This window comes from Salmo salar, chromosome 14, assembly GCF_965601325.2.
Source record: "Salmo salar chromosome 14, fSalSal1, whole genome shotgun sequence".
NCBI classification, from domain to species: Eukaryota; Metazoa; Chordata; class Actinopteri; order Salmoniformes; family Salmonidae; genus Salmo; species Salmo salar.
The window spans coordinates 4,129,198-4,273,376 of record NC_138304.1 but is presented as its reverse complement, the minus strand read 5'-3'; the positions used below and the strand labels follow the sequence as shown (position 1 = coordinate 4,273,376).

The window sequence follows — 144,179 nt, the reverse complement described above, 5'->3', positions numbered from 1 at the left end:
TGTGAAATGACACTAATTACTTATTCGAAATTCGTAACAGGCACACGAAAAAGTATTACACAATTTCATTCACAACGCATTTCATGTGTATTACACAATTTCATTTCTTTATAACCCATTCGTGTACATTACCCAAATTCCAATTTGTTGTGGCTAACGTTAGGACTGTGAATAATAAATGTGTGATAATTGCAATAAAGAAATCACTCAAGTAGTTTTATTGGAAGATATGAACATTTTGGATATGAGTTGGAACCTATTTTGGCGTTTAATAGAAATGGCTCTTTAAAACGTAGGAACAGAAGCCATCGCCCTTTGGAAAGAGTGAATACATTCTTAATTGCCTTGAACTTACAAACAAATTCAAACCACAATGTATGGCATTGATAGGGGAGCTCACACAGCAAATAGAACTGAAAAAGAACAAGGATCATGTGGCCTGGCTGGTTTGGCTGTAATGCTGCAGCCTCTGGCACACATCTGCAGTATTGGCATAGTTTCAAATCCGGCCTAATGCCTTTTGACACAACCTCTATCTTTCCTACTGCCATACTCTCTCACTATCTGAACATAAAAATGGCATCCATGAGTTCATCTGACTCTGGGGAAGTAGATAAAGGGCTTCATTGCAAAAATCGCCAAGTGTCCCTTTAAGCCTTTAATGCTTAACATTAACCGCTTTCCCAACAGCGTGTATAAAAAAAAGAACTGTTGAATCATTAAGCAGTTGAGTAGGGCTCTTAGTGGAAAAGTCCAGTAGCTCCTCCACCGTAACAGGGTTGCATGGCAAGGAGATAATAACAAATAAATAACCAAACAGAATGTCCAGACAAACAAGCTTTTATCCATCATGAATCCATCTTACAACTCCCACATGATCTCACATAGTGAGTTTATCTCTCTATAGAAAAAGTAAGAAGGGCAGTTGATAGATAAAACTAGGTATAACCTAGAAACCAATTCGACCATTCACAAGTACTTTAATCACACCTCATATCTGCTCAGAACGATGAACGATAAAAGCAGTTGGCAAAAAAGGCAAGGTTAAAATGCATCAGGCTTTTCTTTGTTCAGTAGCTCTCACCGCATATAGGAGACAGCTTGTCACTGCACATAAATGAAACACGGTAAGTTTGAGGTACTTTTATGCTGTTTTTAATTGACCAGCTAGACTGTCTGGAACACCGACCCAACAGGAGCCATTAGCGTCAGGAAGCCATTTTCTATTTCTCTTGATGATTTTGATATATTGCGTATGTATTTTTATGCTCAAAACCTTGACATTTTTTTCAAATGGGATATTACACTAAAAAAGCTTACTGAGTGACTACCCACTGGTTGAATCAAGATTGCTTCCACGTAATTTCATTGAAATTACATTGAACCAACATGGAATAGACGTTGAATTGAAGTCTGTGCCCAGCACAGACCTCAGCATTCTGTACTAAAGACAACGGACTGCAGAACTGTATTTTCATACAAGAAGCAAAGCTAATATCATGAATCAAAAAAGCTGCACCACTGATCGCAAAAACCTTTAAAAAAATGTGTGAACCAAAAACATGCAAAGAGGTGAAAAGGAAACAAAAGTAGTACGTGTTATGAATTATGAAGTGATGGAACACAACCATGGCCTGTATTCAGGCGCACATATTGACTCAAGCAGGAGGACGGTAGAGGTAAGATGTTTCAGAGCCATACAGAATGTTACCAGCAATCAGGCAGGAAATTGGGCCTTTTTTCATTGCATACCAAATGGAAGAGAATGCGAAACAGGGAGGGACTACCTGAAATGGTCAAATAAGAAACACATTTTTGTTTTACATTGCAAAAAGTTTTCTATGTTTTCTGTTGCCTGCCCTAATGAACACAACCCAGATTGTTTTTCTCAAGCTCATGTAACAGTATAGCTTCCGTCCCTCTCCTCGCCCCAACCTGGGCTCAAATCAGGGACCCTCGGCGCACATCAACAACTGACACCCCACGAAACATCGTTACTCATCGCGCCACAAAAGCCACGGCCCTTGCAGCGCAAGGGGAAACACTACTTAACCTGTTAGGGCTAGGGGGCAGTATTGACACGGCCGGATAAAAAACGTACCCGATTTAATCTGGTTACTACTCCTGCCCAGTAACTAGAATATGCATATAATTATTGGCTTTGGATAGAAAACACCCTAAAGTTTCTAAAACTGTTTGAATGGTGTCTGTGAGTATAACAGAACTCATATGGCAGGCAAAAACCTGAGAAGATTCCAAACAGGAAGCGCCCTCTCTGACAAGTTGTTGTTCATCTTGGCTCTTTTTATTGAAGACTGAGGATCTTTGCCGTAACGTGACATTTCCTACGGCTCCCATAGGCTCTCAGAACCCGGGAAAAAGCTGAACGATATCGAGGCAGCCTCTGGCTGAAACACATTATCGCGTTTGGATAGTGGCTGGTCAGAGTACTCTGAGACTCACGCTCGTGCACGAGGGCACGAGATGTATTTATTTTCTCTCTCTTTGTACGTATACAGGCTTTCCCGGTCGGAATAGTATTGCTTTTTTACGAGAAAAATGGCATAAAAATTTATTTTAACCTCTCTGGGCTAGGCGGGACGAATTCGTAACAGCCAGTTGAAGCCTGTGGCGCGATTTTCAAAACCTTAAAAATCTTTTACTTCAATTTCTCAAACATATGACTATTTTACAGCTATTTAAAGACAAGACTCTCATTAATCTAACCACACTGTCCGATTTCAAAAAGGCTTTACAACGAAAGCAAAACATTAGATTATGTCAGCAGAGTACCAAGCCAGAAATAATCAGACACCCATTTTTCAAGCTAGCATATAATGTCACAAAAACCCAGAAGGCAGCTAAATGCAGCACTAACCTTTGATGATCTTCATCAGATGACAACCCTAGGACATTATGTTATACAATACATGCATGTTTTGTTCAATCAAGTTCATAGTTATATCAAAAACCAGCTTTTTACATTAGCATGTGACGTTCAGAACTAGCATACCCGGGGGAATTCGCTAACATTTTACTAAATTACTCACGATAAACGTTCACAAAAAACATAACAATTATATTAAGAATTATTGATACAGACCTCCTCTATGCACTCGATATGTCCGATTTTAAAATAGCTTTTTGGTGAAAGCACATTTTGCAATATTCTAAGTACATAGCCCAGGCATCACGGGCTAGCTATTTAGACACCCGGCAAGTTTAGCACTCACCAATATCAGATTTACTATTATAAAAGTTTGATTACTTTTTGTTGTCTTCGTCAGAATGCACTCCCAGGACTGCTACTTCAATAACAAATGTTGGTTTGGTCCAAAATAATCCATCGTTATATCCGAATAGCGGCGTTTTGTTCGTGCGTCCCAGACACTATCTGAAATGGTAAATCAGGGTCGCGCGCATGGCGCAATTCGTGACAAAAAAATCTAAATATTCCATTACCGTACTTCGAAGCATGTCAACTGCTGTTTAAAATCCATTTTTATGCCATTTTTCTCGTAAAAAAGCGATAATATTCCGACCGGGAATCTCCTTTTAGCTAAACAGAGGAAAGTAAACAAAGCTTTCGGTCGACGCGGGCACGAGCCTGAGTCTCACAGTACTGTAACCAGCCACTACCCAAACGCGCTACTTTTTTTCAGCCAGAGCCTGCAAAGCCACGATTCAGCTTTTTACCGCCTTCTGAGACCCTATGGCAGCCGTAGGAAGTGTCACAGGACAGCTAAGATCCTCACTCTTCAATAAACAGAGACAAGAAGAACGACACCTTGTCAGACAGGCCACTTCCTGCCTGAAACCTTGTCAGGTTTTTGCCTGCCAAATGAGTTCTGTTATACTCACAGACACCATTCAAACAGTTTTAGAAACTTTACGGTGTTTTCTATCCATATGTAATAAGTATATGCATATTCTAGTTACTGGGTAGGAGTGGTAACCAGATTAAATCGGGTACGTTTTTTATCCGGCGGTGTAAATACTGCCCCCTAGCCCTAACAGGTTAAACAGCGGTTGACATGCTTCGAAGTACGGTAATGGAATTTTTTTGTCACGAAATGCGCCATGCTCGCCACCCTTATTTACCCTTTCGGATAGTGTCTTGAACGCACGAACAAAACGCCGCTGTTTGGATATAACAATGGATTATTTGGGACCAAACCAACATTTGTTATTGAAGTAGCAGTCCTGGGAGTGCATTCTGACGAAGAACACCAAAGGTAATCAAACTTTTCTAATAGTAAATCTGACTTTGGTGAGTGCTAAACTTGCTGGGTGTCTAAATAGCTAGCCCTGTGATGCCGGGCTATCTACTGAGAATATTGCTAAATGTGCTTTCACCGAAAAGCTATTTTAAAATCGGACATATCGAGTGCATAGAGGAGTTCTGTATCTATAATTCTTAAAATAATTGTTATGTTTTTTGTGAACGTTTATCGTGAGTAATTTAGTAAATTCACCAGCAGTGTTCGGTGGGAATGCTAGTCACATGCTAGTCACATGCTAATGTAAAAAGCTGATTTTTGATATAAATATGAACTTGATTGAACAAAACATGCATGTATTGTATAACATAATGTCCTTGGGTTGTCATCTGATGAAGATCATCAAAGGTTTGTCCTGCATTTAGCTGTGGTTTGGGTTTATGTGACATTATATGCTAGCTTGAAAAATGGGTGTCTGATTATTTCTGGCTGGGTACTCTGCTGACATAATCTAATGTTTTGCTTTCATTGTAAAGCCTTTTTGAAATCGGACAGTGTGGTTAGATTAACGAGAGTCTTGTCTTTAAAATGGTGTAAAATAGTCATATGTTTGAAAAATTGTTTTTGCATTTTTTAGGTATTTGAATAACGCGCCACGGGATTACACTGGCTGTTGAGTAGGTAGCCCATAGAGGTTAAGGTCGCAGAGCGAGTGACGTCACCGATTGAAACGCTATTAGTGCGCACCACCGCTAACTAACTAGCCATTTCACATCGGTTACACTCATCCATTCGCACTGAATAGTGTGGGTAAAAGTGGTTTATATTCCACACTAATTTACACCTTTACATGGTAAGCAGAAACACACTGTGGCTCAGTGAGTATATCCTTACAGTTAGCAGCGAGGTGAAGACATGCCCCGTCTAGATGCTATAGAGATCTACATACTGAGCTGTATCGTCATGTTTGAAGCAGGGATTAACCTAGAAAATTGAAAAGTCAAATGACTTTGAGGAATTTTGTGGACACTGACCTTTGTATTTGGGATGTTTGGGGGCCGTCTCCAAAAGGGAGCAGATTTTGGCCAAAAGTGTATCAAGCCATTGGGTATGTAAACAGTCAGTTCAATCAGTTCGTAGGAGATGCAGGATTGGATCATGTTTAATTTGTCACCGTCACAGTTGCTCTGTGACCTTACTCTGTCAGTTCAGGGCGAAGAAACCTCTTCGAGATACATTGCAGACTGTTCTGGCTTCGATCCAAAATATCTGCCTCCTTGAGTAGGTGTTATTTCAAGAGTGGTGTGAAAAAGTGTTAAATGATACAGCAGCCATTTTTCAGGAGAAACTTGACTGACTGGCTGGCTCACAGATTTTTCCTTATTTAATTTGGTAGGGTTACAAGGACTAAAATGAAAGGCGAAATACGATACAACCCTCCTAAAAGTGTGCTAAGACAAGACCCTTGTTTTTGTTTCAGGTATTACAAATAGTCAAAGGCCAACTTCATGAAACTTGTATTCACTTTTAGACATGTCACAGAAACTGAGGTTCCTATGTATGGGTTATGAATGTTTTATGAAGTCCTTAAGTAGGCACCCTTCAAGTAAAGTTTTGAATGTCAGGACTTCTAAATCAAATGTTTTTTGTCACATGCTTCATAAACAACAGGTGTAAACTAACAGTGAAATGCTTACTTACGGGCCCTTCCCAACAATGCAGAGAGAAAAATATAAACATTTTAGAAAATAATAACACAAGGAATAAATACACAATATATACAGTTGAAGTCGGTAGTTTACATACACTTAGGTTGGAGTCATTAAAACTCATTTTTCAACCACTCCACAAATTTCTTGTTAACAAACTATTGTTTTGGTAAGTCGGTAAGGACATCTACTTTGTGCAAGACACAAGTAATTTTCCGAACAATTTTTATAGACAGATTATTTCACTTATAATTCACTGTATCACAATTCCAGTGGGTCAGAAGTTTACATACACTAAGTTGACTGTGCCTTTAAACAGCTTGGAAAATTCCAGAAAATGATGTCATGGCTTTAGAAGCTTCTGATAGGCTAATTGACATAATCTGAGTCAATTGGAGGTGTACCTGTGGATGTATTTCAAGGCCTACCTTCAAACTCCATGCCTCTTTGCTTGACATCATGGGAAAATCTAAAGAAATCAGCCAAGACCTCAGAAAAACAATTGTAGACCTCCACAAGTCTGGTTCATCCTTGGGAGCAATTTCCAAACGCCTGAAGGTACCACGTTCATCTGTACAAACAATGGTACGCAAGTATAAACACCATGGGACCACACAGCCATCATACCGCTCAGGAAGGAGACGCGTTGTCTCCTAGAGATGAACGTACTTTGGTGCAAAAACTGCGAATCAATCCCATAACAACAGCAAAGGATCTTGTGAAGATGCTGGAGGAAACAGGTACAAAAGTATATATATCCACAGTAAAACAAGTCCTATATCAACATAACCTGAAAGGCCGCTCAGCAAGGAAGAAGCCACTGCTCCAAAACCGCCATAAAAAAAGCCAGACTACGGTTTTCAACTGCACATGGGGACAAAGATTGTACTTTTTGAAGAAATGTCCTCTGGTCTGATGAAACAAAAATAGAATTGTTTGGCCATAATGGCCATCGTTACATTTGGAGGAAAAAGGGGGAGGCTTGCAAGCCGAAGAACACCATCCCAACCATGAAGCACGGGGGTGGCAGCATCATGTTGTGGGGGTGCCTTGCTGCAGGAGGGACTGGTGCACTTCACAAAATAGATGGCATGATGAGGAAGCAAAATTATGTGGATATATTGAAGCAACATCTCAAGACATCAGTCAGGAAGTTAAAGCTTGGTCGCAAATGGGTCTTCCAAATGGACAATGACCCCAAGCAAACTTAAAAGTTGTGGCAAAATGGCTTAAGGACAACAAAGTCAAGGTATTGGAGTGGCCATCACAAAGCCCTGACCTCAATCCTATAGAACATTTTTGGGCAGAACTCAAAAAGCGTGTTACAGCAAGGAGGCCTACAAACCTGACTCAGTTACACCAGCTCTGTTAGGAGGAATGGGCCAAAATTCACCCAATTTATTCTGTGAAGCTTGTGGAAGGCTACCCGAAATGTTTGACCCAAATTAAACAATTTAAAGGCAATGCTACCAAATACTAATTGAGTGTATGTAAACTTCTGACCCACTGCGAATGTGATGAAATAAATCAAAGCTGAAATAAATCATTCTCTCTATTATTATTCTGACATTTCATATTCTTAATATAACGTGGTGATCCTAACTGTCCTAAGACAGGGAATTTTTACTAGGGTTAAATGTCAGGAATTGCTAAAAACTGTTTAAATGCATTTGGCTAAGGTGTATGTAAACTTCCGACTTCAACTGTACATGCTCCAACAAATCTCGTGTCCTGACTTTCAAAACTGTACTTGAAGGGTGCCTACTTCATAACACATTAATAACCCATACATACCACACTCATTAGCAGTTTCATACATGCTTATGTCGACTTGTGCCAACAACCACCAAGTTGATATTTTTGTTATGTTTTGTCATTGTTGCCTTGCAGTTGTTGCTTATGAATGCTGGTATGTATGGTTTATAACTGTGTTATGAATTACATAAGTAGGTACGCGTCAAGTTAAGTGTTCCCAAATATTCACTTTTATGGCTTTTAGTCTTGTGTCCAGTTTATTAACTTGTAATTAATCTCAACAATTGTCCACATAATGAAGCTTCAGACTAAGCAAATGTTCAGTAAGAACAGGAATACACGGTAACAGCATTGGGTAGAAGACAAAGAAGGCAGCTGAGCACAAAATTATAAATCTGCAAGATCTTTAAATTCCATCTAGCCGTTTCACAGGTGTCATGTTTCAACCCTTGAAGAAGACGGAAGAAAGAGAGAAAGAAACTTCAACATCTAACACAGCACTGCTGCTTTGAATTCATCATGAGAGCGTTTCAGTATAATGTAGGTATATAGACTGTGTATGTTGTGGTAACACTATTAACATCATGATTAGGCTATTATATTTTATGCCCTTAATGAGAAATGCAGACAGTTGCGGGCTATGGGAGTAGCCTGCAAAGCAGAGATATTCTAGAATGATTTCATGAGGTTGTATTCACAGAGTTTCAACATATTTTGCTCATGAAACAGTTAGTTCACAGTGTCCTCAATAAGTTGTGACATCTAGTGACTGGTGCATTGAAAGAGTATATCCGGTGTTTGAGAATTTTTTTAAATGATCACTGATGATCGTTTTATCAGCAACTGTACAAGAAGTACCCTCACAAAATAGTTATACTAATACAATTATATGAATAAAACCCTCTTTAGTGAAGTGAGTTGACACTGTCTTAAATCTCTTATGGGTTTCAAATGTTCTCTTCTATGAGACATAATGTATCTATCAAACAATGCTTCCATGATTCAAATGGCCATTGGCCATGTCAGCACTCAGTCCCACAGACATGCCACAAGTGTAGAATAAAGTTGTCCCTGAGTGCTGGCCTGGATTTAGTTTCACTTTCTAACAGTTTTCATTCTTCAATTTAAGATTTGCATTGGGGAAATAAGCTTAGTTGACCCGGAGCTGATAAATTCTACCAGTAATATGCTAGTGTTATTAGTGACACATCAAGTAGCCTTGGACCTGATACAATGCATTCAAAAAGTATACACCCCTTACTTTTTCCCCATGTTTTGTTTTGTTACAGCCTGAATTTAAAATGGATTAATGTGTATGTGTCACTGGCCTACACATACTACCCCATAATGTCAAAGTGAAATAGTTTTTTTGACATTTTTACACATTTATTAAAAATGTCAAGTTTAAATGTCTTTAGTCAAGAAGTATTCAACCCCTTTGTTATGGCAAGCCTAAATAAGTTCAGGAGTAAAAATATGCTTAACAAGTCACATAATATGTTGGATGGACTCTGTGTGCAATAATAGTGTTTAAGAGTTTTGAATGACTACCTCATTGCTGTACCCCACACATACAATTATCTGTAAGGTCCCTCAGTCAAGCAGAAAATTTCAAACACAAAGAAGAAGAAAAAAAGCAGATATTGAATATCCCTTTGAGCATGGTGAAGATATTAAATACACTTTGGATGGCATGTCAATACACCCAGTCACTACAGAGATACAGGCGTCCTTTCTAACTCAGTTGCCAGAGAGGAAGGAAACTGCTCAGGGATTACACCATGAGGCCAATGATGACTTTAAAACAGTTACAGAGTTTAATGGCTGTGATAGGAGAAAACTGAGGATGGATCAAACTTGTAGTTATTACTCCATAATACTAACCTAGTTGACAGAGTGAAAAAAAGGAAGTCTGTACAGAATAAAGTATTCCAAAACATGCATCCTATTTGCAACAAGGCACTAAAGTAATGCTGCAAAAAATGTGGTAAAGCAATAAACCTTTTGCCCTGAATATAAAGTGCTGTTTGGGGAAAATCCAATAGAACACATTACTGAGTACCACTCTCCATATTTTCAAGCATAGTGGTGGCTGTATCACTGGGGAGTTTTTCAGGATAAAAAACAAACAGAATGGAGCTAAGCACAAGCAAAATCCTAGAAGAAACCCTGGTTCAGTCTGCTTTCCACCAGACACTGGGAGATGACCTTTCAGCAGGACAATGAGCTAAAACACAAGGCCAAGGTTTCTTAGCAAGAACACACTGAATGTTCCTGGGTGGTCGATTTCCAGTTTTGACTTACATCTGCTTGGAAATCTATGGAAACACTTGAAAATGGCTGTCTTGCAATGATCAACCACCAATTTGACAGAGCTTGAAGAATTATTTTAAGAATAATGGGCAAATATTGTACAATGCAGGTGTGCAAAGCTATTAGAGACGTACCCAGAAAGACTCACAGCTGTAATCGCTGCCAAAGGTGATTCTAACATGTATTGACTCAGCAGTGTGAATACTTATGCAAATGCAATATTTCTGTATTTCATTTTCAATACATTTGCTAACATTTCTAAAAACATGTTTCACTTTGTCATTATGGGGTATTGTGTGTAATCCATTTTAATCAATTTTGAATTCAGGCTGTAACACAACAAAATGTGGAATAAATCAAGGGGTAGGAATATTTTCTGAAGGCACTGTAGGTGGAAAGTGAAGTCTGCCCAAGCTATCTTGAAACAAGTCTGCCCACAACACAGCAGTTCAAATAAACACAAGCCCATTCAACTGACAGTGCTGATAGACATTGAACCGTCTGACTCTGCTGTGTCAAGACCGACTGGCCACTGGATAAGGTTGTAGGCTACTAAAAATGGGCCAAGGGAGTCTACAGGAAAACCTACTTGTGAATGTTATCTTATCAATCTATAGAAACTTACAATAAAATGGCCAGTGGTGAGTGCCGTCTATCACCACTAAATGAATGAGCACTCAACCTTGAAGCCAGTCAGTGTATTGACTATTGAATATCATGACCGAAAAGGATATATCTATATGTATCTACCTGAAATAAGCTAATCTACATTCTCTGCACAACCTTTACTGGTTGGACGCGAGTTTGTTTCCTTGTCAAATGCCCTTTTCCTTAAAGACTGGGGGCTTTGTTTCAGGCAGAGATTAACTGAGAGATATAAAGGCAGGCAGGCCGATATTTGAGACTACTCTGTGTGAGCCTGCCTGCTTCTGGCAATGAGAAATATTCACTGTTTTTCAGAATTTCTAGATCCTTGGCGATCGTCCTGTTGTCATGCAACAAGGATATCAACTAACTGTTGCTTCTACTTGTTTGCCTACTTTGGTTGGTTATGGTAATGACCATGCCTTTTCTACCTAATATTCAGCCACACCCACGCCAATAAACAAACACATCATACGTAATGATAGATAGATAGGTGAAGTCAACTTTCCCAACTGTCAGTGGTGGTGCAATAACCGCTTGGGGCAAAGTAATATTCAGGTGTGACTCAAACATCAACACTTTTTCAGGTGGAGCTTATACCTGCATCATCAAAAGGGAGTGGTGTTCTTTTCATCATACAGGTTTCACAAATCAACTGTCATTGTGGACCCCAGGAAGAGTAGATGATGCATTTGCAGCGGCTAATGGGGATCCGAATAAATACCAAAATTGTATGTACACTGTGGTTTCGACACAGTATTTCCCTGACTCACACAGCAAATTGGCCAGTGTTACCTAATGTTGATTTTTCAATGTACCCTTCCCCATTTTTTTGTGTTGATTCAGGTAAAATGATTAACTCTTAAAGTGTTAAATTAACACTCATTAGTCAAAAAGAACATCAGTTTTTCTGTTAATAACCAGTGTTAAACCAAAACCACACCATCATTATCATATTTCCCAGCATGTTCTATTGCAGGATGTTCTTTAGAATTGTTTGTTTCAATATCTATGTTTTTGCATGTACATTGATTGATTAATTAATCATATGCTACTCAAATATAAATAACATACATTTTTCTAAGCTAATCCAATCTGTTGCTTGGAAATGTTTTTTGCAGGTTAGATAGTTTAGGTAGTCTCATATCTTATCCTTTTCAACCTGGCAGTCATTCTAAATGTAGGCTGCGGGTGAATAAAAATGTTGGATATCCCCACTCTGGCTGGATTCCAATAGGAATTACACATTACTTTGCAAGCCATCATAATGTGACTTGCAGCCCTGAAAACCATGCGTTTCAGGCCACTGTATTTGGGTGAAACTAGGCCCTCAAAATAATGCCTCATCAAATACTTAATTTAACTTAATTTTAATTATAACATATTCACTTAGGATCTCACTTGTTGAAGGCCACCAGACTGAACATGGATGCAGGTTGTCATCAAGTATCTCTCTGAACTTTGCTCCATTCACCTTCCCTCAATCCTGACGAGTCTCCCAGTCCCTGCCGCTGAAAAACATCCCCACAGCATGATGCTGCCACCACCATGCTTCATCGTAGGGATGGTGCCATGTTTCCTCCAGAACGTGATGCTTGGCATTCAGGCCAAAGAGTTTGATCTTGGTTTCATCAGACCAGAGAATCTTGTTTCTCATGGTCTGAGAGTCTTCAGGTGCCTTTTGGCAAACTCATAGCAGGCTGTCATGTGCCTTTTACTGAGGAGTGGCTTCCGTCTGGCAACTCTACCATAAAGGCCTGATTGGTGGAGTGCTGCAGAGATGGTTGTTCTTCTGGAAGGTTCTCCCATCTCCACTGAGGAACTCTGGAGCTTTGTCAGAGTGACCATCGGAGTCTTGGTCACCTCCCTGATCAAGGCCCTTCTCCTCCAATTGCTCAGTTTGGCTGGGCGGCAAGCTCTAGGAAGTCTTGGTGGTTCCAAACTTCTTCCATTCAATAATGATGGAGGCCACTGTGTTCTTGAGAACCTTCAATGCTGCCGAATTTTTTTGGTACCCTTTCCCAGATCTGTGCCTTGACAGAATTCTGTCTCAGAGCTGTGACTCCAATGAAGTTGTAGAAACATCTCAAGGATGATCAATGGAAACAGGATGCACCTGAGCTCAATTTCGAGTCTCATAGCAAAGGGTCTGAATACTTACGTAAATAAGGTATCTGTTTTTTGTTTTTAATACATTTGCAAACATTTCTAAAAACCTGTTTTTGCTTTGTCATTATGGGGTATTGTGTGTAGATTGCTGAGGAAATAGTTTTATTGAATACGTTTCAGAATAAGGCTGTAACGTAACAAAATGTGGAAAAAGTCAAGGGGTCTGAATAATTTACAAAGGCACTGTATTATCATTCACAATGGATGTTAAAAACACAAACATTTTTACTTACTATGTGAGGTGAAGAAAAAATAACTGAGAAGGACAATCAGAAATCAGACATCCCCAAATGGGTACTTTCCTACATTTGCTCGCAGCAGGCTAGTTAGCCTACTTCTATGTGTGCTCAGTTGCGCATGCTCCGTCAACATTAAGAGAACAGAGAAACCAGACACATGCTGATTGCGCACAAACAAAACGCAATGAACAAATTGAGAAAACTTGTAAATGGTATGAAATAAATCAAAACTTGCTTTTCATAAGTGTAGCAGGTTGTGAACTCTCCAAATAACGTTTCCACATCGAGAAAGTGAATGGTAAATTGCAACACACTCCTCCCCTTCTTCTTGTCTCAACATTTCAAATGATACTCAAGACACACTGTTTTTTTTCACACACATATTTTAGATGCATTGCTAATCATCTCAATAATCAGCTAGGCCTATTGCCACACGCATTGTGTAGACACTGGACCAGTGTTGAATTGAACACCATCAGTGTTGATTTAATACTGGATAATTTTGTATGCAGGTTAACCTTACAAGCATTTTGTGTTTTATCCCATTTTTTATCCCATTTAATATCTCAGGTTTTTATGAAGAGGATAAATATAAAGCATTTAGCTAATAGCAAATATTGAAAGGTTTAAAGCATTATCAGTTCTTTAACGAACATTATTAAACTGTAATAACAAACCTTTACAGTAGTAGGCATAGTAATGAGGATCATAGTGTTTGAGTTTTCTATAGGCTATAAATATGCATGCCTATTGTCAAATCAACAAGTGTCAATTGTTGGCTAATTACAGTTTCCCTTTACTCAAGTGGTGTAGGTTGAATCCATATTCTATTGCTTCTATTATTAGCTTTCGCAGGATGTCTTCTCGGAGGAAACGTGAAAAAACGAAGGTACGGAAATGCCAGAGTTCTACTTGGAAAAGGTCCAAACCCTGTTTTATCCAGAAGCATTTGACACACAGCCTAAATCTATGAGCTAGCGTTACGACTTACTGTCTGATGAACTCTCTCACATTATTGCATTATAAGGAACGATGTTACAGAAATAAAAAAAATTGCAATTCATTCGTATTCCTTAGAGGGCATAAGTACAAGTATGTTTCCTATAGGTTACATGGCATCAACTTTCAACCCCCCCAAAAATAACTAAAGTTGTTTCCCATCATTTTCTTGAAATATAATTCTTACTACAGACTTGTTATAACCAACTTGTAACTCAATGATGCGTTTTTATTACAAAAAAGTTTTAATAGCCAACTTACCTCGGTGAAAAAATTATCCATCGTCCTTAAATTAATCCACAAGGATCTCTGTATGCTAATCGCGCAGGCAAAACATGTGTTTTGATGTACAGGGCAAAGGCATCTTTAGTCCATGATCAGAAATACATCTCTTCCAATAGTTCTCGGCACAGGGAAAAAGGGAATCAATTCTTCTGCAACTTCTGCCTTTGTTTCATAGATTACATTTCCAGCAAAATCAGCATTTGTTATTTAAAATAACATAAAAATCAGTCTTCCGATATTGGAGAAAAACGGGACTTGATGCGCGATAAAACTTAGTATGGAGGGAGATCAAATGCTGTGCACCTGGACACTTTGTCTGCCGGACATTCACATTGGTAAATAGTCCAACTCGCTTAAGTAAAGTATTTGTGGCGACTGGCGAGCCAAGTTTGGAGTGACTCCATCCGTAGATACTGTAGCTCCACCCAGCACTGGTTTGAATGGTAAAGTAAATCTCACCCCAGGATTGCCTCTCTTACCCCGCCTGCCGTCCAAAGTAGCCTAAAGTTTGAAACCTGACTGCGGACTGCCGCTGCGGAGATTTTCAAATAGTGTGAAATAAAACAGTGTGAAAAAGTAACAGTCTATGTCAATTGAGTTTTTCTATATAAGTAAGCAATAGGCATATGAACATGGATTCCATCGCGTGTAATCAAATAATGGACTGTGCAGGTCACAATTATCTTATGAAACTGAAACTGACATATAGGCCTATCCCACTGGGCACCAGGGGCGAAAATCTGATATCAACTTTGGAGGGGACAATTACATGAAATTTTCTCAAGAGCAATTCCTGAGGGGGACACCAAAAGTAGTGCTATAACACATAGCCTACATTGTAATATGGTAAATGTATATTGAGGAACCAAAGAAATAAGGTGTTTGCCGTACTCCTAACTACCGGTACCCAAAACTACACAACTAATCACAACAGCAATACCATTGCCTTTAACAAATCTTAGTTCAGTCACCAGTTTAAGTTGAGAGTGGGGGTATCCATGGCATTTTCCAATTATGTTCCTATTTTACAAGTCCAAAAAATTGAGAACCTTTCATAATGTTGCCAAACAAAGACTCAACAAACTTACCTGAGACTCCCTGTCTCTGCCAGTCTGTCCCTGCATATCTGTCCCCAACTCTGCTGTCTGTGTGCCTGCTCTGCCTAATGACATCATTGTGAAACATTTCCATTAGAATTTCATTTCTTTCTTATGAACATTTTATCAACTAGTCTTTGAGATATTAGGCTACTAGGGTTCTTACTATGCGTTTTGGTGTATTGAAAAATACTCTGATGTCCGTCTTTTATTTTTCTGCCATTTTTCTACCTGGCTGGCTGGCTGGCTACACACACAGTGTGTAGGTTATTTACAGTAGGAGATGGGCTTCTATCATCTTCAATCATTCTATTTGGGCTTCGATCTAAAAGGTAGCTAGCAAATGTGAAACGGATTAAAATTACAAGAGCTGACAGCTGTATGAGTTCACCATTTACACAACATATGCTGCAACCTTTTGTAATTTTAATAGTTTGTTTCATATTGGCTGGCTTCCAACAATAGCTGAATTTGCAAAGCTAGCGAGCACCAATTCAGTTTCAGTGGTGTTTGCTATAATCTTTGCTACCCGGGTTAAATAAAGGTGAAATAAAATAAATAAATAAAAGTTCACTTGCGACAATTTAGCTTTTGCAACGAGACCATTAAATATATTTAAGACAATGGTAGAAGAGAGTGTAGTTCTGTTCAGTTTGGATTTCAGTTTATCGCTAACCTTATCACAGGGACTTTGAAGCACTAACTTGCATCATCTGCATGCTGATTCCATATTTGACGATGGCACATAAATGGAATAGGTACTAGCTAGCTTAATAGTTCATATTTGCGCGCTACCTCTGCATATTCAGCCAGTGTGCGATTGACTGGATTAACCTGTTGGGGATAGGGGGCAGTATTGACACGGCTGGATAAAAAACGTACCCGATTTAATCTGGTTACTACTCCTGCCCAGTAACTAGAATATGCATATACTTTTTGGCTTTGGATAGAAAACACCCTAAAGTTTCTAAAACCGTTTGAATGGTGTCTGTGAGTATAACAGAACTCCTATGGCAGGCCAAAACCTGAGAAGATTTCAAGCAGGAAGTGGCCTGTCTGAGAAGTAGTGTTTCATCTTGGCTCTTTTTATTGAAGACTCAGGATCTGTGCAATAACGTGACACTTCCTACGTCTTCCATAGGGTCTCAGAGCCCGGGAAAACGTTGAACGATATCGAGGCAGGCTCTGGCTGAAACACTTTATCGCTTTTGGCAAGTGGCCACTCAGAGTACTATGGGCTTAGGCGCGTGCCCGCTTCGACCGAATACTTTGTTTTCCTTTGTCTGTTTATCTAAACGCAGATTCCCGGTCGGAATATTATCGCTTTTTTATGAGAAAAATTGCATAAAAATTGATTTTAAACAGCGGTTGACATGCTTCGAAGTACGGTAATGGAATATTTAGAATTCTTTTGTCACGAATTGCGCCATGCTCGTAACCCTGATTTAGCCTTTAGGATAGTGTCTAGAACGCACGAACAAAACGCCGCTGTTTGGATATAACGATGGATTATTTTGGACCAAACCAACATTTGTTATTGAAGTAGAAGTCCTGGGAGTGCATTCTGACGAAGACAACAAAGGTAAGAACATCTTTCTTATAGTAAATCTGACTTTGATGAGTGCTAAACCTGCTGGGTGTCTAAATAGCTAGCCCTGTGATGCCGGGCTATCTACTGAGAATATTGCAAAATGTGCTTTCACCGAAAAGCTATTTTAAAATCGGACATATCGAGTGCATAGAGGAGTTCTGTATCTATAATTCTTAAAATAATTGCTATGCTTTTTGTGAACGTTTATCGTGAGTAATTTAGTAAATTCACCGGCAGTGTTCGGTGGGAATGCTAGTCACATGCTAGTCACATGCTAATGTAAAAAGCTGGTTTTTGATATAAATATGAACTTGATTGAACAAAACATGCATGTATTGTATAACATAATGTCCTAGGGTTGTCATCTGATGAAGATCATCAAAGGTTAGTGTTACATTTAGCGGTGGTTTGGGTTTATGTGACATTATATGCTAGCTTGAAAAATGGGTGTCTGATTATTTCTGTCTGGGTACTCTGCTGACGTAATCTAATGTTTTGCTTTCGTTGTAAAGCCTTTTTGAAATCGGACAGTGTGGTTAGATTAACGAGAGTCTTATCTTTAAAATGGTGTAAAATAGTCATATTTTTGAAAAAATGAAGTAATAGCATATCTAAGGATTTGAATAACGCGCCACAGGATTCAACTGGCTTTTGAGTAGGTGGGACGCAAGCGTCCCACCTAGCCCATAGAGGTTAACCTCACGTCAGTTACGTGCATTGTGTGCCTTTCAGACAGTAGATACGACCTCTCTGTTACCTAGCAAGCTAAGGAACTGGCAGTGGATCAAACCATTGTGAAGCAAAGGGTGGGGGGGGTTGCAATCTTTTGAAACTTAAAAACGCGCTATTAAGTATCTATAATCAGCACAATTGCTTTCATTGCGTATTATTAATATTATTTAAATTACATAGTTATGTTTCAGTGATATATTGGGGGGGACAAATCATATTTTTCCCAGGATGGGAGGGTCGTGTCCCCCCCGTCCCCCCCGGGATTTCCGCCCCTGCTGGGCACACACTGTAGAGTGACCATTGTTTCCACGTCTTTTCAATTACATTATGTTGAATCAACATGGAATAGACATTGAATTGAAGTCTGTGCCCAGTAAGACGTTGCAATATGGTGTAATTGCAGACCAAAATTTGGGGCGTTTCTTGATGTGGGCTTTCCTTGATATTAATTATTTATTTATTTTATTTCACCTTCATTTTTACCAGGTAGGCTCGTTGAGAACAAGTTCTCATTTGCAACTGCGACCTGGCCAAGCTAAAGCATAGCAATTCGACACATACAACAACACAGAAACTGAAACACATACAACAACAACACGCAAATGAGGTAAGTTAAGGCAATAAATAGGCCATGGTGGTGCTTAAAGCTAGTGAGGGAGATAAGTGTTTCCAGTTTCAGAGATTTTTGTAGTTCGTTCCAGTCATTGGCAGCAGAGAACTGGAAGGAAAGGAGGCCAAAGGACGAATAGGCTTTGGGGGTGACCAGTGAGATATACCTGCTGGAGCGCGTGCTACGAGTGGGTGCTGCTATGGTGACCAGTGAGCTGAGATAAGGCGGGGCTTTACCTAGCAGAGACTTGTAGATAACCTGTCGCCAGTGGTTTTGGCGACAGGTATGAAGCGAGGGCCAACCACCGAGAGCGTACAGGTCGCAATGGTGGGTAGTGTATGGGGCTTTGGTGACAAAACGGATGGCACTGTGATAGACTGCATCCAGTTTGTTGAGTAGAGTGTTGGAGGATATTTTATAGATGACATCACCGAAGTCGAGGATCGGTATGATGGTCAGTTTTACGAGGGTATGTTTGGCAGCATGAGTGAAGGATGCTTTGTTGCGATATAGGAAGCCGATTCTAGATTTAATTTTGGATTGGAGATGCTTAATGTGAGTCTGGAAGGAGAGTTTACAGTCTAACCAGACACCTAGGTATTTGTAGTTGTCCACGTATTCTAAGTCAGAGCCGTCCAGAGTAGTGATGCTGGACGGGCGAGCAGGTGCGGGCAGTGATCGATTGAATAGCATGCATTTAGTTTTACTTGCATTTAAGAGCAGTTGGAGGCCACGGAAGGAGAGTTGTATGGCATTGAAGCTCGTCTGGAGGTTAGTAAACACAGTGTCCAAAGAGGGGCCAGAAGTATACAGAATGGTGTCGTCTGCGTAGAGGTGGATCAGAGAATCACCAGCAGCAAGAGCAACTTCATTGATGTATACAGAGAAGAGAGTCGGCCCGAGGATTGAACCCTGTGGCAAACCCATAGAGACTGCCAGAGGTCCGGACAACAGGCCCTCCGATTTGACACACTGAACTCTATCAGAGAAGTAGTTGGTAAACCAGGCGAGGCAATCATTTGAGAAACCAAGGCTGTCGAGTCTGCCAATAAGAATGTGGTGATTGACAGAGTCGAAAGCCTTGGCCAGGTCAATGAATACGGCTGCACAGTAATGTCTCTTATCGATGGCGGTTATGATGTCATTTAGGACCTTGAGCGTGGCTGAGGTGCACCGATGACCAGCTCTGAAACCAGATTGCATAGCGGAGAAGGTACGGTGGGATTCGAAATGGTCGGTAATCTGTTTGTTAACTTGGCTTTCGAAGACCTTAGAAAGACAGGGTAGGATAGATATAGGTCTGTAGCAGTTTGGGTCTAGAGTGTCACCCCCTTTGAAGAGGGGGATGACCGCGACAGCTTTCCAATCTTGGGAATCTCAGACAATATGAAAGAGAGGTTGAACAGGCTAGTAATAGGGGTTGCAACAATTTCGGCAGATAATTTTAGAAAGAGAGGGTCCAGATTGTCTAGCCCGGCTGATTTGTATGGGTCCAGATTTTGCAGCTCTTTCAGAACATCAGCTATCTGGATTTGGGTGAAGGAGAAATGGTATCAGGAAACGCCCATTGATGCCTGCCGTTGGACAGTCCATTAATATCTGCCAATGATGAGTTCCTGCACTATCCCACTCAGTTTATATCAAGGAACCATTTCCGGATTTCAGATGTCAAAAAAGCACGTTTTAAAGGAATGCTTTAGATATGATTAGAATTGCATTTCTTCTGGCAAAGTGAGAGGGTAATAACTCTGGTGCCGTTCAGCTATCCTCAGCCAGAAACCTCACAATCTTAACCCGGTCAAATTAGGTTTCTATGCAAACCTTAAACACTGTAGAAGTCAACCAAACATGTTTCATCATTCTACATTACATTTTGTCTACAGATCATGTCAATTAGCCCATGAAGATCAGCCATCATTACGCACCAATGATACGAGCAGCGTTCACTTGATTGACAGCGTCTTGGTCCAATGACCACCTATCGTTTTGAAACATAGCTAGGTAGATAGCCAATGAGCTGGGATTTCCAGATATACAGTACCAGTCAATAGTTTGGACACGCCTCATGCTAAGGTTTTTGTTATTTTTACTATTTTATACATTGTAAAATAATAGTGAAGACTTTAAAACTATGAAATAACACATCTGGAATCATGTAGTAACCAACCACTGTCAAAATATATTTATTATTCAAGATTCTTCAAACTAGCCACCCTTTACCTTGATGACAGCTTTGCACAATGTTGGCATTCTCTCAACCAGCTTCATGAGGTAGTCACCTGGAATGCGTTTCAATTAACAGGTGTGCCTTGTTAAAAGTTAATTTCTGGAATGTCTTTCCTTCTTAATGTGTTTGAGCCAATCAGTTGTGTAGTGACAAGGTAAGTGTCACGTCCTGACCATAGTAAGATGTTATTTTCTATGGTAGAGTACGTCAGGGCGTGACAGGGGGTGTTTTTCTATGTTTTGTGTTTCTATGTTCATGTTCTAGTTTTGTATTTCTATGTGGGTTTTGTTTGGGATGATCTCCAATTAGAGGCAGCTGGTCCTCATTGTCTCTAATTGGAGATCATACTTAAGTAGGGTTTTTTTCCCACCTGGGTTTGTGGGAGATTGTTTTTGAGTAGTGTATGTTTCACCTCTGCGTCACGGTTTGTTGTTTTTGTTACTCAGTTTATTTATATGTATTTGCATAGTTTCACAGTGTAAATAAAATGTGGAACGACACACACGCTGCACTTTGGTCCGCTCCTCCTTCCAACAACCGTGACAGTAAGGGTGGTATACAGATGATAGCTCTATTGGGTAAAAGACCAAGTCCATATTATTTCAAGAACAGCTCAAATAATTTAAGAGAAATGACAGTCCATCATTACTTTAAGACATGAAGGTCAGTCAATTCGGAAGTGCAGTCGCAACAACCAAGCGCTATGATGAAACTGGCTCTCATTAAGACCGCCACAGGAAAGGAAGACCCAGAGTTATCTCTGCTGCAGAGGATATGTTCATTAGAGTTAACTGCACCTCAGATTGCTGCCCAAATAAATGCTTCACGGAGTTCAAGTAACAGACACATCCCAACATCAACTGTTCAGAGGAGACTGCGTGAAGCAGGCCTTCATGTTCAAATTGATGCAAAGAAACCATTACTAAAGGACACCAATATGAAAAAGAGACTTGCTTGGGCCAAGAAACACGAGCAATGGACATTCAACCGGTGGAAATCCGTTTTTTGGTCTGATGAGTCCAAATTTGAGATTTTTGGTTCCAACTGCCATGTCTTTGTGAGACGCAGAGTAGGTGAACAGATGATCTCTGCATGTGTGGTTTTCACCGTTAAGCACTGAGGAGGGGGTGTGATGGTGTGAGAGTGCTTTGCTGGTGACACTGTCTGTGATTTATATAGAATTCAAGGCACACTTAACCAGCATGGCTACGACAGAATTCTGCAGCGACACGCCATCCCATCTGGTTTGCGTTAAGTGGGACTATCATTTGTTTTTCAACAGGACAATGACCCAGCACACCTCCAGGCTGTGTAAGGGCTATTTGACCAAGAAGGAGAGAGAGTGATGACCTGCATCAGATGACCTGGCCTACACAATCATCCGACCTCAACCCAATTGAGATGGTTTGGGATGAGTTGGACCGCAACGTGAAGGAAAAGTAGCCAACAAGTGCTCAGCATATGTGGGAACTCCTTCAAGACTGTTGGAAAAGCATTCCTCATGAAGCTGGTTGAGAGAATGCCAAGAGTGTGCAAAGCTGTCATCAAGGCAAAGGGTGGCTTCTTTGAAGAATCTAAAATATACAATATATTTTTATTTGTTTAACTCTTGTTTTGGTTACTACATGATTCTGTATGTGTTATTTCATAGTGTTGATGTCTTCACTATTATTCTACAATGTAGAAAACAGTAAAATAAAGTAGCTGTGTACAAACTTTTGACTGGTACTGTATCTGGTTTACGATTTAGAAATGAAAGCACTTTATGTATCTAGTTTGCCTGACAATTCAATCTGAATTCTTCCGCTGCTCTATGTTAGTTACATACTTCAGTCTGAGACTGACATAATTGAAGTAGTTTGTGGTGATGTACAAAAGCTATCAGCGATTGGATCATTTCTAACCAATCAGAGAATCAAAGGTAATGACCAATTTTCAAAACCCTGCTTTACACACGTGTGTTCTGGCTTTGGCTCAACCCATTGGTTTCTTGGACCAATCAGAGTGGTTAGAATGTGTTTGCGTTCTGGGTACTCAGATTCAGACTCATTGCAGAGAAGAAACTAAAGTCTGTGGGTGTGGTGTAGCGTTTGGCTGGAGCAAGGAGTTTGGGTAGCCAGGAAAGTCTCTAGTCCCCCCATTTGAAGGTTTCAAAAGGTTGTTGTGTTTACAACAAAAGGTTGTTGTAGTTTACTATTGTTCGATTATGCAATAGCCTATCATCTATAAATATATACAGGAAACAAACATATAAATGCAACATGTAAAGTATTGGTCTCATGTTTTATGAGCTGAAATAAAAGATCCCAGAAATGTTCCATATGCACAAAAAGCTTATTTCTCTCACATTTTGTGCACAAAATTTGTTTACATCCCTGTTAGTGAGCGTTTCTCCTTTGCCAAGATAATCCATCCACCTGACAGGAGTGGCATATCAATAACTGATTAAACAGCATGACCATTACACAGGTGCACCTTGTGCTGGGAATAATAAATGTCAACTTTAAAATGTGCAGTTTTGACACACAACACAATGCCAAAGATGTCTTAAGTTTTGAGGGAGTGTGTAATTGATATGCTGACTGAAAGAATGTTCACCAGAGCTGTTGCCAGTGAATTGAATGCTAATTTCTCTAACATAGCCACCTCCAGCGTCGTTTTAGAGAATTTGGCAGTACATCCTACCGGCCTCACAACCGCAGGTCCAGGTTGAGAGCCCGACTGTTTTCCATTCTGAGTATTGACAACACAGACAGTCTTTTCTGAGACATTGTGCATTATATGTCCATTGTGCTGTTTACAATTTTAAATGAGTCTTGAATTATGCATGCCAAGCACCAGAGATAAGGGACCGTTGATATTGCAACCACAACTCAAATGCTGGTTTACCAGTATGATCAAAATTGTGAACTGCTTTCTTTTGTTTGTGCCGTAAAGAACTGTTGCCCGCTAAAGATGATAATCTGTTTGCATCTACCAATTTATTGGCTGTCCAGTTTCCAGATGACCTGTCCCAGAACTTCCTCTACAGTTCATCTCTTTCCGTAATGTGGTGAGGTTGCCAAATAAGGAGAATGCGAGAGGCTCAATTAAAGATGTTGCATAACTGCTGTATTTGCACCACTCCCTTCTGCCCAGTTTCCCTGATGTTGCTACGACAATCAAGCTGTTTTTAACCTTCCCTGTAACTGTCACTTCTGCGGAGAAATCGTTTTCTACACTAAAACTCATAAAGAACTACCTAAGGAGCATTAGGTTTTTGGTCTGCTATGTTTTGAACATCTGAGTAAGCCCCACTTATTGTACTGGCCCCATAGCCTGGCCATGGCATTTGCTTACTGATATCCCCTTGCATTCAATCAGTTAAATTATTTATTTTTCAAGGCCTGAGGCACTTTGATCAGTCACAATCTTGAATCCCAAGAAACAAATACTTAGCTTCCGAGTACATATGGAAATTAAAAAGGTTTTTGAATGACTTTTTTTGAGGGTTACTGTCAAAATGATTTATTAACAACAAAAAAATAGACATTGATGAAAGTCGCATTGGCCCCCAGAGCTCATGCCCCCTCCCCCTTATCCTATGAACGACTACATTCACTTTTAATTTTGTGATGTGAAAATAAAGATTCTTTACATATAAGATATTCCAAATGTTGCTCTGTATATCTGTTTGGACTTGGCTTCAAGGGGAATCATGTTACAGCAGGGCTCTCCAACCCTGTTCCTGCAGAGCTACCGTCCTGTACATTTTCACGCCAACTTTAATCTAGCCCACATGGTAATTAGCTGGTTGATAAGCTGAATCAGGTTAGTTACAACTGGTGTTCGAGCGAAAACCTACAGGACGCTAGCTCTCCAGGGACAGGGTTGGAGAGCCATGTGTTACAGACTACAGTTAACAATAGACAATTTCACTTGGTTTCATGGCTTGGTATGAATCGCCATCTATTGGCCAATCAGAATACTAACAATGAAATGCATCGAATACATTTCTTGTTCATAGTGCATGGCATATGCAAATTAGTGTAAATTATTGGTCTATCAATTTGATGTATTTATTTTTCATAAAATAACAGTTTTTATTCTCTTTCAAAACGGTGATACAAATACAACACTTAAACACGTTGAATATACATTCTTTAGTCAGAATCAGAATCCCCTTTATTCAGCAAGTACATTTACATATAGCCGGAATTTGACTTGGTAAAATGGTGCAGAGAGCAATAGACAAAATATAAAGACAGAATAAAGACAGGAATTTACACATTGTCTACATACAGTATATACACATAGGTACAGAAAAGATAGAACAATTACACATCATAGGAGACTATCGGCAAATTTACAGTGGAGGATATACAATTTACATTGGAAATGTATCTACTGTATATCAATAGTTAAGATTGAAAATATCAATATGCAGAGTGTTTGAACAAAAAATAATTATGGGTAGCAGTTTATTTTAAGGTGCACAAGTATACAGTGCCTTCAGAAAGTATTCACACACCTTGATTTTTTTCACATTGTTGCGTTACAGCCTGAATTGAAAACGGATTAAATTGAGATTTTGTGTCACTGGCCTACACACAATGGGGAATAAAAAGAAACGGAATAGAACTAAGAACAGGCAAAATCCTAGAGGACAACCTCATTCAGTTTGCTTTTCAACAGACACTGGGAGAGAAATTCACCTTTCATCAGGACAATAACCCAAAAGAAAAGGCCAAATATACACTGGAGTTGCTTAACAAGACAACATTGAATGTTCCTGAGTGGCCTAGTTACTGTTTTGACTTAAATCGGCTTGAAAATCTATGACAACAATGACAGAGCTTGAATAATTTAACAATTATGAGCAAATATTGTACAATCCAGGTGTGCAAAGCCCTTAGAGACTTACCCAGAAAGACTCGGTGATTCTAACATGCATTGACTCAGGGGTGTGAATACTTCTGTAAATTAGATATTTCTGTATTTCATTCTCAATAAATTTGCAAACACTTCTAAAAACATGTTTTCACTTTGTCATTATGGCACATTGTCTGTAGATGGGTAAAAAAAAAATGTAATCCATCTTGAATTCAGATTGTAACACAACAAGATGCGGAATAATTTATGGGGTATGAATACTTTCTGAAGGCACTGTAGCTAACAAGGTCTTTAGTATGTCCTATTAGCCATATATTAGGCCTGAATTAAGGTGTCGATGAGGTGTCGATTATTCGCACACCCTGTACAAACACATATAAAACATAAAAATCTACAAAAGCAAACTTTCCCTCACTGAAACTCAGGCAAATAAATAGAACGTAAAAAAATGTAGCATCATTGTCCAAATACATACGGAGAGCACTGTATACATGCACCAAGTCCTAATACATTGTGATCATTCTAATTTAAAGATATACTTTGGAAGTTTAGTATCTCATGAAACTACACAAATCCTGTGTTTCAGACAAACATTATATGCTTTTGCTCACGAGTGTGGGGAGATGTGCTTCTTTTCTTCCAAAGTGGTCATTTCTGGGAAAAATGTCTACAAGTAAGAATAAGGTTATTTAGTGTAGGGAACACATCGGTACTATGCTTTTCTTAGTTCTACATTGAGACAGCATACTAAGAGTCTGTTTCTTGTGTAACTTGCTCTATATTAAATACTATATAAAAATGATATATTTACAGACCACCCAATGCCCCAGTAGACTCCATAAACAATATTATCGCCACTGTTAATTCAATACATCGGTCAAATGAATGAATTATTTTAGGTGACTTTGATAAGAATTGGCTAGATAAATCCTCTGCTAAGGATAGAAAAACTATTGAAAATATATGTATTTTACTCAATTAATTAAAGAACCAATGATAGTCATACCACAAACTCATAATGGGACTTTGCTGGATTGGCTCTTGGTGACACGTCCTGAGAGGATTAGAAATCCAGGTGTTCTTCCAGACGGTTTCAATGATCTGGTGTGTTTGGAAAATTAAGATACCTAAAGCACCACCCAAATTGATTAAAATACATGGGATTACTTTCCCACTGAATTCACAAAGGTATGTGATAAACATGGACCTTGGAGAACAGTGAAAGTGTAGGGCTGTCACCTTCCCTGGGTTAGCTCTGAATTAATACATCTGTTCAGAGAAAGGGATAAAAACTGGGCTAAGTACCGTAGAACCAAAGATCCAACTGATTGGGAGTCCTATAGAAAATTAAGAAACTCCAGTAAAACTAAAAGTAGAAATGCAAAAGCCTCCTAATGGATAGTCTTAAAAATCATTTAAAAAATCCACAGCACTTCTGGAAATACACAAATTACCTTTTAAATAGGTCAAATAATCAACCTATTAATAAAATAATCCTAAATGACCATGTCATTCAAGAGCCAGTAGATATAGATTATGATTTTAACCAGAATTTCTTATCTATTAGCTCATGTGTTACCTCAAATAATAATTTCAAGTACAATTCCATTAGTAGCTAGGTTTCCGTCCAATTCGCTACAGATTTTCATTTGAATATATTAAAAAATATGCATGAAGAAAATATGCGCCTTTTCTCACAAGTGGTGTTTCCACCAAACAAACTTTTTTCAGATAAAAATGTGTGATTGATGACATAGTGCACACAAATGTTCATGTGCTGAATAAAATTCAAAAGTTCAATGTATTTTCATGGCATTTTCAACTATACCGATAGTTTTGTCACAAAAACTGTTGCGTTAAATAGCAAATGTGCCTACTCGGGTCTTGGCACATGCGCTCTAGCCAACAGCTTGCAGATACCGTGCGGATAGGCTAGTTTACATGATGAGATGATTATGGATAAGAGAGAGATTATTTTTATTTGTTAAACAGCTGTCAGTCAAGCGTCGATCATCATTTCACCAGAATCAGACCCTCGATATTTATTGGAAAGGAGCATCAAGATCACAGTGCACTTTCACCACCCTGTAAAGTTCATTATAAATTACTTCATCTGTAGCCTAATAAAACTGCATGGTTTCCCAAGTCATAGTGGGAGGACCACACATCATATCATCGTGTGACTCCAAGTTTACTTCGATATGATGGTTATTATATATATTTCCACCGCCATTTCTCACATAATTAATTTTACTTGCACAAACAAATCCCACCTTGTCTTGCAATTTTTGTTTTCTCGACCGACACATTTTCTGTTTCCATCAGGCCATGACATTTTTATATGTACTTTACTCACCTAAAAAGGTTGATGTAAACCTGGTTAGAGCTAGGTATACATGGAACCAGGATACCGACACCCCAAATCAGACATTTAAAGCTGCAATATGTAGGTTTTTGGGCAACCCGAACAAATTCACATAGAAATCATTTTCTACACTCTCGATGCTTGTTTTGTCACATGAACTGAAATTAGGCCAACTATTAGAATTTTGGTGATTTCTGCATAGTGCATCTTTAACTTTAAAAAGTTCAAACCAACTGATATACTGCCTATCCTCAATGATATAAATACTGTTACTGTCACGACTTCTACCGAAGTCGGTTCCTCTCCTTGTTCGGGCGGCGCTTGGCGGTCGACGTCGCTAGTCTTCTAGCCATCACCGATCCACTTTTCATTTTCCATTGGTTTTGTCTGTGTTTCCCACACACCTGGTTTTCATTTCCCAATTACTGGTCATGTATTTAACCCTATGTTTCCCCCATGTCTTTGTGTATGTATGTTTATTGTTAGGGTTGGTACATTTCCGGCTGGTTTGTTCCGGGTGCTGTGTTCACCAGTGTTGGATGGCAACCATTATTGTTCGCACATTGGTTTTGTTACTTCGTGCTATTTTCTCTAGTAAAGTGCGTTGTTCACTCATCTCTGCTCTCCTGCGCCTGCCTTCATGCACCAGCTACACCCACTGCCTGACAGAAACACACACCAGTCGTCATGGAGTCAGCAGGAGCAGATACCCCTGTTATTGGGTTCGAGGAGCGCGTCCAGGAGCAAGCGGCGATGCTCCATCATCTCGGCACCACCATGGATCGCGTCCTACAGACTATGGATCGCTGGGAGAGAAAGGGAGGTCCTCCAGCGCCTCCGCCAGCGCAACCAAGGTCTCCACTACTCGCCCCTCTTTCACCCGGTCCCAGTGGGATTCGTCTGGCCCTCCCTAGGGAATATGATGGGACGGCTGCACAATGTCAGGGTTTCCTCTTACAACTGGAGCTCTACCTAGCAACCGTCCACCCGGCACCTTCGGACTGAGAGAGGGAGAGCCCTCTCAGGGAAAGCCCTGGAGTGGGCCAACGGCGTGTGGGGAGAAAGAGATGCGGCGCTGGACCACTTTGAAGACTTCACCCGCCGCTTCCAGGCAGTCTTCCACCACCCGCCCGAGGGTAGAGCGGTGGGTAAATGTCTCATACATCTGAGGCAGGGGATGAGGAGCGCCCAGGATTCGCTCTGGACTTCCGGACCCTGGCCGCTGACGTGGGATATAACGACAGATCGACCACTATCGTTGCAGTTTGCGTGAGGACATCCACCGAGAGTTGGCCTGCAGGGACACCACCCTCACTTTTGATCAGCTGGTGGACCTGTCCATTCGGTTGGATAACCTGCTGGCTACCCGCGGACGTCCAGATCGAGGTCTGTTGGTTCCATCCCCCAGCACCACCGCTCCGACGCCCATGGAGCTGGTAGGTGCTACGCTTAGGGAGACCGGAGGAGGTTCCGTTTCATGCACCGTCTGTGGCCGCAGAGGGCACACTGCCGGTCGGTGCTGGGGAGGTTCCTCTAGGAGTCGAGGCAGCAGGCAGGGCGCTCTCGCGTCACCCTATGTGAGTCTGCACCATGCTCACCCAGAGCTCTCTGTTGCCCACATGTTTTTGAACGTTACTTTTCCTGAGTTTTCCCCGCATTCCCAGCATAAGGCGCTCATCGATTCTGGCGCAGCTGGGATTTTCATTGACAGATCATTTTCCCATAGATTAGGGATCCCCATTGTTCCAGTGGATATGCCCTTCCCAGTTCACGCCCTAGACAGTCGACCATTAGGGTCCGGGTTGATTAGGGAGGTCACCGGGGCCCCTGGGCATGGTGACGCAGGAGGGTTATAAGGAGAGAATTAGTCTCTTCCTTATTGATTCTCCTGCGTTTCCCGTGGTGCTAGGCCTACCCTGGTTAGTCTGTCATGATCTCACTGTTTCATGGCAATGGAGGGCTCTCACGGGGTAGTCACTAGAGTGCTCGCGGTGGTGTTTAGGGATTTCCGTTGGTGCTACTACGGTGGAAAGTCCAGACCAGGTCTCCACCGTGCGCATTCCCCGTGAATATGCCAATTTGGCTCTCGCCTTCTGTAAGAAGAAGGGGACTCAATTACCACCCCATCGACAGGGGGATGGTGCGATAAATCTCATGGTAGACGCTGCACTTCCCAGGAGTCACATGTATCCCCTGTTACAAGCGAAGACGGCGGCTATGGAGACATATGTCTCCGAATCCCTGCGTCAGGGGTACATTCGGTCTTCCACTTCACCCGCCTCCTCGAGTTTCTTTTTTGTGAAGAAGAAGGAGGGAGGTCTGCGACCGTGTATTGACTATTGAGGTCTAAATCAAATCATGGTGAGGTACAGTTACCCGCTACCTCCATCGCCACGGCGATTGAGTCAATGCACAGGGCAAGCTTCTTCATGAAACTAGATCTCAGGAGCGAGTACAACTTGGTGCGTATCCGGGAGGGAGATGAGTGGAAGACGGCCTTCAGTACCACCTCAGGGCATTATGAGTACATCGTCATGCCGTACGGGTTAATGAATGCTCCATCAGTTTTCCAAGCCTTTGTAGACAAGATTTTCAGGGACCTGCACGGGCAGGGTGTAGTGGTGTATATTGATGACATTCTGATATACTCCGCTACATGCGCCGAGCATGTGTCCCTGGTGCGCAGGGTGCTTGGGCGATTGTTGGAGCATGACCTGTACGTCAAGGCTGAGAAATGCCTGTTTTTCCAGCAGGCCGTCTCCTTCCTAGGGTACCGCATTTCCACCTCAGGGGTGGAGATGGAGAGTGACCGCATTTCAGCCGTGCGTTATTGGCAAAATCCCACCACGGTAAAGGAGGTGCAGCTGTTTTTAGGGTTTGCAATTACTACCGGAGGTTTATCCGGAGTTTTGGCCAGGTGGTGGCTCCCATTACCTCACTGCTGAAGGGGGGTCCTGTACGTTTGCAGTGGTCGGCTGAGGCGGAAAGGGGTTTTGGTCACCTTAGGGCTCTGTTTACCTCGGCTCCCATGCTGGCCCATCCGGATCCTTCTTTGGCGTTCATAGTGGAGGTGGACGCGTCCGAGGAGGAGCCGTGCTCTCTCAGCGCTCGGGCACGCCACCGAAGCTCCGCCCCTGTGCTTTCTTCTCGAAGAACCTCAGCCAGGCGGAGCGGAACTATGATGTGGGGGACCGGGAGTTGTTGGCTGTGGTGAAAGCCTTGAAGGCGTGGATACATTGGCTTGAGGGGGCTAAACACCCTCTTTTCATCTGGACTGACCACCGCAATCTGGAGTACATACCGGCAGCGAGGAGACTGAATCCGCACCAGGCAAGGTGGGCATGTTTCTTACCCGTTTTGTGTTTACCCTGTCCTACAGACCAGGTTCCCAAAATGTGAAGGCGGACGCACTGTCCCGGCTGTATGACACAGAAGAGTGGATCATACTCCCATACTCCTGGCCTCCTGCCTGGTAGCGCCGGTCGTGTGGGAGCTGGACGCAGACATTGAGCAGGCATTACGTACAGAGCCCACTCCCCTCCAGTGTCCAGCTGGGCGTCTGTACGTTCCGTCTGCTGTCCGCGACCGGCTGATCATTGGGCCCACACGTCACCCTCCTCTGGTCATCCTGGTATCGGTCGGACAGTGAGATGTCTTAGTGGGAAGTACTGGTGGCCCACTTTGGCTAAGGACGTGAGGGTTTATGTTTCCTCCTGCTCAGTGTGCGCCCAGTGTAAGGCTCCTAGGCACCTGCCCAGAGGTAAGTTACAACCCTTACCCGTTCCACAACGGCCGTGGTCGCACCTGTCGGTAGATTTCCTGACCGATCTTCCTCCCTCACAGGGTAACACCACGATCCTGGTTGTTGTGGATCGTTTTTCTAAGTCCTGTCGTCTCCTCCATTTGCCCGGTCTCCCAATGGCCCGACAGACTGCGGATGCCCTGTTTACACACGTCTTCTGGCACTACGGGGTGCCTGAGGATATAGTGTCTGATCTGGGTCCCCAGTTCACGTGGAGGGTCGAAGGCGTTCATGGAACGTTTGGGGGTCTCAGTCACCCAGAGAGTAACGGGCAGGTGGAGAGAGTGAACCAGGATGTGGGTAGGTTTCTGAGGTCCTATTGCCAGGACTGGCTGGGAGAGTGGGCGGCGTTCGTGCCCTGGGCAGAGATGGCTGGACTGGACTCGAGGCGTCGGGCAAAGGGCCTTCAGTACCTCGTGGAGTGGGAGGGGTACGGTCCGGAGGAGAGTTGCTGGGTTCCGGTGGAGGACATGTTGGACCCTTCAATGCTGCGGGAGTTCCACCGTCTCTGTCCGGATCGCCCTGCGCCTCACCCTCTGGGTCGTCCCAGAGGCTGGCGTCGGCACGCTCCAAAGGGGGGTTACTGTCACAACTTCTGCTGAAGTCGGTTCCTCTCCTTGTTCGGGCGGCGCTTGGCGGTCGACGTCGCTGGTCTTCTAGCCATCGCCGATCCACTTTTCATTTTCCATTGGTTTTGTCTATGTTTCCCACCCACCTGGTTTTCATTTCCCATTTACTGGTCATGTATTTAACCCTCTCTTTCCCCCATATCTTTGTGTGTGTTTGTTTATTGTTAGGGTTGGTACGTTTCCGGCTGGTTTGTTCCGGGTGCTGTGTTCACCCGTGTTGGATGGCAACCATTATTGTTCGTACATGCACCAGCTACATGCACCAGACTTCATGCACCAGCTACACCCACCGCCTGACAGTCACGTTGGTATGATGAGATTTGGGAGACAGGCGCAGGAATGCGTAATAGTTTTTTTTATTAAGCCCCAAATTAAAGGCACGGGGACGAAGACCAAAGAAACACGTAACAAAAACACAGGGTTGAAACCCAAACAAAAGAGCGAGGAGTACCTCGAATAAATAACACTAGCGCACAATGATTATCACACCGGACGAGACCCGTAATCATCTGCGCAATCCATAAGGGCACGAAAGCCCAAAACACACAGCACAGGTACTCACACACACCAACGGACATTGTAACAATAATCGACAGCACCATGGTGAACAAAGGGCACATATATACAAATACAATCAGTGGGAATAGGGGCCAGGTGTGCACAATGAAAGTTACCGAGGGATCCATGACAAATACCAACAAAGGAGCTGGCCTAGATGGACTGGAACCCAAATGTATAAAGTCGTCCGCTAATGTTATAATGTATCCTTTCAGATATTCCCAAACTGGGGTGCCGTCGGGGGTACGCCAAATAAAAAGGTGATTCACATTTTTGAAAAACAGTACATTTATATTTTCCAACAGGGCTATACATTTGGGTGAGTTTTTTTTGTCGTCTGAGTAGCCTCGTTTCACTGCCAAAAATAAAATTCAACCATATAGTGTTCAGCGAAATAACAACACAATGTCAAATACAGGTAGCCTAGTCAAATAATTAACATCCAATCATCTAGACGTTCCGCTAGCGGAACACCTGCTCCAATATCCAATGATAGGCGTGGCGCGAATTACAAATTCCTCAAAAATACAAAAACTTCAATTTTTCAAACATATGACTATTTTACAGCATTTTAAAGACAAGACTCTCCTTTATCTAACCACACTGTCCGATTTCAAAAAGGCTTTACAGCGAAAGCAAAACATTAGATTATGTCAGCAGAGTACCCAGCCAGAAATAATCAGACACCCATTTTTCAAGCTAGCATATAATGTCACATAAACCCAAACCACAGCTAAATGCAGCACTAACCTTTGATGATCTTCATCAGATGACAACCCAAGGACATTATGTTATACAATACATGCATGTTTTGTTCAATCAAGTTCATATTTATATCAAAAACCAGCTTTTTACATTAGCATGTGACGTTCAGAACTAGCATACCCCCCGCAAACTTCCGGTGAATTTACTAAATTACTCACGATAAACGTTCACAAAAAACATAACAATTATTTTAAGAATTATAGATACAGAACTCCTCTATGCACTCGCTATGTCCGATTTTAAAATAGCTTTACGGTGAAAGCACATTTTACAATATTCTCAGTAGATAGCCCGGCATCACAGGGCTAGCTATTTAGACACCCACCAAGTTTAGCACTCACCAAAGTCAGATTTACTATAAGAAAAATGTTATTACCTTTGCTGTCTTCGTCAGAATGCACTCCCAGGACTTCTACTTCAATAACAGATGTTGGTTTGGTTCAAAATAATCCATAGTTATGTTCAAATATCCTCTGTTTTGTTCGTGCGTTCAAGACACTATCCGAATGGTAAAGAAGGGTGACGCGCACGACGCATTTCGTGACAAAAAAATTCTAAATATTCCATTACCGTACTTCGAAGCATGTCAACCGCTGTTTAAAATCAATTTTTATGCCATTTTTCTCGTAAAAAAGCGATAATATTCCGACCGGGAATCTGTGTTTAGGTTCAAAGACGAAAGAAAATAAAAACATGGGGTCGACTCGTGCACACGCCTCAGCCCATTGTCCTCTGATAGAGCACTTACCAAAGGCGCTAATGTGTTTCAGCCTGGGGCTGGATTTACATCATTCAGCTTTTTCCCGGGTTCTGAGAGCCTATGGGAGCCGTAGGAAGTGTCACGTTACAGCAAAGATCCTAAATGTTCTATAAACAGAGCCAAGAAGCCCAAGGAATGGTCAGAGAGGGTACTTCCTGTTTGGAATCTTCTCAGGTTTTTGCCTGCCATGTGAGTTCTGTTATACTCACAGACACCATTCAAACAGTTTTAGAAACTTTAGGGTGTTTTCTATACAAAGCCAATAATTATATGCATATTCTATTTTCTGGGCAGTAGTAATAACCAGATTAAATCGGTATGTTTTTTTATCCGGCCGTGTAAATACTGCCCCCTAGCCCTAACAGGTTAAATACATTGGAAAAGTACAAATGTACACTGTCCATTTACAATGTATTACAATGGGCATTTACCATCACGAATTGGACATGCTCTAATATACTGCAGAAATGCCCAATTGACTGGCTCGCTGAACTCGGGATGGCCGAGCAGTGATTGTGGTTCCTCTCCATCGTTCGTTGGTGTTGATTTCAGCCTGTCCATTTGATGATGGAAAATCCCTCATTAAATACATTGGAAATGTACATTGTCCATTTGCAATATAACATGTACAATGCCAATATATTATACTGCCATCAAGTCAGCCATCAGTCAGTAAGATATCATACTGACACCAAACTTAAACACACTGACACCAAACTCCAAGCCGGCCCACAACTCATAGCGCCTTCTGTTAAAACCATTAAAAACCATTAAAAACATAGTTACATTTGAGCTGTTGGTCCAGTTCTGACATTATGTTTTGGCTTGATAGGTCATTCGGAGCCTGAGCAGTGACCTTAATTAGTGCTGAAAATGCACTTATTTCGGGGGATGCTACGGGGTCCTTGAACAAGCTATCGGACAGAAACGTTTACGGTCTCTATGGGCCGAGGCGGTTTCAATGCACCTAGTCTTGTGATTCTGGGACTTTAATAAATGTTGTCATTTTCGCGGCGTTAAAAATTAATTGAATATATTGCAAATGGACGAGGCTGTTACTCTGCCTGAGAACCTTCTAGAGCCACATAACTCACCGTGCAGAGCTCTAGGTCTGATGGTTCTTTAATGGTGCGAACGCCAGTAACTTTTGCAGGATCTGTGTGTCTGTAAGCCCCATACTCTGTCACTCCATCCTGGCTGTGTGTGTGTGTGTGTGTGTGTGTGTGTGTGTGTGTGTGTGTGTGTGTGTGTGTGTGTGTGTGTGTGTGTGTGTGTGTGTGTGTGTGTGTGTGTGTGTGTGTGTGTGTGTGAGAGTTTTTTCTTGGACATCTGATAGGAGAAATGACTGATTTACAGTTCATAATCACAAATATGACATTTTGGAAAGATGTGACATTTTTAACCCTTCAAAACAGCTCCTATGATCCCGGTTGTCATAGGAAGCTGAAAGTAAACACATATCCTCCTTGGGGCAGGCTTTATGTTAAGAACTGACTGATTTACAGAGGGTTGAATGCAGTGTTTTTCACAAACTGTAGGTTGTGAAATCAAAACCACTTCTAGGTCAATTTAACCACTTCCGGTTGCTCCAGGAAGCTTAAAATCAACACAGGTAATCCTGAGAGTGGCCTGATGGGATGTCATTGAAGACAGTTTGATATGGCAATCATAACCCACATAGGCATCAGGTTGAAGTCAGGGGAGCAGGCAATGTATTCCTATGGGGAGAGATGTCAATGTAAACTGTTAGAACAAAACACCATGTTGTCACTCTTAAGCGTTAATTCCACACAGTCAAGATTAGGTTTGCGCAGATTGGAAGAACCTTAGGAACGTTCCTGTTGTTGAATTGTGTTTCTAGCCTCAACGGTTCTGCCGTTGTCACCCAAAACACCTCAAATTTAGGTCAGGCTTCATTTTGGGCCTACTTTGCATGCTCGCTGCGGTCGGATAAAGCTATGATAAAGTGGGGCATCTCGTTGAACTCGGCACGGCCTAGAGACTATGGTGATGCCATATCTTTCTGTGATGATTTAAGCCTGCCCATTTCTGGATTTCAGCCCTATTTGATGGTAAAGTTCATACTTCCCCTTTAGGATATGAAGGGGACCATTCAATCTTTTCATGGTAAAATAATTTTGCACAGAAGCAGAGTTAGAGCATAACCTGTAAACCCCTGTTATCCTTAAAGAGAAACTCGGATGTGTCAGACAACATGAACCGGCGCGCGCAGCTATAATAACTCTGTGTCTTATCCACCCCCCCCCCCCCCCGATGAGCCCATTGAAAATGGTGTGTCTCTGTGTGACCCAGAGGTCGCAATATGTCTAAAGCATCATTTGCACGGTCGCTGCGGTCAGACCGAGCGAGCTACGGTCAAGTGGGGCATCTCCTTGAACTCACCATGGCCTAGAGACTATGGTGACGCCATTTGCCAACACTTTCAGTGTTGATTTCAGCCTGTCCATTTGGTAATGTTTCATCAAACTTATTGGAAATGGACAAAAGTCAGCCATCCATCAGTCAATAAGATATAATACTGACACCAAACCCACTTTGTCCAACTCGTTTAGAAGCCAACTATCATATATTTCAGAGCCAGCCCAAAATTCACAGCAACTTCTGTTAAAACCATTAATAAAACTTAAAACACGTAGTTACGTTGCGTGCCCAGTTCTGACATTATGTGTAGGCCTAGCTGAGGTGACCCCGAATCCCAAGTTTCGGCTCGATAGGTCATTCGGAGCCCGAGCAGCGACCTTAAATAGTGCAAATGGACGCAAATGGACAGGGCTCTTTCTCAGCCTGAGAACCTTCTAGAGCCACATAACTCACCGTGCACCACCGACGTAAGCTCTAGAACAGATTTATAGAGTTTCAGAGCTCTAGGTCTGATGGTTCTTTGTTTGTTGGAATGCTGGTAACTATTGCAGGCTCTGTGTGTCTGCAAGCCCCACACTGTGTCACTCTATAATGACTGTGTGTGTGTTTGAGTACCGAAAATCACTGAAAATCACAGAAATCACTTAGAGCTCCAAAACCCGCCTTAAGGTAAGTTAGCTCCCATGCCAATTCCAAGTCTTTCTAACCTCATATCTGACTAACTCTGAAATTTTAAGTTATTTCAGAATTAAAGTTAACTGGATAAAGCAACATGCTTTGTGACATTATGTTAGCTAGCTATCCCCAGTTAGATATTGTGTTTTCACTTATTGTATCTTCATACTGCATGTTGCGTTCTCCATAGTGCACTCTTACGTTTGTAAGCTGGCTGCTCGTTCTAAATAGTATAATCTAATCTGTTCAAAACAGACTTGTCATGCAAAAGTGAAAATGGTGTATTTATGCTGTTGTTCAAATGCACAGCACTATATATATCTTCTCTGGGTAACTACCGGTAGTTCAAAAACTTGCCACTACATTTCTGTCATGCGGCCGCTGCCCAAGACCTTACTCTGCGAATTAGATTTAATCTATAACAATCTTTGCAGATTACTTATTGTATGCCATTAAAAGACTCATCGTTGCACAGTGTATGAATCACTAAATTGGTTGTCACTCCCCAAACAGAAGATAACTGTATTGGTACCATTTTTTAAAAATTGGATCACCTTAAATTTTCCTCTTTATATTAAGGAACACCTAACTTTACAACACTCACACTATACCTTTTAACAACAGCAGCAATGACAAATTTCAAGCGTACATCATGAGCCTGGAGAAGATCTTTCAGATACAAAGGCCCAACTGACCGGAAAATGTTCCTACAATCTTGAAGTGTGGATGCCGATTGGTCAGAACAGCGATGAATAGTCCTTAGCACGGGTACTTCCTGTTTGAGTTTCTTCCTATAGTAAAGGAGGAGAAAAATTGAGTTGTGGTCAGATTTGGGGGAGGGCCTTGTATGCATCCCGGAAGTTGGAATAACAATGGTCAAGTATTTTTCCAGCGTGAGTACTACAGTCAATATGCTGATAGAATTTAGGTAGCCTTTTTCTCAAATTTGCTTTGTTAAAGTCCCCAGCTACAATAAACGCAGCCTCAGGATATATGGTTTCCAGTTTGCATAAAGTCCAGTGAAGTTCCTTGAGGGCAGTCGTGGTATCGGCTTGAGGGGGGATATACACAGCTGTGACAATAACCGAAGAGAATTACTTCGGGAGATAATACGGTCGGCATTTGATTGTGAGATATTCTAGGTCGAACAAAAAGACTTGAGTTCCTGTATGTTATTACAATTACACCATGAGTAATTAATCATGAAACATACACCCCGCCCTTCTTCTTCCCGGTGAGATGTTTATTCCTGTCGGCGCGATGAACTGAGAACCCAGCTGGCTGTATGGACCGGGACAGTATATCTGTAGTGAGCCATGATTCCATGAAATAGAGTATGTTACAGTCCCTGATGTCACTCTGAAAGGAGATCCTTGCCCTGAGTTTGTCTACTTTATTGTCCAAAGACTGAACATTAGCGAGTAATATACTCAGAAGCGGTGGATGGTGTACACACCTCCTGAGTCGGACTAGGGATGAGCAAAACTACTCCATTTTGCTCATCCCTTCCAAAAGGCAGAAACTCAAACAGGAAGTACCTGTGCTAAGGTCTATTCAACACTGGTCTGACCAATCAGAATCCATGCTTCAAGATTGTTTTGACCACGCTGATTGGGATATGTTCCGGGTAGCCTCTGAGAATAACATCAACGTATACAGTGACATAGTGACTGAGTTCATCAGGAAGTGTATATTCCCACTGTGATGTTGTTCCCACTGTGACTATTAAAACCTACCAAAATCAGAAACTGTGGATAGATGGCAGTATTCGCACAAAACTGAAAGTGAGAACCACCACATTTAACCATGGCAAGGTGACTGGGAATATGGACAAATAAAAACAGTGAAGTTAATCCCTTTGAAAGGCAATCAAACAAGCAAAACGTCAGTACAGAGACAAATTGGAGTCGCAATTCAACGGCTCAGACACGAGGCGGGATGGGGTATCGCTGCAGAATGATGTGGTAGCCATGCTGGTTACGTATGCCTTGAATTCAAAATAAATCACAGACGGTGTCACCAACAAAGTACCCCCACGCCATAACACCTCCTCCTCCATGATTTACAGTGGGAAATAAACATGCAGAGATCATCCGTTCACCCACACGCATCTCACAAAGACACGGCGGTTGGAACCAAAAATCTCCAATTTGGACTCTTGATCAAAGGACAAATTTCCACCAGTCTAATGTCCATTGCTCATGTTTCTTGGCCAAAGCAAGTCTCTTCTTATAATTGGTGTCCTTTAGTAGTGGTATCTTTTCAGCAATTTGACCATAAAGGCCTGATTCACACAGTCTCCTCTGAACAGTTGATGTTGAGATGTGTATGTTACTTGAACTCTGTGAAGCATTTATTTGAGCTGCAATTTCTGAGACTGGTAACTCTAATGAACTTATCCTCTGCAGCAGACTTAACTCTGGGTTTTCCATTCCTGTGGCAGTTCTCATGAGAGCCATTTTCATCATAGCGCTTGATGGTTTTTAAGACTGCATTTGAAGATACTTTCAAAGTTCTTGAAATGTTCCGTATTGACTAACCTTCATGTCTTAAAGTAATGATGGAATGTCGTTTCTCTTTGCTTATTTGAGCTGTTCATGCCATAATATGGACTTGGTCTTTTACCAAATAGGGCTATCTTCTGTATACCTCTCCTACAATGTCAAAACACAACTGATTGGCTCAAATGTATTAAAACCTCTACAGGATCGGTGGGTCCCCCGTGGGACGGTTGAGCTAACGTAGGCTAATGCGATTAGCATGAGGTTGTAAGTAACAAGAACATTTCCCAGGACATAGACATATCTGATATTGGCAGAAAGCTTAAATTGTTGTTAATCTAACTGCACTGTCCAACTTACAATTTCTATTACAGAAAAATAATATCATGCTACTGTTTGAGGAGAGTGCACGGTTATGAATTTGAAAAGTTATTAATAAACCAATCAGGCACATTTGGGCAGTCTTGATAAAAAATTTAACAGAAATGCAATGGTTCATTGGATCAGCCTAAAACTTGTAGACCTCCACAAGTCTGGTTCATCCTTGAGAGCAATTTCCAAATGCCTGAAGGTGCCACGTTCATCTGTACAAATAATAGTACGCAAGTATAAACACCATGGGACCAAGTAGCCGTCATACCGCTCAAGAAGGAGACGCGTTCTGTCTCCTAGAGATTAACGTACTTTGGTGCGAGAAGTGCAAATCAATCCAAGAACAACAGCAATGGACCTTGTAAAGATGCTGGAGGAAACAGGTACAAAAGTATCTATATCCACAATAAAACGAGTCCTATATTGACATAACCTGAAAGGCTGCTCAGGTAGGAAGAAGCAACCACTCCAAAACCGCCCCCCAAAAAAGCCAGACTATGGTTTGCAACTGCATATGGGGAAATATATTGTACTTTTTGGAGAAGTGTCCTCTGGAGGCCTACAAACCTGACTCAGTTACACCAGCTCTGTCAGGAGGAATGGGCCAAAATTCACCCAACTTATTGTGGGAAGCTTGTAGAAGGCTACCCGAAACGTATGACCCAAGTTATACAATTTAGAGGCAATGCTACCAAATGCTAATTTAGTGTATGTAAACTTCTGACCCACTGGGAATGTGATGAAAGAAATAACAGCTGAAATAAATCATTCTCTTTACTATTATTCTGACATTTCACATTATTAAAATAAAGTGGGGATCCTAACTGACCTAAGACAGGGAATTTTTACTGAAATTAAATGTCAGGAATTGTGAAAAACTGAGTTTAAATGTATTTGGCTAAGGTGTATGTAAACTTCTGACTTCAACTGTACACTGCTGCCATCTAGTGGCCAAAATATAAATTGTGCCTGAGCTGAAATAATACATTATGACCTTTCTCTTGCATTTCAAAGATGATGGTACAAAATATAGATATTTTTTCTTCTTTGTATTATCTTTTACCATATCTAATGTTTTATATTATCCTACATTAATTTCACATTTCCACAAACTTCAAAGTGTTTCCTTTCAAATGGTATCAAGAATATGCATATCCTTGCTTCAGGTCCTGAGCTACAGACAGGTAGATTTGGGTATGTCATTGCAGGCGAAAATTTAAAAAAGGCTCAGATCCGATGTAAAGAAATTCCACAAATTAATTTTTAAGAAGGCGTACCTGTTAATTGAAATGCATTCCAGGTGACTACCTCATGAAGCTGGTTGAGAGAATGCCAAGAGTGTGCAAAGCTGTCATCAAGGCAAAGGGTGGCTATTTGAAAAATCGCAAATATAAAATATATTTTGATTTGTTTAACTTGTTTTTGGCTACTACGTGATTCCAAATGTGTTATTTCATAGTTTTTATTTCTTCACTATTATTGTACAATGTAGAAAATAGTAAAAATAAAGAAAAACCCTTGAATGAGTAGGTATTCTAAAACTTTTCACCGGTAGTGTATGTGGCAGGGTTTATCAACAATCACGGATTACAAATGGATAACCAGCCACGTCGCGGACACAAGATGTCCACCATTGTTCCTGTACCGAAGAAAGCAAAGGTAACTGAACTAAATGACTGTCGCTCCGTAGCACTCACTTCTGTCATCATGAAGTGCTTTGAGAGACTAGTTAAGGATCATATCTTGATGGGCCGCCCCCAGGTGGTGAAGGTAGGATCCTCAACACAGGGGCCCCACAAGGGTGTGTGCTCAGCCCCCTCCTATACTCCCTGTTCACCCTTGACTGCTTGGCCACACATGCCTCTACCTCAATCATCAACTTTGCAGACGACACAACAGTGGTAGGCCTGATTACCAACAACGACGAGACAGCCTACAGGGTGGAGGTGAGGGCCCTGGCGGAGTGGTGCCAGGAAAATAACCTTTCCCTCAATGTCAACAAAACGAAATAACTGACTGTGGACTTCAGGAAACAGCAGAGAGAGCAGGCACCAATCCACATCAACGGGACCGCAGTGGAGAAGGTGAAAAGCTTCAAGTTCCTTGGCGTACACATCACAGATGATCTGAAATGGTCCACCCACACAGACAGTGTGGTGAAGAAGGTGCAACAGTGCCTCTTCAACCTTATGTAACAGATGTAAACCGTACTCTCCTTGCGTTGTGTTTTGTCCAAATAAATCACATCAGCCAGTGGTCCCAGTTGAGCATCATTTATTTCTGTTGCTGTTGTTAAATAGGAAACAGCACGTTAGTTGTGCAGGGCTTAACGGTATTGATGGTTGTCGATGGCAAAATCCCTTGCATCACATTTTCATACTGGGCGAACAAAATACAAAAATACAATACAAAATATAACATGTGTAAATAGCTGTTGTTAAATAGTTGTGCAGGGCTTAACGGTATTGATGGCTGTCGATGGCAAAATCTGTAGCATGAAGACAACTGTGTTAGCAGTGGGCTAATGTGACCATTACGTCGGTGTTTGCTAGCTAACACACTTATTTAAAGCAATCATATGTCAAAGCACATCCCAGAAAGCCCCTCAATCCCTAACAGGTACCATATACCCACACATGTATAAATCAGCAATGTACAGCAAACGTGTACACATTGTAAAATAGAAAATAGAAAACAGTATTCAGAACGTGACCTACCCCTTGCATCACATTTTCATACTGGGAAGACCTGACGTTTGCGATCTCCCCCTATCTGCATACGGGGCCAATCACAACACGCCTTATTGTCATCAGAGTTGAACCAACCAATAAGAATGCTTATTGGTTGGTTCAATAAGAAATTTGGCAACTGCACTGCCCGCAACCGCAGGGCTCTCCAGAGGGCGGTGCATTCTGCTCAACACATCACCGGGGGCACACTGCCTGCCTTCCAGGACACCCACAGCACCCGATGTCACAGGAAGGCCAAAAAGATCATCAAGGACAACAACCACCCAAGCCACTGTCTGTTCACCCTGCTACCATCCAGAAGGTGAGTTCAGTACAGGTGTATCAAAGCTGGGACCGAGAGACTGAAAAACAGTTTCTATCTCAAGGCCATCAGACTGTTAAATAGCCATCACTAGCCGGCTACCACCTGGTTACTCAATCCTGCACCTTAGAGGCTACTGCCCTATATACATATACATGGAATCACTGGTCACTTTAATAATGGAACACTAGTCACTTGAATACATACTGCTTTATTCATTTCATATGTATATACTGTGTTATATTCGACTGAATTTTAGTCAATGCCACTCCGACATTGTTCTTCCTAATATTTATATACTTCTATCCCCATTCTTTACTTTAGATTTGTGTGTATTGTTGTTAATTGTTAGATATTACTGCACTGTTGGAGCTAGGAACGCAAGCATTTCGCTACACCTACAATAACAACTGCTAAATATGTGTATGTGACCAATAACATTTGATTTGATGAATGAAAGATGATAATTGTACAAGATGTGTAAGCTCACCTTTAAGGGGGCTGTGTAAGAGGCTTTGTAAGGAGCTTACAGATGGACAGTGGTAAGGGCAACGGTTTCACAGACATCAGTGGGAGTAGTGCAGAGGGCTGCAAAAAAGCAAGCAGTTTTACAAGCAGTGTGGTTTGTGTTGCACATGCCTGTGAGAAGTGGCTAATGGATCAGCACTCTAGGCTCCAAAATATGAAATTAGGTGAAGTCAAGAGCAGGTGCTGTGCATGTTTGACCAATGAGCAGAATGCATCTTGTAAACCAATCAACCAATGTTTTAACGACAACATTCGTGCTGATAACAACCGGGACCGCTGGTCTCTACACATAATCGAATGCCTGCCTCGCGGTTCAATTGCTGTTTATCGTGGCCCATGTGAAAGTCCCTTTAGGCATTTGTAGATCAGCCCTCCACGTCTCAGCAGCGTCGCGCGCCCAAATGATCGCCAGAATGGAGTGAACCGTGTGCGTGCGTGTGCGTGTACGTGCGCGTGTCGCCAGAGAAATGCAGAGCGAGCCACGCAGAACACTACCATAATAGGCACACGCTACCACGCGCACAGGCGAAGCCGCTTGATAAAATACACTCATTGAAAGGAGGGCTTTGTAACTTACTTCACTGTCAACGGTAAGAATCACTCCATTGAATATTTATTTTTGAAAAAGATTAACAATTGCTCAAGTGCGCTTTTTCAAATCGTTTTATTTTCAGGGTGTGTAGATTTCTGCTTTTCACCTATCCATTTGGATAGGTAGAGCGCACGTTGGATAATGGGATGTATTTGACAAAAAAAGGAGCACTTCTGAGCAAATTGACTTGACTGATTATGTGGACAAATCCTAAAAATGTATGAGTAACCTTGTTTGCAATGGAAATGTCATAATTAGTCCGTTTTCCCTTCTATGCAATTCTACCGACAAAATGTCAAGATAAAGGGGTGTGTTCTCTTTCTCGTGCATAATGTCTGGTGAAGTATGGACCTTTTCCTCCATACAAGTATTTTACATGTCTTGATGATAGTGTAGTTTATTAATGTACGAGCTCTTTAAAAGTAAATATGACTGATTACAAACATTGCGTGCTAATGATGCACAAGTGTCACAATTTAGGCTGACCAAATGGACAGAAACTCCACATTTTATAGAGATTGTGGAACATCTCTCCAAATGGAAATTATAGTAATTCCAGAAATAAGATTATTTGCCCCACCTCTTTGTGTATGGAGGTGTGACACTACATGTAACACACACTCACACACTGTCATATCATCAGATCTGAACGCGACCGAATTAGGTGACTGATTTATTAATATCATATTTCATCTGAATGTGCACAAATAGGAGATGCTCAGTTCTTGTATGGCATGTGTGATGAGAAGGGGGTGTAGGCTACTAGAGTGCCTATCCTTTCGCAAGACTCTTTAGCATCATTTAAAATATTTAGCATCATATCTGATTCGGTTAAATAATAAGTAAAATATTGTTATCATTTTTAGTGTCCATCGTTGCAATTACATCTCAAATACTATTGGGTTGGAGTGAAACTTCGATTAGTAATGCCAAGTCCTTTGTTTGGCGGGACGCATGCGCATTGCTTTTAGGGTGTGGATTGCTGGATGCATGATATTCTACCATGCTTATCAATTGCCTGTCGCGTGTCCCGAAGTTCGATATCCTTATCGATAGCCTAAAATACTACTTTATTTCTTAAATCGAGAGAATTGAGAATGTGCACGGGTTCTCTTTTTTTACGACAGTGATTAGGGCGGGAATGAGACATTTCGTATTGACATGTTATATTATCAAATGTATGACCTAAACATTTGGCTATTATTCAATAACAAAAATAGCTACCGTTCGGTTTGCTTTAATGCATGTTTGTAGGCAATGCAATTTTGGTTTCTGCTTCAAGCTACACTGTCGCCTATACTTAAGCCACCTGTCAAGAAGCAGCATAATGCATTTCAATAACTGCTCTGCTATGGATGCATATCATTTTAACGCATCATTTGGGTATCATCATTACATCTGCAGGAGGGGAATTGGCTATAAATTGGAGGCAACCTGATGTCTATTCGATGCTGCTATGAAATTATGGCTGAATAACTCATCCCATAAACTAAGATATAGTCTAGTGAGCACCATCCAAAGTCCATGGACTTTGAAATTTGGTCCGTCCGCCCTGGCTTTGATGTCAACGTCCAAAGTAATCATTTTTGTCTCCGATTGGGACCGGCCTTAATTTCAAACTCCACAGCCGTCTGGTACTTCACAATACAGTACTCTCCTGTGATCTACTGTGCCCCCCTGGATATGCCACACCTGTCAGGTTGATGGATTATATTGAAGAAATGCTCTCTAATAGGGATGTAAACACATTTCTGGGATCTTTTATTTCAGCTTAGGTAACAAGGGACCAACACTTTGCATGTTGTTTATATTTTTGTTCAGTGGTTGTTTCAGGTTGTGTTTTTATGGCCTTTTATGCATTTCCTTGGAATCAACTCCAATTCCAATGTTAGTCCATTATAGTTTGTTAAATGGCTTACAGAAACAAAATAACAAAATGTAGACCTATTCCTAAATAGGTTAACTTGAACCCATTTGCACTCCACATTGAAGCCATGCTATTACTTACAATAGAATTCACACTGATATAAGGGCTATAGTTCAGGGCCCGGTTTCCCAAAAGCATGTTAAGTTCATCATTAGAACCTTCGTAGGATCTCTGAGCTGTTTCCCAGAACCAGCGTTAACGTTGCACTTGAAAATGAACGCAATCGAATGCCTGCCTCAGACCACTTGATGCACAGCGCATTGTTATATACTGTTTTACCTTCCTGTGTCACTTGATTTATTTGTCTATCTGTGACTGCCGATAACTTCAGAACAAAGTTGACTGCAAATAGAAAGTTGCCAATGTCTTTGCAATTGACACAAACAAGTATAAAAAATATGCTTTAAATGAAAACTGAGATGACTGCATTAAAATAAACAATAGGCTATAGGCCTATTTTAACTATATTAAAATACATTTCATGTTCAGTCGAGTTCTATTTTGCTACTTGTAGGCTAGGCTACTGTCTGTAATTTGTCTCAATATATTTAATGATGTGTAGCCTAACGTGCACAATAATGTGCCAAAACTGTGATTTAATGCATTTTTATTGGGTAAGCATTAGAATAAGCCACGTCAATATTTGCAGCTATTGTGGAAATATTTCTCTAGGAGCTGATCTGTCATCAGTATTGTGAAATAATTCTAATGTTAAGGTAAGATTTGAATTGAGAAAGCTGAAGCGAGACCCTGACAGTATCGACATATGCTCCAACGATGCGCTCAGTGACCATTCTATCTGTGTGGTGTTTTGGGAAATGCATGTTACATTTTCAGTCATTGCAGTAAAGATGCATTGTTAAAACACTCGTATACCCAAGATCCATCGCTATCGGGAAACTGGGCCCTGTACAGTAGAGTACAGAACAGTAATGTTCATACAGTAAATTAAGTGTGAGTACTGTAGAGTATAGTAAAGTTCAGTATAATGTACTATATTGTACTGAACTCCACTCTACTTGACTGTACTCTATGAAGTACACTCTACTGTAGGCCTACTCTACTGTATTGTGCTGAACTAAATGCAACTTTGCTCTACTGTACTGTGCTGTATTGTACTTAATCTATGATTGGTTCAGATTTGGCCCAGTCCGGGCAGACCAAATATGGTCTTGTTTGGGGGTGAGTTCATTTAGAATAATACTCAGCATGCTTTGAAAGAGTAGATTTACATTTTAGGCTTGTAGCAGAAATGTGTCTAGAGCGACTTAGTCAGTGCATTCAACTAAGGTAGATAAACAAGCACATATCATATTCATAGCAAGAAAAACATTTCTGTAACTGTTACGGAGAACGTTACTGATAAATTGTGAAACCGTTGCAAAGTAGACTTAATGATTCCGAATACAGGAATGGTGTTGCTGTAAGCTTATGGCTAGCTGCATATGATCTTATTTATTTTTGGGGTTTTGATGTTACCGGTAGAGTGCAATGGTATGTCTTATTTAGGGGATCCAATTCCACGGGTGGAAGCAGAAAATTGAACACAAGTGGCTTCTTTGTTGAACTGCCAATGAATGGGATTATGTGTTTCACGTTCACATAATACTGTTTCTGTTTTAATTAAAAACCAAGCAGTTCGCACACTTGGAAAGAGGGTACAGAGAATGTAGTAGGAACATACAGGTGCTCAGGACATTGCCCTCACTGCTAACTCTAGCCACACCCACTAAACCTCTAATTAGCTTTTGGCTGGGATTCATGCTAATAGGCAGAATGTAAGTATATTCATTTAGATAGAATATCTAGGTACAAGTCTTTGATTGACAAACAAAAACCCCAAACCAATTTTGAAATAATATAAAATGGCCCTTTGACTACTACATTAGACCATTTTACAGTTAATAGGATGGGTTCCTTAGAATTTATTAGGAATCATAGGGAGTATTTAATCATATAATGTTTCTCGCTCTAGAAAAAAAATACAATTGAACAAATAATATCCTGCTCTTATGGTAGCCTATAGGCAATATGATTCCCTTCTCAAAATGTCTAAATGAAAAGTACACAATGAAAATATATAGACTACCATTCAAAAGTTTGGGGTCACTTAGAAATGTTCTTGTTTTTGAAAGAAGAGCATTTTTTTTGTCCATTAAAATAACATCAAATTGATCAGAAATACAGTGTAGACATTGTTAATGTTGTAAATGACTATTGTAGCTGGAAGCTGCCAGTTCAGGATTTGTGAGGCATCTATTTCTCAAACTAGACACTCTAATGTACTTGTCCTCTTGTTCAGTTGTGCACCGGGGCCTCCCACTCCTCTTTCTATTGTGGTTAGAGCCTGTTTGCGCTGTTCTGTGAAGGGAGTAGTACACAGCATTGTACGAGATCTTCAGTTTCTTGGCAATTTCTCGCATGGAATAGCCTTCATTTCTCAGAACAAGAATAGACTGACGAGTTTCAGAAGAAAGTCCTTTGTTTCTGGCCATTTTGAGCCTGTAATCAAACCCACAAATGCTGATGCTCCAGCTCCTCAACTAGTCTAAAGAAGGCCAGTTTTATTGCTTCTTTAATCAGATCAACAGTTTTCAGCTGTGCTAAAATAATTGCAAAAAGGTTTTCTAATGATCAATTAGCCTTTTTAAAATGATAAACATAGATTAGCTAACACAATGAATGTGCCATTGGAACACAGGAGTGATGGTTGCTGATAATGGGCCTATGTAGATATTCCATATAAAAATCAGCCGTTTCCAGCTACAATAGTCATTTACAACATTAACAATGTCTACACTGTATTTCTGATCAATTTGATGTTATTTTAATGGACAAAAAAAATAGCTTTTCTTTCAAAAACAAGGACATTTCTAAGTGACCCCAAACTTTTGAACAGTGGTGTATGTTTTATGCCCAGTACGGTCATGCTTCAGATATAACAGCAATCCAACATTTCCTCATCCCCAGTCTCTATACTGTGAGCACCATCTGTCACACAAAACCCTGTCTGCCAAGAAATCATGACTGCAATACAAACTGACAATGCTATTTAATGCAGCCAGAATTGGCATACCGTCAAACCAATTCAATATACCTTGATGTGACCATATCCAAGACGGAGCCTAACTTTTAGCCAAATTTGCTCTGCATTTTGTGAGATGTTTATCATTATATACTATGGGCTCTATTTTCGGCTGGCATTAAGGCGGCACTAGTGTCAAATGCACGTTACTTTGCAATCGTCATGTAGTGCTGCCACACTGGCATTTTCCAGCCCTAATGCCAGGTTTGGTAATTTACCTGCCTTATATCAGCTTGCTTGCGCTCAGATGGGCGGGGTGGAAATATTTGAGGTGTGCCCATAAACATGATCCAAAGTGCTAATTTTAGGTAGCGCTGATGGATATTTAAGACCAACCAAAAGCTGCTTTCAGTGGTAACGCAGTTCGTTATTGCATGGATTTTGACAGCGGAATCGCAGCCTATCCAGCAGTGAGACACAGTGCACATATGTGGATGGAATAAGAGTAACCTAATGTGCTTTCGTTGCCTGTATACGTCATATTTAAAAACACAATTTTTTTTTGACATTTTATTTTCTATAAAACCAAGCATAGCCTCCCCTCAATGAAGGCTTTTTTTTTGTCTGCTCAATGCAATCGCGAAGTAGTCAAGACTGTCGATAAAGGGTTTGGCTCCTGAGACCGCTTGGAAATACATCTTAGTCACCAAAGCTTTAATAAAATATCAGGTTTGAGAGTAAAACAGTGAGCTGACATTCCCTTTTTATGTATGCATTGTAGGCAGGCCCGCATAATTTTAGCCATGCGGGTCCCATTTTTGGATGTGTGTAAAACCCTCCATAGTCTGCGTTGTTTTAAATGCCCACGGGGAGAAATGGTGCCTGTGAGTGTTTAAAGGAAGTTGTTGTTTTGTTTAGAATTTGATTTATAATTATATTCTCTTTTTAGGCCTTATCAATAATGAATTTAATCTTGCTTATTGACCATGTTTGGCATGTCCATGCTCAGCCATGATTCAATTCACAGTAGGCCTAGTCCTTATATCAGTGTGAATGCGATTGAAGCCATGCTATTACTTAGAACAATGTGGACTGCAAATGGGTTCAAGTTAACCTATTTAGCGTAGGGGTGAAGTTTAGGGTTATGGTTCGTATATAGTTAGTTGAAATGTTACTGATAGTCTGCAGAGCATCTACAGATTGACTATCCAAATCAAGTGTAACCAAATGTCTTATTCCCTTCTGAAAATACAAGGTGCAAATGCTTGGTAAAAGCTTAGCAAATCTGGTCCTAGTTTAGAGGTTGAGAGAGAGATGAGTGGCTTAAATCATGTAAGATATGATGGGATAACGTTGTGAGTCCTAGTTAAGTCAGATTTCATTTAGTGTGAGTGTTCAAGAGTGGGTGCTGAAGAGGATATTACAGTAATTTTCTCACCGTTTTTTATAGGGCAAGAGGGGAATCAAAGGCTTGTCAAAAACATTCAATTGTGTGTGGGGAGGGGTTATAGATGTGCATGTTGGGGTGAGTGAGCATTGTGTGCTTTGAGTGTATTGCAGAGAGAGAATGTATCTGTGTGTTAACAAGAAAGTGTGTGTGTGTGTCCCGACCCCTCTAGCAGGGGGTTCGGAGGATAGTACCCGGTCTCCCAGCGTCTCCCCTATCTGTCTGGCCACTCTGTGCAGACCTGACCACTGTGTTGTGGCTTTGCCCATGTCTGCCCTGATGCTGCCCACTCAACCACACAGTGAAACGGTCAACGAGAAGCTGTCTTAATAGACCAGCCTAGTCAGTCTGTCAGACAGACAGACAGACAGAGGTAGAGGGAATTTTTTAAATTTTATTTAACCTTTATTTTGACAGGGAGTCAATGCTGAGACAAAGGTCTCTTTTCCAGATGAGCCCTGTATAGCACCAAAATATACATTAAACTACACATTCATATACACAGTAAAATATTTGTATTTTTTTAGGGAAACTCATTAGCTGCTAAAAAAACAAAAGATTACACCACTACATATCTACAATACAAAAATGTATAATACCACCATACAACAATATTACAATGTCCGTGTGTTTGCGTATGCGTGTGTGTTCCTGTATCTCTTCAGTCTCCACTGTTCCATAAGGTGTATTTTCATCTGTTTTTTAAATCTGATTCTACTGCTTGCATCAGTTTCTTGATGTGGAATAGAGTTCCATGTAGCCATGGCTCTATGTAGTACTGTGTGCCTCACATAGTCTGTTCTTGACTGGTGGCATGTCTTGTGGGGTATGCATGGGTGTCTGAGCTGTGTGCTAGTAGTTTAAACAGACACCTCGGTGCATTCAGCATGTCAACACTTCTTACAAAAACGAGTAGTAATGAAGTCAATCTCTCTTCCACTTTGAGCCATGAGAGATTGACATGCATGTCATTAATGTTAGCTCTCTGTGTACTTTTAAGGGCCATCCATCCTGCCCTGTTCTGAGAAATTTGTAGTATTCCAAGGTCCCTCTGAGGCACCAGACCACACGACTGAACAGTAGTCCAAGTGTGAAAAAACTAGAGCCTGTAGGACCTGCGTTGTGGCATGTTTTTAGTAAAGATTGAAAAAAGTAAGGGGCCTAGACAGCTGCCCTAGGGAATTCCTGACTCTAACTGGATGTTGGAGAGGCTTCCATTAAAGAACATCCTCAGTGTTCTGTTAAACAGGTAACTGTGTATCCATAATATAGCATGGGGTGTAAAGCCATAATACATACGTTTTTCCATAAGCAGACTATGATCGATAATGTCAAAAGCCACAGTGAAGTCTAAAAAAACAGCCCCCACAATTCCTAAGCTTACTAAGGGTTGGTAACAGGCTGATTTTGGTCGGGTATTTGATCAAGTAAACGGGGCTTTACTGTTCTAGAGGAATTACTTTTGCTTCCCTCCAGGCCTGTGGGCACACTTTCTAGTAGGCTTAGATTGAAGATGTGGCAATATCGTCTGCTGTTATCCTCATTCATTTTTCGTCCAAGTTGTCAGACCCAGGTGGCTTGTCATAGCTGATAGTCAACAATACTTTTTTCACCTCTTCCAATCTCACTTTACGGAATTCAAAACTACAATGCTTGTCTTTCATAATTTGATCAGTTAAACTTGGATGTGTAGTTTCAGCGTTTTGTTTCTGGCATGTCATGCCTAAGTTTACTAATCTTGGCAATAGACAATTACTTTAATTATATTTTTTATCTGTGGATTTTGTGATGAATGAGTCATCTGATTCAATGCATGATGGAGCTGAGTTTGCCTTTTTGCCAAAAATTTAATTTAAGGTGCTCCAAGGTTTTTCCTCATCTTTATAAATGTTTTCTTTGTTTCATAGTATAGTTTCTTCTTGTTTTTATTCAGTTTAGTCACATATCTCAATTTGCAGTACGTTTGCCAATCGGTTGTGCAGCCAGACTTATTTGCCATTCCTATTGCCTCATCCCTCTCAACTATACAATGTTTCAATTCCTTATCCATCCAAGGGGATTTAACAGTTTTTACAGTCATTTTCGTAATGGGTGCATGCTTATTAGTAACTGGAATAAGCAATTTCATGAATGTGTCAAGTGCAGTGTCTGATTGGTCCTCATTACACACCACAGACCAGCAAATATTCTTTACATTATCAACAGAATACGTTTTGTAGTGATTCCTATGACCTCTTATACACTATTAGGCCCAGCCTTTGGAACTTTGATTTTCCTAGACATGGCAACTATATTGTGATCACTACATTTGATGGATTTTGATACTTCTTTAAAGCACATATCTGCAGCATTAGTAAAGATGTGATCAGTACATGTTGTTGATTTCATTCCTGTGCTGTTTAACTTCTCTTACTGATAACCTGAACGAGGTTGCAGGCACTAGTTACAGTTTGAAGTTTTTTTCTTGAGTGGGCAGCTTGATGAAAGCCAGTCGATATTTAAATCACCCAGAAAATATACTTCTATGTTGATATCAGATACATTATACAGATACTGACTGTTAGCATTTGGTTGTCTATAGCAGCTTCCCAGATGAACCTGTAGCCATATTACTTCAACAGTATTTAACATGAGATCTTCTCTGAGCTTTAAAGGAATGTGGTTCTGATCGACGATTATGATTTTTCAATGCCGATACCGATTATCGGAGGACCAAAAAAAGCCGATACTGATTAATCAGCCAATTTTTTAAAATTTTATTTATTTATTTTGTAATAATGACAATTACAAAAATACTGAATGAACACTTATTTTAATTTAATATAATGCATCAATAAAATCAATTTAGCCTCAAATAAATAATGAAACATGTTCAATTTGGTTTAAATAATGCAAAAACAAAGTGTTGGAGAAGAAAGTAAAAGTGAAATATGTGCCATATAAGAAAGTTAACGTTTAAGTGCCTTGCTCAGAACATGAAAACGTATGAAAGCTGGTGGTTCCTTTTAACATGAGTCTTCAATATTCCCATGTAAGAAGTTTTAGGTTGTAGTTATTATAGGAATTATAGGACTATTTCTTTCTATACGATTTGTATTTCATTTACCTTTGACTATTGGATGTTCTTATAGGCACTTTATTGCCAGTGTAACAGTATAGCTTCCGTCCCTCTCCTCGCTCCTACCTGGGCTCGAACCAGGAACACATCAACAACAGCCACCCTTGAAGCAGCGTTACCCATGCAGAGCAAGGGGAACAACTACTCCAAGTCTCAGAGCGAGTGACGTTTGAAACGCTATTAGCGCACACCCCGCTAACTAGCTAGCCATTTCACATCGCTTACACCAGCCTAATCTTGGGAGTTGATAGGCTTGAAGTCATAAACAGCGCAATGCTTGAAGCATTGCGAAGAGCTGCTGGCAAAACGCACGAAAGTGCTGTTTGAATGAATGCTTACTAGCCTGCTCAGTCAGCCTGCTCTATCAAATCATAGACTTAATTATAATATAATAAACACACAGAAATACGAGCCTTAGGTCATTAATATGGTTGAATCCGGAAACTATCATCTCGAAAACAAAACGTTTTTTTTCTTTCAGTGAAATACGGAACTGTTCTGTATTTTATCTAACGGGTGGCATCCCTAAGTCTAAATATTCCTGTTACATTGCACAACCTTCAATGTTATGTCATAATTACGTAAAATTCTGGCAAATTAGTTAGCTACAAGCCAGGCGGCCCAAACTGTTGCATATACCCTGACTCTGCGTGCAATGAACGCAAGAGAAGTGACACAATTTCACCTAGTGCCTGCTAACCTGGATTTCTTTTAGCTAAATATGCAGGTTTAAAAATATATACTTCTGTGTATTGATTTTAAGAAAGGCATTGCTGTTTATGGTTAGGTACAGTCGTGCAACGATTGTGCTTTTTTCGCAAAGGCGCTTTTGTTAAATCATCCCCCGTTTGGCGAAGTTGGCTGTCTTTGTTAGGAAGAAATAGTCTTCACACTGCATATATCCTGACTCTGTTGCAAGAGGTGACACATTTTCCCTAGTTAATTAACCTCTTACATCTAGACGTTCAGCTAGCGGAACACCTGCTCCAATATCCAATGATGGGCGTGGCGCGAAATACAAATTCCTCTAAAATCCGAAAACTTCAATTTTTCAAACATATGACTATTTTACAGCATTTTAAAGACAAGACTCTCGTTAATCTAACCACACTGTCCGATTTCAAAAAGGCTTTACAACGAAAGCAAAACATTAGATTATGTCAGCAGAGTACCCAGCCAGAAATAATCAGACTACCCATTTTTCAAGCAAGCATATAATGTCACAAAAAACAAAACCACAGCTAAATGCAGCACTAACCTTTGATCTTCATCAGATGACAACCCTAGGACATTATGTTATACAATGCATGCATGTTTTGTTCAATCAAGTTCATATTTATATCAAAAAACAGCTTTTTTACATTAGCATGTGACGTTCAGAACTAGCATACCCCCGCAAACCTCCGGTGAATTTACTAAATTACTCACGATAAACGTTCACAAAAAACATAACAATTATTTTAAGAATTATAGATACAGAACTCCTCTATGCACTCGATATGTCCGATTTTAAAATAGCTTTTCGGTGAAAGCACATTTTACAATATTCTCAGTAGATAGCCCAGCCATCACGGCTAGCTATTTAGACACCGACCAAGTTTAGCCCTGACCAAAGTCAGATTTACTATTACAAAAGTTTCATTACCTTTGTTGTCTTCGTCAGAATGCACTCCCAGGACTGCTACTTCAATAACAAATGTTGGTTTGGTCCAAAATAATCCATCGTTATATCCAAATAGCGGCGTTTTGTTCGTGCGTTCCAGACACTATCCGAATGGTAAATAAGGGTCGCGCGCATGGCGCATTTCGTGACAAAAGATTTCTAAATATTTCATTACCGTACTTCGAAGCATGTCAACCGCTGTTTAAAATCAATTTTTATGCCATTTTTCTCGTAAAAAAGCGATAATATTCCGGCCACTTGACAAACGCGATAAGTGTTTCCGCCAGGGCTTTGAATTACGTCATTCAGCTTTTTGCCTCCTTCTGAGAGCCTGTGGCAGCCGTAGGAAGTGTCACGTAAGAGCAGAGATCCTTTGTAATGGATAGAGAGGATGAAGAAGGCCAAGAAATGGTCAGACAGGGTACTTCCTGTACAGAATCTTCTCAGGTTTTGGCCTGCCAAATGAGTTCTGTTATACTCACAGACACCATTCAAACAGTTTTAGAAACTTTGGAGTGTTTTCTATCCAAAGCTAATAATTATATGCATATTCTAGTTTCTGGGCAGGAGTAATAATCAGATTAAATCGGGTACGTTTTTTATCCAGCCGTGAAAATACTGCCCCCTAGCCATAACAGGTTAAAAGATTTTCATGTTAGCAGGCAATATTAACTAAATATGCAGGTTTAAAAATATATACTTGTGTATTGATTTTAAGACATTTATGTTTATGGTTAGGTACACGTTGGAGCAACGACAGTCCTTTTTCGCAAATGCGTACCACATCGATTATATGCAACGCAGGACAGGCTTGATAAACTAGTAATATCATCAACCAAGTGTAGTCAACTAGTGATTATGATTGTTTTTTATAAGATAAGTTTAATGCTAGCTAGCAACTTACCTTGGCTTCTTACTGCATTCGCGTAACAGGCAGGCTCCTCGTGGAGTGCAATGTAAAGCAGGTGGTTAGACGTTGGACTAGTTAACCGTAAGGTTGCAAAATTGAATCCCCGAGCTGACAAGGTAAAAATCTGTCATTCTGTCCCTGAACAAGGCAGTTAACCCACCGTTCCTAGGCCGTCATTGAAAATAAGAATTTGTTCTTAACCTCCCTGGGCAAGGTGGGACGCCAGTGGAATCGCGTGGGGCGAAATATAAATACCTCATAAATGCTATAACTTCAATTTCTCAAACATATGACTATTTTACACCATTTTAAAGACAAGACTCTCGTTAATCTAACCACACTGTACGATTTCAAAAAGGCTTTACAGCGAAAGCAAAACATTAGATTATGTCAGGAGAGTACCCTGCCAAAAATAATCGCACAGCCATTTTCAAAGCAAGCATATATGTCACAAAAACCAAAACCACAGCTAAATGCAGCACAAACCTTTGATCTTCATCAGATGACACTCCTATGACATTGTTATACAATACATGCATGTTTTGTTCAATCAAGTTCATATTTATATCAAAAAACTGCTTTTTACATTAGCATGTGATGTTCAGAACTAGCATACCCACCGCAAACTTCCGGTGAATTTACTAAATTACTCATGATTAACGTTGACAAAATACATAATTATTTTAAGAATTATAGATGCAGAACTCCTTTATGCAATCGCGGTGTCAGTTTTTAAAATAGCTTTTCGGCGAAAGCACATTTTTGCAATATTCTCAGTAGATATCACGGCTAGATAATTTGACACCCACCAAGTTTGGCCCTCACCAAACTCAGATTTACTATAAGAAAAATTGGATTACCTATGCTGTTCTTCGTCAGAATGCACTCCCAGGACTTCTACTTCAACAACAAATGTTGTTTTGGTTCGAAATAATCCATAGTTATATCCAAATACCTCCGTTTTGTTTGTGTGTTCAGGTCAGTATCTGAAGGGTGACGCGCGAGCGCATTTTGTGACAAAAAAAATCTAAATATTCCATTACCGTACTTAGAAGCATGTCAAACGCTGTTTGAAATAAATTTTTATGCGATTTTTCTTGTAAAATAGCGATAATATTCCAACCGGGCGACGTTGTATTCGTTCGAAGACTGAAAGAAAAACATGGAGTCCTCTCGTGGACGCGCACTCCAGTGTCATTGTTCTCAGCCTGACCACTCACAAAAACTCCTGCTGTTTTTCGCCCAGAGACTGCAGAGATGTCATTCCACTTTCTGGCGCCTTCTGAGAGCCAATGGAAGCCTTAGAAAATGTCACGTTACAGCAGAGATGCTGTATTTTTGATAGAGATGCCACAGAAGGAGAACAAATTGTCAGACAGGGCACTTCCTGTATAGAATCTTCTCAGGTTTTGGCCTGCCATATGAGTTCTGTTATACTCACACCATTCAAACAGTTTTAGAAACTTTAGAGTGTTTTCTGTCCAAATCTACTAATTATATGCATATTCTTGTTTCTGGGCAAGAGTAGTAACCAGTTTAAATCAGGTACGTTTTTTTTTATCCGGCCGTGCAAATACTGCCCCTTAGCCCCAACAGGTTAACTGACTTGCCTAGTTAAATAAAGGTGTAAAAAAACAAACAAAACAAAACAAAAAAATCGGCAAATACCGATTTGTTATGAACACTTGAAATCGGCCCTAATTAATCGGCTATTCCGATTAATCGGTCGACCTCTAGTTCTGAATACACGTTATTATTCACAACAACACATGAAAAGAAAAATACAACCAGAAAAACACAGTAAAAAGGTCCCTTGAGGCACCAATTCTTCCCATTTTTAAAGTGTATTGTAGATCATTGCACACGTAGTAAGGTGCAAGGAAATTAAAGGCTGCTTTACATAACTCTTTAGACCCCAAAGGAGTCTCCAGAGTTAACAAACCCTGTGAACGGGTTTGATAACATGTCATTTTAAATCTTAACAGTGACGTTAGCTAAGTCGGAAGTTTGTGGAGCAGGGCTTTGTAAACAAAAAGTGCTTAATGATGTGATCTACGTGACTTCAAAGAGGTCCAGCCAACCTTTTGGTAAACAATTCAGTGATGAGTAATAAAACTAAGGGAGCTATGAAAAACGGCATCCAAGGGTTTAAGAGTAGAGGCAGCTGCACATTGATAAATAGTATAAACAAGAACAGGTAGAAAGGTTGATCTGCTTCCTGTTGACTAGAGAGAGAGACGAGATCTGTTTCTGTAAATAAAGCCCACTTTAAATCTTAGTTTCTTAACAAGCTCAATCGTATGTTTTTTTGAAACAATAAATCATTGTCAATCCAAATATCAAGATATTTGAATGCAGGCACTCATTCGATTATAGAACCATCTGATGAGTAAAGATGTAATCCATCTGAGACAATTTATGAGAACATGAAAACAACATATATTTAGTTTTGCACGTATTAAGCGTTTTAAATCAGTAAGGGCTTCCTGCAAAATTGGACTGTAGCCTTGTCACAGCCAGGTCAGCAGTTAGGGCAATTGCGTTCATAATAGTAGCATTCGCCAAATTATTATTTTCTTTTTTTTGCAGATTGACCAATAGCATTTATATAAATAGTGAAAAGAACAGGTGCTAGTATCACCCCCTGTGGAACACCTTTATGTACTTCAATCAATTTTGTCACGATAGCCTGTGTTCTGTCACTCGGATAATCATGAAACCATGAACAGGCGTCAGAGATCAGGCCTATCGAGGAAAAGGTATTCAATAAAGTAGCATGATCAACAATGTCAAAAGCTCTTGACAGGTCCACAAAGCAGCACATTTTATTTTAGTGTCTAGGGAATGAGAGAAGGGAGAGGAAGTGGGGTGGGGATATGCTGTCAATAGCCCCGTTTATACCTGGTAGTAATATGCGTCCTTTGTCCTGATCTTGTCCAACTGATCTTGTGCCTAACTACCTCCCAGATGTAGTTAGGCACACATTGTAGACAGATCTTGACATTTAAATCATCATTATCCCGCTTTCTAAAATCATTGACAGGTGGCACCATTGACTTATGACATAAATAACTATCATTTTTAAGAATAACCGTCAAATAATTTGCATACCTGGAGGCACCAGGACATCTAGCATGTGTAGATGCATATATGAAAATGTGGGCACAACCAGAATGTAGACAAGATCAGGACAAAGGATACATGTTAGCGCCAGGTATAAACAAAGCTTTAGTTTGGGTTAAAAGGCAACAGGCCTAAGGGATTGATATTCAAAAAAGAGGGTAGTGCGGGATGTGCTATTTTAAGAGTGAGGGCTCGACTCAATCTGTATCGCTGAAGCGTTACAGATTGTGCGATCGAAATGTGAAGGTCTTTTCCGATTGAGCCGACATAGATAGCTTTTACCGTGAATGCAGTCTCCGCTAACGCGGGAACATTGCCTTTAAATTTAAATCGCGCTGTAACGCCGAACTTCAGTGGTACAGATTTAATCCAACCCTGAATTCACAAACATTGTACTTTACAACTATATTTTCCTTCTGTAGATCCTATTGATTGATGTTGGGTCACCTCTTTAGTGGATAAAAGCAGTAGGCCTGAAGCAAAATGTGTACCTTACGCAAAAACGCAATGCAAGAACGTAATTAGGATCATCATGCTGCGTAGGTAATTGCTTTTTCGCGTTGCGTACTTACCTAATGTAGGAATTAGTCTTAAGAGACACAGCAGGCAGACACTGGGATGTAGGTGTGCATGAGAGTGGCGCGTTGGTGGCAGCTGGGGGATCCAGTCTGGAGTAGTATTGATTGACAGTGGATGCCTAGTCAAAACCAAGGGATGCTAGTCATCAGGACTTTTCTTTACAGTGATTGTGGATAGCCAAGTGGTGACCCTATATACCTGTACATACAGTTTAAGTCAGAAGTTTACATACATCTTAGCCAAATACATTTAAACTCAGTTTTTCACAATTCCTGACATTTAATCCTTGTAAAAATACCCTTCTTAGGTCCACTTTATTTTAAATTTTGTTATGCTAATAGCGATAGGATTTTTCGCCGCATACGGGACGGAGCCCGACCAGGGGTTAAGAATGTGAAATGTCAGAATAATAGTCTTTAAATTTGTCTTTAAATTGTTTAACTTGGGTCAAACGTTTTGGGTAGCCTTCCACAAGCTTCCCACAATAAGTTGGGTGAATTTTGGCCCATTCCTCTTGACAGAGCTGGTGTAACTGAGTCAGGTTTGTAGGCCTCCTTGCTCACACATGCTTTTTCAGTTCTTCCCACACATTTTTGGAGGTCTACAGTTTGTGGAGCTCTATCATTTTTTTCTTCTGTGGTCTTGGCTGATTTTTAAATGTTGTATTTCAAGACCTGGCTGATTTCTTTTGATTTTCCCATGATGTCAAGCAAAGAGGCACGGAGTTTGAAGGTAGGCTTTGAAATACATCCACAGGTACACCTCCAATTGACTCAAATGATGTCAATTAGCCTATCAGAAGCTTCTAAAGCCATGACATAATTTTCTAGAATATTCCAAGCTATTTTTAAAAGCACAGTCAATTTAGTGTATGTAAACTTCTGACCCACTGCAATTGTGATTAATTGTAATACAATTTTGGGAAAAATGACTTGTGTCATGCACAAAGTAGATGTCCTATCCGACGTGCCAAGAATATAGTTTAACATCAAATTTGTGGAGTGATTTGAAAAACGAGTTTTAATCACTCCAATGGAAGTGTGTGAATGTTTATTTGTCAGGAGCTCTGTCAGGAGGAATGGGCCAAAATTCACCCAATTTATTGTGGGACGCTTGTGGAAGGCTACCCAAAACGTTTGACACAATTTAAAGGCAATACACTCAATTAGTATTTGGTAGCATGTAAACTTCTGACCCACTGGGAATGTGATGAAATAAATAAAAGCTGAAATGAATCATTCTCTCTGCTATTATTCTGACATTTCACATTCTTAAAATAAATTGGTGATCCTAACTTACCTAAGACAGGGAATTTGTTCTAGGATTAAATGTCAGTAATTGTGAAACTGAGTTTAAATGTATTTGGCTAAGGTGTATGTAAACTTCCGACTTCAACTGTATAGGCATATGCAATATGTATAAGCTCTAATATGCGTATGTTTAAAAAAAAAATGAATCATCACCTTAGAAAGCACTTTTCATTTCCCACTCAGTTTCAACCTGTTGTTGAACTTCTTTTATGATACTGTTTTGATCATAAGTGTTTGATGTGATTTTTCGATTGCATTTGCATTGATGTCAGTGGTTAGAGGGACAATAGGTCGCTAATGGCATGGTACTCAGCGCTCTAACAGTTGCTAGCGAGTTGGTTACTACCAACACATGTACAGAGTGCATAAGAGGAGTTTACCGGGACTCAACAGTCATGTGGAATTTCCTGTGTGGCGGTAATAATACCGCAACAGCCCTAGCCATACCATATTTGTGGGCTTGAGAACAAACGTTACAACACCGCCTGAAACTCCTTCCATTCACCTTTTATGGTTACAAAACTGCCTCATTTGCGATATGATTCGGAGATTTTGGAACTGGGCCATGACAGTTTCTAAAAGAGAGCGCAATTGGCAAATTTGACATTTTCTGTAGAGGTATGGGCAGAATGTTAACCTGTTGGGTCTAGGGGGCAGCATTTGCACGTCTGGATAAAAAAAATTTACCCGATTTAATCTGGTTACTAATCCTACCCAGTAACTAGAATATGCATATACTTATTATATATGGATAGAAAACACTCTAAAGTTTCCAAAACTGTTTGAATGGTGTCTGTGAGTATAACAGAACTCATTTGGCAGGCAAAACCCTGAGACATTTTCTGACAGGAAGTGGATACCTGATGTGTTGTATTGACTTTAAACCTATCCCATTGAAAAACACAGGGGTTTAGGAATATTTTGGCACTTCCTATTGCTTCCACTAGATGTCACCAGCCTTTACAAAGTGTTTTGAGTCTTCTGGAGGGAGATCTGACCGAACAAGAGCCATGGAACGGTGATGTCCCATTAGACACCTGGCGCGCTACTTCATGTTGGGTACCCTCGTTCCAATACGTTATAAAAGGCTATGCATTCGTCCACCTTGAATATTATTCATGTTCTGGTTAAAAAAGGCCCTAATGATTTATGCTATACAACGTTTGACATGTTTGAACGAACGGAAATATATTTTTTCCCCTCGTTCATGACGAGAAGTCCGGCTGGCTTACATCATGTGCTAACGAGACGGAGATTTTTGGACATAAATGATGAGCTTTTTTGAACAAAACTACATTCGTTATGGACCTGTGATACCTGGAAGTGACATCTGATGAAGAGAATCAAAGGTAATGGATTATTTACATAGTATTTTCGATTTTAGATCTCCCCAACATGACGTCTAGTCTGTATCGCAACGCGTATTTTTCTGGGCACAGTGCTCAGATTATTGCAAAGTGTGATTTCCCAGTAAGGTTATTTTTAAATCTGGCAAGTTGATTGCGTTCAAAAGATGTAAATCTATAATTCTTTAAATGACAATATAATATTTTACCAATGTTTTCTAATTTTAATTATTTAATTTGTGACGCTGACTTGACTGCCGGTTATTGGAGGGAAACGATTTCCTCAACATCAATGCCATAGTAAAACGCTGTTTTTGTATATAAATATGAACTTGATAGAACTAAAAATGCATGCATTGTCTAACATAATGTCCTAGGAGTGTCATCTGATGGAGATTGTAAAAGGTTAGTGTATCATTTTAGCTGGTTTTATGGTTTTGGTGACCCTGTCTTTGACTTGACAAAACATTACACACAACTCTTGTAAATGTACTGTCCTAACATACTCTAAATTTATGCTTTCGCCGTAAAACCTTTTTGAAATCGTAAAACGTGGTTAGATTAAGGAGATGTTTATCTTTCAAATGGTGTAACATAGTTGTATTTTTGAAAAATTTGAATTTTGACATTTATTTGGATTCAAATTTGCCGCTCTTGAAATGCACCTGCTGTTGATGGAGTGCACCACAGGTGGCACGCTAGCGTCCCACCTAGCCCCAAGAGGTTAACCTTTTTGTAGTGATTTTTTTCCAATTAAAAAAAAATGCATTTTGCCTATATAGCGAGTGCCAAACACTGGCTGCGCATTCCTTAAGATTGTTCGACTAGACAATTTAAAAGTATATGCTACAGCCCATACATGCTACATCCACACTACAGCCCACACACATTTGTTCAATATTTCAAAAGATAGAAACACAATCTCCTGCTTTGATAAAGAGTCTATTTAATAATAGACTATGATGTCACGCTTCTTGCACACAATACTGTAGCCTATCCATACTGTCAAATATTTTAAATAAACTACCAGTCTCTTTACTTAAATGGTGGCATTTTATTTGTTGTGTAGTGGGAATAAACCAGTCATGTCAAAGGAGAGATGTCTTGCAATATGATTATTATTTAGGACAATTTAATAAACACAAGGCTACATTCTGCTATCTTACCAATGGCAAATGCATCCGTTTTATGATTAGGCCTAGGCCTACGTTTTGAATGTTTTTAGTAGTCTACCATTATTATATGCCAAATTCCTGTGCATCAAACAACTCCATTTCCCTTAAGGCCTCCGAAGACAGATGAGATTCTATATAAACTGAACAAATATAAATGCAACATTTAAAGTGTAGGTCCAATGTTAGGTTTCATGAGGTGAAGTAAAAGATCCCAGAAATTTTGGATGCACTAAAAGCATATTTCTCTCATTTGTTTAGCTCACATTTGTTTACATCCCTGTTAGTGAGCATTTATCCTTTGCCAAGATAACCCATCCACCTGACAGGTGTGGCATATCAAGAAGCTGATTAAACAGCATGATTATTACTCTTCAATGTGCAGTTGTCACACGTCGCAATGCCACAGATGTCAAAAATGTTGAGGGAGCGTGCAATTGGCATGCTGACTAAAGGAATGTCAAACAGAGCTGCTTCCAGATAATTAAATGTTAATTTCTCCACCATAAGCCGTCTCCAATGTTGTTTTAGAGAATTTGGCAGTACGTCCAACTGGCTTCACAACCGCAGACCACGTATAACCACACCAGCCCAGGACCTCCACATCCGGCTTCTTCACCTGCAGGATCGTCTGAGGGGGGGTTGCTGAGGACTATTCTGTCTGTAATAAAGCCCTTTTGTGATTAAACTAATTTTGATTGTCAGGCCCACCCATGGCTGCACCCCTGCCCAGTTATGTGGCTGGAGTGTTTGTGAGAATAAGAAAAAAAAGTGTTTGGGGTTTATTTGATACACCAAGCTCCAAACAGCCTCTGGAGTTAACATCAGCACAATACGTTTTCTTCGGGAGCTTCCTGCGTTGTATTGATACAATGGAGTACTTGTTGCGATATCAATGCTGTAGGAGTTGTGTATATACTTCACCCTGTTCTGGGATGAGGTCGAACACCATGACTTTCAGTGCGATAATTGCCTGCTCGAGGAGGGCTACAGAGAAGTCACTACGCTGGGCATACAAATAGCTAATTTGCACAGGCTACTAAAAAGCCAAGACCTGTGATTTTCTTGTTTTCCTCCACTCTTATGGCCATGCATCGCGCTGGACTGATAGGTTATCTTCGATAGACTGGCCGCTGCTTGGAAGTGATCGCTCACCGACGGAGAATGGAGTCGGCGGGACCTTTTTGTTTCTGAATTGCGGGATGATCCTCTCTTGGCTGGCTGGGCGGGGAGATGCGTCATCAGAAGTCGAGGGTGGCGTCCTCCTCTTTCTGAGCCCTCTGTGGTGACGGGATTCATGAATGGGCTGCTGACATCATCGAATAGCTTCGCTGCTCTGGAGCCTGATGTCCCGGCGCCATCTTCTCATGGAGCGTTGGAGGTTCCTTCCGTATCGGCCAACGTTATGATGGCATCGCCGGGGTCTAAGGTGGGTTCTGCTTCACCGGGGTCAACGGTGGGCTCGGCTATTCCTGTCATTTGTGCGGGGCGAGTTAGAGGAGCCCCTGGTGGGGCTATGGTTGGGCTGATGGCTCCGGCTCGAAATGGACAACAGCCATCAACCATTATGGGAAGCTCCATGGTTAGATTGTTGGAAGTCTGAAATACCCGTACACTTTGTTTTCCTGGAGCTAGGGTATTGGAGTTATCAGAAGTCAAGCCCACCATCAAGAAACAGATTCCTGCTCTGAAAACAGTTGCGTTGCATATATGTGTGGTGTGAAATCTGTAAAGCCAAGAGACAATTTCTTACAGCTCTTGGAGAATGCTCAGAAATTAGCAGGACATCTAATTGTCTCGGGCCCAATTCCATCTCCTTGCCGTTGCAGGACTGAGTCTTTTAGCCGTCTTTGGTCTCTTCACCCATGGTTAATGCATCTGACCAAGGACTAGGGCATGTCCTTCATTGACAATTTTGACTCTGGAATAGGCCTGGCTACTTTGTAAGATGGAATTCGCCTGGGTGAAAATGGCTCCCGGCTGTTGTCATCAAATTGGAAAGGTTCTTGGTCAACTAAATTGATGTGAGGACAATATTAGCATTATATGCAAGTCAGTTTTTACCACCTCCTCTTTGGTCACTATGGGAGTTCAACATGTTATATCCGATTGCTATTCCTACTTTGTTTTCTTTTCCTAATAGGTGTAATCCAATCTTTGAGTCTGCTGTTCTGAAATCTCAAAGTAATCAGATTTTTATTGAAACTCAGATTTTAAATGCAGGAAATGTTTGACCTTTTTTACATCTTAACATTCATAGTTTATTACATGAAATGGATAATGTCAAGATCTGGCCCTCTCAGGCAGACCCTGATAATTTTTTATATCTGAAATCTGGTTAACTGATAGCAACCTCAGAGTCCAGGGTTTTATGGATGGTTACAATGTGTTTAGGGCTGATACGAAAGGCAAAGGTGGTGGTGTTGCTATTTCCACAAATAATCTTCTTTCTGTGTCTGTTAAAGGCTACCTCTATTCCTAAACAATTTGAATTGTTGGCTTTGTGTCTTCAGTTGGGTTCAATTTTTTGGGGGGAATCTATCGTCCACCCTCCAGCAAGAAGTGTGTACTAAACAAACTCACTGATTTAGTTGCCATTTTTACTACCCCAGAGGTGTTGATCACTGGAGATTTTAATCTTGCATGGGGAACACGGTCAGGCTATTTTGAGAATTCTGTGAGTAAAACTAGTTAGTAAAGCAAAATCTGAGTTATGTTAATACATTATCTGAATGTACAGGGAACCCAGCTAAATTTTGGAAAGCTGTTATGTCACTTACGGGGTGGCTCCTCTTCTCTCCCCCCAAAAATGTATTTAGAGTCTGGCTCTATTACTGACAAAATTATATCAGTAATGCATTTAATCACCATTTTATCTCTGCGGGTTATATATTTGAATGTATTTCAAAGCCAACTCTTGAAAAGAGTAGTTTGGATGTTGATGGTGAAAATCTATTGAATGATACTGAGTTTTCTTTTCGGAAATTCACTGATAAAGAAGTCCTGGATGCTTTGCTATCATTAGACAACAACAAAAAATCAACAGGGGCTGTTCATTTGGAGCCTAGTGTGCTGAAGTGTGCAGCTCCCTTTTTATTGCTGGCTCAGTAGCCCACATTTTTTATTTAACAATGTTGTCAGGAAGTATTCCAAAAGCATGGAAATCCGCATCTGTGCTGCCACTCCATAAGGGTGGAGCTACAAATGATCTTGACAACTATCGCTCCATTTCCAGACTACCTTCTTTAGCTAAGATTTTTGAATCCTTGGTTAATGTACAACTTTGTTCCTTTTTATCTGATAATTGTATTTTTAATATAAACCAATAAGGGTTTAGGCCTGGGCATAGTACTACCACAGCCACCATGCTAGTTGTTAATGATCTTGTAAATGCCTCGGATGCTAAAAAGAGCTGTGCTACCTTGTTTATTGACCTATCGAATGCGTTCGACACTGATCATTTTGTTATGCTGAAGACGTTATCAAAAATAGGCCTGGGATATACAGCCTGTTTATGGTTTCAGAATTATCTTAGGGACAGAACACCTGCCATCTTGACAGATGGGGTTAAGTCTGAATTTCTTCACGTTCAAAAAGGTGTTCCTTGGTTCGATTTTGGGTCCATTATTGTTCACCTTACATATTAATGACATTGGAAACACTTAATACTTCTAACATTCATCTCTATGCAGACACAGATTTATGTTCCTGTGCCACCTCGGTGCAGCAGGCCATTCGTGAACTTCATCAAGAATTTGATTCAATTTAGAAATCACTTACTTGTATTTACCACTAATTTAAGATCTGTAAAACCAAGCTCATGCTGTTCTCTAGGTCACGTAATGTTGACCCTGAGGACTTGCATATTTGCGCTACAAATGGAGCCCAAATTGAGCTTATTTCTCAATATAAGTACCTGGGTGTCTGGATTGATGACAAGTTGTCCTTAACGCATATAGAAGATCTGACTAAGAAGCTAAGATCCAGTATTGTTTTTTTATATCTCAATAAATCATGCCTCTGTATTGAAAATAGGAGAAGGATTGTTCAAACAATGCTTCTCCCTGTATTGGATTTTGGTGATATTGTTTACATGCATGCAGCAACCTCTTTTTTTGAAACATTTGGACGCAGTCTACCATTCCGCAATACGTTTTATCATGGGTGACAATTTAGGACTCATTGTAGTCTGTATTAAAAATGAACCTCTCTGATTGTAAGAAGAGAGCTGCATTCTCTTTTATTTATTTTTAAAGCAATCTTACAGAGACTGCCTCCATATCGAACTTCATTAATGAAGTTAAGAATCATAAGTTACCAAACCCGTTCTCAGGAATGGATATTACTAGAGATCCCTTCAGTCTCCACAGATTTGGAAAAGTCTTTGTTTAGTTTTTTTGCCCCCATTTGTGGAACAATCTGCAGAGTAAACTGCCACTCAGGCAGTTTAAATTATTGATTGAGGACCTCTATGTAGTTGAATGCGATTGCTTTTATTAAATGTTTATTTTGTTATTGTGTTATACACATGTATGTTTTTATTGTAATGTATACAGGGCTCTTGTAAAATTGATTTTAATCTCAATGTGACTCCCTGTTTAAATAAAGGTTAAATAAAACATTTCAATAAATAAAAACAGATTAGGGCCTAATACATTTATTTCAATTGACTGATTTCCTTCCATAAACTGGAACTCAGTAAAATAATTAATTATTGCTTGTTGCGTTTATATTTTTGTTCAGTGTATATAGAATTTGTATAGAAACATTAGACATGCAGTGAAGTGAAATTGAATATAGTGGGTTGGGTTTTGATTTGGTGCCAATAGATGACACTGGGGGCTAAAATGATTCGTATTTTATCATATCCACTACGTACGTACATGCATAAATAAATACATACATACATACATACATACATACATACATACATACATACATACATACATACAGTTCCATGTGCAAACACACATGGATAAATACACAAATTATATGCAACACTTATACACTTACATGCATCATATGAACAGTATGTGTAGATAATAGTTATCGGAAGCTCGATTATTTTTACAGACTCAGACCTTTTCAACTCGATCAGTCAAAATAACAAATCTTGACTCATTTTGTCCTTTTTACGAACAATGAACTAAACTCGAAACACGCCTGATTTTGCAAGTCTCTCATTCACTATAGAGGGCTTATTGGAGCAGTCATTTTGTGACTGAGACTTACAGAAGTGTGCTTCAAACAATGTTTACGTTGTGACCGACCGCATTGATGCTATCTTATGTCGCAAAATCTGAAATTGTGTGTTTTACATTGGATAAAAGCGGAGACACAGAGCTACAAAATGGTATAGCATGCACTGCATTTGAGGAACAATGCAATGCTTTGAAAGTTGATAAACTTGTAACCTCACTTTTGAGAAAATGGCCTGTGAATATTTGGTACACATACTGGAGAGCTCTTTGTCTACACCCATTCAGCATCGTTCACACCCTTTTTTTCAATTTCCGTCTAAATCTAACTGCCTGTAACTCAGGCCCTGACGCAAGGATATGCATATTCTTGGTACCATTTGAAAGAAAACACTTTGAAGTTTGTGGAAATGTGAAAGGAATGTAGGAGCATATAATGCAATCGATCTGGTAAAAGATAATACAAAGAAAAAACCAACCGTTCTTTTGTATTTTTTTTTGTACCATCTTTGAAATGCAAGAGAGAGGCCATCATGTATTATTCCAGCCCCGCTGCAATTTAGATTTTGGCCACTAGATGGCAGCAGTGACTGCAAGGTTTTAGACTGATCCAATTAACCATTGCATTTCTGTTCAACATTTTGTATCAAGACGGCCCAAATGTGCCTAATTGGTTTATTAATAACTTTTCATGTTCAAAACTGTGCACTCTCCTCAAACAATAGCATGGTATTCTTTCACTGTAATAGCTACTTTAAATTGGACAGTGCAGTTAGCCAATATCAGATATGTCTATGTATTGGGAAATGTTCTTGTTACTTACAACCTCATGCTAATTGCATTAGCCTACGTTAGCTCAACGTCCCGCAGGGGACCCATCGATCCTGAAGTTAAGGGTTGATCTGAGCATTCTGTCCTAACAGCAGTCAAGCACCCAATCTAACTGGCTAACGCTCGCTAGCTTGCTAGCTACTTCCAGACACAAATGAGAGAACAGCTCACTGACCATTTTACTTTCCCTAGCAGAGCTGGTTAGGCTGTTATGTTTTCCAAAGCGTTGGTGACTGCAGCTGTGCTGCTGGCAACAATTTACACTTTTTTTTGCCAACGTATACTGACCCCGGCCATATTCAACGGGTGTTGAGCGTTTGTAAATTTGTCAGTTATTCTGCTCTCTGGCACACTCAGACGAGTTCTCTGAAATCGGAGTAGATTGCCAGAGCGAATTTACCAGCTACGTCTATCAACAGTTGTCGCAGTGACATTCTATTGAAATGGATACTTGCATAGTGGACTCTTTTTGATAAGACATGTAACTTTTTGATAAGACATGTAGCTTGTTAAGACATGTAGCTAGATGAATCTGCAGGTAGCTAACCAACCAGGTTCAATGTGGCTCTGAGATACGAATAATAAGATCCTACACGTAACGTTAGCTAGCGAGTCAGTCAGTCTAATGTTGGCTCCCTAGCTAACAGTACACTTTAACCTCTCTAGGGTAATCGTCCCACCTACTCAACAGCCAGTGGAATCCCGTGGCGCGATATTCAAATAACTTAGAAATGCTATTACTTCAATTTCTCAAACATATGACTATTTTACACAATTTTTAAAGACAAGACTCTCGTTAATCTAACCACATTGTCCGATTTCAAAAAGGCTTTACAACGAAAGCAAAACATTAGATTATGTCAGCAGAGTACCCAGCCAGAAATAATCAGACACCCATTTTTCAAGCTAGCATATAATGTCACCAAAACCACAGCTAAATGCAGCACTAACCTTTGATGATCTTCATCAGATGACACTCCTAGGACATTATGTTATACAATACATGCATGTTTTGTTCAATCAAGTTCATATTTATATCAAAAACCAGCTTTTTACATTAGCATGTGACTAGCATGTGACTAGCATTCCCACCGAACACTGCCGGTGAATTTACTAAATTACTCACGATAAACATTCACAAAAAGCATAACAATTATTTTAAGAATTATAGATACAGAACTCCTCTATGCACTCGATATGTCCGATTTTAAAATAGCTTTTCGGTGAAAGCACATTTTGCAATATTCTCAGTAGATAGCCCGGCATCACAGGGCTAGCTATTTAGACACCCAGCAAGTTTAGCACTCAGAAAAGTCACATTTTACTATAAGAAAAATGTTATTACCTTTGCTGTCTTCGTCAGAATGCACTCCCAGGACTTCTACTTCAATAACAAATGTTGGTTTGGTTCAAAATAATCCATAGTTATATCCAAACAGCGGCGTTTTGTTCATGCGTTCAAGACACTATCCGAAAGGGTAAATAAGGGTGACGAGCATGGCGCAATTCGTGACAAAAAAATTCTAAATATTCCATTAGCGTACTTCGAAGCATGTCAACCGCTGTTTAAAATCAATTTTTATGCCATTTTCTCATAAAAAAGCGATAATATTCCGACCGGGAATCTGCGTTTAGGTAAACAGACAAAAGAAAATAAAGCATTCGGTCGACTCGGGCACGCGCCTAAGCCCATAGTACTCTTATCGGCCACTTGCCAAAAGCGATAATGTGTTTCAGCCAGAGCCTGTCTCGATATCGTTCAGCTTTTTCCCGGGCTCTGAGAGCCTATGGGAGCCATAGGAAGTGTCACGTTAGAGCAAAGATCCTCAGTCTTCAATAATAAGAGCCAAGATGAAACACCACTTCTCAGACAGGCCACTTCCTGCATGGAATCTTCTCAGGTTTTGGCCTGCCATTTGAGTTCTGTTATACTCACAGACACCATTCAAACAGTTTTAGAAACTTTAGGGTGTTTTCTATCCAAAGCCAATAATTATATGCATATTCTAGTTACTGGGCAGGAGTAGTAACCAGATTAAATCGGGTACGTTTTTTATCCGGCCGTGTCAATACTGCCCCCTAGCCCTAACAGGTCAAAGTGTAATGTTAGTTAGCTAACGTTAGCTGGCTGGCTCGCTAGCTAACATTATGTGTATGCTCTCCACTTTCTGGAGGACCAAGTTTTGAAATCAGTGGAATTCGAGTATGATAGTTAAGGAGATGGAGAAAACACCAGTCTGGTTTACATCGTCAAACTAAGGCAACCATGCATGGCATCAGACAGGGACGCGTCCAACCATGATTTATACTGGTAAGATTTTCAGACATTACACATTTCTAATTTTGACAAAGTGGTTTCATTTCAAGTGTACTGTTAGCGACCCAGCCAGCTAATGTTAGCTAGCTATGTGTATGATCTTATTCTTCGTATCTCAGACTAGTTATAGCCATAGAACCTGGTTGGTTAGCTACCTGCAGATTCATGCAGGGTAGTAACGCCATGACTTGTGATTATGGTCCATTGTTTAGCTAGCTACATGTCTTAACAAAAGACTCCACTCTAATTTTGACAAGGTATTTTAATTTCAAGTTAGGGTACTGTTAGCTAGCTAGCTAACTTTAGCTGACTGGCTCGCTAACTAACGTTACGCTATGCATTGGGATTCATTGTTTACCTAGAAGCTATCTAGCTACATTTCTTTGTGTGCCAGAGCGCAGAATAACTGATGCATTTTTGAACGCTCAACACCTGTTGAATGTGTCAGTGAACGTCGGCAACAAAGTGTAATTCAGTTGTTGCCAGCAGCACAGTTAGTCATTTAGTCATCAACGCTCTGGATAACATGAAAAAAGCCTAATCAGCTCTGCTAGGGCGAGTAAAATGGTCAGAGTGGGGTGTTCTCTCATTATGTGTCTGGAAGCAGCGAGCCAATGTTAGCCAGTTAGCTTGGGTGATTGACTGTAGTTGTGAGGTCAGAGCTTTCGGAACAACCCTACTTATTGGCCAGAGCGTCCAGTGTGCACTCAACGCGAAACCTCAGATAAAGCGATAGGGCGAGTAATGTCAGTGAGCTGTTCTCTCTCAGATGTTTGGAAGTAGCTGGCAAGTACAGAACGGTTGGATTAACTCTTAAAGAGATGGGTGGGGCTAAGGCTTAAGAGGGTGTGAACAATGCTGAATGGGTGTAGACAAAGAAGAGCTCTCCAATAGTAGTACCAAAACATTGAAAGACGGTTTTCTCAAAAGTGAGTTTACAAGTTGATCAACTTTCAAAGGAGTATTACTTTCTCATTGTTCCTGAAAGATGTAGTGTATGATACACTATTTTGTAGCTCTGCGTCTCTACTTTTATCCAATGTAAAACACAGAAATTCAAATGTTGCTACATAAGACAGAATCCAGGTGGTGAGTCACATACAGACTTCTGTAAGATACTTTGGTGTAGAATACTATAATACACACTGTACTATCCCTTTATCATGTGTAGTACAGTGTGTTAAAGTATTCACACCCCTTGACCTTTTCCACATTTTGTGTTACAGCCTGTATTTAAAATGGCTTACGTTTTGTCACTGGCCTACACACAGTACCCCATAATGTCAAAATGGAATTATGTTTTTAGAAATGTTTACAAATTAATAAAAAATGAAAAGCACATGTCTTGAGTCTAAGTATTCAGCCCCTTTGTTATTGCAAGCTTAAATAAGTTCAGGACTAAAAATGTGCAACAAGTCACATAATAAGTAGGATGGACTTACTCTGTGTGCAATAATAGTGTTTAACATAATTTTTTGAATGACTATCTCATGTATGTACCCCACACATACATTATCTGTAAGGTCGAGCAGTGAATTTCAAAAACTGATGCAACCACAAAGACCAGGGAGGTTTCCAATGCCTCAAAGTGCACCTATTGGTAGATGAGTAAAAAAAAAAAAAAGACTTTGAATATCCCTTCGAGCATTAAGTTATTAATTACACTTTCGATGGTGTATCAGTACACCCAGTCACTACAAAGATGCAGGCATCCTTCCTAACTCAGTTGCCGGAGAGGAAGGAAACTGCTCACGGATTTCACCATGAGGCCAATGGTGACTTTAAAACAGTTACATAGTTTAATGGCTGTGATAGAACTGAGGATGAACAACATTGTAGTTACTCCACAACACTAACATAATTGACAGAGTGAAAAAGAAGCCTGTACAGAATAAAAATATTCTAAAACATGTATCCTGTTTGCAACAAGGCACCTAAGTAATTCTTTCAAAAATGTGGCAAAGCAATTCACTTTTTGTCCAGAATACAAAGTGTTATGTTTGGGACAAATCCAATAAAATACATTAGTGAGTACCACTCTCCATATTTTCAAGCATAGTGGTGGCTGCACATGTTATGGGTATGCTTGTAATCGTTAAGGACTGGGGATTTTTTTCAAGATCAATAAGAAATTGAATGGAGCTAAGCACAGGCAAATTCCTAGAGGAAAACCAGGTTGTCTGCTTTCCACCAGGCACTGGGAGTTGAATTCACCTTTCAGCAGGGCAATAACCAAAAACACAAGGCCACGTCTACACTGGAGTTGCTTTACAAGAAGACAGTGAATGTTCCTGAGTGTCTGAGTTTTGTGTTAAATCTACTTGAAAATCCATGGCAAGACCTGAAACTGGTTGTCTAGCAATTATCAACAACCAATTTGACAAAGCTTGAAGAATTTTGAAACTAATAATGGGAAAATGTTGCACAATCCAGGTGTGGAAAGCTCTTAGATTTACCTAGAAAGCTGTTATCGCTGCCAAAGGTGCTTCAATTCACCCAGGGGAGTGAATACTTATGTAAATTAGATATTTCTGTATTTCATTTTCTACAAATTTGCAAAAGAATCTAAAAACATGTTTTCACTTTGTCATTGTGGGGTATTGTGTAGATTGGAGAGATTATATTTTGTATTTCAGGCTGTAACAAAACAAAATCTGGAATAAGCCAAGGGTATGAATACTTCATGAAAGTACTGTAAGATATGTAATAAACAACTGAGGAGAATTGTTATTTCAAGTAGCCCTGTGTGGAAATCCATTTCCTGGTTGCAAAAATTCTAATAGTTTGCCTAATTTCAGGTTGTGACAAAACAAGCAAGTATAGTGTAGAGAATCATTGTACCATTACTAAACAGCTCTGAAATATATATTTTCATAACCGAAAAGAGTGTATATTCAGCTGTTTGAAGCTGGTGTGCAAAACGGAAAGTAAAAGACGCAAAAATGAAACTTCAGAATGAGGAGCTTAGAAATAGTCCACAGCACAGCTCTACCGCTTCTTAGACTTGCTTTCAATCAATCTCTAACTCACATAGGGGGCAAAAGTGAGAACACTGGGAGGCGTCCTTACATTTTTTAAATAAACGCAAAATGAGTGCTGTATTAACATCCCTTTCAAATGAACCTTTGTCAATCATCAAACATATTACACATTTACAGCTAACCCACATGATTTTCTTTATTGTATACTTAAGCAATAAGGCCCGAGGGTTTGTGGTAAATGGCCAATATACCATGGCTAAGTGCTGTTCTTCTGCACGGCGAAACACGGAGTGCCTGGATACAGCCCTTAGCCGTGGTAGATTGGCCATATACCACAAACCCCCAGAGGTGCCTTATTACTATTATAAACTGGTTACGTAATTAGAGCAGTAAAAATAAATGTTTTGTCATACCCGTGGTATACGGTCTGAAATACCATGGCTGTCAGCCAATCAGCTTTCTGGACTCGAACCACCCAGCTTATAATATGGTTTAAATACTCTTCTACTACTATAATATTCACTGTCGTGTTTTTGTGGACTACTGTAGTATACTATAGTATTCACTGTAGTGTTTTTGCCGGAATGACTGTTGTATACTGTAGTATTTGCTGTAGTCTGTTGTGACAAAGCTCTTAAGAAAAGGAGAAAAAAAATGAGAATGCAATGGACTCTACCTAGTGGCAAGGAAAATTATGTGAACCCTTTGGAATTACCTGGATTTCTGCATAAATTAGTCATCAAATTTGATCTGATCTTCCTCTAAGTCACAACAATAGACAAACATAGTGTGCTTAAACTAATAACAGACAAATTGTATTTTTCTTGTCTATATTGAATATATAATTTAAACATTCAGTGTGGGTTGGAAAAAGTATGTGAACCCCTAGGCTAATGACTTCTCCAAACGTTTATTGGAGTCAGGAGTCAACTAACCTAGAATCCAATCAATGAGACGAGATTAGAGATGTTGGTTAGAGCTGCCTTGCCCTATTAAAAAACACTAACAAAATTTGAGTTTGTTATTCACAAGAAGCATTGCCTGACGTGAACCATGCCTCGAACAAAAGAGATCTCAGAAGACCTAATATTAAGAAATGTTGACTTGCATAAAGCTGGAAAGGGTTACAAAAGTATCTCTAAAAGCCTTGATGTTCATCAGTCCATGGTAAGACAAATTGGCTATAAATGGAGAAAGTTCAGCACTGTTGCTACATTGCTGCATGTCTGAAGTTTTGCAAAAATGCACCTTGATGTTCCACAGAACTATTGGCAAAATATTCTGTGGACAGATGAAACTACAGTTGAGTTGTTTGGAAGAAATACATAACACTGTGGAGAAAAAAAGGCACAGCACACCAACATCAAAACCTCATCCCAACTGTAAAGTATGGTGGAGGGAGCATCATGGTTTGGGGCTGCTTTGCTGCCTCAGAGCCTGGACAGCTTGGAAAAATGAATTCCCAAGTTTATCAAGACATTTTGTAGGAGAATGCACTGTTATCTGTCCGCCAATTGAAGCTCAACAGAAGGTGGATGTTGCAACAAGACAACTACCCGAAACACAGAAGTCAACAAGAGAATGGCTTCAACAGAAGAAAATACGCCTTGTGGAGTGGCCCAGTCAGATTCCTGACCTCTTCCTGATTGAGATGCTGTGGCATGACCTCGAGCAGATCACACCAGACATCCCAAGAATATTGCTGAACTGAAACAATTTTGTAAAGAGGAATGGTCCAATATTCCTCCTGACCGTTGTGCAGGTCTTATCCGCAACAACAAAAAACGTTTGGTTGAGGTTATTGCTGCCAAAGGAGGGTCAACCAGTTATTAAATCCAAGGGTTCACATACTTTTTCCCACCCTGCACTGTGAATGTTTACACGGTGTGTTCAATAAAGACATGAAAACGTATAATTGTTTGTTATTAATTTAAGCAGACTGTCTATTGTTGTGACCTAGATTCAGATCAAATTGTATGACCAATTTATGCAGAAATCTAGGTATTTCTAAAGGGTTCACATACTTTTTCTTGCCTCTGTACGTGTGTATTTATCCTATTGTTTTTACCAATCAAATATCACTGTTGTGTTTTTGCAGACATGACTGTAGTATACTGTATTCTTTTTGCGGACATGACTGTATTATATTGTAGTAACACCTACCGACTAGTGTTGTCAATAGTCAATGTGCAGCAGGTGGAACGGAGTCAGGCGCAGGACACCGAGAATGAGTAATAAAGGTCTTTACTCAACAAAACAACAAAATATTCCACGTAGGGAAACAAACTCAGCTCACAAACATACGCGACAGCTTAACACGGAACAAACACGCACAAAACCAATGGGGAAACCAGAGGGTTAAATGGGGAACAATAGTTAAGAAATGGAAATCAGGTGTGAACAATGAAGACGAAACAAATGGAAAAAGAAATCGTGGATCGGTGGCAACTAGAAAACCGGTGACGACGACCGCCGAACGCCGCCCGAACAAGGAGAGGGACCAACTTCGGCGGAAGTCGTAACATCATGATACCAGAATTTTGACTTCGATACCGATACAGGTTTATTATCACGATACTCGATACCAAAACGATTCCGACCCGAGTTAAGCGAGCCTAAATGGAACGTAATTCCCTTTTTTTATGCACTTGTCTCTCTACTTGTATTCTGACCTTGAACTTAATCATAAGAATAGCATGCTATTCACCCGCTATTTGTTTGGTGTGGATATCAGAGAAATTAAGGTGTGGCTGAGGTGTGTACAGATATGCCATATTCTGAATTTGACATAATTCCACCACCATAACGCTCAATGAGAGATGAATAAGGTCGGGCAACCTGTCGGTTCCAAGTGGAACAACATCTACTTTGTTTTCCCGATTAGAAATAACCCCATTCTCCATGCATTTTAATTTACGAATTGATAAGAGGCTGAGCTACTGATAATAGCTAGGTAAATGAGTAAACCGTTTGGTTAGGGGGATTGTAAATATAAATTACAATATAAATAGTTTTTGATCTATTTGACCTTAAGATCGCTGGAGACATGCGGAACCAGTAATATGGCATCAAACGTAAGCAAAACTACCGAGTTGATTTGTGATTTTTAGAATCCCCAGATTTTTGACTGTATTTTTTACAATGTATATTGTGTTAAATATTAGCCACTATCGGTAGCCAACGTCAGGTATACCCACATACATTTATAACTGTCACTTTAGTGTTAGGTTCCTTACATTTTGCATCATTCCATTCTGTTGTTAGTTTACCTTTCTTTCCTCTGCCACTTTCTTGTGGTTGCTCCTGAGGATCGCTAGCAATAGTGGATCCTATTAGGCTAACGTATTAAAAGATGTGCAATAATTTGGGACATGTATCCTATTTTGAATCTTTATGGAACACAGACCATATGTAGCAGTTTAAACCTTGTGCACAGTTCACAACAACTGGACCGTTGATTAGTGAGGATTATTATACTAGATTTATAGGACCACTGTTCAACCTATGGACTCGGGAGAGGCGAAGGTCGCGAGCTATGCGTCCTCCGAAACACAACCCAGCCGAGCCGCCCTGCTTCTTGACACAATGCCCGCTTAACCCGGAAGCCAGGCGCACCAATGTGTCGGAGGAAACACCGTACATCTGGCGACCGTGTCAGCGTGCATTGCGCCAGGCCCACCACAGGAGTCGCTAGAGCGCGATGGGACAAGAATATCCCTGTCGGCCAAACCCTCTCCTAACCTGGACGATGCTGGGCCAATTATGCGCTGACTCGAATCACTGCGACACAGTGCCTTAGACCACTGTGCCACTCTTATTGTACACTTGTCACCTTTCAATATTTCATGGATTGAACAATTGAATATGGCAACTTTCAGGATGAATCAAAACCACAATTTTTGATTCACCAATATATTTTGTGCGTAAAGGCTCTCCAAACCCTGTTTTTATATTATTCATTAATCTAAATAATATACAAGATCATAGTATTTTTAAATATACCAATAGTGGCTGAAAAGGAAGAATATGAGTGTATTTAGGCCTACATGACTTTCTTTTATTAATACTTAATATTCTTAACCGTTCTCTCCGTATACAGTACATTCGGAAAGTATTCAGACCCCTTGACTTTTTCCACCTTTTGTTACGTTGTAGCCTTAATCCGAAATTGATTCAATAGTTTTTTTCCCCCTCTACAATCTACACACAAAACCCCATAATGACAAAGCAAAATATACTTTTTTGTATGTATGAAAAAAATAATACATATACATACATTTTCAGACCGTTTACTCAATATTTTGTTGAAGCACCTTTGGCAGTGATTACAGCCTTGAGTCTTCTTGAGTATGACGCTACAAGCTTGGCACAACTGTATTTGGGGAGTTTCTCCCATTTCTTCTCTGCAGATCCTCTCAAGCTATTTTCAGGTCTCTCCAGAGATGGTCGATCAGGTTCAGTTCTGGACTCTGAGAGACCGGGGGTGTGTGTGTGTTCCGAAGCCACTCCTGCATTGTCTTGGCTATGTGCTTAGGGTTGATGTCCCGTTGGAAGGTGAACCTTCACCCCAGTCTGAGGTCCTGAGCGCTCTGGAGCAGGTTTTCATTAAGGATCTCTCTGTACTTTCCTCCGTTCATCTTTCCCTCGATCCTGACTAGTCCCCCAGTCCCTGACGCTAAAAAACATCCCAACAGCATGATGCTGCCACCACCATGCTTCACTGAAGGGATGGTGCCAGATTTCCTCCAGACATGACACTTGGCATTCAGGCCAAAGAGTTCAATCTTGGTTTCATCAGACCAGAGAATCTTGTTTCTTATGGTCAGTCTTTTTGGTGCCTTTTGGCAAATTCCAAGCGTGCTGGCATTTACTGAAGAGTCACATCCATCTGGCCACTCTACCATAAAGGCCTGATTGGTGGAGTGCTGCAGAGATGGTTGTCCTTCTGGAAGGTTCTCTGATCTCCACAGAGGAACTCTAGAGCTGTCAGAGTGACCATTGGGTTCTACGTCACCTCCCTGACCAAGGCCCTTCTCCCCCGATTGCTCAGTTTGGCCGGGCAGCCAGCACCAGGAAGAGTCTTGGTGGTTCCAAACTTATTCCATTTAAGAAGGATGGAGGCCACTATGTTCTTGGGGACCTTCCATGCTGCAGAACTGTTTTGGGACCCTTCCCCAGATCTGTGCCTCGACACAATCAATGGAAACAGGATGCACCGGAGCTCAATTTCGAGTCTCATAGCAAAGGGTCTGAATACTTATGTATTTTTTAAATATTTTTTTTATACATTTGCCCAAAGAAATAAAACATGTTTTCGCTTTGTCATTATGGCGTATTGTGTGTAGATTGAGGAAACGTTTTTATTTAATCCATTTTATTATAAGGCTGTAACTAGTGATGCAACGATATGACATTTTTGGCCAATTCGATATCCAATATTTTCCTTGCCAAAAAACCCGATACCGATATTTAACATTTTAGCGGCCTTTTAAGCATTCTAGTTAAATAAAACACACACACATGGATGCAGTGGTCTAAGGCACTGCATCTCAGTGAAAGAGGTGTCACTACAGCGTCGTCCGGGTTTGGCCGGGGTAGGCCGTCATTGTAAATAAGAATTTGTTCTTAACTGACTTGCCTAGTTAAAGGTTACTCTCACACACCCCCCCCGCCCACACCACATCACACCACACTGACCAAAAATGATTTTATGGGGGGGCATTTACTTATGTCCCCATTACCAGTAAAACATAATCAAAACCTATTTCTTTCACTTACTTGCTGTTTCGTTGTTCATTTGTTCAGTTTCATTCTCAACCTGGATTTCTATGGAATGCCGTTTGGGTCTTTGCGTGTCAAAAAAGATACACCTCAAATAACACTATTTGACATGTCAAATAAGCTTGTTGACCAATCAGGACCTGAATATGACTGCACGTCACATAATAATTTAACGCGTTCATACATTTTTTTAACGTAGTTATTACACATTCTCACTCGTATTTCATATGTCATAACGATTCATCGATACGTATGCTGGTAAAGTTGTCTCGTGCACCTGCCCTTCACCAAGCTCTGGACAGTGCTGGTCATAAAAAAAGCTAGCTAACTGATGGACGCAAACAATGTTCTTCCCCAAAAACAGAGCAATATGACATCTGTTTCAGTAGCTATAGTTAGCTAGTGAGAATGAGGTGTCGTCATCTAAAATAATCCTAATTTGTAAAACAGTTCTTACTTGATTAATGGTGGTCAGACCATCTATGTGAAGCTAGCCACAATAAGGATTCGCCAAAATAGTGGACTTTGCGGTTAGCCTTCAAAATAAAAGTATGTCATTGACTGTGATGCAAATTAATACAAATAGTAGAATTATGCCATTAATAGATCATGCTAAACGAGGTTGGAATGTTATATAAAATCAACAAAAGACGATTTATTAATTTGACATATCTGTTGATATCGCACTGGATGTATTATACACAGCTCAAAAAAATTAAGGGAACACTTAAACAACACAATGTAACTCCAAGTCAATCACACTTCTGTGAAATCAAACTGTCCACTTAGGAAGCAACACTGACAATAAATTTCACATGCTGTTGTGCAAATGGAAAAGAAAACAGGTGGAAATTATAGGCAATTAGCAAGACACCCCCAATAAAGGAGTGGTTCTGCAGGTGGGGACCACAGACCACTTCTCAGTTCCTATGCTTCCTGGCTGATGTTTTGGGTCACTTTTGAATGCTGGCGGTGCTTTCACTCTAGTGGTAGCATGAGACGGAGTCTACAACCCACACAAGTGGCTCAGGTAGTGCAGCTCATCCAGGATGGCACATCAATGCGAGCTGTGGCAAGAAGGTTTGCTGTGTCTGTCAGCGTAGTGTCCAGAGCATGGAGGCGCTACCAGGAGACAGGCCAGTACATCAGGAGACGTGGAGGAGGCCGTAGGAGGGCAACAACCCAGCAGCAGGACCGCTACCTCCGCCTTTGTGCAAGGAGGAGCAGGAGAAGCACTGCCAGAGCCCTGCAAAATGACCTGCAGCAGGCCACAAATGTGCATGTGTCTGCTCAAACGGTCAGAAACAGACTCCATGAGGGTGGTATGAGTGCCCGACGTCCACAGGTGGGGGTTGTGCTTACAGCCCAACACCGTGCAGGACGTTTGGCATTTGCCAGAGAACACCAATATTGGCAAATTCGCCACTGGCGCCCTGTGCTCTTCACAGATGAAAGCAGGTTCACACTGAGCACATGTGACAGACGTGACAGAGTCTGGAGACGCCGTGGAGAACGTTCTGCTGCCTGCAACATCCTCCAGCATGACCGGTTTGGCGGTGGGTCAGTCATGGTGTGGGATGGCATTTCTTTGGGGGGCCGCACAGCCCTCCATGTGCTCGCCAGAGGTAGCCTGACTGCCATTAGGTACCGAGATGAGATCCTCAGACCCCTTGTGAGACCATATGCTGGTGCGGTTGGCCCTGGGTTCCTCCTAATGCAAGACAATGCTAGACCTCATGTGGCTGAAATGTGTGTCAGCAGTTCCTGCAAGAGGAAGGCATTGATGCTATGGACTGGCCCGCCCGTTCCCCAGACCTGAATCCAATTGAGCACATCTGGGACATCATGTCTCGCTCCATCCACCAACGCCACGTTGCACCACAGACTGTCCAGGAGTTGGCGGATGCTTTAGTCCAGGTCTGGGAGGAGATCCCTCAGGAGACCATCCGCCACCTCATCAGGAGCATGCCCAGGCATTGTAGGGAGGTCATACAGGCACGTGGAGGCCACACACACTACTGAGCCTCATTTTGACTTGTTTTAAGGACATTACATCAAAGTTGGATCAGCCTGTAGTGTGGTTTTCCACTTTAATTTTGAGTTTGACTCCAAATCCAGACCTCCATGGGTTGATAAATTGGATTTCCATTGATTATTTTTGTGTGATTTTGTTGTCAGCACATTCAACTTTGTAAAGAAAGTATTTAAGATTATTACATTCATTCAGATCTAGGATGTGTTATTTTAGTGTTCCCTTTATTTTTTTGAGCAGTGTACTTTAGAATTGCATTGGGGGCATACTTATTTCACTGTAGAGCCTAACCTATGGATTGTGGATCAATGAGATGGGGTATCAGTCGTAGCTCTTATTGCAGGACTCTGAAACAACTGTGAATTGAGCCACATTTATTGTCAACCTATGTGTAGTGAATACTATTCTAGAGGAAAAACTATACTGCTTGGATGTTTTGGAGTCTGATAAATCTGAGGACTTTGGGAAAATATATCTTGGGTATTGAGTAGACTGATACCCATTTTCATTGATTCCCCATTTCTTAGGTAAAGCTGTACAATGCAATATGAATGTCAATACACACAATAGGCTGACTGGAGAGGTGTTTTCACACAGCTACAATGCTAATATTTGTGAAAACTCTTCAGTTGTGTTCTGTGGGTGTCACCGAGTAGACTGATGCCCCATTTCATTGCTTCACATTCCAAACTTGTTAAACATTATCTAGTCTAAATATGGCATGATTCCACCAATTGTAACCTTCTGCATCACTTTCAAAGAGGTACTTTTATTTTGAAGGCAAACCACAAAATTCACTACAGCCTAATCTCTATTGTGGCTAGCTTCACAACAAATAGTCCGGTCGAGCATCACTAGCCAGATGAAGCTAGCTGGCTGCTTATAATGTTAGCTTTGGGCAACAGGGTTAAGTAGCTGGCTAGCTATTTATTTTCATGAACTGAAGTTCAATATCAATAAGTGAACAACAAGTGGCTACCTAGCTAATACTTACTCACAAGGATTCCTAAATCATTGCTAAGAATAATGAAAAGGACTGCAGTTTCTACTGGTCATTGTTTTCAGGCTGGTTGTGTTGATGCTAGCTAGGAACCAAGCTAAAGCTAACTAGCTACCCCAGAAGTTACGGTCAAACAAATAATGCTTTATTACCAATGCGGTATTGTAAACACATCGTTCGTGGCCGGTGTTTGCTTGTTTGCAGACTTCTGTACAGCTTTGACAGTGCTACTCATAGTAGTGGTGGCGCTTGGCTTGCACGTGCAAATTCAGAACACACAACATTCTATAATAGAACTGTATTTTACCTGTCAAATTAAAAGCTTAAATAGTGTTATTTGACGTGTATCTTTTTTGACATGCAAAGACCCAAACAGCGTTCCATAGTATGTTGTGAAACTAATAGCAGTGACGCTATTACTGTGTAACTCCGGTAGGGCAACATCTGAAAAATAGCGCACTTGGTAGTGTATACCGGTGGTCGACCAGTCGCGAAAGCCAACATCACCCACGACAGAGAACGGTTGATTGTCAAGGTGCAATGAATTCCATTATCTTGGCTTTAACTTCTATGGGCTAGGTGGGATGCTTGCGTCCCACCTACTCAACAGTCAGTGTAATCCCGTGGCGCGATATTCAAATACCTCAAAAATGCAAAAACTTCAATTTTTCAAACATATGACTATTTTACACCATTTTAAAGACAAGACTCTCGTTAATCTAACCACACTGTCCGATTTCAAAAAGGCTTTACAACGAAAGCAAAACATTAGATTATGTCAGCAGAGTACCCAGCCAGAAATAATCAGACACCCATTTTTCAAGCTAGCATATAATGTCACATAAACCCAAACCACAGCTAAATGCAGCACTAACCTTTGATGATCTTCATCAGATGACAATCCTAGGACATTATGTTATACAATACATGCATGTTTTGTTCAATCAAGTTCATATTTATATCAAAAAACAGCTTTTTACATTAGCATGTGACTAGTATGTGACTAGCATTCCCACCGAACACTGCCGGTGAATTTACGAAATTACTCACAAAAAACGTTCACAAAAAACATAACAATTACTTTAAGAATTATAGATACAGAACTCCTCAATGTCCGATTTTAAAAATAGATTTTCGGTGAAAGCACATTTTGCAATATTCTCAGTAGATAGCCCGGCATCACAGGGCTAGCTATTTAGACACCCAGCAAGTTTAGCACTCACCAAAGTCAGATTTACTATAAGAAAATGTTATTACCTTTGCTGTTCTTCGTCAGAATGCACTCCCAGGACTTCTACTTCAATAACAAATGTTGGTTTGGTCCCAAATAATCCATTGTTATATCCAAATAGCGGCGTTTTGTTCGTGCGTTCAAGACACTATCCGAAAGGGTAAATAAGGGTGACGAGCATGGCGCATTTCGTGGCAAAAAAATGGTAAATATTCCATTACCGTACTTCGAAGCATGTCAACCGCTGTTTAAAATCAATTTTTATGCCATTTTTCTCGTAAAAAAGCGATAATATTCCGACCGGGAAAGCCTGTATACGTACAAAGAGAGAAAATAAATACATCTCGTGCACGAGCGTGAGTCTCAGAGTACTCTGACCAGCCACTATCCAAACGCGATAATGTGTTTCAGCCAGAGGCTGCCTCGATATCATTCAGCTTTTTCCCGGGTTCTGAGAGCCTATGGGAGCCGTAGGAAGTGTCACGTTACGGCAAAGATCCTCAGTCTTCAATAAAAAGAGCCAAGATGAACAACAACTTGTCAGAGAGGGCGCTTCCTGTTTGGAATCTTCTCAGGTTTTTGCCTGCCATATGAGTTCTGTTATACTCACAGACACCATTCAAACAGTTTTAGAAACTTTAGGGTGTTTTCTATCCAAAGCCAATAATTACATGCATATTCTAGTTATTGGGCAAGAGTAGTAACCAGATTAAATCGGGTACCTTTTTTATCCGGCCGTGTCAATACGGCCGGATATGAAATGAATGTACTGAAAAGCCTTTAGAATGAAAAGTCCACGAGACTGGGTGCGCAAGGGAACCACGCCTGCAACGCCCGTTACACACCTGCATAAGGTAAGTCTGAATACCAACTACAGAGAAGTGTGTAGGAAAGGCGTACGTAAGAAAGGCATACATTTCCTTAGTCTGAACCGGGCCCTAGAAGTGCTTCCATGCATTGAGTTATTGAACTTGTTTTGGCTGATTTCACGGGGCTGCAGATGACAATCTGTTTCCCTTATTTCTGACCAACCATTTTGTGACCATGCTGTCTTGAAGAAATGTTTGGGGTGTGGTTGATTGTTCTGAATGGCGTGTTGAGTTTGATCATCAGTGAGTTTATTCATGTGTGACAATTTTCTAGATGCTCGTTATGTAAAACCACTGCAATAATGTCCTTTTCTTTGTAGTTGGCTTGTTTGGAGAGGCTTTGCTGGTATAAAGGTCCAGTCAGTTTATTGGCAGTGCCCTCCAATAATGTGATTGTCTTTAAGTACTGTAAAATCATTTGTATTTCTAAAATATCCATTGTTTATGTAAATGCAGTGGGTAAGTGTAATTGATTTTCTACCATCAGAAGTACATTATTGTTTGTCACCGATTTCGGGCCTCTTGTGATCTTGGTCAGCTGAATCTTTGAAGGCACTGCATGTCAGAAAGCTTCATAGTAACAATATCTAAGTCATTTTGGTGTACCCTTGTTAATGTGTTTATTTCTGTGCCAAACAAGCAATCCTAATCTGCTAAGCTTTAATAAACTTTTCATTTTCTTTATCTTTCTCTGTACTGCTATCCTTTATTGGGCCTAGAACCTGTCTAACGTTTAGATCAGGTGTCTGATCCGTTGCTTTGCTCAGAACTGTTGAACCAACTAAATAAGTGCTCACGAACCTGTGACTTATGTTCTGATTGACGTGTTCCTCTCATTAAACTGTAACTGGCATTATCTGGTAGTTGTGCCATTTTAGATACCCCTAGTTGGCAGGTGTTACTACAATAAACTAGTCATGTATGCAAAAACACTACAGTAAATACTGCGGTATACAACAGTCCTGTCCGCAAAACACTAATAGTGAAGTCCAAAAACACTAGTGAATACTATAGTATACTAGTCATGGCTGTAAAAACACTGTAGTGAATACTATAGGTTACTACAGTCATGTCTGTAAAAACACTGTAGTGAATACTATAGGTTACTACAGTCATGTCTGTGAAAACACTATAAAGTTGAAGTCGGAAGTTTACATACCTTTTGCCAAAGACAGCTTTGTCCCTGACCTGTTTGGAGATCTCCTTGGTCTTCATGGTGCCGCTTGCTTGGTGGTGCCCCTTGCTTAGTGGTGTTGCAGACTCTGGGGCCTTTCAGAACAGGTGTATACAGTTGAAGACGGAAGTTTACATATACCTTAGCCAAATACATTTAAACTCAGTTTTTCACAATTCCTGACATTTAATCCTAGCAAAAATTCCCTATTGCAGGTCAGTTAGGATCACCATTTTATTTTAAGAATGTGAAATGTCAGAATAATAGTAGTGATTTATTTCCACTTTTATTTCCTTCATCACATTCCCAGTGGGTCAGACGTTTACATACTCAATAAGTATTTGGTAGCGTTGACCTAAGTTAAACAATTTAAAGGCAAACATTTCGGGTAGCCTTGCACAAGCTTCCCACAATAAGTTGGGTGAATTTTGGCCCATTCCTCCTGACAGAGCTGGTGTAACTGAGTCAGGCCTCCTTGCTTGCACACGCTTTTTCAGTTCTGCCCACAAGTTTTCTATAGGATTGAGGTCAGGGCTTTGTGATGGCCAGTCCAATACCTTGACTTTGTTGTCCTTAAGCCATTTTGCAACTTCTTTGGAAGTATGCTTGGGGTCATTGTCCATTTGGAAGACCCATTTGTTTTTCACTTCCTGACTGATGTCTTGAGATGTTGCTTCAATATATCCACATAATTTTCCTCTCTCATGATGCCATCTATCTTGTGAAGTGCACCAGTCCGTCCTGCAGCAAAGCACCCCATAACATGATGCTGCCACCCCCGTGCTTCATGGTTGGGATGGTGTTCTTCGGCTTGCAAGCCATTTCATCAGACCATAGAACATTTGTCCAAAAAGTATGATCTTTGTCCCCATGTGCAGTTGCAAACCGTAGTCTGGCTTTTTTATGGTGGTTTTGGAGCAGTGGCTTCTTCCTTGCTGAGAGGCCTTTTAGATTATGTCAATATAGGACTCCTTTTACTGTGGATATAGATACTTTTGTACCCGTTTCCTCCAGCATCTTCACATGCTCCTTTGCTGTTGTTCTGGGATTGATTTGCCCTTTTCGCACCAAAGTACGTTCATCTCTAGGAGACAGGATGCGTCTCCTTCCTGAGTGGTATGATGGCTGCGTGGTTCCATGGTGTTTATACTTGCGTACTATTGTTTGTACAGATGAACGTGGTACCTTCAGCTGTTTTGAAATTTCTTCCAAAGGATGAACCAGACTTGCGGAGGTCTGCAATTTTGGCTGATTTCTTTTGATTTTCCATGATGTCAAGCAAAGAGGCACTGAGTTTGAAAGTAGGCCTTGAAGTACATCCACAGGTACACCTCCAATTGACTCAAATGATGTCAATTAGCCTGTCAGAAGCTTCTAAAGCCATGACATCATTTTCTGGAATTTTCCAAGCTGTTTAAAGGCACAGTCAACTTAGTGTATGTAAACTTCTGACCCACTGGAATTGTGATTAAGTGAATTAATCTGTCTGTAAAAATTGTTGGAAAAATTACTTGTCATGCACAATGTAGATGTCCTAACCAACTTGCCAAAACTATAGTTTTTTTAACAAGAAATTTGTGGAGTGGTTGAAAAACAAGTCTTAATGACTCCAACCTAAGTGTATGTAAACTTCTGACTTCAACTGTATATACTGAGATCATGTGACACTTAGATTGCACACAGGTGGACTTTATTTAATGTGACTTCTGAAGGTAATTGGTTGCACCAGATCTTATTTAGCTGCTTCATTGCAAAGGGGGTGAATACATATGCAGGCACCAATTTTCCGTTTTTTTGTAATTATTTTTTTTAGAATTTTTGGAAACATGTTATTTATTTTTTCATTTGACTTTTTACCAATTTTGACTGTTTTGACTATGTCCATTACATGTAATCCAAATAAAATCCTTTTAAATTACAGGTTGTAATGTAACAAAATAGGAAAAACGCCAAGGGGGATGAATACTTTTGCAAGGCACTGTATGCTTACCCAACCATTAAATAACATTTTAATAAACTACCAGCTACATTAATAAAAAGCAATCGCACAGAGAACAGAAAGGTATTAGGTGAAGAATAGGTAGGTAAAGAAGGGTGAAGGAGCAGTGGTTTTTTAAAGTGACTATGCATATATGATGAACACAATGCAGATAGCCCGGTTAGCCAATGTGCGGGAGCACTGGTTGGTCGGCCCATATATAGGGAATTTGGTGCCATTTCAGGAGAAGGCAACTCATGCCTTCCATTATATCAATACAGTTAGAGAGCCATGGACAGGCAGTTCTGCTCCTACAGTGTGTATTTAAGATAATAGTTAGCTGCTCTGCGCTCCACCTCTGATCTAAAGTGTACATTTTCTATTGACTCTGGCAGATTTGAACATCTGCTCCCTACAGCAAAGTGACATTAACATCTTAACAGGTCATGTTTGCGTTAAGTACGCTCTTATTTGTGACCCACGTGATCTCTTGTGTTTTGGAGGTCAAAGTCATTGTCATGGTGGGATGACAAACATGATGTTTGACTGTGTTCATACGATCTATTCCATTCACCAGCAGCCATGTGTAGCTTTTTTTCTGATGCATTTCTGAAATGTTTGATTTGGAATGCACAGAGCATTGTTTAAATTTAAAACACAGTTCAAGGCATTCAGGATTTTCACGAAGTGAACTTGGATTTCGTTGTTCAAAGATTGCCATATAGGCTCTTTTATATCGACCACCCATTTGTAGAGTTGAGATAGTCCTCTCCTTCCAGCCCAAGGAATCTCTAAAACGGCCAATATTAGATTATCTATTATCTATAGAGCAAAAGCAGAGAAGATCCAATAAACCTAAAAGAAAGGGCTGTGTATGGGTGAGGGGTCAGACTTGGGTCAAACACGTCAAATTATGTCTAATACCAATGGAAAAGTTGCACTGAAAATACTTCTTTTATAATTACAATGTATATTAAATAAGGCCACAGGTCAATTTAGTTGGCCTCAGTTGGGTTCTAGATGTGAACCACTGTGCACCTGATGCCCTGAAAAACAGTGATGCTTAGAACTATGGGGACATACAGAATAAAATGGAGTTACATGACATTTCAAAACATCAATGTGTTGCTCAATGTGCGTGTTGCATTGAAAATACGTAAATATGATTTGGACCATGAGCATAGCAGTGAACTCACTCCAGCATTTAAACCTGTTCAAAATGGACACCTTATCATTGGTCTCAGACAGCTCTGTGTCGATCATTTATCCCACTTATGCTTTGTGCCAAGCCTACGAGATGGATCAAACGGCCTATTGAGTTGACATACACAGAGGGCTAGCCAGTAACTCAGATATGTTTTTTCTTTCCCCAGCTCTGCTCATAGTTGGTCCTATAGGAGCTCTTTTATTTTCTAGACTGCATACATTCTTTTATAAATGGCTGACATCTGGAATCGATTGGAGGTAATATTTGACATGGTGTTGATCAGAGTTTTTATTGAGTCTATATGCCAATTGATTTCCTGAATTGACATGAGCTTAAATAGAACGGATGTGTCATCTCAGTTTAAAGGTGTAGGAGGTTACAAAAACATACAAATAACTGACACAGTTAAACTGTGAAGGACCATCTTGATGCCTCAGCTCTTTGACATCATTAACATTGTACCACCCCCAGGAGACCCAGTAGGCAAGTTGGATCATGCCCCGGTACAAAGCATTGTTCTGGGATACAGGCTGAGGATCAGTCCCTTTTGTATCCTGGAGCTCGACCATTACACGGAAGATACACCATCTGAGGCACGTCATTTGAACAGGTGATGGCTCCCTAGGGGTGGCCATTCTGGTTAGCGCAGTTACGGTACATGTGATGCCAGTTTTACAAGGTGTCAACAACAGCGTTAAATGTGCAATGGCTCAGTAGCACTAAAGGAGCAATAATGTGTCGGCGTATGTGATTATATTCCTATGTGAAATAATAATCACCCTAGTTAAAGATGAAAGGAAATAAATAAATATGGTCTATGGCTTTTGTTACGTGTGTGTGTGTGTGTGTGTGTGTATGTGTATATATATATATGTGTGTGTGTGTATGAGGAAGCACAGTTCCCGCTCAGCCCAGTCAAAACTGTTCGCTGCTCTGGCACACCTATGGTGGAACAAGCTCCCTCACGACGCCAGGACAGCGGAGTCAATCACCACCTTCCGGAGACACCTGAAACCCCACCTCTTTAAGGAATACCTGGGATAGGACAAAGTAATCCTTCTAACCCCCCCTTAAAAGATTTAGATGCACTATTGTAAAGTGGTTGTTCCACTGGACATCATAAGGTGAATGCACCAATTTGTAAGTCGCTCTGGATAAGAGCGTCTGCTAAATGACTTAAATGTAAAATGTATAGACATATATATATGTGTGTGTGTGTGTGTGTGTGTGTGTGTGTGTGTGTGTGTGTATGTATATATATATATATATATATATATATATATATATATATATATATATATATATATATATATATATATATATATATATATATATATATATATATATATATATATATATATATATATATATATATATATATATATGTGTGTGTGTATATACATATATGATGTGTGTGTGTGTGTGTATATACATATATGTGTGTGTGTATATACATATATATGCGTGTGTGTGTGTGTATACATATATGTGTGTGTGTATATACATATATATGCGTGTGTGTGTGTGTGTGTGTGTATACATATATATGCGTGTGTGTATATACATATATATGTGTGTGTGTGTGTGTGTGTGTGTGTATATACATATATATGTGTGTGTGTGTGTGTGTGTATATACATATATGTGTGTGTATACATATATGTGTGTGTGTGTACACACACACGGGTTTAAATGACAGCATTGGTTTAGAGATACTATAGTCACTGTAACTACCCACCAAAAAAAAGCAAGAACTTTTCAGACTAGGGTTGTAAAAATTCTGGAAACTTTACAAAAATATTCAGGTTTTCCAGAAATCCTGTTTGGAGGTTACCAGAATTTTGCAACCTTATTTAAGAATATGGCCAACCAGTGTTGCCAGTTGCTTCTGTTCAAGGTTTAAAAAGGCTTCAAAAGTTTGATTTCCACTTTAAAATGTCAGACATGATTAGCCCTAACTAAAAATGTATCATCCCCTACAAAAATGTCCATTAATTATAATCCACACAATAATTCCCATTTACGATAGCTTCAGGATTTGTTTTACTGCTGTGAGACAGGTCAAATTAAGATCCTATATCTGTAGCATTACAAGTTCAAGAAAAATAACATTAATGGGAACTAACAGTGTTTCCTCCATCCAACATGTCCTTATCAAATCACAATACATTAACCAGCCTTACTTCCAAACCCACCGCATTGTCTGCTGTAGGAAATAAATCACACGAGTGAAAAGCAAACCATCTCTGAGTTCTTGAACACTCTCTGTTATAGTCAGACTTAGTCAGACACAGCTGTTTAGTCCAGGTTGGAAGGATAGTGGATGGCCGTGTGGTTTGGTATGGGGGGTTGTAAATACCATAAAGCCCTCGGATGTGTTGGCAGCTTCAGGAGCGTGGAACAGGAGAGATGCTGAAGTGTTAAAGGAGACGTTGCGGACGACGGATCAATCGTGGCCCTCTCTGGGTGTCACTGGACACTTTGATACGGAATTCAATACATTACCGATGTTACTATGCGATTATGCTCTATTTACAGTATTTGGCTTTTGGGTCTACATTTGTATATGGTTGCTGCACATTGGGGTTACTTGTTGTTACATTGTAATGTTTGTACATTGTGGCTAATTGCACAGACATGTCCCTGCTCTATTTCATGGCTAACTCTGTGCTTCACCATAACTGACTTTGCATAAAAACCTAAGTTAGTTCTTCTGAATGTCTGCCCTATTCAGCCATTCAACGTGCCAAAAAAATTGCGCTGCCTGTGTCCAAATGATTATCTAGTATTACCTCTATTTTAGTGTATTATCTTGAAGCGATAATAGTGCAACAAATATCTGCATTGTTGTGGATTCAAGCCCTTACAGGGTCTAGTGAATATTTTTTATATGCTGTTATCCCGCTGCTGAGGTTTGATTACACCTGTCCATTAGTTTAAATGCCCTGACAGCCTGACCTGGATGTGTCAGACAGCGTAGCGCGACACTGAAATCTTTCCCCCACTTTAAAGGGAAACAACGCCTGGAGTGCTCGCTTAAATTCACAATAACCCAAGATGGGATGTCAAATGAGGTACTCTGAAGTGCTCACTTTGTCAAAGTGTTTAGACATATTTCTGTGTGTGTTCTGAATGTCGGTTGGGTTGGAATATCTGTACTATTCAATGTAAAGTGTTGGCCTATATGTCAAACCTGTGAACAGCACACCAAATAAGATGTAAAATGTGTATAATAGTATAATAAAATGCACATAGATACATTTTTCAATCATTCCTGAATACAAGGGAAGTTTTGCTGAACTATTAATGACAAACATTGTAGATTACAGCAACCTGATTCTCTTTTAGGCTATCACCTACTGCACTGGCATTCTTGTAATGGTAATAAGCGTAGTAGTGGGTCTGTGGTATGACTGGTCTTTTCCTATGGTGGTCGTGCAAGGTTATGCCAGCTTGGTGAGGATGGACGTTATGATGCTGACAAGTCTAGAGGGAAAGGATTTTCAAACGGAAATGCCACAGTATCTTGCGGGACTGAGATTTTAGTGGATGTATTTAATTTCCCTTCTGTTGCTTGCTTTCCCGTTTGTTGTTTGCCATTTATTTCTGGCATTTTGGGTGAATTCGCATTCAAACCGAAGCTCTCAAAGCGCATTGAACGAAAAGTCAAAGCTTGCTTACTCACTCTCGTCTTTGCTGAGTACGTCCTTTGACTCCTAAGCAGCCACTGAACACACAGACAATTCTTTCTCGGCGGCCATTTTGATCAATAGCCATTTCCAGCTAAGGAGGTTGCCCCAGCTTTGTCAATTTGGGAATTGATCCAGTAAACACCAACAAATTGTGTATGTCTGTGTGTTTGCGCATTTTTGTGTGTGTGTACAGCCTTGGGCCAAAACAAGCAGTTGACACAGTCTAAATGCACAGTATGGAAAATGACTCTCCTTTTTTCAATGTCTAAGCAATACTAGACGGTGGACTTGAACTACAAAAAGTCATGATTGATTAGTGGAAGTTCATGTGAAACCAGAGTGCCTTCTGCAGAAAAAAAACAGGCATTACAGTATTTTTTTTTCAGTGAGACATGATGGATAATACTGGTTTATAGGGTTACAAAATGTTCAATAAATCCTGCTTGTAGGATGCTTATTCCATCTTGATTACAAGAATATTCCAACAAAGATATCAGGAAACCTGGGATTTTTGGGAAAAGTTTCTGGAATTTTGCAACATCAGCGTTAGTCTTAAAGGGATAGTTCACTGAATAGATACATTTAAGTACTTTGTTCATTAGTCCACTCTTTGCTCTGTACTGGAAGTGTTTTATCGCAAACTTGACTGCTGACATGCTACACTTTTGGGGATTATATTAACGGTGGACTGATTTAACAAAGTACTTTCCCTTTTGTTTAACAACTTAGCGCTGTTTGAGTTGAATCATTACACATTAAATAGCCTGTGTGTCCTGCGGATAGTTCTCGATGACTGAGGCCGTTCCACTGGATTTTTCATGAAATAGCCATAGATACTTGGTAACTAATCTAGAGAATTGGAGCACGAGAGGTCATTTGCAAGTATTGAACTGCTTGTGGTCTTTTTTTTAAGTTTGCCACGCTGACAATGGTTTTAAGTTTACTAGTGATGGGAAATTCAGCTCTTTTTACTGACTCAGACGTGTTCGACACATTCAGTCAAAATAACTAATCTTTCAACTAATTTTGTTTGAGTCAGTAATGCCCAGATTGCGCAGGACCCCCTACCGGGGAATGATGAACTGAAAACTCGAAAGAGTCATGATTCTACGAGCCTCTCGTTCACATGTCGTTCACCATAGGGGGCTTATTGGAGTTGTCAGTCCTGTCATGTGCTTGAAACAATGTACATTTGTTGATTGCTAGGCACACAAAAAAATATTATTTCTTGATACACTTGAAACAAGGTCTAGTTGTGGCCGCAACCGGACTAGATTATGAACAACTCTTGGCAGAATGCATTGCTTGACTGCAGTTTCTCGAGTTCGAGTTTGTTGGGTAGATGCTGTTTATGTTTTGGTTCTATAAAACTGTGTCCATCATAACATTCAATAATCAATTAATTGCAGTTATTCTTGCACCATGAGATCAATTATCAGCTCTAAACATGTCTTTATCTTCTCTATGCTCATGATCTATTTTCCTGTGTGCATATGACAGAGAGTTGATGGTCGGAGTATATCTCTGGAGCCGCTGAGCCGTGCATTAATCCTGCTGCAGGTCAAACGAATAACTAAAATGAACAAGTCACTCATAAAAACTAGTCATGACTCTCTAGTCAGTAAAAAGAGTCGTTCAAAAAGAAAGAATCGTTTGAACTGCACATCACTATAGTTTACACATTTGTCCAGATATTTCTATAGCTTCTTAAAAATACATTTCTATTTCTGTAAAGCCATTACAAAAGAAATGATCACGGAAATCCAACATCTTGTTAGTTATTTAAATGCCATATCACTAGAAATGATAAACTTTTAAGTAAAAAATAGTACACCTGGTTATTGTTCTATTCAGGCACTGTGACAAATCAAATCAAAGGGAAGCACAGCCGCGAGCTGCCTAGTGACACGAGCCTACCAGATGAGCTAAATCACTTCTATGCTCGCTTCGAGGCAAGCAACACTGAGGCATGCATGAGAGTATCAGCTGTTTCGAACGACTGTGTGATCGCTCTCCGTAGCCGACGTGAGTAAGACCTTTAAACAGGTCAACATACACAAGGCTGCGGGGCCAGACAGATTACCAGGATGTGTGCTCCGGGCATGTGCTGACCAACTGGCAGGTGTCTTCACTGACATTTTCAACATGTCCCTGACCGAGTCTGTAATACCAACATGTTTCAAGCAGACCACCATAGTCCCTGTGCCCAAGAACACAAAGGCAACCTTCCTAAATGACTACAGACCCTTAGCACTCACGTCCGTAGCCATGAAGTGCTTTGAAAGGTTGGTAATGACTCACATCAACACCATTATCCCAGAAACCCTAGACCCACTCTAATTTGCATACCGACCTAACAGATCCACAGATGAGGCAATCTCTTGCACGCCACACTGCCCTTTCCCACCTGGACAAAAGGAACACTTATGTGAGAATGCTATTCATTGACTACAGCTCAGCGTTCAACACCATAGTACCCTCAAAGCTCATCACTAAGCTAAGGATCCTGGGACTAAACACCTCCCTCTGCAACTGGATCCTGGACTTCCTGACGGGCTGCCCCCAGGTGGTAAGGGTAAGTAGCAACACATCTGCCACGCTGATCCTCAACACTGGAGCTCCACAGGGGTGTGTGCTCAGTCCCCTCCTGTACTCCCTGTTCACCCACGACTGCATGGCCAGGCACGACTCCAACACCATCATTAAGTTTGCAGATGACACAACAGTGGCAGGCCTTATCACCGACAACCACGAGACAGCCTATAGGGAGGAGGTCAGAGACCTGGCCGGGTGGTGCCAGAATAACAACCTATCCCTCAACGTAACCAAGACTAAGGAGATGATTGTGGACTACAGGAATGGGAGGACCGAGCACGCCCCCATTCTCATCGACGGTGCTGTAGTGGAGCAGGTTGAGAGCTTCAAGTTCCTTGGTATCCACATCAACAACAAACTAGAATGGTCTAAACACACCAAGACAGCCGTGAAGAGGGCACGACAAAGCCTATTCCCCCTCAGGAAACTAAAAAGATTTGGCATGGGTCCTGAGATCCTCAAACGGTTCTACCTCTGCAACAGAGCATCCTGACTGGTTGCATCACTGCCTGGTATGGCAATTGCTCGGCCTCTGACCGCAAGGCACTAAAGAGGGTAGTGCGTACGGCCCAGTACATCACTGGGGCTAAGCTGCCTGCCATCCAGGACCTCTACACCAGGCGGTGTCAGAGGAAGGCCCTAAAAATTGTCAAAGACCCCAGCCACCCCAGTCATAGACTGTTCTCTCTACTACCGCATGGCAAGCGGTACCGGAGTGCCAAATCTAGGACAAAATGGCTTCTCAACAGTTGTTACCCCCAAGCCATAAGACTCCTGAACAGGTAATCAAATGGCTACCCGGGCTATTTGCATTGTGTGCCCCCCCCCCCCCCCCCCAACCTCTCTTTTTACGCTGCTGCTACTCTCTGTTATCATATATGCATAGTCACTTTAACTATACATTTCATGTACATACTACCTCAATTGGGCCGACCAACCAGTGCTCCCGCACATTGGCTAACCGGGCTATCTGCATTGTGTCCCACCACCCGCCAACCCCTCTTTTACATTACTGCTACTCTCTGTTCACCATATATGCATAGTCACCTTAACCATATCTACATGTACATACTACCTCAATCAAATCAGCCTGACTAACCGGTGTCTGTATGTAGCCTCGCTACTTTCATAGCCTCGCTACTGTATATAGCCTGTCTTTTTACTGTTTTATTTCTTTACTTACCTATTCTTTACCTAATACTTTTTTGCACTATTGGTTAGAGCCTGTAAGTAAGCATTTCACTGTAAGGTCTACAACTGTTGTATTCGGCGCATGTGACAAACTTTGATTTGATCAAATTTTAGTTGTCACATACAAATGGTTAGCAGATGTTAATGCAAGTGTAGCAAAATGCTTGTGCTTCTAGTTCCGACAGTGCTGTAATATGTAACAAATTCACGACTACCTTATATACACACAATGTAAGGGGATGGAATAAGAATATGTACATATAAATCTATGGATGCGCAATGGCCGTGCGGCATAGGCAAAATGCAATAGATGGTATAAAATACAGTATATACATATGAGATGAGTAATATAGGATATGTAAACATTATTAAAGTGGTGTTATTTAAAGTGACTAGTAATACCATTATTAAGTCCGTTGATTTAAGTGGCCAGTGAGTTGGCAGCAGCCTCTCTGTTAGGGATGGCTGTTTAACAGTCTGATGGCCTTGAGATAGAAGCTGTTTTTCAGTCTCTCGGTCCAAGCTTTGATGCATCTGTACTGACCTCGCCTTCTGGATGATAGCGGGGTGAACAGGCAGTGGCTCGGGTGGTTGTGGTCCTTAATGATCTTTTTGGCCTTCCTGTGACCGGGTGCTGTAGGTGTTCCTGGAGGGCAGGTAGTTTGCCTCCGGTGAAGTATTGTGCAGACCGCACTACCTTCTGGAGAGCCTTGCAGTTGAGGGTGGTGCAGTTGCCGTACCAGGCAGTGATACAGACTAACAGGATGCTCTCGATTGTGCATCTGTAGAAGTTTGAGGGTTTTGGGTGACAAGCCAAATTTCTTCTGCCTCCTGAGGTTGAAGAGGAGCTGTTGCGCATTCACCACCCTGTCTGTGTGGGTGGACCATTTCAGTTTGTCCCTGATGTGTACGCCGAGGAACTTTCCACCTTTTCCACTACTGTCCCATCCATGTGGATAGTGGGGTGCTCCCTCTGCTGTTTCCTGAAGTCCACGATCATCTCCTTTTTGTTTTTTTGATGTTGAGTGAGAGGTTATTTTCCTGACACCACACTCCGAGGGCCCGCACCTCCTTCCTGTAGGCTGTCTCGTCGTTGTTGGTAATCAAGCCTACCACTGTAGTGTCATCTGCAAACTTGATGATTGAGTTGAAGGCGTGCATGGCCACACAGTCATGGGTGAACAGGGAGTACAGGAGAAGGCTGAGAACGCACCCTTGTGGGGCCCCAGTGTTGAGGATCAGTGGAGTGGAGATGTTTCCTACCTTCACCACCTGGGGCGGCCCTTCAGAAAGACCAGGACCCATTTGCACAGGGCAGGGTCGAGACCCAGGGACTCAAGCTTAATGATGAGTTTGGAGTGTACTATGGTGTTGACTGCTGAGCTGTAGTCAATGAACAGCATGATTACATAGGTATTCCTCTTGTCCAGATGGGATAGGGCAGTGTGATGGCGATTGCATCGTCTGTGGACCTATTGGGGCGGTAAGCAAATTGAAGTGGGTCTAGGGTATCAGGCAGGGTGGAGGTGATATGGTCCTTGTGGGGTGAACTAGAAATGAGGGTATAAATATGAAAACCAGTGTCCCTCACCTACAAAAATACTACAGTTTACTATAGAATACTACAGTACTTACTATAGAATTATGTAGTATACGGTATAACACTATCACACTGTAGTATACCTTGATCATGTGTAATACCTACTATAGAATGTTATAGTATACTGTAGAATACTCTAGTAAATACTACATTTTACTACATAACTCCAAAACACTAAATACAGTAAATACTACACTATCTAAGGAATATTGTGCCATTTGGGATTCAGCCTAGGAGGAAAACCTTTGACGTGCCCAGGTACAAAGCACTTTGTGTTTTGATTGAGAATTGGACATGAATTCCCCCCTCGTACTTATCTCGAGGTCGAGCATTTTCATATCCCCCAATCATATCCCCATTTTCACAAAATACTTAGTTGCCAGCTTGCAATACAATATTTAAATCACTAGCAGATGTGTGTATGCATGGTTTGAAATGCACATTTTTGCGTGACAACTGCTGCACGCACATTTTGGGGTATGTTTTGTACGTACACATGGTTTATAAATAAGGCCCCAGGTACCTATCCAGATATTTTATTAAAGTTGTCCACCAGGGACTCTTATATAGGCTTCTTTTATATTTATGGTAAGAACACCTTTTTATATATGGCAAAGTATCACGTCAACTCAGTCATACTGACCATAATTTCATTTTAAAAGAATAGAATAGAACAACAATTTTTCATGTTTGTACAGTATATGTAATGTGTCTGTATCCCATTGTAGTCTGTTTATTTAGCTATTTATTTAGATTACGTTTATTTTCAGTTTGTAGACTTTAAATGAATGCTGTCAACCTTGAAAGTCAAAAGGTATTTGTTGCTGTGTAGGCTTACATGATTGTCCAAAAATCATGAATGAGATTCCTTATATTATTTTATTTGACCACTGGCTTGGCTTTTTGTTTGGAATGTGAATATTCCCTTTTTGAACAGTGCTATCGATAGTCATGCTAGTTGATGTTTTACATTGCATATTTTATTCACAATGCAGACACGAACACACACCTACGCACGCATGTGTGTGTTTGTCGCCTGAGTAAGTTTTCTAGTGTTTGCTGTTTTTTCAGTGTTACTGTGCTCCTTATGTTACCTTATTTTCAGTAAAGTATTTACGTTGATCCTAAACCATTGATTCCTTGTCTGATCCATTCTCTGCACCTGGGTCCAACCCCACCATGTCACAGCAAGCTTCTGTCCAAAACATGAATCCAGCAGAGATCACCCAGATCAGGAACATCATAACCCATCAAGGAGCATTGTTGGGACGGCAGCAAGAACAACTCTTCCAAATCTCAGAGACCCTCCGGGCACCTACCGATTCCCTTCAACCACGGCACGCCCCCAACCCAGGAGCAGCCAATGCCCAAGTCTCATCACCCAGTGTTACAGGCATCGCCGTAGTTCCTCAAGGGAACCTGCCCCGGGAACTCAAGATCCCAGCCCCAGAGCAGTATGACAGCCACCCGGGAGGATGTAAGGGTTTCCTCACTCAGTGCTCTCTGGTGTTCAAGCTACAGTCCTCCTCGTTCCATACCGATCAGGCCATGATCGCCTACATCATCTCTCTACTCTCGGGCAAGGCCCTGGCGTGGGCAATGATAGTGTGGGAACAGCAGCCACCATCCTGCAGCTCCATATTAGCCTTCACTGCCGAGCTGCGACGAGTCTTCAACCACCCAGTCAGTGGACGACTGTTAAGACTCCGCCAGGGGGCCAGACCAGTGGCTGATTTCGCCATTGAGTTCCGCACCCTCGCCGCCGAGAGTGGGTGGAATATTGAGGCACTGGTTACCGCCTTCAACCAGGGCCTGTCTAACTCCAAGGATGAACTGGCCCCTCGGGAACTGGGAGAGTACCTCGAGTCCCTGATAACACTAGCAATCAGGATTTACAATCGCATCCGAGAACAGGTGAGACAGTGCCCTTTTGACACCACTCCAGCATCCCGGGTTCCTGAGCACCCCAAGCTCCCCGAACCCATGCAGTTGGGACACACACGTCTGAGCCCACAGGAACGTGACAGGCACATGCCCAAAGGCTGCTGCCTCTACTGAGGAGGTCTTGACCATTTCCGTGCTGCATGCCCAGAGCGGACGGGAAACACCAGGGGAGACCCTGACGAGCTGTGCAGTTTCACCCCGGCTACCCAGTCACTATCCGCAACCCTCCACTGGGACAACTGTCAGCACCAGATTCAAGCCTTTGTGGACTCCGGGGCCGCAGATAATTTCATTGATCAAGAAGTTGCCAGAGAATTACAAATCCCTTGCATGAAATGTCCCATCCTCTGCAGATTCAAGCCTTCAAGCCCTTGGACGGCCCATCGGCTCCGGCCAGGTGGAATACAAGACCAAACCCATTCTACTGCAGGTTGAGGTGAACCACTCAGACTTTGGTACCCCTGGCTAGCGCTACATAACCCACTATTCTCCTGGTCCATGGGGCACCTACTAGACTGGGGTAAGGACTGCCAGACTAAATATCTAAAACCCCCACCAAGAGCCTCGCAATGTCCTCTTGTATCCATTGAAGACCAAGACTTCTCCGCTTTCCCTCCCAAATACTTCAACCTCCAGGAGGCCTTCAGTAAGAGGCAAGCGGCCACCCTTCCCCCTCATCGTCCATAGGACTGTGCCATAGACCTCCTGCAGGTTTCATTCGCCCCTCTATATCCCCCCGCTGGTGCAGGCGGCTTCTTCGTAGGTAAGAAGGATGGAGGCCCGCATCCTTGCATTGATTTAGAGGGCTGAACTGGATTACGATCAAGAATCATTACCCCCTACCGCTGATGCCCACTGCCTTGGAGTTGGACCAAGAGGCCCAATTCTTCACCAAACTGGACCTCCGCAACGCTTACTATCTGGTGAGAATTAGGGAAGGAGATAAGTGGAAAACTTCCTTTAACACCCCTAGTGGCCACTATGATTATTTAGTCATGCCCTTTGGATTATCGAACTCACCGGCAGTCTTTCAAGCATTGGTCAATGACAATTTTAGGGATATGTTGAATCGGTTCGTCTTTGTTTACCTTGACGACATCCTGATCTTCTCCAAGACCCTTTCGGAACACATACTGCACATCTGCCAAGTTTTGAGATGCCTCCTGCAGAGTCAACTATATGTCAAGATAGAGAAGTGTGAGTTCCACATATCCCAAGTTTCCTTCCTGGGTCACATTATCTCTACCGCAGGCATCCAAATGGATCCCGTAAAGGTGGTCACCGACTGGCCCCGCTCACCTCACTCACAGGTCCAGTTTACCAATTTTTACAGGCATTTTATACGCAACTCTGGTGCCATGGCAGAGCCTCACGGTCCTAACCCGCAGGTCCCAGACCTGTTTTTGCTGGCCCTCCGAGGCTGACAGGGCATTCATAGCGCTCAAGGGACATTTCACCTCAAAACCCATCCTTTTTCATCCTGATCCTACTCGTCCCTTTGTGGTAGAGGTGGACACCAGAACGGTGCAGTCCTTTCACAGCGGGAGGAGGAGGACAAGAAACTGCACCAATGCGCCTTCCTCTCCAAGCAGTTCTCGCCTGCGGAACGCAACTACCGTGTAGGCAATTGGGAGCTCTTGGCAGTTAAGTGGGCCCTTGAGGGGTGGAGACACTGGTTGGAGGGGGTACCTCATCCTTTTGTGATCTGGACGGACCATAAGAACTTGGTCTCCATTCAAGAAGCCAAGAGGTTGAATGCTCACCAGGCTAGGTGGGCTCTGTTTTTTTTAACAGGTTCGATTTCACACTAGCTTATCGCCCAGGATCTAAGAATCAGAAAGCAGATGCCCTGTCCTATCAACACGATGTCTCTAACGAGGAGAGGGACTCCAAGCCCATCATCCCCAGCTCCTGCATTGTGGCCCCTGTGGTATTGAGACCACGGTCCGACAAGCCCAGACCCGATAACCTGACCCCGGCGGGGGACACACTTCCAGACTTTACGTTCCGCGATCAGCCCGTTCCCGTTCCGTGATCAGCCCGTTCCCGAGTACTACAATGGGGACACTCCTCTATATTAACTGGGCATCCAGGGGTTAATCAGACACTGGAGTTCCTGAGGAGGAAATTCTGGTGGCCCAACATGATTGATGTTAGATCCTTCGTTGCGGCTTGTTCCACCTGTGCCCAAAGCAAGTCCTCACGACAGCGACCGGCTGCGTTGCTCCAACCTTTGCCCATCCCCAGCCGCCCCTGGTCCCACCTGTCCGTAGACTTTATCACAGGGTTACCATCCCAAGGGCTTACCACTGGTCATCAATCGGTTCTCCAAGGCACCCCATTTCATCGCTTTACCCAAGTTGCCCTCGGCGAAGGAGACAGCTGATCTCATGATTACCCATGTCTTTCGACTATACGTACTTCCCCAGGACATTGTCTTGGATCATGGGCCCCAGTTTGTCGCACAGTATTGGAAAGCCTTCTGCTCCCTGTTGGGGGTGTCGGTGAGTCTCTCCTCGGGATTCCACCCATAGTCGAATGGGCGAACTGAGCGGGCCAACCAGGAGTTGGAGAAGTTTATCCGCTGTTTCGTCTCCACCCAGGCCAGCAACTGGAGCAAGTACCTCGTCTGGGCAGAGTATGCTCACAACACACTGCCGAACTCGTACACTGAACTGTCGCCATTCAAGTGTCAGTTTGGGTCCCCCCCCACCCATTTCCAGAACAAGAGGCCAAAGTGGGGGTGTCTTCAGCCGAGGCGTTCATTCGATGATGTCACCGCATCTGGATCAGAGCGCAATCTAACCATTCTTTCGCTAACATTTTACTCCTTGCCACTCCTTGCCATAGACAGACTGGCAATCTTCAAATATGAACATTCTATCATGAGCTCGAGGGGAACAGTGGAGTTGATCCTGATTTGATAACCCTCACAGCTATCCTCCAATCACAACATTATTCAAATATTTGGAACTCTATCACTTTTTTCTCTTCACAGAACAAGTCACTGGCTTCCAGTTGAAGCTCGCATCCGCTACAAGACCATGGTGATTGCCTACGGAGCTGTGAAGGGAACGGCACCTCCATACCTTCAGGCTCTGATCAGGCCCTATACCCAAACAAGGGCACTGCGTTCATCCACCTCTGGCCTACTGGCCCCCCTACCTCTGAGGAAGCACAGTTCCCGCTCAGCCCAGTCAAAACTGTTCGCTGCTCTGACACCCCAATGGTGGAACAAGCTCCCTCACGACGCCAGGACAGCGGAGTCAATCACCACCTTCCGGAGACACCTGAAACCCCACCTCTTTAAGGAATACCTAGGATAGGATAAAGTAATCCTTCTAACACCCCCCCCCCCCCCTTAAAATATTTAGATGCACTATTGTAAAGTGGTTGTTCCACTGGATATCATAAGGTGAATGCACCAATTTGTAAGTCGCTCTGGATAAGAGCGTCTGCTAAATGACTTAAATGTAAATGTAAGTTGGTTTCTGGCTGCTAAGCAACCCTTTTTTGTTTGTCCAAATGAAACCAGTCTGTCAAAAGTTGCTAGCTCATGTTCAAATTCTCAAACTAAATACATACAGCAATTCCAATCACAAAACCTATTTGCTTTGATCTGCCTAGCTAACAGCTAAATGTTTGTTTTTTACTTTGTATTCATTCTAATTATTTTTGAAGCTTCACCTATTGTCATGAAAAATATGAATGTTACAGTGCCTTCAGAAAGTATTCACACCCCTTGACTGTTTTCCACATTTTGTTGTTACATCCTGAATTAAAAATGTATTACATTTAGATTTTTTTGGTCACTGGCCTACATTCAATAGTCTATAATGCAAAGTGGAATGATGTTTTTCAAAATTCTTACAAATTAAATATGAAAACCTGACATTTCTTGGGTGAATAATTATTCAACCCCTTTGTTATGGCAAGCCTAAATAATAAAATTTGCTAACAAGTCACATAGGTTGCATGGACTCACTCTGTGTGCAATAAAGCCCTGTTTCCATTGGCACTTTGAAGTCAACCCGGGTTGGGAAGGTGTCAGTTAAGTGATAATTCCCGAGAAGACTTTGAGGGCATTGTCACTTTTTATACGGGTTACCAACATATAAAATGTTTAACCTCTCTGGGCTAGGCGGGACGAATTCGTCCCACCTACGCAACAGCCAGTTGAATCCCGTGGCGCGATTTTCAAATACCTTAGAAATGCTATTACTACAATTTCTCAAACATATGACTATTTTACAGCATTTTAAAGACAAGACTCTCGTTAATCTAACCACACTGTCCGATTTCAAAAAGGCTTTACAACGAAAGCAAAACATTAGATTATGTCAGCAGAGTACCCAGCCAGAAATAATCAGACACCCATTTTTCAAGCTAGAATATAATGTCACATAAACCCAAACCACAGCTAAATGCAGCACTAACCTTTGATGATCTTCATCAGATGACAACCCTAGGACATTATGTTATACAATACATGCATGTTTTGTTCAATCAAGTTCATATTTATATCAAAAACCAGCTTTTTACATTAGCATGTGACGTTCAGAACTAGCAACAAACTTCCGGGGAATTTACTAACAATTTACTAAATTACTCACGATAAACGTTCACAAAAAACATAACAATTATTTTAAGAATTATAGATACAGAACTCCTTTGTGCAATCGAGGTGTCCGATTTTAAAATAGCTTTTCGGTGAAAGCACATTTTGCAATATTCTCAGTAGATAGCCCAGCCATCACGGCTAGCCATTTAGACACCGACCAAGTTTAGCCCTGGCCAAAGTCAGATTTACTATTACAAAAGTTTGATTACCTTTGTTGTCTTCGTCAGAATGCACTCCCAGGACTGCTACTTCAATAACAAATGTTGGTTTGGTCCAAAATAATCCATCGTTATATCCAAATAGCGGCGTTTTGTTCGTGCGTTCCAGACACTATCCGAAATGGTAAATCAGGGTTACGAGCATGGCGCAATTCGTGACAAAAAAATTCTAAATATTCCATTACCGTACTTCGAAGCATGTCAACCGCTGTTTAAAATCCATTTTTATGCCATTTTTCTCGTAAAAAAGCGATAATATTCCGACCGGGAATCTCCGTTTAGGTAAACAGAGGAAAGAAAACAAAGCTTTCGGTCGACGCGGGCACGAGCCTGAGTCTCACAGTACTGTAACCAGCCACTACCCAAACGCGCTACTTTTTTTCAGCTAGAGCCTGCAAAGCCACGATTCAGCTTTTTGCCGCCTTCTGAGAGCCTATGGCAGCCGTAGGAAGTGTCACGTAACAGCAGAGATCCTTTGTAATGGATAGAGTTGGCAAAGAAGGCCAAGAAATGGTCAGACAGGGTACTTCCTGTACAGAATCTTCTCAGGTTTTGACCTGCCATTTGAGTTCTGTTATACTCACAGACACCATTCAAACAGTTTTAGAAACTTTGGAGTGTTTTCTATCCAAAGCCAATAATTATATGCATATTCTAGTTACTGGGCAGGAGTAGTAACCAGATTAAATCGGGTACGTTTTTTATCCAGCCGTGTCAATACTGCCCCCTAGCCCTAACAGGTTAATTAAAAACATTATTTTGTTGAATTTATTCATACTATTTCATCCTTCCACAAGAAGGTTGACACATCAAGGGTTGCTACCCAAGCTGGCTGGTTGTTCGTTCTATTGGTTCGGTTGCTAGAGACGTGACCCAGTTGTCTTTTTGTTCATTATCTATGGACGCGACCCAGTTGTTCGTTCTAAATGTTCCATTGCCATACTGGCTGGAAACGGTCTTATCCCTTTCTTGCTAGCTAGCCAACTACGGCTAACTTACAGTCACGTCAAAAAGTGAAGCCAGAATAACAGCAAAATAGTCGCGTTTGCCTTTGTTCAAGTTGTATTCTAGTGACATTTATTTGGATACATCCCTAACAATGAGGTAATGAGATGCGATTTCGCCTGGCATAGAAAATGTGCTCACTCGTAAGAACACTGTTGTTTAACCTCTATGGGCTAGGTGGGACGCAAGCGTCCCACCCGTGGTGCACTCCATCAACAGCAGGTGCATTTCAAGAGCGGCAAATTTGAATCCAAATAAATGTCAAAATTCAAATTTTTCAAACATACAACTATTTTACACCCTTTGAAAGATAAACATCTCCTTAATCTAACCACGTTTTACGATTTCAAAAAGGTTTTACGGCGAAAGCATAAATTTAGAGTATGTTAGGACAGTACATTTACAAGAGTTGTGTGTAATGTTTTGTCAATTCAAAGACAGGGTCACCAAAACCATAAAACCAGCTAAAATGATGCACTAACCTTTTACAATCTCCATCAGATGACACTCCTAGGACATTATGTTAGACAATGCATGCATTTTTAGTTCTATCAAGTTCATATTTATATCCAAAAACAGCGTTTTACTATGGCATTGATGTTGAGGAAATCGTTTCCCTCCAATAACCGGCAGTCAAGTCAGCGTCACAAATTAAATAATTAAAATTAGAAAACATTGGTAAAATATTATATTGTCATTTAAAGAATTATAGATTTACATCTCTTGAACGCAATCAACTTGCCAGATTTAAAAATAACCTTACTGGGAAATCACACTTTGCAATAATCTGAGCACTGCGCCCAGAAAAATACGCGTTGCGATACAGACTAGACGTCATGTTGGGGAGATCTAAAATCGAAAATACTATGTAAATAATCCATTACCTTTGATTCTCTTCATCAGATGTCACTTCCAGGTATCACAGGTCCATAACGAATGTAGTTTTGTTCAAAAAAGCTCATCATTTATGTCCAAAAATCTCCGTCTTGTTAGCACATGATCTAAGCCCGCCGGACTTCACTTCATGAACGAGGGGAAAAAATATATTTACGTTCGTTCAAACATGTCAAACGTTGTATAGCATAAATCATTAGGGCCTTTTTTAACCAGAACATGAATAATATTCAAGGTGGACGAATGCATTCTCTTTTATAACGTATTGGAACGAGGGTACCCAACATGAACTCGCGCGCCAGGTGTCTAATGGGCCATCATCGTTCCATGGCTCTTGTTCGGTCAGATCTCCCTCCAGAAGACTCAAAACACTTTGTAAAGGCTGGTGACATCTAGTGGAAGCAATAGGAAGTGCCAAAATATTCCTCAGCCCCTGTGTTTTTCAATGGCATAGGTTTAAAGGTAATACAACACATCAGGTATCCACTTCCTGTCAGAAAATGTCTCAGGGTTTTGCCTGCCAAATGAGTTCTGTTATACTCAGACACCATTCAAACAGTTTTATAAACTTTAGGGTGTTTTCTATCCATATATAATAAGTATATGCATATTCTAGTTACTGGGTAGGATTAGTAACCAGATTAAATCGGGTACATTTTTTTATCCAGCCGTGCAAATACTGCCCCCTAGCCCTAACAGGTTAAAGGGGCTAGCCAGCAACACAGCTAACACAATCACTTCAAACTGAAGCTGGAAAGACTGCAAACTTGCTGCACTTCATTTCGTTTAACCTTTTTTCTATTGACATTTCTTTGTATATATCCATAAAATTGATGCTAGCTGATTCATGATTTCGACTGGCTGAGAAACGCTGCCTTCCTGTCTCTCGTCCCGACTCTTGACACGTTCATTACTATGGGACAGCTGGAGATTGAATTTGAATATTGAAACAAAGTTGTAAATGTCTGAGAGGCAGACAGCAAGGTTTATACAAATTTCCGTTGTTGAAAACTAAACGTTAGTCTAAAAGAAATGTGAGATAATGTCTAGATGCTTTTTATAGTGGAGAACAAGTTCATAAAGTGCCTGGATGGGCTGATGAGAGAGTGGATTGTGCAGTCTGATGGAATAGAGTACACAGGCATTTTAACATCATAGATTTAGCCGGTGGTAACTTGTGGAATAGACCCTGCTGGAATGCGGTTTTAAGACCATAGGGGATTTTAGAAACACTTCAAATAAGGGCTGTGTTTCGTGTAAGCTTACCCAGGCGTGCCTTTTTGATAACCATGTAAATCTCTCTCGGACAAGGTGACTTTCATCAATATATTCGGTTCCATCTACTCTCAGATTCTAAAATGCTAATTAACATCAAAGTAGACATTATGCAAGACTATAAATCCCTACAAAGCTCTTGCATGTCATCTCTAGCTGGCAGCTTTTGTAACAGGTACATTTAAATAAATGTATCCAATTTATTCATTACTACATTTAGCTAACATTAGATTGTTAATCCAGAGATTCTTACCTTTGCCTCAATTCGGCAGTCTCATCCAGGTCATCATGGCATTTGTAGTTCTTTATGATAGCCACATTAGCAGCTAATTAGCGTTTCATTTTGAGGGGGGTAAATACAGGTGAACATATTGATAAGTCACCTTGTCCGAAAGAGATTTACACGGTTATCGAAACATAACACCAGTGTAAGCCTACACGAAACACAACCCTTATGTTAAGAGTTTCTAAAATCCCCTGTGGGATTTTAGAAACATGATATAAAAGCGATTGGAACCATTTCCCTGTTTGAGCGCTAGGTTTTATGGGTATTATGACTCATACTGTGGTACTTGATTGCTTTTCCACCACTGCCTCCAGAAATGTGAAGTTGTCATGTTGCTAGGTAGCCAATATGTGATTGCGCTGCTGGCTTCGATAATGTTGCCAGCTAGCGAGCAAGAGGTTTAAGAATTTAATTCACTCTCCCCATGCTGTAACTGTTACCCCATACTCCTGCCAGTGCCAGCCAGACACAGAGCCATGTATTTAGCTTGCTAACATTAGCTAGCTAGCTAAACGGTTAAAATGAAATTGTATTTGTCACATGCGCCAAATACAGATGTAGACCTTTTCGTGAAATGCTTACTTACAAGCCCGAAACCAACAATGCAGTTTCAAGAAAAATAAGAGTTAAGAAAATATTTGGGGGCGTGCTCTGCATTTTCCTATAGTCTACAATCTGCTTTGTCTTGATCATGTTGAGGGTGAGGTTGTTGTCGTGACACTACACTGCCAGGTCTTTGACATCCTTCCTATAGGCTGTCTCATCGTTGTCGGTGATAAGGCCTTCCACCAGTGTGTCGTTGGCAAACTTAATGATGGTCGTCGGCAAACTTAATGATGGTGTTGGAGTTGAGCTTGGCCATGCAGTCATGTATGAACAGGGAGTACAGGAGGGGACTATGCATGCACCCCTGAGGGGCCCCTGTGTTGAGCATCAGTGTGGCAGATGTGTTGTTGTCTACCCTTACCACCTGGGGGTGGCCCGTCAGGCAGTACAGGATCCAGTTGCAGAGGGAGGTGTTTAGTCCCAGGGTCCTTAGCTTAGTAATGAGCTTTGAAGGCACTATGGTGTTGAAGGCGGAGCTGTAGTCAATGAACAGCATTCTCACGTAGGTGTCACTCTTGTCCAGGTGGGACAGGGCAGTATGGAGTGCAATAGAAATTGCGTCATCTGTGGATCTGTTGGGGCGGTATGCGAATTGGAGTGGGTCTAGGGTTTCTGGGATGATGGTGTTGTGAGCCATGACCAGCCTTTCAAAGCACATCATGGCTACGGATGTGAGTGCTACAGATTGGTAGTCATTTAGGCAGGTTACCTTTGTTCTTGGGCACAGGGACTGTGGTGGCCTGCTTGAAACATGTTGGTATTACAGACTCGGTCATGGAAAGGTTGAAAATGTCAGTGAAGACAGTTGCCAGTTGGTCAGCGCATGCTCTGAGTACCCATCCTGGTAATCCGTCTGCGGCCTTGTGAATGTTGACCTGTTTAAAGGTCTTACTTTAAAGCTCCCGAGTGGTGCAGCGGTCTAAGGCACTGCATCTCAGTGCCAGCGGCATCACTACAGACCCTGGTTCGATTCCAGGCTGTATCACAACTGACTGTGATTGGGAGTCCCATAGGGCGGCGCACAATTGGCCCAGCGTCGCCTGGGTTAGGGTTTGGCCGGGTTAGCCCAACATTGTAAATAAGAATTTGGTCTTAACTGACTTGCATAGTTAAATAAAGGTTAAATTAAATAAATAAAACATTGGCTACTGAGAGCGTGATCACACAGTCGTCTGGAACAGCTGGTGCTCTCATGCATGCTTCAGTGTTGCTTGCCTCGACGTGAGCATAGAAGTCATTTAACCTCTGGGCCAGTGGGATGTTAGCGTCCCACCCTAGTCAACAGCCAGTGGAATCGCGTGGCGCGAAATACAAATATCTCAAAAATGCTATAACTTCAATTTCTCAAACATATGACTATTTTACACCATTTGAAAGATAAGACTCAAGTTAATCCAACCACGTTGTCCGATTTCAAAAAGGCTTTACAGCGAAAGCAAAACATTAGATTGTCAGGAGAGTACCCTGCCAAAAATAATCACACAGCCATTTTCAAAGCAAGCAGATATGTCACAAAAACCAAAACCACAGCTAAATGCAGCACTAACCTTTGATGGTCGTCATCAGATGACACTCCTAGGACATTATGTTATACAATACATGCATGTTTTGTTCAATCAAGTTAATATTTATATCAAAAACCCGCTTTTTACATTAGCATGTGATGTTCAGAACTAGCATACCCACCGAAAACTTCCGGTGAATTTACTAAATTACTCATGATAAACGCTGACAAAATACATAACAATTATTTTTAGAATTATAGATACAGAACTCCTTTATGCAAACGCTATGTCAGATTATAAAATAGCTTTTCGGCGAAAGCCCATTTTGCAATATTCTGAGTACATAGCTCGGCCATCACAGGCTAGCTAATTTGACACCCACCAAGTTTGGCCCTCACCAAACTCAGATTTACTATAAGAAAAATTGGATTACCTTTGCTGTTCTTCGTCAGAATGCACTCCCAGGACTTCTACTTCAACAACAAATGTTGTTTTTGTTCCAAATAATCCATAGTTATATCCAAATACCTCCGTTTTGTTCATGCGTTCAGGTCACTATCCGAAGGGTATTTTGTGACAAAAAAATGCAAAATATTCCATTACCGTACTTAGAAGCATGTCAAATGCTTCTTAAAATAAATGTTTATGCTATTTTTCTCGTAAAATAGCGATAATATTCCAATCGGACAACGTTGTATTCATTCAAAGACTGAAAGAAAAAAATGTAGAAAAAAAGTCTCGTGAACGTGCATCTGTCTCACTGTCCCCAGGCAGGCCACTTACAAACTCTGCTGCTGTACTTTGCCCAGAAACAGGAGACACGTCATTCCGCTTTCTGAACGCTTTAGAGAGCCAATGGAAGCCTTAGAAAGTGTCACGTAACAGCACAAATGCTGTAATGTCGATAGAGATGCAACAGAAGGACAACAAATTGTCAGACAGGGCACTTCCTGCATGGAATCTTCTCAGGTTTTGGCCTGCCATATAATTTCTGTTATACGCACAGACACCATTCAAACAGTTTTAGAAACTTTAGAGTGTTTTCTGTCCAAATCTATTAATTATATGCATATTCTCGTTTCTGGGCAAGAGTAGTAACCAGTTTAACCTGTTAGGGCTAGGGGGCAGTATTTACACCGCCGGATAAAAGACGTACCCGATTTAATCTGGTTACCACTCCTACCCAGTAACTAGAATATGCATATACTTATTACATATGGATAGAAAACACCCTAAAGTTTCTAAAACTGTTTGAATGGTGTCTGAGTATAACAGAACTCATTTGGCAGGCAAAAACCTGACAAGGTTTCATGCAGGAAGTGGCCTGTCTGACAAGGTGTCGTTCTTCTTGTCTCTGTTTATTGAAGAGTGAGGATCTTAGCTGTCCCGTGACACTTCCTACGGCTGCCATAGGGTCTCAGAAGGCGGCAAAACGCAGAATCGTGGCTTTGCAGGCTCTGGCTGAAAAAAAGTAGCGCGTTTTGGGTAGTGGCTGGTTACAGTACTGTGAGACTCAGGCTCGTGCCCGCTTCGACCGAAAGCTGTGTTTTCTTTCCTCTGTTTAGCTAAATGGACATTCCCGGTCGGAATATTATCGCTTTTTTACGAGAAAAATGGCATAAAAATGGATTTTAAACAGCGGTTGACATGCTTCGAAGTACGGTAATGGAATATTTACAATTTTTTTGTCACGAATTGCGCCATGCGCACGACCCTGATTTACCATTTCAGATAGTGTCTGGGACGCACGAACAAAACGCCGCTATTCGGATATAACGATGGATTATTTTGGACCAAACCAACATTTGTTATTGAAGTAGCAGTCCTGGGAGTGCATTCTGACGAAGACAACAAAAGGTAATCAAACTTTTATAATAGTAAATCTGATGTTGGTGAGTGCTAAACTTGGTCGGTGTCTAAATGGCTAGCCCGTGATGCCTGGGCTATGTACTTAGAATATTGCAAAATGTGCTTTCACCAAAAAGCTATTTTAAAATCGGACATATCGAGTGCATAGAGGAGTTCTGTATCTATAATTCTTAAAATAATTGTTATGCTTTTTGTGAACGTTTATCGTGAGTAATTTAGTAAATTGTTAGCGAATTCCCCGGAAGTTTGCGGGGGTATGCTAGTTCTGAACGTCACATGCTAATGTAAAAAGCTGGTTTTTGATATAAATATGAACTTGATTGAACAGAACATGCATGTATTGTATAACATAATGTCCTAGGGTTGTCATCTGATGAAGATCATCAAAGGTTAGTGCTGTCTTCTGGGTTTTTGTGACATTATATGCTAGCTTGAAAAATGGGTGTCTGATTATTTCTGGCTTGGTACTCTGCTGACATAATCTAATGTTTTGCTTTCGTTGTAAAGCCTTTTTGAAATCGGACAGTGTGGTTAGATTAACGAGAGTCTTGTCTTTAAATAGCTGTAAAATAGTCATATGTTTGAAAAATTGAAGTAATAGCATTTCAAAGGTTTTGAAAATCGCGCCACAGGATCCAACTGGCTGTTACATAGGTGGAACGAATTCGTCCCGCCTAGCCCAGAGAGGTTAAATCGGGTACGTTTTTTATCCGTACGTGAAAATACTGCCCCCTAGCCCCAACAGGTTAACTGGTCTGCTAGGCTCATGTCCCTGGGAAGCTCGCGGCTGGGTTTCCCTTTGTAGTCCGTAATAGTTTGCAAGCCCTGATACATCTGACGAGCGTCAGAGCGGGTGTAGTAGGATTCAGTTTTAGTCCTGTATTGATGCTTTGCAGGGTTTGATCGTTCGTTGGAGTGCGTAGCGGAATTACTTATTAGAGTCCCACTCCTTGAAAGCGGCAGCTCTTCCCTTTAGCTCAGTGCAGACGTTGCCTGTAATCTATGGCTTCTGGTTGGGGTATGTACGTACGGTCACTGTGGGGATGACATCATCGATGCACTTACCAATGAAGCTGGTGACTGTGGTATACTCCTCAATTCCATCGGATGAGTGGTTTTTTGTTGTTGTTGTTGTTTGGCGAACAACAAGGAACGCCTAGGAAGTCGACCAGTTGATCGCGATCAACCAGTTGGTGACCACAGCTCTAGAACATTTTGTGAAGTTCAGTCTTGTGCTTCTTTCTGTGGCCTGATATTTCTGCGTAGCAGTCCCGGAAGAGCTGCACGGCAGTCACGTGCGCACCTTAGAGGGAACATTGGTTATGGGTATGCTTGTAATTGTTATGGACTGGGGTGTTTTTCAAGGATAAAAAAGAAACGGAATGGAGTTAAGCACAGGCAACAAAAAAAGAACCTGGTTCAGTCAGCTGTCCACCAGACACTGGGAGATTAATTCACCTTTCAGTAGGACAAAACCTACAACAGAAGGCCAAATCTACGCAAGAAGTCAGTAAATGTTCCTGGGTGGCCTAGTTACAGTTTTGACTTAAATCTGCTTGAAAATCTATGGGCAGACTTGAAAATGGTTGTCTAGCAATGATCAACAACCAATTGTGACTCAACACCTGGATTTGGTTTTATGTAGCATCATTTGAATTTCTGTTTTTTACATTGGCTAAAAGTAGAGACAGAACTACAAAATGGTAGACTGCATCATACACTGCATTTGAGGAAACAACGGGAAAGCAATTATGATTTGAAAGTTGATCAACTTGTAAACTCACTTTTTAGGAAACCGTCTTTAAATGTTTTGGTACTACCATTGGGCTACTATTGGAGAGCCCTTCTTTGTCTACATCCATGCAGCATTGTTCACACCTTAAGCCTTAGCCCCACCCATCTCTTTAAGGGTTGATCTGTGCGTTCTGTACTAACTTGCCAGCTACTTCCAGACATCTAAGAGACGGAGAACCGCTCACTGACATTCCTCGCCCTATCTGTGGTTTTGCGTTCAGAACACACACTGGACGCTCTGGCCAATAAGTAGGGTTGTTCCGAAAGCTCTGACCTCACAACTACAGTCAATCACCCAAGCTAACTGGCTAACATTGGCTAGCTACTTCCAGACACATAATGAGAGACCACATTCTGACCATTTTACTCGCCCTAGCAGAGCTGGTTAGGCTTTTTTCATGTTATCCAGAGCGTTGGTGACTAACAGTGCTGCTGGCAACAACTGAATTACGCATTGTTGCCGACGTTTACTGACACCGGAGATATTCAACAGGTGTTGAGCTATTAATAATGAATCAGTTATTCTGCGCTCTAACACACTAAGACGAGAGTCTGTTAAGAAATGTAGCTAGCTAGGTAAACAATGAATCTCTACGCATTGAGGTAACGTTAGTTAGCGAGCCAGTCAGCTAACGTTAGCTAGCTAGCTAACAGTACCCTAACTTGAAATGAAAATACTTTGTAGACATGTAGCTAGCTAGCTAAATAATGGACCATAATCACAAATCATGACGTTACTACCCTGCATGAATCTGCAGTTAGCTAACCAACCAGGTTCTATGGCTATAACTAGTCTGAGATACGAAGAATGAGATCATACACATAACGTTAGCTAGCGACCCAGCCAGCTAATGTTAGCTAGCTAACAGTACACTTGAAATGAAACCACTTTCTGTCAAAATTAGAAACTTGTAATATCTGAAAATGTAGCTAGCTAGACTATCTTACCCGTGGTCTGAAATCGGAGTAGATAGCCATCTCCATCTCGTTGATTTCAAAACTCGGTCCTCCAGAAAGTGGAGAACATACACTTAATGTTTGCTAGCGAGCCAGCCAGCTAACATTAGCTAGCTAACATTACACTTTAACATTAGGTTTATGCAGTTTTACTGCGCGATACATTTTTATAAAGAAGTCACGTTTGACACAATTACCTAGACATACTGACCAGCTCCAATAGACAGACGCGTGCTATATGGTAGACCAATCCAAACTCGTCTCTCGGCATGTCCAGCCCACTCATTATCTCAGCCAATCATGGCTAGCGGGAAGGTTGTTCACTTTCTGTGGCTAAACCAGCTAGGCTCGTAATTTAACAATTTTATTTGAATATACTAGTTTCCTGAATCGGGTCACAATTTACCAGAGCTTGAAGAATTTTGAAAATAATGGGCAAATATTGTACAAAGCTGTTAGACATAAGGCTCTGTATGGTCAATACGACGTCTGCATTGGCTGTGCAGCATTTACGGTGATGCGGCATCTGCAGAAGTCAGGGCATTCATAATTCTTGCGCTTTGCGAAGCAGCACAGCTGTTGGGCAGAGCTTTTGTGAAGGAAGTTGTCACAGAAATGAGTTAGTTTATAACGGACTTCCAGCCCCCACCTACAGTCAACCAATCATGTAAATACGGAGCCCTCCGCATTGTTACAAAATTTGGGAGGTGCACGGCGATGTGTTACAGAGCTCAATTTGGCCTCTGCATGTCTTCGGAGGTTCGTCAATAGCATCACACCCTTCATACGGAGCCTCCGGCCACATTTTCCGATCAAATGTAAATTGATAGAACCACAGCTGTAATCACCACCAAAGGTGATTCTAATGTATTGACTCTGGGGTGTGTATACTTATGTAAATTAGATATTTACACAAAACATGTTTTAAAAAAAAAACGTATTTAATACATTTTTAGTTCAGGCTGTAACACCACTAAATGTAGAATAAATCACGGGGAATGAATACCTTTTTACGGTTCTGTATTTCAAACAACCAATGAGCAACTCTGCCGTTAATCCAGCTGTATATTGAACGTTGAGATTGCCGAAAGACCAATCTCTTTGGCACTGACATGGAGTGGCAAAGAGTGGAATGTTAGCTAAAAAAAACTGGTACCCAGACTTGAGACATTCAAACCTCTCCTGGATCAAAATCCCTGTTGCCTATAATTTTTTAAAATAGCGCTCCTTGTAATGCACTTTCGTATACCCCGGTATGGACCAGAAACAATATGAAAATCTGGACACCGTCCAACCCTAACGCACACAGCTAGCTGGGTCAACCCACATGAAAAAATACTACATTTTACTATAGAATACTACAGTACTTACTATAGAATTACTATAGAATTCTATAGTAAACTGTAGAATACTATACTACACACTGTAGTGTCCCTCGATCATGTGTAGTACCTACTATAGTGTCAGGTGTGTGCGTACTGGTAGCAAAGTCAGGTGCAGGAGAGCAGAGATTTGTGAACAGGCGCACACTTTATTGAGGCAAAAGTGCAAAACGCGCAAAACAGTCACAAGAATGATGTTTAACAATAAACATCTTTGTGAAAATAACACGGAAAAAACAAACCAGTCTGGCGCGTCTACAATAGACACGTAACACAAACAATCTTTCACAAAGACATGATGGGGAACAGAGGAATAAATACATGTAGATTGATTGGGAAATGAAAACCAGGTGTGCAGGGAACAAGACAAAACAAATGGATACATGAAAAATGGAGCGGCGATGGCTAGAAAGCCAGTGATGTCGACCGCTGAACGCCGCCCGAACAAGGAGAGGAGCCGACTTCGGCGGAAGTCGTGACATATAGAATCTTGTGCTATACTGTAGAATACTACAGTAAACACTACCATATTATCTGAAGAAAAAAATCTGTAGTAAATACTACAGTAATGTCCCACAAACACTATTGTCCACAAAAACACTACACTTTAACTATAGCAAATCCTACAGTATTACATTTGCATATATACTTCCCATTCCCCTTCCCTTTATCACAATTTGTGCCACCCATAAGTGAGAAACCTACATGCCAAGTGTAGACTTTAATGTGTTCCAGACAGTACATAGAAAAGAGCAGAAGCGCTGAACTATCCATTCAGACCCCAGTCCTACTTACCTACAGGTAATGGAACATTTGCTCTATTAGTATTACTCCAGTAGGTTTCCTGAAGGAGTAAGAGTCCATGTTTGTCAGATAATAAAACAAAAACACTATAGTAAATATATTTTTTTTACTACAGTATCGATACCATAGTCAACTGTAAATACTACAGTATAATAATACAGTATACACTAAAGTATTCACTGAGGAGGAAGAGTTTTTTTGGGGGGGCAGAATTTGGTCCACAAACACGACGCTGAATACTACAGTAAAGTCCACAAAAACAACAGTGAATACTATAGTATTTACACTTTAGTATACTACAGTGTTTTCTCTTGAGGAAAGACAACCAGGGAAATTGCAGATGATTCTTTCCTGCGCTCAGCAGTTGCTGGGACTAGCCACATCCCTAACCCCTTCCCTCTTGGTTTACTGGTTGCATCCCAAATGGCACTCTATTCCCTCTATAGTACACTAGTTTTGACCAGGGCTCTGGCAAAAAGTTGTGCACTTTGTAAGGAACAAGGTGCCATTTGGGATGCAAACACGGAGTTGCTTTTAGAGCCAAGTTAGCAACAGCATGATTGATGATCCAGTATCCACCACCAATGGCTCTCTTCTCCTAGATGTTTGTGATAAAACATCTGCTCTGACGTTGTCAGTCTAAATTAACATTTGATATGCAGAAGACTCAAGAGATGGTAATTCCGCATTAAGTTTGGATAGTGTGGTTCCTTGATTAGGACAATCTTTTCTCTCCTGTCCTTTTGTCCCTTGCAATCATATCAACCTCTCTCTCCTCTCTTTCTCTCTTGCCGCCTCTAACTCTAGTCGTCTCCTTTTACAATGTCCATCTTTCACACTGTTTCTGCCCTCATCTCATTTACCTGTCTCTCTTTTAACTGCTTGGTTTCTTCCTCCCCTCTTCCTTCTCTCTCTCTTCCGTGCTGTCTCCTTAGTTGCTTCTCTATCCCTCGCTCTCCACCGCCTCTCTTTTTCTTGCCATCTCCCTTATTGCTTCTCTGTCCCTCTCTCCTCTTCCCCCTTTCTTTCTTTCTTTCTTTCTTTCTTTCTTTCTTTCTTTCTTTCTTTCTTCTCTTTCTTTCTTTCTTTCTTTCTTTCTTTCTTCTTTCCTTCTTTCTTTCCTTTCCTTCTTTACTTCCTTCCTCCTTTCCTTCTTTACTTCCTTCCTTCTTTCCTCCTTCCTTTCCCTTCCTTCCTTCCTTCCTTCCCTTCCTTCCTTCCTTCCTTCCTTCCTTCCTTCCTTCCTTCCTTCCTTCCTTCCTTCCTTCCTTCCTTCCTTCCTTCCTTCCTTCCTTCCTTCCTTCCTTCCTTCCTTCTTTCTTTCTTTCCCTCTCTCTGGTACGGGGCAGATGGACTTCTCTCCAGGAGGCCCAGAGGTCTCAGTAATCCGGTGGCCGTGGCAGGCTGGGGCGACGGCTCCTTTCACCGGTGGTCTAGGATGACACACTAAAGGTCAAGGCTGCCATCCTAAGATGCCCTCCCTTCCTGTCTGGCTACGCTACTATTATAACCATGAGCCAGCCATGTTACAGTGCTGTGGGAAATACAATAGGCACAGACACAGAGGCACTATAAAGTTCCATGCTAACAAGGGTTTATAAGGCCTTATAAGCATTAATAAACCCTTAATAATCCATTAACAAGGCATTTATAAGTGTTAAAAAGTTACCAGTATTGTCACAGATAAAGACAGTGAAAGGCACAGTAGAAGGCATGGTTACATGCCAACAACAGTTTGTGTTATAAGGCACGAGTAAGCCCGTAACAAGACATTAATACCTGTAAGAAGTTCCCTGTCATGTATAAATTACTTTTCAGGTTTAGACATTGAGAAGGATATAATAAAACATAAATATGTTAAAAACAATTAGGATTTTTCTTTATTGTCAACATTTTAGTCCTTGCTATAAAGTATGCCATTTTTTTCAAGATCCCTGTGACCATATGAAAAAGGACACTATGTCGAAACACATCAACTCACTTCAAAGTACTCAACACTGCATTTATTTTCAATACGCGATTGGAATACAACAGTTAAGTGCACAACTAGCTACATCCTAAACATTCATAAATCATTGACACCCATGGACATCGCAAAATAAGATGTTTTAAAATACAATTCCACTACTTCACTGAAGGGGGTTAGTATGGAGTCATATGACGTTAGTGCTGCTAATTTGTGCTGTTAAAATGGCGCCTTGAGTATAAGACTTGACACAAGCCTGAAAAGATTTGCTCTCTACCCTTTCAACCACCATGCTTGTCATACATTGGTCCTCCAGATGAGGGAAGTGAGGACGACATCAATTAGTAGATAACAGATGCTGTGTGACCTCAGTGGTCATTTTGAGATTATATGTGGTGACTCAAGTACTCACGACTTGGAAGTTGAAACAGTGATTGACGTTAACTGCTATTTGCTCTTGCAGTGATTCCAGAGACAAAAGACTTGCCCTTTCAGTAAGTGGTCATTCATTTAGAGTTTTGGTGTGTGTGTGTGTTTTTTTGTGTAAGTGTTTGTGGTGTGTAAGAATTTCCAACAATCAATTACTAATTTTAAGTAAAAAAGATATGGCCACACCTACTCATTCATGGGTTTTTCTTTATTTTTCTATTTTCTACATTGTAGAATACTAGTGAAGACATCAAAACTATGAAATAACACATATGGAATCATGTAGTAACCAAAAAAGAGTTAAACAAATCAAAATATATTTTATATTTGATATTTTACATTCTTTGCCTTGACAGCTTTGCACATCCTTGGCATTCTCTCAACCAGCTTCACCTGGAATGCTTTTCCATTAGTCTTGAAAGCGTTCCTGCATATGCTGAGCACTTGTTGGCTGCTTTTCCTTCACCCTGCGGTCTAACTCGTCCCAAACCATCTCAATTGTGTTGAGGTGGGGTTATTATGGAGGCCAGGTCATCTGATGCAGCAATCCATCACTCTCCTTCTTGGTCAAATAGCTCTACACACCCTGGAGGTGTGTTGGGTCATTGTCCTGTTGAAAAACAAATGATAGTCCCACTAAGCACAAACCAGATGGGATATCGCTGCAGAATGTTGTGGTAGCCATGCTGCTTAAATGTGCCTTGAATTCGAAATAAATAACTGACAGTGTCACCAGAAAAGCATCCCCACACGATCACACCTCCTCCATGCTTCATGGTGGGAACCACACATGCGGAGATCGTCCGTTCAACTACTTTGTGTTTCACAAAAACAGGGCGGTTGGAACCAAAAATCTCAAATTTGGACTCATCAGACCAAGCAAGTCTCTTATTGGTGTCCTTTAGTAGTGGTTTTTTTTTGTAGCAATTCGACCATGAAGGCCTGATTCACGCAGTCTCATCTGAACAGTTGATGTTGAGATGTGTTTGTTACTTAAACTCTGAAGCATTTTATTTGGGCTGCATTTTCTGAGGCTGGTAACTCTGGGTCTTCCTTTCCTGTGGCGGTCCTCATGAGAATCAGTTTCCTCATAGTGCTTGATGGTTTTTAAGACTGCATTTGAAGAAACTTTCAAAGTAATTGACATTTTCCGTATTGACTGACCTTCATGTCTTAAAGTAATGATGGACTGTCGTTTTGCTTTGCTTAGTTGTGCTGTTCTTGCCATAATATGGAATTGGTTTTTTACCAAATAGGGCTATCTTCCAAACTTTTGACTGGTACTGTATATATACAGTGCCTTCGGATGTCACGTCCTGACCATAGAAGCTTTTATTTTCTATGGTAGAGTAGGTCAGGGCGTGACAGGGTTGTGTCTAGTTTAGATTTTCTACTTTGTCATGTTCTTGTTTCTGTATTTCTATGTTGTTTTTTGGGGGGATGATCTCCAATTTGAGGCAGGTGGCAGGTGGTCATCGTCTCTAATTGGAGATCATACTTAAGTAGTTGTTTTCCCACCTGGGTTTGTGGGAGATTGTATTTGAGTAAGTGTATGTTGCACCTCTTCGTCACAGTTTGTTGTTTTGTTTGAGTGTATTTGTATGTCGGGCATAGTTTCACAGTTTAAATAAAATGTGGAACGATACACACGCTGCGCTTTGGTCCCATTCTTCAGACAGCCGTGACATCGAAGTATTCAGACCCCTTGACTTGTTCCACATTTTGTTATGTTACAGCTTTTTTTCTCAAATAAAAAATCCTCAGCAATCTACACACAATACCCCATAATGACAAAGCGAAAACAGGTTTTTAGATATGTTTGCAAATGTATTCAAATAAAACAGATACTTTTTACATAAGTATTCAAACCCTCTGCTATGAGCCTAGATATTGAGCTCAGGTGCATCCTTTTTCCATTGATTATCCTTGATGTTTCTACAACTTGATTGGACATGATTTGGAAAGGCAGACACCTGTCTCTGAGTTCCCACAGTTGACAGTGCATGTCAGAGCACAGATCTGGGGAACGGTACCAGAAATTCTGCAGCATTGAAGGTCCCCAAGAACACATTGGCCGCCATCATTCTTAAATGGAAGAAGTTGCTTTGCTTTGTCATTATGGGGTATTGTGTGTAGATTGTACAAAGTACTATGCTTTCAAGAAAAAATAATCATGAAATATTGGTTTAATTTCAATGGAAATAGAATTAGCTGAGCCCTGTAGTTAAAGACGAAGCTTGCATTTTATATGGCTCCACGACAAAATTCTGTCAAAGAGGAACAGTCGTGAACAGTGACTACATACCTGAACAAGTCCGATCTCTCTTGGATCCGTATGTAGTGGCTGCTGTTTGCAGGTTAAATGGACTCATTTGTGTCTGAATTGGAGCGGTTCCCTTGGTCCGGTTCCAGCCCCTGCATACACTAAACCACATGTACTGCAGAGAGAGACACTGTGTCTTTGTGAAGAGAATTCATTGTGTGTGAGGATGTTTGTTAGGGCTTGTGGCCACGTAGGCTGCCAGTCAAATGGTACAGGGTAGAAAAGAGTCCCTATTGTCATCTGTAATAACCCGTGATAGGAACGATATGGAGTCTGTAGACATTCAGAGCAATTCACATGACAGTGAAATATTAGGGATAGGAGTATGGATTAACATGAGGTTACATCACAATTGATGGGCCTTTAGCGACTGGGCCACAAATATCTTAAACATCTGTCTACACCTCTCAACATCTTCAGTTTTGATATAAAGCACAGTGCACATTCAACTGAATTTTCCACCAGTACACTATGAAATACGTTATTAAGTCAAGAGTTTGTAAAGTGTTTGAAACCTCTAGGCTGCACAATGAATTGCCCTACTGGGACGATACATATATTGGTTGATATATCGATTGATTCTCATCAATCTCCTGGCTTTTTAATCATTTTGACTTCATCATAAAGTGTCTTAGTATCTCGCTACATGAAATGTGATCATGTGGAGAATATATGTAATACTCTGCTATATAATATGTAATATCTAAAAAATATTCTGTTATATAGTACTCGGCACCTGTAAGGTCTATTGGATGTACATATGGATGTACACTATTTGGATACATTTTAGGTATTGAAAATCCTCTTCCCCATAGCGGAGGCAGATGGTCACTCAGGTTCAATTGCATTATAATAGATGGAGAGAGCCAAGAGCCTGCAGCTATGTGTTCAGCAGAAGCCAAGTCAGACACTAGTCAGACACTATGTCTGACTTCTTATATAACTCAATTGTTGGAGGAGGAGATGCCTGAAGTGCCCTCTTATCCCTGTCACTGATCCCAAATCCAACTCATTGTTCAATGGAAAGGTATTAATAACTCTTTATTTGGACCATCCACCATAAAAACATTTTTTTGACACTTAGCATGATGTAACACGTCATAAGCGTTCCTAGTCAAGACTTGACAACTGACTTCAAACAGTCATGACAATGCCACTGATCACTAAGTCTAGCAAGGTTTTTAGCTGATGATGTTGCCATGGAAGCCACATGCAATATTGTACAATATTAGAAAATATAGACATAAGCTGCTCATGATAACTATTATATCACGCTTATTACAGTATAATTGCAGTTTTATGACAGGAGTTTCAAGTCCATTGGTACTACAGAAGGTTGGTCATCAACTTGACACCTTGGCAGATGTTTATTAATATTTGTCATCTGAATCAGTGTTTCACCAATATGAATGAAGGGTTGAATGTGTGCATGAGGCTTTGCATCATCTGTTGCTGAGAATTCCATTAGTTAGCTGCAATAATCTTCAGAGGGACTTTAAGGGGCTATTTGATAGGAGTGCATGTAGGAGTAAGATATATTTTAATTTCCACTCGCTCTTGGCGTCTGAGCGACGGGAGTTCTTTTTGCATACTCAATGAAGGGACAGTGATGTTTTGAGAGGGAAGTAACTAGCACATATGAAGTGAGTGAAGGCTAGATGTGTAAGGTGAATCTTGCTGAAAAAATCTGTCTGCATACTGATAGGTAGAAGTAGCCAGATGCGGATCAGGGGCCGTATATCAAGGGTCTCAGAGTAAGAGTGCTGATTTTAAGATCAGTTTTGCCTTTCAGATCTCAATAAATAACATTACAGGGACTGGGGGGACCTGATCCTAGATCAACAGTCAACACTAAACAATCTTTGTGTTTGCTGGCAGTAGCATTGTGAAAAATCTTAAGCATTGCTGCAGCAGATTTTTAGAAATCCGTTCCTCTGTTGGTTCATAAATTAACAGTTGAAAGCAGTACATTTTTCATGACTTGTATTGTAATTGCCGAAATACATGTACATACATCCTACTTGGTACATCAATGTTGAGTACCAGAGTGCAGTGCATCAGTATATCACCACAAGCTTTTCCAAAGTCTAAATTAATTCCTCTCTTTTTGATCTTTCAGAGACTAAAATGGGAGGCAAGCTCAGCAAAAAGAAGAAGGGATACAATGTAAACGATGAGAAGGCCAAGGACAAGGATGCCAAACCAGAGGGCGCAACAGCCGAGGAGAGCGAACCTCAGAACGACAAAAAGGACGAGGCCCCTGCTCCCGCAGAGACCACCGAGGTAGCTAACGACACAAAGGATGTGCCCGCAGCCGATACCACAACGACCAAGGAGGAAGAAAAGGGCGCCTCCCCTCCCGCCAAGGAGCCGGAAAAACCTGCAGCAGAGACCAAAGCAGAGGTGCCTAAGGCTGCGGAAGTCACCGACCCTGCCCCCAAAGCCAAGGAGAAATCAGCCGCCCCTGCGAAAGAGCCACCCCCCTCCACTAAGGAAGCCGCCCAAGCTCCAGAGGTCAAGGCCCAGGCGCCTGCACCACCCGCAGCCCAGGCTGAAAGCAAAGACGAGGCCGATGCTAAAAAGACTGAGGCCCCCGCAGCACCAGCGGCTAAAGCCGAGGCGGCCCCTGTTGCCGCTGCCCCCCAGGCCAAGCCCACAGAAGCAGCAGCGGCAGCCCCGGCCAAGGAGGCCCCGGCCGCTAGTTCAACAGCAGCACCACTGGCTGCCACTGAGCCCGCTGCACTGGTCAAGGAGGCCAATGCCACAGAGGCCCCAGTTCCAAGCAAGGATCAAACCGTAGAAGTTCAAGATTAATGGACACCTCTTTTGAAAATAAATTACATTAAACATCAAAAATGAAGTAAAATAGAGAAAAAATGTAATAAAATAGCCCACCCATATTAATATTATAATAATAATAATGATTTGTTGGAGGAGGAGGATTGTGACAACAACCTTGAGAAGGATGATGCTGCTGCTGCCGATGATTATTATTGTTATGGTTATTCTATTTTTTCTGCTGTAGTATTTGAACTTTAATAAAAGTATGTCAGCCATATGCCCCTCCATTCCACAGCATCCTTCCTCCATCCATTTCTGGGATTCAGCATTCTCCGCCTTCATCTCCCTCATAGTCCTCTCAGAGACCTCTGTAGTCTGGGACCATACACGTACATATTTCCCCTAAACAGTGTGCTGCCGATGTCTGAAAACTAAGTGGAAAAAAGGGGTTTGAATCTATTTACCAGATGGACATGCACTCTGTCCCATCCTCAACTCACCTCCTCCCCCATTCCCCAAACTCGCTCATCTCCAGAGTACCGTGTTCTCTGCTACCGTACCTGGCACGTCTGTTTTGGCGCCAAGTGAGTTCCCTTTGCTGTCCCCATAGTCGGCAGCTTATTTGGTATTTTTGGGTTGTTCGTGCTGTATATGGTCACTCAGTTTCTTGCCGCCTGTTTTGCCACAGGTTCATGCCACCTCGTTCAGACGCTGTCAGAGTTGAGAGGAGATACTTTGGAAATTCTGAGACTTTCCTAGAGGTACAATATGTCGACGCATTCTTAGGCATATGAAAATGTCCTAAGAATATTATTTTTTTTAACAATATTCTTATACCTTCTTAGTTTTTCTAAGAAAAACATTAGTTGTAGATGATCAGGACAGTTTTTGAAGCATTTCTTTAAATGTTCCTAGAAATCCTGAAAAGCTTTGTAGATTGTTCTCAGACGTTCCAGCTCTGAATTCGCAGACATCGGGAATTCTCATTTCCTTTGGGCCACTCTGACTGCAGCATAGTCTCTCTCTTCCTTACCCCCCCCCACCACTATCTTATTTCAATTTAAAAATAAGACATATCTACTGTGTTTTAATCAATGTAACTCAATGGCTCTCAGCCTATATCACAAAGGTGCAATACATTTACACTCTAAAAAGGGATTGTGCCCAGCTGACAACAGTAGTAGTGTTGTCTGGGGATGGGGGGTTCTAAATGAATGATACTGCATGAGGCATCTACAGCCTACTCAAGCTGCCATGGTCCCTGTAACCATGGCTACCATGTGACATGTTCGAGTAGTAAGATGGAAGAAACCCGCACAAGGAAGGGAGTCTCTAATCTTGTCATCTCCACCCACCATGCATTTTTCATCTTTCTGCTCATATATGTTACATATATGTACGTATACAGTACCAGTCAAAGGTTTGGACACCTACTCATTCAAGGGTTTTTCTTTATTTTTACTATTTTCTACATTGTAGAATAATAAGGAAGACATCAAAACTATGAAATAACACATATAGAATCATGTAGTAACCAAAGAAAGTGTTAAACAAACCTAAATGTATTTTATATTTGAGATTCTTCAAATAGCCACCCTGCCTTCATGACAGCTTTGCACACTCTTGGCATTCTCTCAACCAGCTTCACTTGGAATGCTTTTCCAACAGTCTTAAAGGAGTTCCCACATTGTTGGCTGCTTTTCCTTCACTCTGTAGTCCAACTCATCCCAAACCATCTCAATTGGGTTGAGGTCGGGTGATTGTGGAGGCCAAGTCATCTGATGCAGCACTCCATCACTCTCCTTCATGGTCAAATAGCTGTTACACAGCCTGGAGGTGTGTTGTGTCATTGTCTTGTTGAAAAGCAAATTATAGTCCCACTAAGCGCAAACGAATGCTGTGGTAGCCATGCTGGTTAAGTGTGCCTTGAATTCTAAATAAATCACTGACGGTGTCACCAGCAAAGCACCCCAACACCACCTCCATGCTTCACAGTGGGAACCACACATGCGGAGCTCATCAGTTCACCTACTCTGCGTCTCACAAAGACACGGCGGTTGGAACCAAAAATCTCACATTTGGATTCATCAGACCAAAGGACAGATTTCCACCGGTCTAATGTCCATTGCTCGTGTTTCTTGGCCCAAGCAAGTTTCTTCTTATTGGTGTCCTTTAGTAGTGGTTTCTTTGCAGCAATTCAACCATGAAGGCCTGATTCACACAGTCTCATCTGAACAGTTGATGTTGAGATGTCTGTTACTTGAACTCTGAAGCATTTGGGCTGCAATTTCTGAGACTGGTCACTCTAATGAACTTATCCTCTGCAGCAGACGTAACTATGGGTCTTCCTTTCCTGTGGCGGTCCTCATGAGAGCCAGTTTCATCATAGCGCTTGATGGTTTTTGCAATTGCACTTGAAAAAACTTTCAAAGTTATTACATTTTCCAGATTGATTGATCTTCATGTCTTAAAGTAATGATGGACTGTCGTTTCTCTTTGCTTATTTGAGCTATTCTTGCCATAATATGGACTCGGTCTTTTACCAAATAGGGCTATCTTCTGTATACCACTGTCACAACACAACTGATTGGCTCAAACACATTAAGAAGGAAAGAAATGCCACAAATTAACTTTTAACAAGGCACACCTGTTAATTGAAATGCATTCCAGGTGACTACCTCATGAAGCTGGTTGAGAGAATGCCAAGAGTGTGCAAAGCTGTCATCAAGGCAAAGGGTGACTACTTTGAGAATCTCAAATATATAATATATTTTGATTTGTTTAACACTTTTTTGCTTACTACATGATTCCATATGTGTTATTTCATAGTTGTGATATCGTAACTATAGTTCTACAATGTAGAAAATAGTACAAATAAAGAGACCCTTGAATAAGTAGGTGTTCCCAAACTTTTGACTGGGGCTTTATATGTAGATTTATTCACTTCATTCATTCATTCATTCATTCATTCATTGAGTACAGTACCTTTTCGGTCAGTTTCTCCGAGTTGACACACAACATTTATTTTTGCCCAACAATGTAGAAACGTAGCAGAAACATTGCGAGAATGTTGTGTGTCACTTGGGGGATTGTCTCTTCCTCTCTTGACAAAGTAATTGCATGTCCGTGGTTGGGTAAACCTGTGTAGTCCTGTCTTTCGGTGAAGTGGAAAATAGCTTTTTTGAAGTTTGCATTCATGGCAATTACAGTTGATATTTCATTCCATGTCTTACCGCTATCTTCACACCACCTCTAATTCAAACAAAGTAAAATAAAAATGTAAGCATTCAAATGATATGTACTTGTATAAATGGTGCAGCAGTAATAAAATTTAAGAATTTGATTGAAACTTCAGGCCTCTAGCAAGACCATATTTTTTTTCCAGCTTTGTCACACGACTCAAAATACTATCGGGCCTGCCTTCACCTTTTGAACTGTCTCTGTCTGATCAGTATTTGGCGTTGGGCTTGGAAAGAGAGAGCTTGACACTTGCATTCAAGCTTTTAGTTCTGCTCAGGCTAAGTAAGCCATGAAACAACTTTTTGACCGCAGACCTACTGTATTTGTTGTGTATAATTCCTGGGCAGTAGATATGACGGACGTCACTGTTTGCTTAACAGCTTTGCTTCCTTCCCTATCTGGATACACTGTCCTTTAGTGTTAAGCGATTAGTGCTTTTTGAGGTCGTTTCGGTTATTAAAAAATAAGCATGGTTTTTGATTTCAGTTTAGATAATTTGTTTAAAGAAATTCATGTAAATGTTAATGGAAATTCCAAAGCCAAAAAGAGTGAAGATTTAATTTGCAAAAACATTAACTTTCTCTTGTATATGTCCACATTGGTAGACAATCAACAGAAAAATAGGAAATGACTATGAAGTAATAAAATATTTCAGTTGTGTTTATTGCTTTTATTTGAAGACTATCTTTAATTCCATAAAGTCACCATCTCATCTCTGCTCAGGCATTAGCAGCCAGCCAGTCAGACAACCATCTCTGTGCTCCCCATACTGTACAGTCTTTGAGCTAGTAGCTTCCTAAGTATGCTGCAGAGATAATTTTACTAGTTCTTCAAAGTACATAAGGCGTACTTACAAGACTGCTTATTACGAACTACTAAAACTATCAATTGGGTAGAGCTACCTCACGAACTGTCTCTATCCCTCTCGTCGTTGTTACTTTCCTCTCTCCTGACCAGTGTTGCCAACTCCTCAGTAAGGAAAGTAGCTATTGGCTGTTCTGAAAGTCGTTAGAATGCGCTAAATGACGTCATCGCCTAATTTGCATAATTGGCCATGTGCATGTAATTGTGAATGACGCTGTAGGAGAGAGGAATAACGTTGTAGGAGAGACAAAAAGTGAGTAAAAAACACCCTAAATATGTTTAGAACTATAAATTAACTTTCTTCTGATTCTTGTTTTTTTAAAGGCACAATTCTAACCCTACTCCTTTATTTTTAACCTTATGGTCCACTTAGGAGCCTACAACAAGTCACATTAAAACATGAACATTTTTAACCATTTTTTTAACCATTTTTTTTATATACAATCTACATTAATCTAAATGGACCAAAAAGAGACAATAGAAAAAACTGTCAATGGCAATATGAGAGAATTATGGTAACTAGTCTCGGCCCTAATTCAGGTTAATTTTTTTTATTTTTATGTAAACCAGGGCGGGATCAGCCAGGACGGCTGCACGATTCATTTGCAGTCTGGACGCGAAGGGGTGAAAATGTCCTGCTCTGACTGCAGCTGCGTGAGGACTGGGCCGCCTGTGAGTGGTTTGGGACGGGGGTGGGGCCCACGGTAGCACCCGCTGCTCGTTGAGAATAGTAAGAACGATACCTGCTTTCACGTCAGAGTCTCCAAGTCTCCAATAACACCAGAAAAAGTTGCTAGATTTGTCGCTAGTCGCTTTTTGAAAATGTGTCGCTAGAGGGGTCTGAATACTAAATATAGCGACAAAGTCACTAAGTTGGCAACACTGCTCGTGACGTCTGTGTGTACGCTATCCTTCACTGTCTGAGACGGGAACAACAGGCGCAATGGATTATGGTCATTGTAGTTAATTACCATGTTTCTGCACTGAACTAGGTTGAATATTTGAATAATGAAAACTACAACTCCCTTTGGCCCAGCGTCCCAAATAGTTCTTGGCTTAATTTCTCTCATGAATGATATGATTTTTATATTGAGAAACGCATGTTAAGCTCACAAAAAAACGAACTAAATGGAATTTAGGTAATTGAACCGACATCGGTCAATAATTCAATAATAATCAACATTTTGGTAAATTGCTCAGCACTACTGTCCTTACAAAGGCTCTAACCAGGGACCCACTGTTTTGCAAACATAACTGCCCGTGTTAGCCATAAACGCCCCCGATAAGTTAGTGGTTCCTCCTTTAATAAAAGTTGCGTCATGCTGCAGCACACCTTGCGGGCTGCCACAGAATTCTATGGCACGTTATTTAATTGTCTGTCATTGTTACCATTAACGCTAGTTAGTGCTAGTTTGACCACCAGAGGTCATCTTTGAGAAGCATTTGATAGCCTTCAGTAGTGGCTGTACTAGAGAATTGAAAACCTTTTTTTATAAGAACATAGTATATGGGATTGATTTTAAGAAATGTTGCTTAATTAATTTGATTAATATTATGGTGTTTCTATTCCAAAAAAAATGAAAAACAAAACCCTCAGGGTTTCCGTTAGGATGGATCGTAAAATATGGCACTGTACAACGTTACGGTTGGGAGTAGGCTACAGTACTAAGAGCAGTACTAATTTCAATATACTTTTTAAATAAATAAGACCTACACCACTTTTAACAGAACTTTATTTAACACTAGTGAGACTCATGTCGTCTACAGTATATCGCAAATTTTTCTTTTTTCAATGACGTGACTCTCGGACAAAAATTACATTTAGAGGATTGGAGGATTGTAAATGCATGTCTAAGGGGCATTTCTTGTTAGGGCAAAACTGATCTGTGAGAATATCTAAGGGGCTTTTATATAATTCTAAATGTTTTATTATTATCGCTATTTTGGAGATGATTTAGTTTTCATTTAACCTAGAGAAAAGGGTGAGACATTCTCACTAATTTGTAAATAAATCCAGTTTGTTATTTGGAATTATTTATTTCTGTTTTTAGAGGGAGAGTAACCAAAAGCCGCTTCATGGGTCTCCCGGTGGTGGCCGGCACGGGTATCGAACCAGCATCTGTAGCAACGCATTTTGCACTGCGATGCAGTGGCTTAGACCACTGCGCCAATCGGGAGGCCCCATCCACAAAGTTTTTAATGCTGATCAATTGCCTTGCACAAAGTTTCAGCCAATATATAACGATATTCTGGACATTATTTCGTTTTCAAAAAAATGAAAGTGAGCGATTTGTAATTTGAATAAAGGCCAAAATAATATTTATAAAGGCCAAATGTGAATTTCTCTTTCTAGAGGGAGAGAAACCATTAGCCCACGTTGCCTATTTTTTGGACAAGAACATCCCAGCCAGCCAAACACTCACAGCTTGTGAAAAACAGGGTTAATAATAAGACTTTTTCCCTGTTCCACATGTTAAAGGTTCCAATTGATTCATTTTTTTAATCAATTAGTATATTTGAGTTTAACCATAATATTTGTTGTTATTTGTTTTGTCTTTTCTGGTGGATTAAACTGAAATTGCAACCAATCATGGCCAGTTGTGATACAGCCAACCTAACTAAGAAATACATTTGATGATATTCTCCCCCTACCACCCTTCTAGGCAAGTCTATTGCCCTGTTAATAACCTCTTACATCTAGACGTTCCGCTAGCGGAACACCTGCTCCAATATCCAATGATAGGCGTGGCGCGAATTACAAATTCCTCAAAAATACAAAAACTTCAATTTTTCAAACATATGACTATTTCACAGCATTTTAAAGACAAGACTCTCCTTTATCTAACCACACTGTCCGATTTCAAAAAGGCTTTACAGCGAAAGCAAAACATTAGATTATGTCAGCAGAGTACCAAGCCAGAAATAATCAGACACCCATTTTTCAAGCTAGCATATAATGTCACAAAAAACAAAACCACAGCTAAATGCAGCACTAACCTTTGATGATCTTCATCAGATGACAACCCTAGGACATTATGTTATACAATGCATGCATGTTTTGTTCAATCAAGTTCATATTTATATAAAAAAACAGCTTTTTACATTAGCATGTGACGTTCAGAACTAGCATACCCCCCGCAAACATCCGGTGAATTTACTAAATTACTCACGATAAACGTTCACAAAAAACAACAATTATTTTAAGAATTATAGATACAGAACTCCTCTATGCACTCGATATGTCCGATTTTAAAATAGCTTTTCGGTGAAAGCACATTTTGCAATATTCTCAGTAGATAGCCCAGCCATCATGGCTAGCCATTTAGACACGGACCAAGTTTAGCCCTGATCAAACTCCGATTTACTATTACAAAAGTTTCATTACCTTTGTTGTCTTCGTCAGAATGCACTCCCAGGACTGCTACTTCAATAACAAATGTTGGTTTGGTCCAAAATAATCCATCGTTATATCCGAATAGCGGCGTTTTGTTCGTGCGTTCCAGACACTATCCGAAATGGTAAAGAAGGGTCGTGCGCATGGCGCAATTCGTGACAAAAAAATTCTAAATATTCCATTACCGTACTTCGAAGCATGTCAACCGCTGTTTAAAATCAATTTTTATGCCATTTTTCTCGTAGAAAAGCGATAATATTCCGACCGGGAATCTCCTTTTTGGCAAACAGAGGAAAAAATCACAAAGACGGGGGCAGGCAGGTCACGCGCCTAAGCCCACAGTCCCTTGATCGGCCACTTGAGAAAGGCGATAATGTGTTTCAGCCTGGGGCTGGGATGACGACATTCAGGTTTTTCCCGGGCTCTGAGCGCCTATGGACGACGTAGGAAGTGTCACGTTAGAGCAGAGATCCTTAGTAAAAGATAGAGATGGCAAAGAAGTTCAAGAAATGGTCAGACAGGCCACTTCCTGTAAAGGAATCTCTCAGGTTTTGACCTGCCATTTGAGTTCTGTTATACTCACAGACACCATTCAAACAGTTTTAGAAACTTTAGGGTGTTTTCTATCCATATATAATAAGTATATGCATATTCTAGTTACTGGGTAGGATTAGTAACCAGATTAAATCGGGTACGTTTTTTATCCAGCCGTGAAAATACTGCCCCCTAGCAATAAAAAATTAATAGCCATAATGGCGCTGTACAACGTGACTGTGTGTGTTTGAAAAAATATTTTCCAGTAAGCAACAATTTGTTTACATTCATTAACCTACTTTGTTCCAATATTTCTGTCATTCAGTGATATATATATTCCCATAGTAAATCGTTATGGATCCATAATTAAATAAACATCTGCATTTTGAAACAGTATTTTTATCATTATTTTATTAACGAAAACATAAAGATCCTGATGAAGAAGTACTGTACAGTATATGCTTTATCCGAAATTTTGCGGTTGCATGAGGTCGCCCACACACACTTAAAACATTTGGATAATAAAGCATTTTGAAGATAGAAGCTGCCCATATCTCTGCCCTCAGATACAGTGCCTTGCAAAAGTATTCATCCCCCTTGGCATTTTTCCTATTTTGTTGCATTACAACCTGTAATTTAAATGGATTTTTATTTGGATTTCATGTAATGGACATACACAAAATAGTCAAAATTGATGAAGTGAAATGAAAAAATTACTTATTTCAAAATAATAAATACTGAAATGGTGCGTGCATTCACCCCCTTCGCTATGAAGCCCCTGAGTAAGATCTAGTGCAACCAATTACCTTCAGAAGTCACATAATTAGATTGCACACAGGTGGACTTTATTTAACTAACTGTCACATGATCTCAGTATAAAAACACCTGTTCTGAATGGCCCCAGAGTCTGCAACACCATTAAGCAAGGGGCACCACCAAGCAAGCGGCACCATGAAGACCAAGGAGCTCTCCAAACAGGTCAGGGACAAAGCTGTGGAGAAGTACAGATTAGGGTTGGGTTATAAAAAAATATCAGAGACTTTGAACATCCCACGGAGCACCATTAAATCCATTATTAAAAAATTGAAAGAATATGGCACAACAACAAACCTGCCAAGAGAGGGCCGCCCACCAAAACTCACGGACCAGGCAAGGAGGGCATTAATCAGAGAGGCAACAAAGAGACCAAAGATAACCCTGAAGGAGATGCAAAGCTCCACAGCGGAGATTGGAATATCTGTCCATAGGACCACTTTAAGCCGTACACTCCACAGAGCTGGAATTTTACAAGAAGAGTGGCCAGAAAAAAGCCATTGCTTAAAGAAAAAAATAAGCAAACCCATTTGGTGTTCGCCAAAAGGCATGTGGGAGATTCCCCATACATATGGAAGAAGGTGCTCTGGTCAGATGAGACTAAAATTGAGCTTTTTGGCCATCAAGGAAAATGTTATGTCTGGCGCAAACCCAACACCTCTTACCCAACACCTCTTATCACCCCGAGAGCACCATCCCCATGTTTTTCCATCGGCAGGTACTGGGAAACTAGTCAGAATTGAAGAAATGAGGGTTGGCGCTAAATACAGGGAAATCCTTGATGGGAAACCTGTTTCGGTCTTCCAGAGATTTGAGACTGGGATGGAGGTTCACCTTCCAGCAGAACAATGACCCTAAGCATACTGCTAAAGCAACACTCAAGTGGTTTAAGGGGAAACATTTAAATGTCTTGGAATGGCCTAGTCAAAGCCCAGACCCCATTCCAATTGAGAATCTGTGGTATGACTTAAAGATTTCTGTACACCAGCGGAACCCATCCAACTTGAAGGAGCTGAGCAGTTTTGCCTTGAAGAATGGGCAAAAATCCCAGTGGCTAGATGTGCCAAGCTTATAGAGACATACCCCAAGAGACTTGCAGCTGTAATTGCTGAGAAAGGTGGCTCTACAATGTGTTGATTTTGGGGGGTTAATAGTTTTCAGTTTTTTTTTTGTTTCACAATAAAACATATTTTTTGTCTTCAAAGTGGTAGGCATGTTGTGTAAATCAAATGATACAAACCCACACAAAATACACATATTTTGTTTCCAGGTTGTAAGGCAACAAAATAGGAAAAATGCCAAGGGGGTGAATACTTTCGCAAGCCACTGTAATGTTTCTCTTTCTGCTGGTCTGCCTTCAATGACTCAAACTCGGTCTTCAAAGTTTGAATCTGATCCATGTGCACCTTCATCAGATGAGCCCTGAGCCCCCATCGATTACAGTGGCCTATGATAGAAACGGTAGATCAATTAAGAATTAAAAGTGAGTCCAACATGCAAATGCTGTGTACACATTCTAGCAGAATTAACTGCTTTCTTTTGTTTTGCAAAAACACATTCACTTTTTTGTACACAATTGTTATTTTATTTTTTTAAACTTGATTTAATTATCAATGTTATTACACAGTTATTACACACATTGTTTAACTTAGGTCAAACGTTTCGGGTAGCCTTCCACAAGCTTCCCACAATAAGTTGGGTGAATTTTGGCCCATTCCTCCTGACAGAGCTGGTGTAACTGAGTCAGGTTTCTAGGCCTCCTTGCTCGCACACGCTTTTTCAGTTCTGCCCACACATTTTCTATAGGATGAGGTCAGGGCTTTGTGATGGCCACTCCAATACCTTTACTTTGTCCTTAAGCCATTTTGCCACACCTTCGGAAGTATGCTTGGGTCGTTGTCCATTTGGAAGACCCATTTGTGCCAAGCTTTAACTTCCTGACTGATGTCTTGAGATGTTGCTTCAATATATCCACCTAATTTTGCTTCCTCATGATGCATTTATTTTCTGAAGTGCATCAGTCCCTCCTGCAGCAAAGCACCCCCACAACATGATGCTTCCACCCCCATGCTTCACGGTTGGGATGGTAATTCTTCGGCTTGCAAGCCTCCCCCGTTTTCCTCCAAACATATCGATGGTCATTATGGCCAGTTATATTTTTGTTTCATCAGACCATAGGACATTTCTCCACAAAATATGATCTTGGTCCACATGTGCAGTTGCAAACCTCCTGAGACGGCCCACAGTCCGGAGCCTCCTGAGACGGCCCACAGTCCGGAGCCTCCTGTGCAGTTGCAAACCGTAGTCCGGCTTTTTTATGGCGGTTTTGGAGCAGTGGTTTCTTCCTTGCTGAGAGGCCTTTCAGATTATGTCGATATAGGACTTGTTTTACTGTGGATATAGATACCTTTGTACCGGTTTCCTCCAGCATCTTCACAAGGTCCTTTGCTGTTGTTCTGGGATTGATTTGCACTTTTCGCACCAAAGTACATTCATCTGTAGGAGACAGAACACGTCTCCTTCCTGAGCTGTATGACGGCTGCGTGGTCCCATGGTGTTTATTGTTGCCTACTATTGTTTGTACAGATGAACGTAGTACCTTCAGGCATTTGGAAATTGCTCCCAATGATGAACCAAATAAAAAACCTACAACATCTACGGTAGGCCTACTGTATGTCTAAAAATGTTTTTTTTTTCATCTCTACATGTAGGTCTCCTGATTTAAACCCTATTGAACTTGTTTGGCATCAACTGAAGACATTCATCTGTAACTATGCCAAGCCTACAAGCAAAGATTAACTGGTCAAGGCCATCAGGACGCTTTGGCTAGAGAAATTGACGATACAACAATGTAACAAATACATTGATCATCTCAGCAAGGTTTTACCCGTGGTTGTGGAGCTAGGTGGAAGTGCAAGTAAAATGTTGTTTAAATTAACATCTACATTTTGAATGTCTTTTTTCTCGTTATTTCATTAATGAAAGCATAAAGAAGTTGATGATAAAAATACAAGACGCCTCCAGCTGTCCATCACTACGGTAAATAAAAACACAGCATCTTGTTTACATTCTGTATTGTAACTGCGCTGGTCTGGAGCAATGAAGTAATGACGCAGGGTACTGTACTAAACCACAAATTACCTCTAAGTCCCACAGCATAATCGCAAAACTTTTAATTGAGCAACCACTGTAGCAATTTGAATGCAGGAGTGAAGACATTTCAAGCTGTGGCATGAGGTTACAGTATGGTCTTAACGGAGAAGTTCACTTTATTTGAACCAAATCTTTATTTTCGATGTAAATGGCGTGTTCTATAAGTGCCCAGGCACTTTTTGTGCAATCTTACCCATTCAGCGATATACTTCATACTCATTCAGCAGTTGTAGGGGCACAGACATTTTTTTTTTATTATGGCATTTTAGATACATCAACAGTCTCAGTATAGTGATGCAGATCTTTAGATGTTGTACACATGAAATTGTGTTATTCCGAACTTTATCCTTAATGTTATATTTCATTTGTGCGACATTAGTGATACTTCCCAGTGTAGTCCACGATAGTTTTCCATGAGCGCATGAGCAAAGCTGAACAACTGGAGTCGCACAAAATGGAATATAACTGCTGAAACTCAGGAAATTTGGTTGTGAATCATTGATGGACAGCAATACTCAAACCTTATCTGATTTTCAAGCAGATTTAACTTAGCCATAGACACATCAGAACAGTCTAAAGAAAATGTGTAATTGTCCCGCTGAAAAATAAAACTATCCTAGGATTAGTTTTTAAGAAGACAAGCATACCAATCACATGATGCTACAATACAATACTTGAAAATAAAGGGGATCAGAAACATTGCATTTACTCCACATTACTGGTGTCACGTCCTGACCATAGAAAGCTTTTATTTTTCTATGGTACAGTAGGTCAGGGCGTGACAGAGGGTTTTGTCTAGTTTATTTATGTCTATGTTGGTTCTAGTTTCTTTTTTCTATGTTGGGGGTTTTGTCTAGTTTATGTATTTCTATGTGGGGTTGTAGTTTTTGTTTTTTGGGGGATGGTCTCCAATTAGAGGCAGCTGGTCATCGTTGTCTCTAATAGGGGATCATATTTAAGTTGTTGTTTTTCCCAGTAGGTCTTGAGGAAGATTATTTTGAGTAAGTGTATGTTGCATCTCTTCGTCACGGTTTGTTGTTTCGTTTGAGTTTATTTGTATGTCTTGCATATTAACCTCTATGGGCTACTCAACAGCCAGTTGAATCTTGTGGCGCGTTATTCAAATACCTTAGATATGATATTACTTCAATTTTTCAAAAATATGACTATTTTACACCATTTTAAAGATAAGACTCTCGTTAATCTAACCACACTGTCCGATTTCAAAAAGGCTTTACAACGAAAGCAAAACATTAGATTATGTCAGCAGAGTACCCAGCCAGAAATAATCAGACACCCATTTTTCAAGCTAGCATATAATGTCACATAAACCCAAACCACAGCTAAATGTAGCACTAACCTTTGATGATCTTCATCAGATGACAACCCTAGGACATTATGTTATACAATACATGCATCTTTTGTTCAATCAAGTTCATATTTATATCAAAAACCAGCTTTTTACATTAGCATGTGACTAGCATGTGACTAGCATTCCCACCGAACACTGCCGGTGAATTTACTAAATTATTCACGATAAACGTTCACAAAAAGCATAACAATTATTTTAAGAATTATAGATACAGAACTCCTCTATGCACTCGATATGTCCGATTTTAAAATAGCTTTTCGGTGAAAGCACATTTTGCAATATTCTCAGTAGATAGCCCGGCATCACAGGGCTAGCTATTTAGACACCCAGCAGGTTTAGCACTCATCAAAGTCAGATTTACTATAAGAAAAATGTTCTTACCTTTGTTGTCTTCGTCAGAATGCACTCCCAGGACTTCTACTTCAATAACAAATGTTGGTTTGGTCCAAAATAATCCATTGTTATATCCAAACAGCGGCGTTTTGTTCGTGCGTTCTAGACACTATCCGAAAGGGTAAATAAGGGTGACGAGCATGGCGCAATTCGTGACAAAAGAATTTTAAATATTCCATTACCGTACTTCGAAGCATGTCAACCGCTGTTTAAAATCAATTTTTATGCCATTTTTCTCATAAAAAAGCGATAATATTCCGACCGGGAATCTGCGTTTAGATAAACAGACAAAGAAAAGAAAGCATTCGGTCGAAGCGGGCACGCGCCTAAGCCCATAGTACTCTGAGCGGCCACTTGCCAAAAGCGATAAAGTGTTTCAGCCAGAGCCTGCCTCGATATCGTTCAACGTTTTCCCGGGCTCTGAGACCCTATGGAAGACGTAGGAAGTGTCACGTTATTGCACAGATCCTGAGTCTTCAATAAAAAGAGCCAAGATGAAACACTACTTCTCAGACAGGCCACTTCCTGCTTGAAATCTTCTCAGGTTTTGGCCTGCCATAGGAGTTCTGTTATACTCACAGACACCATTCAAACAGTTTTAGAAACTTTAGGGTGTTTTCTATCCAAAGCCAATAATTATATGCATATTCTAGTTACTGGGCAGGAGTAGTAACCAGATTAAATCGGGTACGTTTTTTATCCAGCCGTGTCAATACTGCCCCCTAGCCCTAACAGGTTAAAATAAAATGTGGAACGATACACACGCTGCGCCTTGGTCCCATTCTTCAGACAACCGTGACAACTGGCCTGTATGTGAAAGTGAAAAGAAGAAAGCCTGTGTTAAAACATCCACTCCAAATCATCCATTCTGTTTGCAACAAGGCCATTAAGTAATACTGCAAGACAACACAGCAAAGAAATGACATTTTGGCCTAAATTAAAAACTACAGGTTTGATGTGAAACCCTTTTTGTATTTTCAAGTATTGTGGTGGCAGAATCATGTTAAGGGTATGCTTGTCACAGGCAGGGACTGGGGAGTTTGTTAGGATCAAAATAAATATGAAAGGAGCAAAACCCAGGTAAAAAGTTAGAGGAAACCCGCCTGTCAACCCCGAAAAAAAGGTTCTTGAGGGATTCATTTTCAGGGGTGTGGGTGATATGTGTAACCATTTCCATCAAATGGTTTTTATGTCAGGAAATGTTCTTTACTGCTGTGATGGTTGTGAAAAAACATCCTGTCCTTTACCTCTCCACCATCTTATCCTTTAAGCCATGAAATGCTACACTGTTAGAAAGTTTCTGTAATTTTACGGAACACTACAGGCTATTGGTTGCAGGGAAAGTTTGGTAAGCAACAACAAGTTACTGAATTTTGTGCAAGCTGTCAGTGGAAGTGTTGTACCAGTTTAAGTGGTTGATGGTTATGTTGTCAAATGTTGAGCACCTCTTAACACTGTCTGTTTTACCATCTTTGTAAGAGCATGTGACAAAGAGCTGCACTGTCAAGAGGTTACTGTGCATTCCACAGTAACTTAATGGCAGTTAGTTGCCTGGAAGTTGCTGTGAATTTTGGGTTGCCTGACTGGCAACTAGCTGTCAGTAATTTATTGTATAATTCAGAGTAACTTAATAGCCAGTAACGAACTGTACTTTCACTGAACTTTTCTGATTACAAGATATTTGTTGACAACAACTAAGCATTCTTTGTGGTGAGCACACTTGGGTGAGCCTCACCTGGCCTCAACCTCTTGGTTGGCAGCAAACTGACCTTCCTACCACACCATCAGGTCAGTAAGCGCGACAGAGATCAGCTACAGAAAGTTACAGTGAATTTTACAATAATTACATGCGGCAAGCTACTCAAACTCAGAAGCTAGGATATGCATATAATTAGTAGATGTGGATAGAAAACACCCTAAAGTTTCTAAAACTGTTTGAATGGTGTCTGTGAGTATAACAGAACTCATATGGCAGTCAAAACCCCGAGACAGATCCTAACAGGAAGTGGAAAACTGATTTTGCGGACTCACCTTCAGCACTTTGCCTATAAAACAAACCGTGAGTTAGGATTCATTGAGCACTTCCTATGGCTCACTTTGACTATGTGTGCACTACCTGCTACAGTAGCTCCCCTAAATTCATCAAGAACAAGCTACAGACAGCTCAGAATAAAATGGCAAGAGTCAATCTGAATCTTAGCCCTCAGGCTCATGTTGGCCCTTCTCAGCTCAGTCAACTACAGTGATAAACAGAATCGTGCATGGTACAATCCCCCAGTATCTAATAGGCTTGGGCAGAATACCGCATATACGGTATACCGGGGTATTTGGAAAAAGCGTTATATATTGAAAGCCAGTGTTTTTTTTGCTTCAATAGAGTGATCAGGGAAGTGCAACTCTAGCTTTCCTTCACAGAAAATACATTAGTGCAACACATTCGGCAGAAAATAGCTAACTTTCACCAGATGACAACAGAAGTGCAATGCTATTTGGCTGGCAGCCACACAAGTAAATTAGCTTTGTTTAAAAAAACGATGCATGGCCATCATATTTCTAATGTTTAGGCCCATCTTCCACTACAAATCTACCATTCCAGTGTTTTACTTGCTATATTGTATTTACTTTGCCACCATGGCCTTTTTTTGCATTTACCTCCCTTATCTCACCACATTTGCTCACATTGTATATAGACTTATTTTTCTACTGTATTATTGACTGTATGTTTGTTTTACTCCATGTGTAACTAACTCTGTGTTGTTGTATGTGACGAACTGCTTTGCTTTATCTTGGCCAGGTCGCAATTGTAAATGAGAACTTGTTCTCAACTTGCCTACCTAATTAAATAAAGGTGAAATAAATAAAAACATTAAAAAAATGTAGCCAGCTCCATTTCCTAATGTTTTCCTTAAAGTTAATCTTGCTTTTTACAGAGAAAAATAGGCTGCAACGAGAAAAGTACAGGAGAAAAGTAGCTAATACCAGTCAGAAAGCTGTCTGCTGAAAGAATGCCAGTTTGTCGAGTTTAAAAGTGCAACTGCAGCACAAAATGAGTCTGATGCCGAGCAGAAATTACAATAAGAAGCATTTTAGATCTGCATTTACAAAACGCAGCAAGAGATTTCTGATGAGTTGTATCTTTTTTTCCTGCGTGAAAAATGCAGAATTCTGCTTTAATATGAACCGTAAGTTTAACTTGCTATCTAAGTTTGTGGCTGAATTAACCTCTTGACGCACGCCAAGGATAGGGGGCGCTACAGCGATTTTTGAAAAAAATACGTGCCCATTTTAAACGGCCTCCTACTCAAACTCAGAAGCTAGGATATGCATATAATTAGTAGATGTGGATAGAAAACACACTAAAGTTTCTGAAACTGTTTGAATGGTGTCTGAGTAAAACAGAACTCATATGGCAGTCAAAACCCCGAGACAGATCCTAACAGGAAGTGGAAATCTGATTTGTGGACTCAACTTCAGCACTTTGCCTATAAAACACACCGTGAGTTAGGATTCATTGAGCACTTCCTATGGCTTCCACTAGATGTCCCCAGTCTTTACAAAGTGGTTTGAGTCTTCTACAGTACAAACTGACCGAATGAGAGGCTGTTGATCTTGGTCACAGGGGGAGGGCCATTACCATTATGACACGGGTGCCCCTGGCTACCCTCCCCTTTCGAAACGTTTAGAAAGACAATGCAACCGTCGCCCTTGAATATTATTGAAGCTCTGGTTGAAAAAGGCCCTAAAGATTTATGTTATACAACGTTTGACATGTTTGAACGAACTTAAATATATATTTTTTCACATTCGTGAGGACAAGTCTCGCGCGCTTCATACATTGAGTATCCTTTGGAACGCGCTAACAAGAAGAAGCTATTGGGACATAAATTATTAACTTTTTCGAACAAAACTACATTTGTTGTGGACCTGGGATTCCTGGAAGTGCCTTCTGATGAAGATAATCAAAGGTAAGGGAATATTTATAATAGTATACAAGAGTAGATTTGATATTAGATTGTT

At 40.9% G+C, this 144,179-nt stretch overlaps 2 protein-coding genes across 2 annotated transcripts in view; one reads left to right on the top strand and one right to left on the bottom strand.

Moving 5' to 3' along the window:
- The window catches only part of myo10 (myosin X), a 303,162-nt gene extending 288,444 nt beyond the window's left edge, over positions 1 to 14,718 (bottom strand). The window contains exon 1 of the mRNA XM_082960691.1: positions 14,311 to 14,718. Coding sequence (XP_082816817.1) covers positions 14,311 to 14,331 — 21 coding nt within the window. The 5' untranslated portion in view covers positions 14,332 to 14,718. The remainder of the gene's footprint in view (positions 1 to 14,310) is intronic.
- A 29,507-nt stretch (positions 14,719 to 44,225) lies between these two features.
- basp1 (brain abundant, membrane attached signal protein 1) lies at positions 44,226 to 129,753 on the top strand. Its single transcript, XM_014139107.3, has 2 exons — positions 44,226 to 44,441; positions 125,738 to 129,753. Exon 2 carries the CDS (start codon positions 125,746 to 125,748, stop codon positions 126,430 to 126,432), a length of 687 nt encoding a protein of 228 aa, XP_013994582.1. The 5' UTR covers positions 44,226 to 44,441; positions 125,738 to 125,745; the 3' UTR covers positions 126,433 to 129,753.
- The last annotated feature ends 14,426 nt before the right edge of the window (positions 129,754 to 144,179 follow it).

Coding starts and splice junctions, on each gene's coding strand:
- basp1 (XM_014139107.3), top strand. CDS start 125,746: ATGGGAGGCAAGCTCAGCAAAAAGAAGAAGGGATACAATGTAAACGAT.